This window comes from Rhipicephalus microplus, chromosome 1, assembly GCF_043290135.1.
Source record: "Rhipicephalus microplus isolate Deutch F79 chromosome 1, USDA_Rmic, whole genome shotgun sequence".
Lineage (NCBI taxonomy): Eukaryota > Metazoa > Arthropoda > Arachnida > Ixodida > Ixodidae > Rhipicephalus > Rhipicephalus microplus.
The window spans coordinates 59,053,665-59,197,843 of NC_134700.1; the positions used below are offsets into that span (position 1 = coordinate 59,053,665).

General features: G+C 46.7%; 2 protein-coding genes across 2 annotated transcripts; one reads left to right on the top strand and one right to left on the bottom strand.

Annotated features, from left to right (window-relative positions):
• Positions 1–27,073: 27,073 nt before the first annotated feature.
• On the bottom strand, positions 27,074–35,735 carry LOC142767887 (uncharacterized). The gene is made up of 2 exons (XM_075870134.1): positions 35,357–35,735; positions 27,074–27,830 (listed from the first exon to the last, which is right to left on the bottom strand). Exons 1-2 carry the CDS (start codon positions 35,529–35,531, stop codon positions 27,529–27,531), a joined length of 477 nt encoding a protein of 158 aa, XP_075726249.1. The 5' UTR covers positions 35,532–35,735; the 3' UTR covers positions 27,074–27,528.
• Positions 35,736–45,027: 9,292 nt separating this feature from the next.
• LOC142765359 (uncharacterized) lies at positions 45,028–73,440 on the top strand. Its single transcript, XM_075866161.1, has 3 exons — positions 45,028–45,981; positions 47,166–47,350; positions 73,274–73,440. Exons 1-3 carry the CDS (start codon positions 45,167–45,169, stop codon positions 73,438–73,440), a joined length of 1,167 nt encoding a protein of 388 aa, XP_075722276.1. The 5' UTR covers positions 45,028–45,166.
• The last annotated feature ends 70,739 nt before the right edge of the window (positions 73,441–144,179 follow it).

Consider the following 144,179-nt stretch of genomic DNA (forward strand, 5'->3'; position numbering starts at 1 on the left):
GTATGAATCGATGTAGTACGAAGGCCGCAACATCACGCGCAGTAGCCGCAGGGAGAGCGGCGGTTTCGGCGTATCGCGGTAAATGATCTACGGCAACGATGGCCCAGCGGTTGCCAGTGGACGTCAGAGGAAGTGGTCTATACAAATCGATACCTATGCGTCCAAACGGACGGTCAGGGCAAGGTAACGGTTGCAGACCGGCGTGCGACATGTGTGCTGACAGTTTACGGCGTTGGCAAGTGAGGCAAGAGCGAACGAACTGCTGGACGTAGCGGTACATCCCGTGCCAGAAGTAGCGTTGTCTAATGCGATCGTAGGTTTTGAATACCCAAGAGTGCCCGCACTGTGGATCAGATTGGAAGGATTCACATATATCCGACCGCAGGCTGCGGGGTATCACGAGTAGCCACTGCCGGCCACCGGCGTCGTAATTTTGTCGGTGTAGGAGGCTGTCACGAATGACTAAATGGTGAGCTCGACGACGCAAGGCACGCGTGGATGGCGTTGCGGACGGATCAGAGAGCAAGTCGATCAGTTGGGCGATCCAATTATCCTTTTGCTGTTCGGTAGCGACGATGTCAACATCAATGGCAGAAACAGCAATCGAGGATACTGAGCAGAGCACGTCAGCTTCAGGCAGAGGGGAGCGCGAGAGGGCGTCGGCGTCAGCATGCTGGCGTCCGTTGCGGTAGAGCACGCGCATGTCGTAGTCTTGTAAGCGAAGAGCCCAACGGGCGAGGCGGCCTGAGGGATCGTTCAATGATGACAGCCAGCATAGTGCATGATGGTCGGTGACGACATTGAATGGGTGACCATACAAATAAGGTCGAAACTTTGCAAGAGCCCAGACGATCGCCAGGCACTCTTTTTCCATGACGGTGTAGTTTGTCTCAGCTCTCGTGAGCGTCCGGCTTGCATATGCCACAACATAATCAGGGAGCCCGGGTTTGCGCTGCACCAGGACAGTGCCGAGGCCTACACCACTGGCGTCCGTGTGCACCTCAGTTGGGGCCGTAGGGTCGTAGTGGCGGAGAATGGGAGGAGACGTCAACAAATGGCGGAGCTTCAAGAACGCGTTGTCGCACTCTGACGACCACGAATGGAGGGGCCCGTTACATCCAAGGAGCTTCGTCAGCGGTGATATAATCGTGGCGAAGTTTCGTATGAAGAGTCGGAAGTATGAGCACAGGCCCACGAAATTACGCAGTTCTTTGACAGACGGGGAATGTTGACGGACGGGGAAGTTTTGGGAATTTGTCCACGGCCCGAAGCTTGGCTGGGTCAGGAAGAATGCCATCCTTGGACACGACGTACCCTAGGATGGTTAGTTGGCGTGCTGCGAAGCGGCAATTCTTCAGATTTAGTTGCAAGCCGGCTCACACGTGCGAAAACTTCTTTTAGACGTTGAAGATGGGTGGAGAAATCTGAAGCGAAGACAACAACGTCATCGAGGTAAGACAACCACCTGTGCCATTTCAAGTTGCGCAGAACGGTGTCCATCATGCGCTCAAATGTCGCAGGTGCATAACACAGACCGAACGGCTTGACGTCATGACGTTGAATTCATACAAGCCATCGGGTGTGATGAAGGCCGTCTTTAGTCGAGCGTCATCAGCCAGGGGTACTTGCCAGTACCCAGAGCGCAGATGGAGAGAAGAAAAAAATTGGGCACGGTGAAGGCTGTCAATTGCGTCGTCGATGCGCGGCAATGGGTAGACATCCTTGCGAGTGATCTTATTGAGACGTCTGTAGTCCACACAGAACCACACAGAAGCATCTTTCTTAGCAACAAGAACAACAGGAGACGCCCATGAACTGTCCTAGGGCCGAATGACGTCGCGTCAGAGCATATCGTCAACCTGCTAGTTAATTTCCCGGCGTTCAGCAGGCGACACGCGGTATGGACGTTGCCGTAATGGTGGATGGGCACCAGTGTCGATACGAGGCGTAACAGTGGACGCGCGACCGAGAGAACCTCGCCCGACATCGAAAGAAGAACGGTATTCTTGCAACAGGTCTAGAAGCTGGGAACGCTGTACTGACGTAAGGTTGTCATATATGTATGGGCCAAATACATTAGAAGATGATGGGTCAGAAGTAGAAACAGCACTGATGGTACGCGAATCGGGACAACGCGAGTTTTCGGGTACGTCCAGGACTTGTGCGTCGTCGACTGGTTCCACTCTGCCGAGACATTGCCCTCGAACCAAGGTAACAGTGTACGGGGATGGGTTGGACACTAAACTAGCGGCGTTGCCCTGAATGATTTGCACGGTCGCGAAAGGTACTAGCAACCCTATTTTCCTGGAAGCACGGTATGATGGCGAAACGTGTGCAATTTTGCCGGAGAGACCGGTGCAGTAGACCGATGCACCTATCGTCGAGCTTGGAGGCACTATAGTATCGTCTTTCACAAGAATCTTGCTCAGTGTCGAGGGACCGTCTTCTGGCGTCAAATGCGAGAAGGGTGAGAGTTCAATTTCGGCGGCGGCACAATGAATGACGGCGTCGTTGCGGGAGAGAAAATTCCATCCCAGGATGACGTCATGAGAGCATGCAGGAATGATGATGAATTGGGCGACATACAAAACGTCCTGAACGACAACGCGAGCTGTGCAGCATGCTGTAGGATTAATACGATGTGAGCTAGCGGTACGAAGGGACAGTCCAGAAATAGGCGTCGTCACTTTTCGAAGCAAGCGGCAAAGGTTATCGCTCATAACTGATACCGCAGCTCCAGTGTCAATAAGAGCAGATGCATGAACACCGTCCAAAAGCATGTCAATGACATTAGATGGGCGGCTCTGAGGGCTTTCACAATGCAATATCGTCGCAGTCCTTGCCTCTGGGACGGCGACGACTAGTTTTCACGCTCATGAGCAGAAGAACTTGGCCGCATGGGGGACAGAAACCGACGTCGTGAAGACGGCGACCTTCGAGCAGACGGGCCTGGGCGAGACGACAGTGGCACAGACGGCATTTCGTCGTTATACGAACGGTTAAGGTGGCCAGCAACAGGAGATGAAATGGGAGCCGGCTGTCGTCGAGAGCAATAACGGGCTACGTGACCGGCGTGACCGCAAGCAAAGCAGATGGGCCGGTTGTCGGGTGTGCGCCATCGGTTTGCCGGGGTGGGTCTCGCCCGGAACAGTGGCTGGAAAGGCTGCATGGTGGGCTTAAAATGAGGCTGAGGAGTTGCGCCAACATACGCAGCCGGCATACCCGCTGCAAAGGACGGAGGGCGTGCGGCAGCTTCGGCGTAAGTCAGTGGTGCAGGCGCTTGAACGACTGGAGGCGGCCTTGCGACCACTTGGGCGTAACTTGGGGGCGCAGGGACCGGAAGTTGTTGTGGGTGGTCCGCAGGTATGACCTCCGCTATTTCCTGCTCAATCGCTCGGCGGATGGGTGGAAGAATAGTAGTTGTCGATTGTTGAACAGCTGGTGGGTGGGCAAAGGGAAGGAGAGAGAACTGGCGCGCGATTTCCTCACGGATGAAGGACTTCAGGTCTGCCAGCAGCGCCACCTGATCACATCTCGCCTCCAAGCCAGCAAGCCCTGCTCTCGTGGTGTAGAGCGACGGGTCATCGAACGCTGCCGGCGGAGCTCCTCGTAGCTCTGGCACAGCGTGAAGACCTCAGCTACTGTGCCTGGGTTTTTGGCTAGCAGCATCGTGAAGGCATCATCGTCAATGCGCTTCATGATGTTCCGGATCTTGTCTGATTCGGACATGCTGTCGTTGGATTTCTTGCACAGGTCCAGGACATCTTCAATGTAACTGGTGAATGATTCACTGGCCTGCTGAGCGCGTTCGCGTAAGCGCTGCTCGGCTTGCAGCTTGCGAATGGCCGGGCGGCCAAAAACGTTGGTGATAGCAGTTTTGAAATCGGACCAGGTTGCAAACTCGGACGCCTGGTTGGTGTACCACAAACTTGCAACGCCCGCAAGGTAGAACACCAAGTTTGCCAACTTGCCGTCCTCGTCCCATTTGTTGGGGACGCTCACGTGCTCGTAAATGGCGAGCCAGTCCTCCACGTCAGGGCCATCGGCGCCCATGAAGATGGGTGGATCGCGGATCCTGGGGACACCGGGACAAGGGGGTGCATGGGAGAAGGCGTTTGCTGAGAGGCGTCGAGGAACATGGTAGATTGCAGGGTACATGAGCGTAGTTCCAAGGGCATCGAAGGGGATCGTAGCACTCTCCACCAATTTGTTATGGCGTTTATTAGCCGGCACACAGCGAGTCTACACAATGGCGAAAGTAACGGCCAAGCACGGGCTCTCCACGCGAGCGGCGTTCTTTTTGGGCTGACCCACTAGAAAGCACTTGAGAGTTCGACCCATTTCAGAGTTCGGCGGCTTCTCTACAATCTGTAAGTTGAAAGCAAATAAACAGTTCTTGTTATATGGCAAGTGTTATTATTACAATTTTTGTTTCAATGAGGAAAATTATTTTTGAAGTCTCCTATTGAGGGTCATGGGGAACTTCGGAATGGAAGTTGTCGTATATCAAATGCAGAAAACAGCCGTCATTAGGAAACTTCCAAAATTAATTTCTTCTTTAAAACAAAGTGTAATCATATAAGTTGCCATATAAAGAGAACTGCTTCCTTTCTTTTGATGTGGCGAAAAAATTGCACTAATATTACTGAGCTTCATGCACTACACACAATCCCCTTTACTTATTACCAAGACCGAATTTGGTGTAGAATAGGCAGTATTTTTAAAACACTTTTTAACACTTTTTAACACTTTTGAAACACTTTTTACGTTTTACAAACAACACCCAGACGACATCCTTGAAAGTCCAGAAGGCACCAAGGTGCAGTGGCGTAACTAGATAGGACGGCGCCCAGGGCAAATATATTTCCGCGCCCCTCATTATGCCCGTGATAATGTTTGTTATTATTATTATTATTATTATTAATAATAATAATAATATTATTATTATTATTATTATTAATAATAATAATATTATTATTAATAATAATTATTACTACAGCTCCTATTAATAATAATATTATTATTATTAATAATAATAATATTATTATTAATAATAATTATTACTACAGCCCCCCCCCCCATTAAAAGCGCTAATGTAGGCTTCCGCGATTGCCTACTGGCGCGCGGCGGGCCATTTCGGAGGCCAAGGGCCACCAGTTCTGATTTCGATGAGCTACGCCCGCGTTTTTGTATAGTATTTTTCTTTTTTTATTCAAACTTCCGGAAGTCCCTTACCCGTCATTGTTCTCTTCCAGTCCACACTGCAAAAATCTTGACGGCACGGGCGCTTCCCAGGCCCAAGTTTCTCGTACCTAAGCTTTCGCGCTATTTGTGCATCCCAAGGAATGCAGGGTGAGTACAAAACAAAGCAACCAGCTAGACACCGCGCCCTCGGGTCTGGTATGGGGGTTAAACTGGTCGGAGTGTTCTGCCGTTTCGCTCCGTTCGCTGTTCCATTGATGGAGGTCATCCTTGTGCGGCCGCATTCTTTCAGGGAAGTTCTTGGTTTCTCCAACGTACGAAGCGGGGCAGTCGGCACATGCTGTCGGGTACACTACGCTCTGCGCTTTTTTCGCAGGTGCGTGTTCTTTGGGCCAAAGGATGAACCTGCCCATGGCGGTGGATGGCATGTGGGAAACGTTGACCCCCGCCCTTCTATTGCTTTGCTGGCGCCCGCGATGCAGGGAATCAACAAACGTCGCCGTCGTGTCACGCTTTCTCCGTCTTTCCTCCAGAGAACTCTGCGAATAAACGCCTTTGTTTAGCCTTTGGTGCCGAGGTCACGGATTATATTCGCCCTTCCTTCCGCCGCTGCGTGGACGATTAGTCGTTGGACGATCGGCTATTTCGTTGGAGTTTTCTGTTCTTACTCAAAAAAGGTGCATTCGAACTTTTTTATTTTATTTTGTTTACGTACGTGGTTGGTTTCAGGGAAGCTTTCAGTAAGTGGTTTGGGAGGCTGGTGGGGTTCGCTGAAACTCATCTAACCCAGTGCTGCGGAGCACAAAACAAAGCTTAGCCGAGGGTCATGGGAAGGCACGGAGGTAGCGCAGCAAAATGAAAATAGAGGATCCTTTTCCCGATGCAAAAGCCATTGCGGCAACCCTTTCCTTCACCACCATCCCCACTTCCAGTCGTACATTACAACCTCGCCCCTCCCCCCTTCCAGGCGGTTTTACGGAAAAAAACATTGACAACCTTTCCAGGGGGCGCCAACCCGAGGACTCGGCTTGGCGCCCCCTCCCTAGTGGCGCCCGGGGCACTTGTACCCCCTTGCCCCCCCCTAGTTACGCCACTGCCAAGGTGGCCTAATATTTTGTTCTCTGCGATATATTTTAGCATTTTGCTGTTTTCAATAAAGTAAACGAACACAATATTTTTTTCAAAACACATTTAGGATGGTTGGCAAAATGGCTGGGATGTTTGATGTGGAATCGCCTCACTGCCAGCATTCATTCTTCCGAAGCTCAAGCTATCACCTCTCTTTTACTGCCTTCCCTACATACAATGCCTGCATAGGAAAGAAAAAAAAATACAGATCTGACAAAGTTCACAAGGCAAGATATTTTCATGTTGGATAAATTCATTACCATAAACAGCAGCAAAATAACATTTATTTTGAGTAGTCCAAGACACAAGCTATATACCAGTATACTAAGAGCCAAGCGCAAACTTTTCATTTGATCATGTGTGGTGATAGACAGGAAGCACTTATTGCAAAACTGATCAGCCTGTAATTAACTGAATGAAGTACAATGCACTGTTCAATCCAACACCACATAGGCACCTTTGCTATAGCGAAGCCATGTGTCATCGATTCATGCACTAGATGGGACAATGCAAATGTAACAAAAAAGGTGAAAAAAGAAAACAAGGAAAAAAAAGAAAAAACGGGGGATGCAAAGTAGGAGCAGAGTAGCACACTACCTTTACTTTGCATCCCCCTTTTCTTTCTTCTTTTCTCTTTTCTTTTTTTCACGTTTTTTTGCTTCCCTTACCCCCAACCTCCGACAGGAGAACACTTTGTATCATCGCAACCTAACTTGAAACGAAGCAAGAGCTGCACTCTTCTGCGTGATAGGTTTTTTTCAGACAAACATTTCCAACAGGCACACACGCCTACACCAAAAGATGATGTCATCACTAACCCTGTTTAAACTAATACGCCAAGGACGACAAGGTGACTTGCAAAAAAATGCTCCTCCTATCGCAACATCGGCCAGCCTGTCTGAGGCACTTCCACTGTTCACCCTGATTACCCCACAAGATGATTCCATCTGTCGACTCGCATCTTCATTTTGGATAACACTAAGACGAGCTTATATTGATGAATACGCACGAACGTTTAGTTATGTGTCAAGCATCATATTAAGCAACTGTGTTAAAAAATTATTGATAGCTTGCTTCCAGGCTTTTCATAGTACAATACGGTGCTTGAAGTAGCCTGAAACTGCATAATGTTTTTCATGCACATGAACCAGATTGACAACGTAATGCACAACATGCTTAAGAATAGTGCGAAAAACATGATAACGACAAAACGATCAGCTACCCAAATTTTTCGCTGTACATGTTTATAAGATGTTCATGTACATCCAAACAAGGTGCTTATGATACAAGCCGAAAAAAACTACAAGTAGCGCGTTGGGGCCTTCTGTAAGTAGACGTGTAGCATTTTTTCTGTGGAGGGCTTTACACCCATAAGTGAGGAATAAAACTCTTGTACAATGTAGAATGTTGGCAGCTATCAGTTATAGAAAAAACTAATGCAGCTAATCTTCCCCGACACATCTGTATATTTAGAGAGGTGACGAAACTTCTGTCATTTGTGACAGTAACTCCAACAGGACCAGTGCGAAAATCGGCACTATTTGGCAAGACAAATGTCCAAACATGCCTTCCCGACTCCCTCTAGCCATTTCGGCTGAATCTGACACATGATTTCTTGACTGCTGGCTGTACAAAAACAAAACCACTGAAGCACTCACAATACACAGCGTGAACTTCCTCTGGAGTGGTCAACTTCGTCTTCTGCAATGAAAGAGCAGCAAAGTGTACTGATAAGGCACTCTTTGCAATGGTTTTCAATGCCACACAGTGACTTCGCTGTTCTTGTCGAAGAGAGCTTGGGGAGCTTGGAGGGTGCTTGCTCTTTTCTGGGGGCTGCTGGCGCTCCTTGTTTTCTGCTCAAGGTCAACCTGCACAAAGTTGCAGACGACACTTTATGAGTCGTATATAATGATATACAAATTTTTCCTGAACACACATTTCCTCGTGGCACATTGAGGAATTTCTTATAAAACTTAAGGCCTCGCATATGCAAACATTTACAATCGATCCGAAGATGCACTTGACTCTAAAGGATCAAGTCTGTTATGTAGTGTATATAAAGAAAGGTCATTCAGCACAACCACAGCTACAGTTGCACACGAAAACAACATTAGCTGGACGCTGTGGGCCGCTTTCATGGCATAGCTTAAGCTGACACTGATCGTCCAACGATACTAAATATATGCAAAGATTGCCTGATCAATTTCAGGCAGTACTGAAGGGTAGGGCGCAAATCTATCGTTCTACTCATGAGCAATGCACAAATATAAACATGAGTACCAACCCATTCAGCTAAAAGTTTTGATTAGGATTTCTTCATTAAAGAGACTGACAAGTCGCCAGAATGTGTGATTGGAGGTGGAAATGAAAATACGTGAATTGAACTGCATTCTTTTTGCAACTTCAGTGGCATTTCCTTTTAAGATTGCATTTAAAAAGCCTAAAAATCAGTATGTCATGCAGCCTGTTTGTTTACTGCAAATTATTTGATGCTTTAACATGCAAAAAGATTAGTAGTCAAAGTTACAGCATATATCCATATTACCTGTGCCAACATTACTCTGTGATGCCTACGCAGAGGAGTCAACCCTCAAAAAGCAGCACTGCCATCGTGGCAAACAGTACGAAATATGTGCATTTCACACGCACGTTATATGCATGCTTTTGCAGCAAACTGCAATGCACAAACATATAAAGCTGTTATGCTGACCTCCCACTGTTTGCTGCCTTTGTTGTGTGACACTTCATAGCAGTCAGAGACCCAAAAATTCTTAAAATGTTTCCACACTTTCTGTGTTACCACTAAATGTACTCATGAAAGCCATGTCAAACAGAAAGAAACAAGCTCCGAAAATTCTTAGCTTTCACAGCATAGGCTCACACCAGTAAGCTTTCTATTGCAGAAAAAACAGCTACTATAAAATTTTAAATTCGGTCCTATTAACTGCTTTATGTTTAAGCCATGTAATTATGTTAAACGGGTGTCCTGTTTTACACGATCTGGCCTGCATGAACTCTTGAAGCGGGAACCATATAGGTTGAAAGACACACACAGAGTTTGAGACAAACCTAGTTTCCCGTGGAGCATCCTTATGCACTATAACAACAAATCTCAATCTAGTTAGTTAATCAGAACAAGGTGAAAACAGCTCGCACTTGAAAAGCACGGGCAGAAGGAATGACGCATGCACCCTGTGCTCCCTGTACATTCTCGTTGGGGGTGCAGTTTTCACCTTATCCTTATGCAATTTCCATTTATAACACTGTTCGCTACATATTCTTTGTGGCATTAAAGTGTGTGATACCGTCATGTGTAGCCCATGTAATTTATAAAAATAGAATTCAAGATAGCTTGATTCAAAAATAACAAAGTGCATCCAGTACCATGTCCTGTAGCCATTCTTTAGGCAAGGGGCAGAATGATTTATTCTTCAAAACATATCTTACTTGTAACCGCTACAAGAGCTAACTCGTACACTGGCACATTCTGTTTGCCTGTTCAGACTATAAGGTACCTTTTTTACACCAAAAAATCTGCATGAAGAATAGAAGTGTTGTAATTGTGAAGAAAGAAAAGTAGAAGAAAAAAAGGTAACCTGCCCTGGACAGGGATTGAGGCTGCGAACTTCGAATAACGTGTCCGATGCTCTATCAACTGAGCTACCATGGCGGCAATCCCCCTTCCATTTCGTACGGTATATATGTGCATTTATTCATGGAAGAGGCAGTCAGCGCTGCCTGTTACCATTATGGCGAGTGTGGGACAACTTTTTTTTGCCTACTGGCAATTACATTACGATTACAATTACGTTGCGATTACTTCCGATATCCCTATACTTCTTTGGCAGCATTATGCGTCTGTAAGTTCTCAGAAAATCTGCTAGTCACAGGAGGTGGCAATGGTTCGCCCTCCCACCTAAATGCATGTACTTGAACATACGCACAGCTGATCAAAAAAACAAGTCACACACCACTAAGATTACTGAGATTCAATGTTTTAGATTCATGAGTAAAGGATAGAACTATAAATTTAAGGGTTCGTTGTCTTTGTTGAACAAATTATAATCAGAACTAGCCGACAATGATGCCAAACAAACTATAGGGGTTGTTATTAAATTCAACTTTACCAAAATTGTGAAAATAAAAGTGAACGAAAACGTAACTTGGCGACAAGTTACTAATGGGTTAACGTTTTTTGACAATTGAATTGACACTACTTTTTATAACATCCCTATATTTTTCTGGGTAGTGTTGTCGGGTAATTCTCAATATTAGGGTGGTGAGTAAGCTGACAAAGAAAGGATATGGCATTGATACTTCTTTTGAGCACCTAATAATTTGAGGACCTTAAAAGAGCTGAAGCTGCTTTGAGTAGACCAGAATATTTCGTTGGAGTGAAAAAAACGTACACACATATTTACCAGGCTTTCTAACACATTTTGAGACATGAAAGTGTATGCTGCAAGTATTGTTAAGTCCCATTACTTTTGTCACAATATGCACTGTAGCAGGTGTAGTTAGAGTTGTGATAGTGAAGCATTAATCAAGCACGCCACCAACTGCGTTCACATCTATGGTCGCCTATTTGAAAAATAAACCTGTAGTACAGTAAAAAAAATTTTAGAGCATTTATGATTTTATCCAGATCAAGTTAAACCGACTGGGTAAGCAAACCATTTGCATAAAATCAAAAGGCATAAAGTGATTCATGTATTATAACTATGTGAACAATTTCAGCAATGCAGGGCAAAGTGACAACAGTTCTATTAAAGACCCCTCTCATTATAACATGCATGAAAAGCACCACACCAGAATATTTTATAGTGCATGAGATATCAAAACTACTAGACTGTCTATTGACTTTTTAGAAGAAGAGTATCTCCTTCACGTTCAAGGGGCAACCACTTAGCCTTTTCCTGAGTTTTTCAGTGAATATTTCCTGAATTTCAGATATCATTAGGATTGATTTAGAGCAAACAGATTTTGCTTACGCATTGAAACCTAGTTTTGTATGTAACTGCAATTATGGGTGCCAAACCATCTCCAATTAATTTTTAACATTTAACTTATTTTTTAACTGCAGCAGCACAACTAGCTATGAGTGCCCAAAAAGTAGCTAGAAACAATACCTTTACCTCTTTGAGCCTTTTGGATGTGTTCAGCTTCTCAGTGCTCACCTTACAACATTTTTTTTAAATACGTGTTTGTATGCCCACTGCTCTTGCTCCTTGTACAGTGAGGAGGAGCACATGGCAAGAAGAGACAAGAAAGAAGCATAGCGAAAAAAAGCGAAATAAGCGAGGACCTCTTTTGTATCGTACAATGTGTGTAACATTACTATTGCAACAACATATAGACAAATTATCACGGCTATGTATCCATTGTAGAGTCATACACAGCTGCAACACCACGACTAAATTTCAACCTTGTGTTGGTTTAGGATCCCTTTATAGTGGCAAGCTAATGATATCTGCATTTGTTTGGCACATACTAAGATGCAGTGAAATGTGATTTGGTAATCTCATTTAGAATGCACGTCATGTGGCTTCATTGTATATGAGGCCACAAGACTCTGGTTGCAAAGCAACATGACACAGCCTAAACAGATGTCACCGACCACTCCAATCTGAAATTGCCTTTGCGACGAGCCTATTATCACTGCAAAAACTGAACAATTGAATCAGCTATAGATATGTGCAAGCTTATGCTAAGGACCAAGTATGAAAGGTGTTTTGTCATTATTGAGATCAGTTATTTGTTCAAAAACACTTGCTGTCAAACACAAATACATTGCTGTCGAAGCATCATGACTCAAATATAAAGGAAAAGGAAGTGTCTCTTTGAAAATTACAGGCCACAAGGTGCAAGATAAATATTTGATATACTTGGGATGTATGGCACGAACAGCAGATGCTGCCAAATTATACTTTACCCTGTGTTGAAAGCTGCTTGCTTTACTCACCCAACACATCTGTGAAGATGCCGTGAAAACACCAAGCAGCTGCTGCAGCAAGGTTGAACACAAGTCCAGGGATTCCACCATTCATATTGGCTAAGCAGCCCTACAGCCTCCACAGTCATGCAACCATTTGTAAGACAAATATAGTTCTACCTAAAGTTGTTGGTTTACAGACACACATGCAAGACGCATAACCACTCTATAGGAAGATTGCATGATAATGCGCTGGGTAGCAAAACGGTTGCCAATATCAAGTAAGTATCCCGGCCTGCTGCTTCTTTCTTTTCATTCTTAAAAATTAATCAATCCATGGTTAATAAATGTTCCCCCAATGTGAAGTGTACTGGCAGTTTGGTGAAGAATTGCAATGTATTTCAAACACAATCAAATTCATGGCAAGTAAGCATGCAATAGCGTTTTGTCAGCTGTTCAAGAAAACATCACGAAGTTTAGCTAAAACTCATGTTTCTTTATAAACACCATTCAATTTGATATAAAAGTTGTGAGCATTAGGTGAAAGAACACGGATCCATGATTACTCATAATGTACTGATATGAATGCAACTAACTGAATAAGAAACGATCAATTTTGCTTGAGCATTTAGAGTTATGAACACTATCGCACTTGCCAGCTGCATCTTGTCCCAAACAGCGGCAAGCTAGGCTAGTTTCTGTAGGTGAGCAGTAATGAAAAGTGCAAAGTAACAACGAGAAACACCAGTAACGACAGTATGGGGCAAGCAAGGACTGCCAACTGTATAATTTATTGCACAAAAGTTCGCCTGAATATCAGTCAGACAACTCGTGTAAATGAAGGTCCAGTTGGAAATGAACAAGTTACGAAATCAACAATGCCTGCTTCTCTAACAGGACCCTCATTCACAAAAAGTATGCAGCGATAGTGCCCCTACCAAGGTACGTCACAGCATGATGTCACTGGCACACGTAAAAGGTGTGGCTGGAAAAATACTCCCGCTGGTGGCTCAGCCCGGTACAGTCGTGCGATGTTTGGGGCAAGCTTTAATTTTTTAAAGCTTACACTTCACGCTACAATGTCGACATTAGCTGTAGTATGAGTCAGCAAACATCTAGCTGTGTGGTAAACTGTGTGGTAAAATATTTGCCACGCTGTCTGTTTATCTTGAAGACGTGAATACACGTGGTGGCCTGTGCGAGAAACAGTGGCATAGTCTTCAAAAATGTGCATTGTTGATTGCGGCATGTAGTATGCATTGAAAGGTATTGAGAATATCGGTTCAACTGAGAATATTGTGTGTGGTGTGTGCAGTGTCAAAAACAATTTGTCTTGTTTGCGAAGACGTTAGCACTCGTGGCAGGGACCGGTCGTTCAAAAACATGATTCGACTTTTTAGTCAAGATAAATATGCACTTGACGCGACCATCTGCGAGTGGGTACATTTCGGTGTTTGCGCTGTGTGCAGAAATAAATGCATGGTCCCCGGGCTTGAAGATACCATTTGCTGAAGCTGCATGTATGAATCGCCCCGACGTGTACGCAAGCCCAATAAAAGTATAACTCGTTTTATCGAAGGCCTCACATGTCTTCATGTAATAAGCAGAGATATTTGTTTCACATATACTCAGTACCTTTTCAGCTCAATATTCATGAAGTGACAACGCACACTACAAGTTTGTGTGTTAGGTCCTAAGGGAGCAATGTAAATATGCAAATAAGTTGTAGGTATCAGATGCAGCGATGTAACTGCACAAAAGATTACGTATATATTGGGCTGCAGGATTACAATCGCATACATCTCAGTGGTCTATCAGGAACGTCACCAACAACTTCCTTGCAAACCAGCCCTTGCACAGAGGGAGGGAATGGCTGGCATGGTGCTCGAAGTGACGTCACACTATTTGCAAACATAGAGAGGTTTCTTACTTAGGCAACATTTTGCACACTACCTTTTTTGATGCAAGACTGTACTCGTCCCACATTGATCATACTGATGTCTTTTGTTTTTACTTTGTGCTGTGAATTACTAGGCGTTTAGTCACCATGATCTTTAAAAGCTAATTTCAGTGTTCTCTCTCATATTGCTGACAACTGTGTCGTTGCATAAATTGGGCAAAAAAGCAACACAGAAAGGCTGTCACAATAAATACACCAACATGGGCACTCTACTGCAAACAAAAGTTGGCACTGGTCCTGTCACTACCCATCTTTTTTCTCTCTTTGCCTTGTTTGTGCTGAAACAGCCAAACACCTGATGAGCTAGATGAGAAATAATAATGCATCAAAACTATTATTGCTTGCATCAACAACTACACAACAGCGTGATAACTGCACCCCTGCCACACAGCAGCGTAGCATATTTTGAACATGCTGGCAGTGTATTATTTTATAAAGAGTAACTGTGGCAGATTACAAAATCTCACATTGTGCATGAAAGTTTTCTTCAAAGTCAGGCATACATTGTAGGTGCTGGCCGGTACATTATTAGTTACAAGCAAAGGTGTCTTGCAGGTACACATACAGATTGCACGAAAACCTCTCTCTCTCTCTACACTAGGCACATACATTACATCTTTTAACAACCACACGCCACTGTTTAGGGGCATAATAACGCTCTACCGCAAACGTATGCTTATCAACCCACTTAGGCGGTTGGTTAGGTGAATCGAGCCAAGTTAAAAATTATTTTGTCCGCGAACGTTAACAAAATGCTGCTTTGCATCAAATGGCACTGCAGGCTTCGTTTATTCAACAACGTAGCAAGCGCCGCGTGCGTCCTAGTTACTACAATGCACATAAAAAAATCAATCACCATACACATGCATGTTGCCGCAGTTGTCTCGAATTAGCTCCAGTAAGGCCGCGCCGATGAGCAATGGCTCTGCTGGCGTTAGCATTCTCAAAGCAAATCAGTAACCGCACTCGCAAAGGCGCGTAAGGCTGCCGTTTCACGACGCTTCGTTTGAATGCGGCAACACACACTTGCACTGAGTGGCATACTTGGCCTACATATGAAAACGCCTTCCTTACCTTTAGTTTCTTTCACAGTGTCCTGAGGGAAACAACCACAGGCGTCAGCCGTCACCTCGGAGTCCTTCGAGCGCCCGCACAACCCGCCAATTTCTTGGACGATTCACACTTGATCCGCACTCAAAAAACCGCGGGAATAGCGCGCAATCTTTGCACAATGCACGAACGAGGAACGGCGCTTCCTTGCGTAAGTTTGATATTTGGTGCTCTTGTGCGAAGGAGCGCGAACACATAAAAGACGCACCAAAACGGCATGCCCACAGAAACAAAGAAGACAAGCAACTTGTGGCTTTAGCTGTGGCTGAATTTGACTTTAATATCTGTGTGAGGAACACAAAAAAAACATCTGTTGTTGCAATAAACAAAAAAATGTATGTTATTTGGTAAAATAACTTTAAAAGTAATAAACGGTTATTCAAGAAACAAGTTACAAATTATGAATATTTTCGCAGGTCTTTGTTTTGTTTTGTTTCTTTGTTCTAGCAGACAACACCCTCCTACTGCTTCTATGACGAACATAGTGCGGTTTTACGTTCGTTGCATGTCGCCGACGCAACGCTCTATAGTAGTCGTATCAGAGTTATCAAATCTCAATGAATCATAAGATGGCTACAAAGCAGTATCATTTTGACATATTGCAGTACGCGATCTTTCAAAGTATGACATTTCTTCGCTTTGAAGCAAATCGAAGCAAGCCGGCCGGCGCAATCAGCTGATGTCACCGCTACGCGAGGCATGGTCATGCGCATTAGCGCCGCGCCCCGCGCTCGATTTGTCATCGAGCGAGAGAGCTACTAAGTGGAACACAGCTAGATGCAGCGATTAATAGCGTATCACTCTCATTTCCTGTGGGGGCCGACTAATCGCAAGAGAGCCCCGGGACAAAAACCTTCAACTGCTCAAGCTTGTGTGTAGGCGTAAAACTACTTGTTTTCATCCGCGAGGGGGCGGCAATCTAAATTTGAAAGACATGCGAAAAGCATGTGACGTAAATACAATCACAAAACATATGCACACAATAGATACGATCGCATATCGTACATAAATCTGCCAACACATAGTGTGTAAACAGCAAATTTGTATATATATCTGAAGTACACACGTACCCCAAGGCGCGCATAGCTTAGCAAGCTAACGCGCCAAGTTCACACACGTGAGCACGACTTAGTGGCGCAGGTTCGAATCTCTTTGAGTGTCAATTTCTTTTGTTTTTTTATTTTTTTATGTACTGCTATCTTTTCTAATGCGTTAGGTACTAAAACGAAATAAAAGCAATATTGCGTTCAAGTACGTCTGCGGGACTGTGTTTTTTGCACAACAGTTATTAGTATTTTCATTTTCATTACTACATTTTCTTATTTATTTCATAATATAACAAAATTAAGGACTAAGGGGAACATTGGGTCTGATTGATTGTAAAGGGACTTGAGAAGTGAAAAAACTCAACAAAAATTTATTTGAAAAAAAAAACTGAACATTTCACACCCGGACCAGCTCCTTCTTTAAGGGTAGGCCCTAGGTACGCGCGAGACTTGCTATGACTCATCTCAAGCTGTGGCAGTTGAGGGAAGGCAATATCACCGAGAAGCAGTTCTAAAATATATTTTGGTTGACAATTTTTGATTCCTCCAAAATAAGGGCTGCACAATTGTGATCGAGCCAAACCAAGAATTGCGGGCACGAAGTCAAGAGCCAAAAAATGAACAATGTTCTCTGTTTGAAAAATTGTCCTTAATAAAATGAAGACTTATGGCGCACTACGTAGCTTAACTCGCAGTAGGGATTCTAGGTATATATATAGGTAGTTTAAAATGGACAATGTTGCACACACAGACATTGGTTAAATTTTTTTGCAGCACAGTTGAAGCATCAATGTGGAAATGAAGCGTTAAGAGAAGCTCATGCGTCCTCATTTTATTGCGCTTTACATTGCTTGTATGCGTCCACGCAGCCATGATATATTTTAAAGCATTCGTTTCATCTACAATCTTCTTATTCATTAAAGCTGGCCCATAAATTGTGTCTTATGTAGAACTACAATTGAAGCATAATCTGCACGGTGGGCTAAAATAATGCTTTTGAAAATCTCAAAACGACACAGCTGTATACACGACCATCCGTGCATCAATGATAAGCACCATTATGTGTCCGTACATATCAGTTGTGCTCTCATAATTAATTTTCTGACCCCTCCCTCTACCCCTACCTAGGCTGTAGGGCAGCAAATCATCAACCTGGTTGAGCTACCTGCCTTTCTTCTGTCTTCTTCCTCTCTTTTTTTTCTGTTCCATTTAACTTTTCTGTGTACTTCACAGAAGCATTATTCATGTGCATGAGGATTCACTGCCTATCGCAAAGTAAAGCAGAAAGGCAATATTGCTTCGTGCATCTGAATTTTAAATTTGCTCTCTTGATAGCTTGCATGAAAGCTAATAACCAAGGAGCTCGACATGTGTGCGGTCGCACCACACGATACCAGGTGTTCATCTGTTACTTCGCGTTCTAGAAAACCTGAATAGACCTGAGACGTTCACTTTGCCATTTAGTTTTTTCTTTGTCACGCCGCGCACGCCGTGTTGCTTGTGGTTATTTTATCGGCTGTGTGTATACTGGTTAAGCGGGTCGTCTTGGCTCATGGTGACCATTTATTCTGCGATATAATATTTCTATGCGTATTTTATTTAGCAAATCAGCATGTTTTAAGAGGAATAACTCAAGGAATAAACGTTGCAAGTGAGCGCTCGTCCTGTCGACGTGTGTTTTTCGTTTATGTGCTCGTCATTTCGGCAGGGGACTAATTATTTCTGTATATGTACAATTTTTTTATCACTCCAAATTTTCCTTCTTCAGTTTTGCGGCCATTTCTTTCTGAATTGTCGACATTGACATCACGTATACTCACAATGACATTACTTTTTCTGGCCGTGGTGTGGCACCACCATGGATCGAATGGTATTCGTAGCTCAGACTGCCATTTGAATCTAGTGACATTAACATCCTCAGTTTTATTAGTCTGCTCGCACTCCTTATTTTTCAATATTTCCGTAGGAAATTTTCCGTATGCTCCGTATAACTTCCTTAACGAATTTTCTGTATACTCCGTAAAGCTTTTCAGATTTCCACACCTTTCCATATTTTCCGTAAGTAATTTTCTGTATATACGACATGACTTCCGTATCTTTCCTTATCTTCCATAAGAAAGTTTCCGTATGTTCCACATTGTCACGTTACTCACGACAAACTTGATACAATGGGCTCGTTGAGTCGACTAGCCAAGCAGCTGCTCAGAGAGATCGTCTTTGTCCTCTTTCACTCTTCGATCTCACCCGAAGAAACCATGTGGCAATAGTCCCCCCCCCCCTTTAAAAGCATCGACTCGATGCTCGTAAATAGAAAGAAAATGAAGGTATACACACGCAGATATAGAGAACCAAAAGAGGGAGAGTGCCAGTACTCGCAGCGCAAATGAGGAAGTTTCGTCAACGCTTGCGCCAAGCGCAAAAAGAAAAGGTATAAAAACACAGGAGAACACTAACAGCAGCAGCAACGCCAAGTCACGGCATGTGGTAGCACGTGAAACCATAAGGGCTACTGTGTGAAGTAGGGCTTCAGCCGAACGACATGCACGGTTTCGGGCCGAAGCTTTCGACGAGAAGACGCTGCGCCGTCCGGAAATACCTCGTAGGTAACATCTGTGACTCGTCTAAGAACCTTGTGTGGTCCAAAATAACGGCTTAGGAGTTTTTAGGATAAGCCTGGTCGCCGGACAGGGATCCACACCCACACTCGATCCCCAGGGTGGTAGGTGACATTTCGATGGCGGAGGTTGTAACGTCGTGCATCTGCATCTTGTTGGTGACTGGTGTTTATGCGAGCCAGCTGACGAGCTTCTTCGGCATACTGAGTGTATTGCTCAGCGTCTTGAGAAAGTTCATTGCTTTGGTCGCACGGAAGCATAGCATCGAGCATGGTTCGCTCGTTGCGTCCATAAACAAATCGGAAAGGTGGAAATCGCGTTGTTTCTTGCGTTGCCGTATTGTAAGCAAACGGGATGTGTGGAAAAATCTCGTCCCAGGTTTTGTGTTGTACGTCCACGTACATTGGCAGTATGTCCACTATGGTCTTGTTAAGCCTCTCTGTCAGTCCATTGGATTGCGGGTGATAAACTGTTGTTTTTCGATTACTTGTGCTGCTCAGTTTAAAGATGTCGTCCATCAATCGTGCTGTAAATGACGTCCCTCTGTCGGTAATAACGCATGACGGGGCACGATGTCGTGGGACGATTTGGTGCACGAAGAACTGCGCGACTTCAGAGGCCGTGCCACGGGGTAATGCTTTTGTTTCAGCATAACGAGTAAGATAATCTGTCGCAACTATAATTCATTTGTTCCCAGAGGATGACAAAGGAAGGGCACGAGAAGGTCCATTTCACGAGGTCAAATGGTGTCCGTGGTGGTGCAATCGGCTTGAGCAGAGCCACGGTTCTCATAGGCAGAGTTTTGTGGCGCTGGCACTCACGGCAGCGTTTCACATATCGATGTACACTGGTTGATAGTCGCGGCCAATAATACTGTTGGCGTACTCTGGCGAGAGTTCGCGAATAGCTCAAATGTCCTGACGTGGGCTCGTCGTGGCATGCAAGGAGGATCTCATCACGCACGTCGGTAGGAACAACGAGTAGGAAGGCTTTGTCGCTACCATGGGTGTTTTTCTTGTAAAGCATGCCCCTTTTCAGACAAAAAGAGGATAGTTCGCGAGCAACATGTTGAGGGACCTGAGAGTTGCGGCCTTCCAGGGAATCAATGACTGGGCGTAATTCGTCGTCTGCCCACTGCTTTGACATAAATTCAGAATCACTAACTGCTCCAAGAAAGGCTTCTTCATCTTCGGAGCCTCTGACAGCGTTTCCCACAGGCGCTCGAGAAAGCACGTCGGCGTCTTCGTGTTTGCGCCCTGACCTGTCCACAACTGTAATATCGAACGCCTGCAAACGGAAACTCCAACGTGCGAGACCGCCGAATGGATCTCTGAGATTTGGCAGCCAGCAGAGCGAGTGGTGGTCAGTCACCACTCTGAAGGGACGACCGTAGAGGTAAGGCCGAAATTTGGTCGTCGCCCACACGACTGCGAGGCATTCTTTTCTGACGAAGAATAGTTGGTCTCGGCTCGAGAAAGAATATGACTGGCGTAAGCTATCACATGATCAACACCACCGTGTCATTGTACAAGGGCAGCGCCAAGTCCGACGTTGCTGGCATCTGTATGAATTTCCGTAGCAGCGTCCTCAACAAAATGGGCAAGAAGAGCGGCTGTTTGCATTCTCTGTCGTAACTCGGTTCTGCGTCCCAAGTAAATAGGCACGTCATCTCGGGTGAGTCGCGCAAGAGGTTGAGCTATCTTCGAGAAGTTGGCGATAAATCGGCGATAATACGCGCACAAGCCGTGGAAACAATGTACTCCTCTTTTATCTGATGGAACAGGGAAGGTGGCGACAGCAGCAGTTTTGTCTGGATCAGGTCGCACTCTATCCGCAATAATGACATGTCCCAGAAATTTCAGCTCTTCATAACCGAAATGGCAATTTTGAGGTTTCAGCGTGAGTTCAGCTGTGCGAATGGCTGTCAGAACCTTTCTCAGACGCTTCAGATGTTCTTCGAAGCTCTCGGAAAAGATGACCACATCATCGAGGTAGACAAGGCAGCTTTGCCACTTCAAGCCAGCGAGAACTGTGTCCATCATCCTCTGAAAAGTGGCTGGGGCAGAACAGAAGCCGAAGGGAAGAACTAGGAATTCGTAAAGTCCATCTGGAGTCACAAACACAGTTTTTTCTCGATCTCGTTCATCCATTTCAATTTGCCAATAGCCACTCTTTAGGTCTATGGACAAAAAATATTCCGCGCGTCGTAACCTGTCGAGGGAGTCGTCGACCCGTGGAAGCGGGTAGACGTCTTTTTTTGTGACGCTATTAAGCTTCCTGTAGTCAATACAGAATCGCAGCGTTCCGCCTTTTTTCTTCACTAGAACGACTGGCGAGGACCAAGCGCTGCTGGATTGTTGAATAATCCCGTCATCGAGCATCTCTTTTACTTCTGTCTGAATAGCCTCGTGTTCTTTGGCAGAAACGCGATAAGGCTGCTGCCAGATGGGGCGGACGTCATCGTCGGTAATAATTCGATGCTTCGTGAGGTGTGTTTGATGGACTTTAGAAGAAGAGGCGAAGCAAGATCGAAACCCCCTAAAAGGTCATGAAGCCTTTCTCTCGTCTGACAGCGTCGAATTATTGTGAATGCGGTCTAGAAATTCCTCATCCTCATCCATTTCCTCGGACGCGAAGCATTCCGTGACGTCGGCAACAGGGTCTCCATAAGCTGGGGTGGTTCCGTGGAAAAGATGCCGGTGCTCGTAAATCAAGTTCGTAACTATTATCGTTGACTGTCCGTCACAGACGCGCACAACACTTCGGGAGGCGCATACACCTTGGAGCAGCAGAAGTGATAGGTTGCTTTCAGCCACCACGTCACGATCTTGGGGGTCTTCACAAGTGACTTCGATGGGAACACTTGCTCGAGGTAGCAGTGTCACACTGTCGATAGCAACACGCAGCGCAGGTCTACGGCAGTTATCAGCGTCTCAATCGGTTGCGCCTTGAGTCGAGAAGGTCACGATGAGCTCACGGAGATTTATGATGGCACCGTATTCCTGAAGGAAGTCCATGTCGATAATCAGCGGACGCGAACAGTCGCGAAGAACGAGGCAGCTGAGCACAAACGTTGGCGCACGAATTTTCACTCTTGCGGTACAGCGACCCAGAGGTGTCACAACGTGTCCTCCAGCTGTTCGAATTCGCGTTCCATTCCACGGCGTGATCACTTTGCTGAGATCATTCGCTAGCCTAACGCTGCTTATCGAATAGTCTGCACCTGTGCACTGACCTCAAGACCGTCAATCAGCAGAGGTATGTCGAGTGACACGCAGTCACTAGGTTCAGATGTGGATGTCGGCGTTTCTTCGGTACTGCGATTATTTTCTGACGAAATGCCTTCAGCGTTGCGTGCAAGCGTCGATGCGAGGTCTTCCGCACTTTGAGTCCCAGCGACCTTGCCCCCGAAAACCGCTGCCTTCTGTTTCCCCGACAAAGGCTCGGGGAGCGTTCCCGTGCCGTCCCCCAGAAACGTGGTCCAGTGGCTGCGATTCTTCTCGGAGATGGCGACCGCGATTGCCGTCGTGTAAAGGGTGCACGCTGTTGCGCGAGATACACTTCGATATCCCTTGGCCTTTGGCCAACGCGGGGACGAGGGGAATTGACGGAAAATCCGCGCAGTCCAAGTTGCCAGTATGGGCATTCGCGGTAAATGTGACCAGCTTCACCGCAATGATAGCAGAGGGGTCGTCTGTCCGGCGTACGCCAGAGATCAGACTTGTGCGTCGGTGCACGACGAATATCGATGTCCAAATCAGCGTGCGCTGACTGAATCGCGACTAACGGCATCATTGTCTGGATCGGGACGTATGCCATTGTCTGGATCGGGACGTGCGGTCCTGTCTGGATCGGGACGTGCGGCACTGGCTGGATCGGGACGTGCGGCACTGGCTGGGTCGGGACTCCTTGACCAGAAAAAAGCGTGGCAGATCGCAAAGCTTCCGCGTGCGTACGACGGCGACTCTCAGTAGACACAGGAGCTGTTTCTGTATCAACCGACATCGGCGGAAAACGATGGGCGTGCAGCACCTGCTGGCCCTAGTCACGGATGACACTGGTGATAGAACCGACGTCGATTTGCCTTGTCCTGTACATCATTTCCATTTCTTCCCGGACTACAGAGAGGATGACCTCGCGAATCTATTCGGAGCTCTTGCTCTCAGGTGTGGCGAAAATTTGGGAGTTGAGGCAGCAATCACTTGATGGTCAAACAGGGCAGACCGTTGGTGCTGTACTCGCTCCATTTTTGCCGCTTCAGTAAGGAACTCAGGAACACTTTTGGGGAGACTACGCACCAAACCAGCAAAAAGTTGTTCCTTCACACCACGCATGAGGTGGCGCAACTTTTTTTCTTCCGCCATAGCAGGATCCGCTCGCTTGAAAAGCCGTGTCATGTCCTCGACGTACATCGAGATGATGTCGTTGGGCATCTGGATGCGTGATTGTAGTGCACGCTCCACCCGTTCGCAGCGGCCGGGACTCCTGTAGGTCTCCAGGAGGCGGCGCTGGAACTCGCGCCAAGATGTCAGAACATCATCCTTGTTCAAAAACCACGTCTTGGCACAGTCTTTTAGGCAAGTGTACACGTTCCGGAGCTTCGTGGCATCATCCCAGTAATTGATCGCTGCGACACGTTCGAACTCACTCAGCCAGTCGTCAACATCTTCATGCTGCTCTCCGTGAAATGGGCTAGGAATGAGCGGGTTCTGGACGGTGCAGTAGATCAGCGTGTAAGGTGTCGGAGCTTGCACAGGATCTTGCGTCGAAGTCATAGTCGCTGCGTCAGTGGTTGGTGTCTAAGGCCGTAGGCCTCTTTGTCAGCGCCTTACTCTATGAACAGGAGTGTCCACGGGTGCAGGGCTTGTGTTCCGGCAGCTGGGCGGGGTCTTGGGTATCGGGTGGATCGTGACACGTTGTACCCAGCAACTCCACCAGTCTTGTCACGTTACTCACGACAAACTTGATACAATGGGCTCGTTGAGTCAACTAGCCACGCAGCAGCTCAGAGAGATCGTCTTTGTCCTCTTTCACTCTTCGATATCACCCAAGCAAACCAAGTGACAATATAATTTCCGTATCCTTTCATATATTTCTTAAAAGTTTTCCGTATATGCCATTCAACATCCGTATGCTTCCATGAAAATCCATATCTTTTCCGTGTAGCTCATAATGAAATCATACGGAGTCCATATGTTTTCCGTAAGATTTCATACGGAACGTTTCAGTAGGGATGCGACTGCCGCCACACCATATGCTAGAAAGGATATGGTGCATTTGCTTATTTGAGGGCAATCAACCTGAGAGGCAAGTGTACCCCTACGCTCACATCGGTAAAAGGTAGAGCTGCACCGATTAAATCAGTCACATTGCCAAAGTTGGAGTTAATGGGCACAGTTATCGGAGCAAGGCTGCTGAAGTACATCCGATGTGCGTGAGATTCCCGACAGTTTTCTTGTACGATGTGAATAGACTCTACTGTTGGGCTCAAGTGTATCCGAGAAAGTGTCGATAAGCTGAATCAATTTACTGAAAATAGAGTCAAAGAAATTTCAACTGCCATAGTCCCGGAAGAATGGCGTTACTGTCCAGGAAAAGGGAAATTCGCAGACCTTATAACGCTTGGCTTGTTTGCAAAGGTCTTTTGAAAGGTTACGTTGGGTGGAGCGGTACGGAATGGTTCCCAAGAACAAGTTCAGAATGGCGTACAGAACTCATCATGATCTTCGAGGAAAATCGAAATGTTGACCTAGAAACTAAGCCTAATGTGTTTAATGTTCTCATTTAGGCCAAAAAGAAAGGGGACATGGTCATTCATGTAACGAGATTCAGTGACCTATAAAATCACTATGCATCACGGAAATAATTTTACGCTTACTTAAAAGTGCCGACATCGGTTAAGAACCACTCAAATTAAAATTTTGGCAACTAAAATGAGCAATGCTGAATAATTATGGATCCTTCAAGTGCAGAAAGAGGGGCTCAAAAATTATATTTGCCAGTTTGCATGTAGAGAAGCGGCAAAGAAGGATGCTGTTTTGAGAGATTTACATCCAATCATTAGTTCAATAGAAGAACTTCGCATTTTCTTAATAGCTGATTAGTTCGGTGGCACTTACGGAAAGAAGCATTCAGTTATTCTGCCATATAAACATAAGTTTACTCGATTAATTGGGACAAACGCACACTGCCGTGTTTAACATGGTAATATGTCAAGCACAATGATACCAGTGTGACAACAATTGTGGGTGATTCAAGCAAGACGAAAATCCAGAAATTTCATCAAATCATGTTCTTTGTGCAAAGATCCAGTGCTAATTCTGCAGCAGTGAATATGCGCCTTTACTCATAAACGGAATAAGAATGTCTCGAGTTTGAAGTTGTAAGGGTAGACTTTACAGGCCCACTTTGTGTCAAGCAAAGGAAGCAGAAGTTTAGCACCGCGAAGTCATTATTATTGCTTTTAACTTGTTAGAGTACCATAGCGGTAAATATTGAACTGACAAGTGGCCTGTCATCAGCGATTCTCCTCCTCGCCTTTCACCGATTTATAACACGAAGGGGTGAATTCCTTTTACCATTTACACTGACAACGCCCTGGCACTCAAGAGGACATGGCGAGACATGCGAGACATCTGGAGCGTCATGACGGGATCACCTTTTGCCACTTTCCTTGCCTCTCATCGCTTGGAATGGAAGTTAGTTGTGCCCAGCGCACCATGATGGGGAGAATGGTGGGAGAGATTGATCCGATAAATGAAATCAGCGCTTTGTAAGACACTTCGAAAACAAACGTTTGATAACAAACAGGTAGAAAATGCTGGTGGAAATGAAGGTAGTGATTACTTCGAGGCCACTTACTTGTATGCAGGCGCAAGATTACCTGCTCCGATCGGTCCAGCAAACTTTTTAGCCGGAAAATCTATGTTTTGAAAACAGCCTAATGGCGTCGAGGAATACCAAAACCGGATTTTGTTGAGAAGCTAGGATAACTTAGGTTAAAGACTGCGACACAGGAGCAAGCTCCTTAAGCAACTGCGGCATCTTTGGAGGAACGAATATCTGCCTGAGCTTCATACGCTTCATTACTACCCAACAGCCTCAAATGAAGGCTTAAGAGAGAACGACAGAATCTCTCGAGGAACCCAGTGCCTCAGCATGTGTTTGGCCACTTGGAAAAATATTGGCGGTTCACCCGCACGTGATGAACTGGGGCGAGCATGCCAAGTTTAGACCCAAGGCGAGATTACCAGGCCCGTGCAAAAACTGCACCCACTATGGACATCATCAGTCTTGGCGGGTGAGGCGAGAGTAGAAAAAAAGTGGTATAAGAAAAGATTGTGGCTCGAAAACAAAAGAAGACGATCCTTAAGTTCGAATGGGCCTGGTGTGTCACTTTCTTAATAGCATGAACTTGAACTCGAAGAGGTCGTCTGGTGTGATAACGGCAGTCTTTCTTCGATCTCACTCGTCTACCTCAATTTGCTTATAGTAGATCTTTTGGTCCTTCAGTGGCAGTACTTCACGCATTGGAGTCAATCTAGAGCATCGTCTATGCTTGGTAGCAGTGTTGTGAAGTTGCCACTCCTGATTTGGATTGATTTCGGAATCATTCCACATTTTTGCGACACCGGAATAAAATAGGGACAATGCCTGGAGTAATGAAATGGGAATTGACTTAATTGAATGGGAATTGACGCGTTAACAAGCTTCACCTCTAACAAATTTTCGAAAGCATTGGTTGCGGAATCCACCCGAAAAAGCAAAGCTCGCACAACCATAGCCTTGGCGTCGTCTCCCTGTGTCCCAACGCGACAACCTGCGCCGAAGAAAATCCACGTGCGCTCTGATCTAGAGTTTGGGGGAGGCTTGGGTGGCGCCGCCTACTTCACGCCGGCATCGTCAGAGATAAAATTCAACATTCCAGAACAAAAAAAAAACAGACTGCTACGGCGACCTTACGCATTTATTTCAAAGAAACGCGGAGCTTCTTACGCTCCAGTGGTTTGCCAGAACAGGGACGGCTTTTCTCGCGAAGAATTATGACGGCGATCCCGTTAAGAACGTCTATATATATTGAACGCCTAGAAGATCACTTCATTTGTGAACGACAGGGCATTACTGGTAAGTTCATAGAGCGTGTCTACAAATCATAACTGCTGCACAAGCAGAAATACAGCCATTGTTAGCCCACTTATTAGACTGGTTAACTAATCAAATGAAGCGATTTTTGAGTGGATCTCACGGATATTTCATTCCTCTCAAGAAAAAATGCAATCATGAGAACTTTCGGTTTCAATTAGTACATCCAAAGGATTTGCTCTTCCACAGTATAATTGTTGACCTAGAAAGACAAAATCTTGTTATTAAAGAGCAAACTACATCTCAAGTTATGACAATGACACAAGGATTTAGAATCACTATCGAGGCACTTTAGGCACTTTAGATGTTTTTATGGCGCAATAACAAGTTGTTGCCATGTCGCATTCCAACCGTGCTGTTTAGAAGGCAGCACACGATAAGGAGACACTGCACTCACATGTCCTCGAGCATAGCCTCGAAGGTGATGGGCACACTGTATTTGCACTCATGAAGAAGTTCGCCAAATACTCTTTCTGACGACGAGCCAGGTCGAAGCTGGTCGACAGGCGTACGCTGAAACGGTAGCGGCAGCTGCACAAAAAGCTGCTCTGTACGAACATCGTCGTCCTTGTCGAGGATTCTCCGGTGTTTCGACGATACAATTCGTGTCTCATTAAGGCTGGCAGTCTCCCGAGACGGAAGCCCAGTGTACGTCGTTTCGTCAGATGACCAGGCAGTATCAGTTTTGGAGTTTCCTGTCAAAAAAGAATCAAGCAGCAATAAACTGGCAGGACACAGTAACTTTTCGAGTCTCTGCAACTGAACCTTCTGAGCATGCTTCTTCATGCTTCTATCAACTGTTAGTGTTTTTCGCCTTACTTCAGGTGCCTGTGAAATAGAAAAGTATACAAAAATATGAGCGTCACGCCGCTTTGCACGCTCTCCTTCCTAGAAAGTACTTAACACAGCAACAATGCGCGCGACACGCCATGCACGGCAAGTGCGCGTCCGGTAGGCACGTGTGTTCCTGTTCCGAATCGCGTTTTATGTGACGTGGAAGCGATGCCTCAAAACTTGACTTGAAACTCCACGTATCGAGGCCACGTCCCGTGAAACAAGAAAGTGAACCTAAGCGCACGCACCAGCCTCTAGCACACTTGCCGCGCACATTCTTGCAGCTAGTTCTCATGAGCTCGCATGCTACGACCTAAATTTTTTCCGGAGTAACTTCATAGTTACCACGAAAAGGACAGTTTTCTCCTTTGAAGCAAAACATTTCCACAAAAGTTTGCACACGGCATGGATAGAAGGGTGCCTTTCTGCCTAGATAAAAAGCAACCTTCTTGCCAAAGTTGTTCAGAACGCCCTTCTTCAGGACTTATTCCACAAAACCAAGAGAAGAAGGGGGCCTGATGTGAAGCACTTTCCTTTCAGGCCCCGAGTTTTTTTTAGAGATGGCAGAAAAGTCGCGCCATGTGAAAAAAGCCGGATGGTGCCTGCCTTGACCCGTTTCCTTCGAGACAATGCAGTAATGTAGTGTGGTGTTATTTGCTATTTACACGCATGCTGAAACAATTGTCGGGAGTTTGAATCCCTTGTTTTTGCTGTATATTTCGGTAAATTTATTTCGGATTGTGATGCGTGTATATCGATTGTACATCTTATGAAATTCCTGCGCGAATTTCAAAATGCTGTTCAAAACAAAAAACAAACTGTTCTTTTGCGCAAAAACCACCCTTTGATGAGTAACCACGAGGGGAGAGTAAGAGTTTGTTCCTCCGCAGTTATCCCCCAAGAGGGAAGATTAGCTGTGGCAGGTTACTTACTCTTCTAAATGAGCAGCCTCGATAGCTCAATTTCTCTACTTCCTAGAGTGTGACATTCTGCGTACAGATGTTGTGATTTTTTGCCGCTTTTCAAGACTGGCGATAAGCAGACTGAGCGACAGTTGCTTCTGCAGCAGGAAACAAAGAGTGCATGATCTTACGGCCTTCATCGGTCTCTGGTGTGTCGTTTTTTTTAAATAGCCCACTCTGCAAAACATTATAGTTTTCAGTACACATCATCTTACGGACTGCGTGCCGGCGGCCCTGTGACATGTCATTTTTAGATGCGAAGCAGCTCTATGACTAGCCTGTGTAATGTCCGTCCATGCTTTCGTGTGAGCACGTTGGACTGCATTGCGGCCGCAGCAGTTGGAATGATGCCAAGTAGGTCAAGTCACAGCTGCGCATTGACGTCACTCTTTCCCTCACCCACAGAAGCTGCCGGGTCTTTTCAACACTAGTAGGTTGTGTTGCTCCTCTACCAGCTCGCAACAAACTTCTCTCTCGCTTCACCCTCTTCAGCGCTCGCAAAGATCGGCTGCACGTCAAGGGGAAACACTCTGAGAGCTCGTTTATCTGCGATCAAACTTACACCAAACACAGGCCACCTCCCGTGTCTCTGCATTTAACAGAACATTTTACTAAAGCAAAGACTACGCCGAGTTTCGCTTCAATCAGTTTTTGCAGCACCAACGACGACGTCTGTTTAAGCCGGTTCAACAGCGTGCGCACCGATGCTACTTCGCATTCCATAAGGTTATCTTCGGGGGGGGGGGGGGGCTACATAGTTTTTTTTCTCTTTGTGAGTCTTGTCTCCAAACGCTGCTCTTCAAATATGCGTCAAAAGCTTGTGGTGTGTGCTGCAATGAACAAATCTGGACAACTGTCTCAGGGCACAGGGCTGGTTTTTCATCAATGCTTTCTTTGACATAGTAAAAGCAGGATATGCTCAACGAAATGTCGTGTGCGCTTGTACTTGTGGCCTTGGCTCCGTCTTTGTCTCGTGTTGCGATTACAATTGCGCACGAACTAGCCAAGCGACAAATTTCATTAGAACTCTTGAGAGCTTTTTGCGACCGAGGGGAATATCTACAGCACTAAGGCTTAGCACTCAGATGTAGCCGTTGATTCACTTTCAAATGATAATGTCTGCGTAGTTAGCATGAAGTCTTGCAAATTTTCTTACCAAACAATTGTCGCCGGCATCTCGCCCATTTTTGCACATTCTGAATGAGACACTCTAGGGCAAAATTACCCGAAAAAGGAGTACGAAGCCAAATAGGCACGAACGATGAACGGATAGACTGTTGAGAAGCAACCACAGAGGGAAGCGTGCGGCGTGAAACCACTTAGTCTCCACTGGCATGAACCGCCCGGACATTGCAGGCAGCGCAAAAAGCGTTGCCAAAGTGACCAGCTCTCCTTCTCCACAGAACACATGTTCTTCTCCTCTTCTGCTGGCTCAGTCTTTCCCCGTATTTCATCGGCGACGTTTCGCGGTGCATCGCTCTCGGACTGCTCGACCACAGCCGCCTGGATTTGATTATCTAAGAATTACGTCGTGGTGCTTGTGTGTACGCTTAGATGAACGTGGGCTGCTGCTTTTGCGTTTCGCTGCACCCATGAAGTCTGGAGCAAGCCTCGACACGTCACCACGCCGCGCTGTATATTTCTGGCTTCAAGATAGTCACGACCAACACACGACAGCAACAGTTGGGAAGGCCAATATGGTGGCCAAGAAGACAGCAGGCCTATCGAATATATAATTCAGTCCGACTCAGGGCAGAAAACAGCGTTGGATTCTAAGGCAAGTAGGTTATCATTCTTTATTGTACTCTTCTTGTCGCTTGTGCGATACGGAGCGCGCTTGCCGGCAATGGGCTCGGTCGTGTTGTATATCGCACGAACGAAATGCATCGCGAAGGTCAGCTTCGGCGTCTGCAGTTCGCCTGTGCTTTGCGACCGCCTCGAAATCGGCCGCCATTTCCGTCGGCCTCCCGTACGCTTGCTCATCGAGTGCTCGCCTGTCTTCACCGCCGCGATGAGCTCCGGGCTGATTTATTGGGCTGAGATCACGTCGCTGTGTTTGAAGTCGTCGAAAACACGTTGCGGGTTCTCGTAAAGAGCCTAGTTGTAGTATGTCGCGCGCTGTAAGTGCACCAGCACGGGCTGGCGGGGCTTTCGCTAGCGTCGGAACTCTATGAAAATTCGTCGCCATTACAGTTGGTCGCAAGCAGCTCGGCGCCACCCGCTGGCCACGGCGGCAGACTCGCGTTTGCGCGCTGCATTCGCTCGAGTTTGTGAAAAGGGCTGCATTACCGCCGATTTCTTCGGCGCTAGCTCCAAACCAGCGCGGCGCTGTTCGTGGCAGCGGTGAAGCGTACGCTCGCTTTCCTGTTTGAAGTTCGCTGGCGGCAGACACTCCGCGTGCAACGCCGTGTTTGGTATCGCGTTTTTTTGCTCGAGCTGAACGACGTGGTTCGCTTAGGACTCGCCGACTTGTTAGCGTCATGGAGGTTTGCAGAGTTGTGGCTGCAGCCGCCGCTCTAAGCTGTTGCGCTATGGGGATGGAAATGAATATTGGACTATGTGTGACATCACGGTGAAATTATTAGCATGTCATATCTCACGTATGTTCTCATTTCACCTTGCACGTATTTCTCATATGCATTTCTTTTCATCGTCTGTTACGTGTGACTCCCTTCTTCACATACTTATTGTGCAGCCGTGGGCACACAGCGTGCTGAAGACTGTGTGCGCGGGCGTCTGCGGTGCCTGTCATTCATCTCTTTCGTCAGAGCAGCTTCAGAAGGACTGTGCGAGATGTGAAGGTAAAGTTATTTGTTTGTCATATTTTAACGCTTGTTTTTATATCAACGTGCACGTACTTGTCATATGCGTGCACGTTTATCTCGTGTCACGTGTGTCTAACTATTTTAACTATATTATTGTACGTGCAGCCGTGGGAATGCAACAGGCAGAAGGCTGCGCGCGCTGGCGTTTGCAATGCCTGTCATCTGTCGCTTCCGCCGAAGGAGCTCCCCAAGAAGTGAAAAAAATTTGACAACGAGACTGAAATTGTACACTTCATCATGAATTCACTTGAAAAAAGAATGGAGAATTTTCATGTTTATGTAGAAAAAAGGAGATTTCGATCTCTCACTTTTGTCGTTCATTGTTAACGTGACTGCGAAAGCAGTTACACATAGGTGGCTAACTACTTTTTCGCGTGTTCTTTTCTGCGCAATTTGTTGCTCACTGCGCAGAAAAACAGGCGAAAAAGTATTAAGCCTGGAGAAAAATAAACAAAAACAATGTTTGAACTGGGGACAAAAACCCGTTCGATTAAAGTATTTGTGTGGATGAACCGTTCGTCCGGCAAGGTACAGCTTGATGACTAACGGTTGCCCGGTAAGGTGTAATTGTGGAGATTTACAGTTTCTCTATAAGGTGCAAATGTGAGGACTAAATGTAAGTCCTCTGGGGTGAACTGTGTGACTAACGGTTACTCAGTGAGATGTAAGTGTGTGGGCTATACGTTAGTCCTTTGAAGGGACTAACTGTTAGACCCGGTGCCATTAGTCCTTAAAAGGATTAATGGTTGTGGCAGCCCCATTAGTCTCCCCAAAAACGACCCACACGCCCTTTTAACATCCGTTTGCCTTAGAGTGTAAAATCTTCATCAATGAACCAGAATACCTTTGACACTGAGATGCCTTTAAAATACGAATGTGGGCTTCTGTCATGGCGAGATAGAACACGGTCACACAGCATTGGCGGACTGCATCAGCCGGCAGAGACACCCTTGCTTTTTTTGGATCTAAAGGCCTTCGTTAATCTTTTGGAATGTGGAGCACAGGTAGAACGACAGCAACTCAAAAGCATGCAACGTCGACCCCGCAGTAAGTTAGACAACCAATAGAACGTATATTTCAAACGGCTTCCTATCATTCTTCACAAAAAAATTTGGCAGATTCTACGTACAACGGAATCAACGTTAATCGAAGCATGCAGAGGAAAGGTGACCGTGTCGTGTTTTTTTTACTGAGCGACACGTCATCAAACGACGCTAAATATAGGTACAAATATGTTGCAGAGTTTAAGATGTTGAAGAGTTTATGATGTACAGACATGTTGAAGAGTTTATGATGTTTATATAACCAGTTGTTTACACTTGTGCAACGATGCCAACTAGAACATTCGTACTAGAAACACCAGAAGCTTATATGAAGCGCTGATGCTCGCGAGAATGCAGGCCCTGGACACTGCCACATTAGTCGTCTTCAGCGCATGGCAACCAACCACAATTGACGTAACCGGATGTGACGGCCGTATGAAATGAGTAATAATGTAATATTATAAATGAGTAATGTATTATTTATAAAATTTGGTAATCGGCACTGCAACCACTATTGATAGTACACGAAGATTAGCGTCTATTTAGTTACGAGACCTTTCGTGGCTTTGTGGTAAAATTCTTCATTGCCACACAGAATGGTTAGGTTCCATTCCAGCTGGGACACTGACAGTTATTCTTTGCATTCATTAATTTGACTCTACCGATATTGGGTATTTTTTACCGCTCGCACGTAAAACTGCCCGTGTGTGTTCTCGTCCTTCCAGGATGGACACTGAGTGTCAATCACCTGTCGCTCATACCCGCATACTAGCGGTACATACTCGCCCATGGGTTTGTGCCACTGTCTGGCGGGAAGTGGTCGACGACGTACGTCACGGGATTGGGACATTATTCATTTCTTCACCACAGTGCAATACTTGTCAATTCAACTTACTCTCCGATGCTAATTTATTTCACGCCAAGTTAGGGGGGTGACCACGAGAGCACCCAAACGTAAGCAGCTAGATAGATGGATAGATACTCTCAAAGTCGCTGAAGTATGGTAAGAAATGCTTCGAATTTGATTAGATCTTTGTAGCAGTGAATAATATGGATACTACAGATTTACTGAAGAAGCACCCATATCTTAGGGTTACTGAGTTTCGGAAAGACGGAGGCACAATAGCTGACACATAACACCTGCCGATTCAAAAACACCACCACCGACAACTCTGGATGCGTGACATAGCCCGACTAAGAAATGCATTGCAATGAAAAAAACTTTGAGCCATCTACCCAAAAAGAACCGTGATGGGATGTGAGAGAGCAGCGGCGCGCATGCCATTGACACGGATGACTTGGGTGCTGGCGAAATGGTTTGATGCAAAACTAATGTATCCTTTACTCGAATAAACGTTTCTTTAAACCGTGAAGACACGAGAGCCGGGACACTGTTGTGTTTCTTCTAAGCTTATTCGCGGATAAACGAGCCAAAAGGATGTTCCCACTCGATGTGTGGTCGAGCGTTGAGGGTGTTGGATAAAGTGATGTGAAAGAGAAGTGTATTGCGAGCGGGAGGAGGAGAAACACCGCCTTGGTGTTTTGAGCGAAGCCGGAATCTGCTGAGGGTGAGGGAGCGAGTGACTTCAAAGTGCAGCTTCCACTGGACCTACTTGGCACCGTTCGAACAAATGCTGCTGGGGAAAGCGATGTGGTGCATTCACGTGGAGGCACGGATGGACAGCGTTATACAAGGTAGTCTAAGAGCTCCTTGCATCTTATAACAATTAGGCATTCCCCAACTATACCCGCAACCTTCACTTTATATCCAGACCACTGTACGACGCATTTACTCAAGTTCCGCTCGAGGAAAGATGTGCGCGGAATTTTTTCCTCAGTGTTTAATGCGCAAACACACCAAATAATTAGCTAGATTGTTTCATACGCACTAGTTGCACCTGGTTGCGCAGTAAACTGTCCAAGTGAGTCTCGTTTTGCACTACCCGAAATTGCATCGCCAGGCAGCGCTACGTGTCCGCAAAACTCCACTGAGATGAATATACGGAAGACTGAACCCCATGGGCCGTACAGAACTAAACATTTAGATCGCGTAAGCTAACTTCCAAGGGTTTTTCAATAAATCGCGATGCTGAGAAGCATTCGAATGGTCTGTATAAGTTTCATGCAGTTTGTACTTGGTCTCTGAAGAATGACTGCATCAAACGATGAAGTTGGTTCGTTTTTCGCCTCACAAAGGACAACCTGCCACTCAGAGACTCAGCAGCTGCTGACGCCATATACAAGTTGTGAATCAATATCGCAACTAATAAACGGTAATAGTTTACAGCAGTGTTTATCATAATACCCAATATATTCGCATTTTTGCAGGCAAATTTTGAGATTCGTTTGTCAATGGGTCTGTTCTGTATGAGCCATATAAATCCATTGCTTTGAAGTATTGTTTCATTCGCGCCTCTTTTTATCAGGCAAAGTTCCCTATTTTTACTCAAAACAATAAAAAGACATAGAATTATGGCTGCACCGCACTGTGGATGCTTTTAAAACATTAGTGTTGTGAGTACCAGCTCCGACATTATATTCGATGCAGGAAGCTCACCTGAAGAATGTCTGTTGTTCGTCGCAAGATCAACATCGCTGCACCAATCTTTTCCACCACCAGCGTTGCTCTGGTGTACCTGCTCTTCAGTGTCGGAGATTCGATACGACATACATGCAGCGTGCCAACCTCCCGTTAGATTGCCTGCAGAGTACTCGAGACCTGGGTGCTGCATGCCCTTCGTATTTAGTTCGGCTCCGTCAAAGACTGTCGCGACCACTATGCCAACGTCCTCGTCCAGAGTGTTTATTGGTGCCACCTGTAATGAGCCACCACTCAATCGAGACCGGCATTGTTGTAGCCATGGCTGGAACCTAATTCGTGTCCATTGTTGAATGACTTGGGTTGCGGCCAACTGACAGCGAAACTGTTCTGTCGCTGCTTCTGCATTAAGGAAGTAAGCCATCCGTGTTATTTTGAATAATACACTAGAACAGGGCACAGTGTTCTAAAAAAACTTGATTTGATTTCACACATGGTCATAAAGGAGTTGTTTTGTCTCGGTGCTCTTTGGCAACAACCTTGCGCCATTAACAATACATAACGTATTTTCTTAATGAGGAGCGCATCCAATATAAAACACCGTCCGTCATTTGTATTTCAGCGGCAAAATAACCTTCGTGACAGCCGTACCATGAAAATGCTGCTGTGAAGTTTAAAAAGACTCTGAATTTATATAATAGTCTACTTTCTACTCTACCGTTTAGTTACATGTACAGTGCGCATACTGTACCTTAACGCTATGCCCCACACCTTCATTACTAGAAAGCAGCACTGTGCGTCTCAGTAAAATCGCTATCAAGAGCCATAAACATGTAGGATGTTGTCGCGGTAAGTTATTCGATGCATCTTCGAGGCATTATAGTGCTTCACATTATTTTAGAATTAGCGGAAGTTCATCTAAAAGCACAAAATGAACCGCAAAAGCAAAGTCATGTGAATGTCCTTCACAATAAAATGAAACCAAAAGTGCGCTATCAAATTGTAAAAACACTTGAACACTTGTGGCTCAGTTGCAATAAACAATAAGATAAAGCTCGGGACACAGGCATTGAAGCTTGAGGTGCATGCCACTTTCATGCTTCAGCAGCTACTCACTTATCCTCAACGCTACCTGACGGGTCTATCTTATCTCTAATGTAAGCTGCGAACCAGTTCACATGTCTCAAAGCAACTCGTAAATTTAGGTTGGCGTTAACTGCCTGAGGATCCTAAATATTTAATGGGAACAAACAGAGAATGTTGCCAAAAAAGAACTGTATATGTATGTTAGGCTAATTGTATTGTAAAAAATAATAAGGACCAAAAATATATAACGTGCCACCTTCGAATAACGCGTCTGGGGCTTCAGCAACCCCGTCCACCTTAAGGGTATAAATGTGCTTTTAAAAGTGGGTGCTTCAGTCAGCATCGGCAGAAGCCATGATGGCAAGGGTGAAACACTCTCTCTCTGCCTATTGCCGACACCAAGCACGTGATTTTATCACAAGCTGGTGGCTGACCAAAAATGTATCGCACACCACTTCCCGAAATAAGTGTGCCAGAACGAGGCCTTCGCTGTGAATGAATGGAGTAGAAAGAAAAGGTTCATTTTTCTTTTCTTTTTTAGACACATTATTAATTGAAACTAACAAACAAAAATGCCAAAGAAATGAAAGGCGGAATAACTAGTGGTAATTGTAACGTACCTTGGAAGAAATAAAACGAAAATAAAAATACAGCCATGAAGAAGAGTGTACAACACTCCTTCGCTGCATATTGGTATAACGAAGAACATTATCCTATAACGAAGTGACGGCTGACCAGTATTCTACGACATAATAACTAAGGGCATCATGTTCTCTTTTTGTCCCCTATTCTTTCCTCACAATCCCATCAGAGGTGCTGCTAATACTACCCCCTATACTTTCCGTGACACTATTGTCCTTAAGTTGTAATATTCTTACGAGTAACTTGTTTAATGAGCTATTTACAGCGCAGAGAACCCGACGAGCAAGATGGCGTCAGACCAGCATCCAACGGAAAAACCCACTTCGTCCTCCTCTTTCGTGCAGCCGTGTTTAGCGGCTGTTTTGTATCATAACCCCCGGCGGTAGAAGCACCGTCCCGGTGCTAAATTTACGCAGATGATGTCGAAGGGGGGTAATCGGGCTTTAGCCGAGCCACGTGAACGGTGTTGCTTGGATCTGACGATGACGTTGTTGGATCGGTTGGAACAATCTCGTACGTGACGTCTGTCACTTGGCGAACGATACGGAATGGTCCAGTGTAGGGCGAGAACAGTTTTTCCGACAATCCCACATGCCGAGAAGGTGACCAGAGGAGCACGAGAGAACCCGGAGAAAAGTGCACGTCCCTATGGTGAGAATTGTAGAGCTGTTGTTGGCGCGCCTGTGAAGCCTGTAGACGGTTACGGGCGACTTGGCGCGCGTGGTCGGCTCGGGCAATGGCTTCACCAGCATATTCAGTGGCCGCAGGTAGTAACGTGTCTAAAGGTGGAGTTGGGTCCCGGCCATATAGTAGATAGAAGGGCGAATATCCGGCAGTGTTGTGACGAGATGAGTTGTAGGCGAACGTCATATACGGCAAATGAATGTCCCAATCATGGTGGTCCGGCACAACGTATTTGGCAAGCATATTGGTTAGGGTCCTATTAGGGCGCTCCGTGAGGCCATTTGACTGGGGATGGTACGAAGTAGTAAATTTGTGCTTGGTATGGCAAGACCTCAGGATTTCATTAACGACAGCTGATAAGAACGTGCGGCCATGGTCGGTGAGAAGTTGACGGGGAGCACCATGCACTAATATTATGTCGTACAGCAGAAAGTCCGCAACGTCGGTAGCGCAGCTGGTCGGGAGTGCTCGTGTGATTGCGTACCGCGTCGCGTAGTCCGTGGCAACAGCAATCCATTTATTTCTGGCTGTGGAGAGTGGAAAAGGGCCCAACAGGTCGAAACCAACTCGAAAGAAAGGCTCGTTGGGAACGTCGATCGGCTGAAGGTAGCCGGCTGAGAGGGCGGACGGCGTTTTGCGACGCTGACAGGGCTCACAAGCGGCGACATAGCGTCGAACAGAGCGGGCAAGTCCAGGCCAAAAAACCGACGTCGTACCCGATCATATGTGTGAGAAACGCCCAAATGGCCCGTCATGGGAGCGTCATGAAGTTGATGCAGGACAGTGGAACGCAGGTGTGCTGGGATGACAGGAAGTAAGTCTGGTCCGAAGGAATCAAGGTTGCAGCGATATAGGATCTCGTCTTTCACCAAAAACATTTGTAGGGACGGTTCGCGAGGCGTTGAGTCCAGTTGTCAATTATGGCTCGCATAGAAGCATCCCGACGTTGCTCTTCGCCAATTTTTAACAGCCGCGGCCCGGAAAAAACGTCCGTGATAGCGTCAGTATCGGTTGCTTCGTCATCAGGGTAGCGGGATAAACAATCCGCATCCTGATGTAATCGCCCTGTTTTGTATATTACAGAGAACGTGTACTCTTGAAGGCGTAGAGCCCAACGAGCGAGACGTCCCGTGGGGTCCTTCAGGGAGGCTAGCCAGCAGAGCGCGTGATGATCCATGACAACACGGAATGAGCGCCCGTACAGGTATGGGCGAAACTTGGCGACTGCCCATACAAGGGCGAGGCACTCGCGCTCCGTGATGGAATAGTTGCGCTCGGCTGAAGATAGCAGTCGACTTGCGTAGGCTATAACACGGACGTGTCCGCGTTGTTGCTGCAATAGCATAGCTCCTATGCCGTATCCACTGGCGTCCGTGTGAACCTCGGTTGGCGCTAATGGATCATAGTGAGCCAAGATTGGTGGCGTTGTAAGAAATGTCGTAAGTTGCGAAAACGATGATGCTTTGTCATCGCCCCAGGTAAACGAGGCGTCTTTCTTCAAGAGGTCTGTGAGTGGGTGTGCAATGGTCGCAAAGTCCTTAACAAAGCGTCTGAAATATGAGCGCAACCCCACAAAACTGCGGACATCCTTTGTGGTCTTCGGAACGGGAAAGTTCGTGACTGCGCGAATTTTCTCTGGGTCTGGACGCACGCCTTGAGCATCGACAAGGTGACCGAGCACGGAAATTTGATGACGAGCGAAGCGACACTTTGAGGCGTTAAGCTGGAGTCCGGCTCGACTAAAAACGTCCAGAATAGCTGACAAACGATCAAGATGCGTGTCAAATGTGGGCGAAAAGACAATAACATCGTCAAGGTAACACAAGCAGGTGGACCATTTCAGCCCTTGGAGCAATGAGTCCATTATTCTTTCAAATGTGGCTGGTGCATTGCAGAGTCCAAAGGGCATCACCTTAAACTGATAAAGACCATCAGGAGTGATGAATGTGGTCTTCTCGCGGTCCATCTCGTCGACGGCTATCTGCCAGTACCCTAATCGAAGGTCAATAGTTGAAAAATAAGTGGCACCGTACAGGCGGTCGAGGGCGTCGTCGATGCATGGTAAAGGATAAACGTCTTTTTTGGTAATTTTGTTAAGGTGACGGTAATCGGCACAAAAGCGCCATGTTCCATCTTTCTTTTTAACAAGGATGACTGGAGAAGCCCAGGGGCTGCATGAAGGCTCGATAATGTTTTTCGCAAGCATTTTGCCGACTTCATGTTGTAATATTGCACGCTCCGACGCCGACACACGGTAGGGGCGTCGGTGAATGGGGGTTACATGGCCAGTATTTATGCGATCGGTGACAATGGTCATTTGGCCCAAAGAGTTGCTGGCAAAGTCGAAAATGCTACGATAGCCCTCAAGAACGTGGCAAAGAGCTGCAGCTTGCTCAGACGTGAGGTCCGATGACACCATTCGCTCGAGGTCGGCGCCCCAAGAACGTGATAGAGTGGAACCACTGACTGAGCTGCAGCAATCGTCAACTCTGAAGGGCTCGACATGGTCATCTTGGAGAGCAGTAATTTTGGCCAGGGAGATACCCTGTGGCAGAACTTGAGTGGTGAGTGAAAAGTTGACCAGTGGAAAGGAGGTGCGGTTTCTCTTAATCGTCAGAATCATATGCGGCACAACAACCCAATGCGTAAGCATCACTGCAGGAATCGGGGCCACCATGTAATCACCATCAGGTACTGGCGGCGTGGAGGATAAGTCGACATGTGTGACAGAGTTAGGGGGGAGGTGCGTGAAATCAATGCAGCAGAGGCTGGTTTCACGGCGAAAAGAATGACAGTGCTTCTCTCCCCAACAGACACTCGCGCAGAGCACATGCCAAGAGTTCCTCCATCGGCGGCTCGTACAGCTCAGTTGAGGGCGGGCGTGACAACATTCCAAGTCGGCGGCGAAGGTTAGCACTCATAATGGACACATGTGCGCCAGTATCTATCAATGCACTGACATGAACATTGTCGACAATAACGTCCAAAAGGTTCCGGTTCGTTGTTAATGTTAATCGAGGATTTCTTATGAAGGTCTTCAACGCAGCTTCACCTCCAGAAGCTGCACGGCCTAGTTTTCCGGTCGGAGATGCTGCGAATACGTCGGGGAGGCAGCACGGCGTTGTGGGGGCGACCGGGACTGACGACGAGCAGGGGACGGTGACCGGTCGTAGCGAGGTCTGCTCAGAGGTGCTGTAGGAGCGGAAAATGCGGTTGGCGTTGATGGAGAAAGTGGTGGGGACGCCTGGCGAGCAGAAGTAGTGTGATACTGAGGTGCATATTGGGACGGTGGAGCCCAGCGGCTGCGGCAGTGACGAGCGATATGACCAACGCGTCGACAGTTAAACATATGGGCCTGTCATCAAGAGTACGCCATTCGGACGGATTGCGTTGTATGCGAGGTGCAGAAGGGGTACGATAAGAAGGCTCAGCAGAGTGTATGGTAGGAACAGGATGTAGGCCGACATTCAATAGCTCTTGACGAACGACCGCTTGTATTAAAGAGATCGTGGTCGGGGAAGGCGCAGGCGTCGGTAATGGCGTGGTTATCGGTTGTGCTGCCTCGACCTCTCGACGAATGGTGCGTGTAAGGTTGTCACATCGAGGGGCCTGGTGGAAGGCGTCGTCACACGAAGAAGTGGCCACTGTGTTCAGAAGGCACACGATGCTTTGGGCTACGCGGCGGGCTTTAGCTTGTTCGAGACGTCGGCCTTCTTTAAGGAGTGTGTCGATGCTCGAGACGTTGTTAAAAACCAGCAGGTTGAAAGCATCGTCAGCAATGCCTTTCAAGACGTGGTTAACCTTTTTGTCTTCCGACATGGACTGGTAGGCCTTGGAACAAAGGGGCAAGACGTCAAGAATGTAAGAGACGTACGATTCGGTAGAAGACTGGGCCCGTGTGGCAAGAGTCTTCTTCGCAGTGAGCTGACGACCAGATGAATCACCAAACAGGTCACGTATCTTTTCTTTGAAGAAATCCCAGCTCGTTATGTCAGCTTCGTGGCTTTCAAACCATGTTCGGGGAGTGCCGTCCAGGTAGAAAAGCATGTTGGCGAGCATGAGCGTGGGATCCCATCGGTGAGTAGCACTGACGCGCTCGTACCGCTTCAGCCAAGTGTCTAGATGGATCGTACCATCACCGGAGAAAGTGCCGGAAACCCGGAGGTGCGGAAGTGTGACGTAGGTGGTGGCTTGGACTGATGAGGGTGGCGTAGAGGAAGTACCAGCAGTCGAAGCAGTCGAAAGGTCGCCGATGTTGCGACCGCTGCGCGTCTCCATCGAGGTACGGGGGTCGTCCACCTCCACCAATAATGTTACGAGTAACTTGTTTAATGAGCTATTTACAGCGCCGAGAACCCGACGAGCAAGATGGCGTCAGACCAGCATCCAACGAAAAAGCCCACTTCGTGCTCCTCTTTAATGCAGCCGTGTTTAGCGGCTGTTTTGTATCAACAATATTGTGTCTAAAAACATTGAGCACTTTGGCTTCTGCGTATTTTCTTCATTCCTAAGTGTTTGTATAGCCACATTTGCTTTTTAGTGCCAACTATTTCAAATATGAAATGACTAACTAGACGATGGGTACTACGAGACAGCTGCGATCAAGTATTCATGAGAACGAAATGCTAACACGTCACGTATGATGAATCATATGCATGTACAAAATACAGTGAGCGCGAATTTTAGAGTCACCAACTAGAGACTCATAATAAGATACTTTTTTTCACTACCGGTTTCACTACCTAACATACCTTAACCACTACTTAAAATAGCAGCCCCATGTTTAAGGATTGACACTATCTCATTTATGAGACACTTTATTTTATTGACCCAGCGCATTACACCATGACCTCAGCAGTACGCCAAAGTCCTGGTGCGTTGCCACAAAAGTGCTTCATCACGCAGTACAAATAAATTACCTTTCTAAATGTCCTACGTGCAAGCGAGCAAGTTGAGGTGTTCATTTAAAAAATCGCAGCATTTTCGCGGATTGAAAAATGATGGGTGGGGCGAAGCGTCCGTCAGTCCATGCTTTCATTCGTCCTTTGGTTCTTGCCCCAATTCGTCCGTGCGACCATTCATGCGCATATCCACGCGTCCGTTCATCTGTCCGTGCGTCTATGCCTTTGTACGTCCACGCGTCTGTTCATCTGTCCGTTCGTCTTCTAGCCTGTCAGTCCGTCCGTCCATGCTTCCTTCTAGCGAACACTCCAAGTAGCGCCATCTCGCATTCGCTCCGCGCGTCTATTCATCTGACCGTCCGTGCACTAGTCTGTCTGTCCGTCCGTTTACGCATCCGTCCGGGCGTACCTCTAGTGAACGCTCAAAGTACCACTATCTCCCATCTCGCATCCTGGTGGCTACGTACGACAACAACAGAGGATGGACAGACCCACGCCTTATGGAGCTTCGCTCCTATAGCTGTAGTGCTTTGCACCTCAATGGCCTTCGCTTGCTGAATAACTCGCATTTTATATCTTCGTTTTGTCGAATCTGAGTCGGCGTTAAGTTGCATAATGTTGTCGAACTTTTTTCGCCCTCACTTTTAGCGTTGTTAACAAATGCGTTATAAAACGTTCTCACATTTGAAGTGCCCTTGCACCACCTTTGCCAGCTAAGAAAGAGTTGCTCGAAGGTTCGTCTGGTCAGGCATTGAATAAGACAAAATATGGTGAATGATCAAGTCTGATGATGTTCTAACGTTCTATAACCGCATACGCGTCCCTTGTTCACGAAGTTGGCCTAGAAGTCGTCGTCAATTATGAAGCCAGTAAATGATACGAGTGTGTGCAGACAGCAGGTACAATTGTTGTTGTCTCATTCATAGTAGCTGGCGTTGTCTATATGTTTAGAGATTCTAGGAGGAGGAGGGATGATATGTTCGTGTCCTTGGTGATGACAGTGGCATTGCCTCGTCAATGGCGTGAAGATATTCTTGTTCATTCTCAACAAGGTGATTTCTCGCGTGACTGTAAGTAGTGACGTCACATTTGTGCTCCTTTGGGCGTTTGGAGAACTTTGATGTTTCGCAAATGTATACTTTACAACAATCAGCACACGGTATCTTCACAAGACTCACGAGAATGACTCACTCGGTGGCCCATCTCCTACTTTACAAGAATACTTAGAAGCTTTTGGGCAGGTGTGCACGCAATGCGCAAATCATGCTAAGAAAATACCCGTGAGAGAGCCTCACTGATTTCTTCGGCGTACAGTATGGTCTCACGTGCACACGTTGCTCGAATGATTGATTCATTGATATTTGGGGTTTAACGTCCCAAAACCAACGTATTATTATGAGAGACGCCGTATAGAAGGGTTCCAGAAGTTTCTACCACCTGGGGTTCTTTAACGTGCACCCAAATATAAGCACACAGGCCTACAGCCTTTCCGCCTCCATCGGAAATGCAGCCGCCGCAGCCGGGATTCGAACCAGCGGGTCAGCAGCCGAGTGCCTTAGCCACTAGACCACCAAGGCAGGGCCACGTTGCTCAGAGCTTGACTCTAGTATCTGCTTCTAAGTTTTAGCGATGAAATAATCAGGATATCCGCTGTGGCTGAGCTTATGACGGATAGTTCGTAATTTTTTATTCAACGCATCATTATCTGAGCAGACACTTACGGAGCGTGTTACCAAAGACGACACGATGGCTGTCCTTTGACCGATGGAGTGATGCGAATTATAGCTTAGATAACGGACAGTGTGCACGCAGTTCCTACGCAGAGGAGGGGAGCGCGCTTGCGACCCGGCAAACGTATACTTAAAAAAAATACGGCACATTTTCTTGTCATGATCAGATGTAAATTATACGCTCGCATTCAGCGCGTTCAGGCAGACCAAAAAAGTTCGATGTCATGTTTCATCAAAATGCCGAAGCATTCAACTACGTACCTCCAGAGCACTGAGTGCAGGAATGAACGTCGCAAGTACCCTTTCTTGTAAGGCTTTTAAAACCAGATTAGCAGTAGCGAATAATATCAATGGTACTACTGCAATACCATGCATTTGCTCGTGAATTACACCACGATATAAAAAATATAAGTTCATGAGAGAAAACCACTCCAGCTCACCCCGTTCATGAATGTCAGAGGGAGTTGTGACGTCATCCTGCTGCATTCCGTGGCCGCCTGCTCCAGAGACAAGTGCCTAGACACGCGCTATCTTGGTTTCCTCTATCCGGATATCACGGGAGTCATGTGATTATTCTGACTGTATATATTTCATGACGAAACATAAAGAGGGATTTTTTTCTTGGTCACGATGTAACGAGCATCTGTCGATCACTTTGAGGAGCTTGACATGGTGTCGGAAGTGGTTCCGATGTAGCCAACTAACGCTTCAACGGCCCCGTCAGCAAGCGAGCGAATGGCAGCTGCGTCTACGAGAACAAGCCGTATCGGCGACAACGCTTCAGAATGGCGAGAATCAAGCCTCCTAAGCCCTTCGACTTCCAGAACGCAGCGGACTGGCCCGCATGGATGGATGAATTTGACTACAGATTCGCATCTGGGCTACATGAGAAAAAAGACGAAGTTCAAGTAAGGACTCTTCTCTATACTATGGGCAGAAAGTCGAGGGAGATTCTTTGGTCGCTAAATGTAACAGACGAAGAATTGGAGGACTTCAAGTTCGTAAAGTCTAAATTTAACGACTACTTTGTCCACACCAAGAACATAGTCTACGAAAGTGCTCGTTTTAATCTACGCCGCCAACAACTCAGAGAAACAGTAGACCAGTTCGCAACCGAGCTTAGCAAGTTAGCCAACAGATGCGAGTTCGCAGACATGAAGGAATGCCTAATAAGAGACCGCTTCGTAGTAGGACTACGGGACCGGGTTCTTTCGGAAGAACTGCAGATGGACCCCAAGCTAACGATGGCTACTGCTTTGGCAAGAGCGCGTACGAGCGAAACCGTAAAGCAACAGCAAGCAGAACTAAAAGAGCATGAGGGCACCGTCCCAGAAGCTTGCGTCGCTGCAGTAAAGACCAACAAAGCCGCTGCAAAGAGCACGTTTACTCGCTGTCAGAAGCCCGCTTATCATCAAAATAACTGCAGTTATTGTGCCGGACCATTTCACCCGCGAAACAAGTGTCCAGCACAAAAAGAAACGTGCAGATTTGGCCGCAAGTTGGGCCACTATGAAAAGGCATGCCGAAAAAAGAAGCAAAGAGACACAAATCTCGATAGCATCGCCGGAGCTGATGGCCAGTTTATAGGCACGGTCGAGCAGTATGCGAACACATAATCTGAGCATATCGTGACGGTAAAGATAAACGACCAGACGCTCCGCATGAAAGTAGATATGGGAGCCGAAGTGACAGTCGTCGGTGAAAATTATCCTTTTCTTCCGCCTTCTCTGGAAAACGCAGCCGATCTTAAAGGACCTAGCAATACTAGCATCCGTACGATCGGAAAGTTTGACGCTAAAATATCTTAGAAAGACCGCTGATCACAACAAATCATTTACGTCGTGCAGAACTTGCGCACGCCCTTGTTAGGACTACCAGCCATAAAAGCTCTGGGAATTGTTCGCTTCCTAGATGAATTAGACACTGCTGACAATATCGGAAGCAAGTATCCCAAGATATTTCAAGGCACGAAGAAGAACACACCATACGCCGTGTTCCACATGCAATCCCGTACAGTCTGTCTACACCGCGACAGGTTCCTATTCCTATGAATAAAAAGTCGAAGAATGAACTGGACAGGCTAGAACGAGAAGGAATGATACAGAAGGTCGAAGAACCGACAGAATGGTGCGTGCCTATCGTTAATGTAATGAAGCCGTCTGGTGCAGTAAGGATCTGCGTTGACTTAACTAAATTGAGCCAGTTTGTCAGACGAGAGCGTCATCAACTGCCAACAATCGAGCAAGTTAAGGGAAGCTTCTAGGAAGCCAAAGTCTTCTCTAAACTTGGCGCGCATTCTGGTTTCTACCAGATTAGGCTTTCCGAGGAATGTCAAAAGCCCACGACTTTCATTACGCCGTACGGGCGGTACTGCTACCGCAGGTTGTCGTTCGGGATTACATCCGCACCTGAACTTTTTCAAAGAAAGTTCTCGCAAGTCCTAGAAGGCCTAGACAGCGTACTGAACTACATGGAGGACATTCTGGTGTACGGCAAGAACTAAGTGGAACATGACAAGCGGCTTTGTAACGTCCTCGAATGACTTCAACAAGCAGGCAGCTAAATTCTCAACAGGGAAAAGAGTTGTTTCTCAGCTAAAGAGGTCGCATTCTTGGGGATGATCTTCGATGCCAACGGCGTGCGTCCAGACCCCGAGAAAGTTAGAGCAATCAAGCAATTGCCCGGAACCCAAAACGTTGCTGAGGTTTGATCCTTATTAGGTATGATGAACTATCTCGCAAGGTTTTTATCTGATGCAGCTTCAATGTCTGCTCCTTTACGCAGCCTCCTCAACAAGGACAGCGACTGCTATTGGGGACCTCAACAAGAGACAGCTTTTGAGAAGATCAAGACCACTCTCAGCTCAGACAGATGCCTGGCGAGGTACAACCCCCGGTACTCGACAATTGTATCGGTGGACGCGTCTTCACTAGGGGTTGGCGCAGTACTCCTCCAGGATCAGCCATCTGGTGAGGGACGTCCTGTTGCATATGCCTCCAGATCGCTCACAAAAACAGAACAAAGGTATTCAGAGATCGAAAAAGAAGCATTAGCTTTAACTTGGGCGGCGGAACCCTTCGACCAATTCCTAAGAGGCCTCACGTTTCTATTTGAGACGGATCACAAGCCTCTCCTCCCGCTACTGGGTCGAGGTCCTCTTGATTCTCTACCGCCAAGAATTCAAAGGTTCAGAATGTGTCTTATGCGGTACTCGTTCACGTAACAAACGTCCCGGGAAAAAACATTGCTACGGCGGACACACTTTCTCGCGTGAGAGTGATGAACACTGCGCTTTCGGTCGGAGAGTTGTCTGAAGCAGACGTTTCGGCTCACGTGGAGGGCGTCGTTCAGCATGCGTTCTCTGACGACATGCTCGAACACATACGCTCAGAGTAAGCAAACAACCCCGAATGTGCATCGTTGCTCGAGGCTTGTATGCAAGGTTGGCCCGCTAAGCACTACACACCACAACTTCTCAAGCCATTCTGGGCGCATCGTGGTAACATCACGGTATGCAAGCCGCTGCTTTTGAAGGACTCAAAGCTGGTGATTCCACGAGCGCTGCGGAAAGAAATGCTTCGGAAGGTTCACGAGGGACACCAGGGAATTGCACGCTGCCGCGCGAGCGCTAAAGAATCTCGCTCACGGTCAGGAATTAGCAAAGACATTGCACAAACTGTGGCCAACTGCCAAGCATGCGCTACAGAGCGTACCCAATTTTCCGAACCAATTATTCTATCGGAAACAACCGAGTTGCCATGGCAGAAAATCGGAATTGATTTATTTGAGATGAAAGGAGCTGTCCATCTTCCCATTGTTGATTATCACTCCAAGTATCCTGAGCTGGCCCTGCTGAATCGAGGAACGTCGTCGAAGGCTGTCATCCAGCACGTGAAAAACTGCTTTGCCAGACATGGGATACCGCAAACGGTAATATCAGACAACGGACCACAATTCACCTCATTCGCGTTTGCTGATTTTGCAAGAAACTACGGCTTTAGGCATGTCACAACAAGTCCTCGTTACCCTCAATCTAACGGGGAGCTGAGCGCATGGTAGGGATTCCTACAGGACTTTTAAAGAAGGGAGAGGACCCCTACATCACATTGCTGAACTATAGAAACACGCCGGGTCCAACCGGCTATAGTCCAGCGCAGCTGCTAATGAGCCGCCGTTTACGCTCAAAAGTACCCTGCCTGCCATCTGCGCTAAAACCAAAAGTAGTAAACGCTTCTTGGAAAGAGCAAGACAAAAAATACAGACAAAAACAAAAGATGTATTTTGACAAACGTCATGCTGCGAGATCTCTTCCCTGTCTATCCGCAGGCACTCAAGTATGGCTCAAAGACAAGAGGTGCCGAGGGCACGGTCCTTCGTCCTTCTAAAACACACCCATATCCTACTGGGTCCAAACTGAAGGAAAAACCGTACGCAGAAACAGGCGTCCATTCTTCCTTCTCCCACACGGAGGAGAAACAAGCCCCGTAAGGATGGAGCAGCATCCACGAAACAGCGAGCCAACGGACGCGACGGACAAAGACACCGTAGCTACCAAGTCGTCTGACATCCAAGAGCCTCGTTCATCGAACAATACTTCAAGTCCGGAGCAAAGAACGACGTGATGAGGGCGCGTCATACGAGCTCCAAAAAGAATTGGTATTGATGATTAATTTCTGAAATGCTTTCATTTTTTGGCAGGCCCACGATGCTTATAAAACGGGGAAGATGTGACGTCATCCTGCTGCATTCCATGGCCGCCGGCTCCAGAGACAAGCACCAAGACACGCGCTATCTTGGTTTCCTCTTTCCGGTTATCACGGGAGTCATGTGATCATTCTGACTGTATATATTTCACGACGAAACATTAAACAGGGCTTTTTTTTCTTGGTCACGATGTAACGAGCGTCTGTCGATCACTCTGACGAGCTTGACAGGAGTGCAATCAGGAAGTTTGCTTTTAGGAATTAATCTGACGTAATTATGGCCAATTCCACTGTAACACTTGTAAAAAGTGACGCGATGTCAAACTAGATCGTAGCATCATTAACCCTTAGCGTGACGCATTTTTAAATATACTTTCTTGGGGTGCTGAGGAATATTTTTGAAAGAAACCACATAGGACAGAGAGCACACTTGCAAGCACTTTCTTTTAAAGTTGGTGGGAATATCTATACAGTCAGGAGGCCGAGAAAATGATACACAGAACGGGCAAATGATGTCGGATGTGCCAGAACATATAAGCGAAATCTTGAGATCACCTAACATAGAATATACTTGTACTCAATTTCCAACAGATTAAGAGATGGGGCACTCACACATTCTGTCCTTGCCATGCCAATAAAAAACACTTCATATATTTCTTCGTGCACTTTTATCCCAATATTTTGGCAATACTTTATTGATATGCATAGTTCAACATCCTAAAATCACCATCCGATAATGAGAGCCACTGTAGTGGAGGCCTCCAGATATTTAGGCCACATTAGGTTCTGAAGTGCACCAGAATCTTTGCCATTACTTGGAATTCAGCAAAGATCGGGGTGCACTCACAATTGGCACAGTCACTTGTCATGTGGCTGCCCACTGGTCCGCACAGGAGATTTTTTTGCTCTTTAAGGTGATCATTCAGACAACGCTCCGTCGGAAGGATAGTACCGACAGAATGATAAAAAATAGTATACACAACGCCTGTACTGCATTCTAGAAACATCTTTCTGCTATATAATGAATACAAGTCTCTTTTCAGTTAGAAGGTAACGTCACGATTTTAATAAGATGTTCTGGCATATGCGTCAGCACTTTCTTTCATTTTGTCACTTTGTTGCCAGTTTTACAGTATATAAATTACCACCATTTGTGCAATAGTGTGATTGTAAGTGTGCGCTCTCTGCTATCTAACTTTTTTCTTAAACGTATATTTGTGGGCCAAGAGACTGTATTTTTTTTCAAAAGTCAATACCAACACAAGAAGCCACTTTTTCATAGAGTCACACGCTTTGCCTTCGAAAATCATGCAAAAATATTCTCAACGTGCGTCGAGGTGTCGCCGGCTTGAGGACTCAACCCTTGGTAAAGGTAGCCTGATAGTCGGTAGGGCGGTGATCTGATGAAGTGCACAATGGGTCGAAGTGGAACGCCAGTCTTGAAGACTTGTGGAACGCGAGTGTTAACCCAAGCCATACATTGCAGGAGCGAAATCATTCGTGCCGAACATACGGAAATAAAGACCAATGTTCTGCGGAGAAACCAACCTGTATAACCTACAACCTAACTTTTACAACCGAGGCTGTAGCCTGCTTGTAGGGTAATAAGCTATGACCGCGTACGTATGAGGGTCTCAGTGAAAAGGCAGCATTCTATCGTTGTCGCCGTTTTTTTCAACAAGTCTGTAGCATTTCCTTTGTCGGAAGGCAGAACAGTGATGCTTCTGTTACTCAGCAGTCTTCGAAACAATTGCTTCTTTGCTACCGACAAAAGTGTCTCCATGTCGTATTTTTGTACACCCGAAAGCAAACTAAGAACGCGGGTGTGAGCGTTTTGTACTTCTAAGGGAAGTTGGCTCACTGCGTGTTCTAAGACTGAGACCCCATCTTCTGACCTTTCTTGAGTTTACGTGTTAAAAATTATTCCACGGGACTCATTTTTGGTCGATGTGTAAAAGGATAGGTTGATGACATCTTGTGCATTATCTGGCCCTTCCGGTTGGAGTGCGGCCAGTTTGCTTTCATGTGAAGTTTTTTGAAAGCTTTCCACCGTAGTTGCGGTGATGTTAGCGCGCAGCTGCATTTCGGGAAATTAACCAGGCATCAGGTGCTCTATCTGGTGGCACGCAAAAAAAAAACGTTTAGGTTTTGAGATTGTGCAGTTTTTCACAAAACGTAAAAAAAAACACACGCTTGCAGTATACTTTGCTCCACTTCATGGAAAATCGGGTGGCTCCATGATGTGGCAACAGGGCATCTCAAATGCAGACTCCTTGGCTTCAAGTCTTCCCGTTTACATGTGAGGTTGAAATCCAGATGTGTCTTTAACGCTGCTATATACCTAGTGCGTGATGTCTCCGTAACGACGTCTTCGTAACGGCAACTTGTCCATAATTGCGCCGGTAAGTAACGTAACCCTGAGCTGGACAAAAACTTGTATGGTAAGATATTGAATAAGATGAAACACGGTCATTGATTAAGCCATATCATTATCTGATGTGTTGAACCGCATATGGGTTCCTTGTTCAGTGAGCCGGACTAGATATCATTGTGAATTATGTAGCTAGCAGGTGACGCAGCGAGCGTGCGTAAATAACAAGCAAGGTTCCTGTTATCCTGTTTCATGTATATTTTTTAAAATATAATTCATGAATTGCTCACATCCTTACAAATAAACTCGAGAACTATTTCGTTATTGTAAATGACAGGCTGCCGAAGGAATCAATCCCAGGAGTAATGTACAAGATACCGTGTGCTGATTGCCGTCAAGTGTACATTATCAAAACAAAAAAGTTCTCCCGACGTATCAAGAAGCAGATGCGTAACATCACTAACCTTGGTCACAGACAAAAAAAGGACAAAATGATTGATTTTTATTAAAAAAACGTTTCTACAAAAGCATGAGGATCCGTATACAATATGGCTAGCTTAGGATCCGTTACATACAGGGCATTTTGTGGCCTAATTAGCGAGTAGAATTTGTATACAGAGAATGTCATCATAAATAGTACATTCCAATACGATCATCTAGGGAAAAACAACAGAAATAATGTGACATGTACATGCATTTCAATGACATAAACAGAATAAGTGGTAGCTCCGCGATAGAAAGTTTCCTGCGTGGTGGTTCATGGGCTCTCGGACACAGACAAGTTCACGGAAAAGAAAACATTTATGCACAACACAATTACGATCACAAGTGTACACACTTTATATAGACAGCCGAGGAGTACAACACAGTTAAGTTCCCGGTCCTTGCAGTCCTAACGCCCAAACATATCTCTACACGCCTTGCCTCTATCAGTAACTATCGTTCCGAGACGACATTCAGGGCACTGATGACCGCGTAGTCGACGCACTCTTGTGGCAGGAGAGAGAGGGACACGCTGACTAGTGCAGCCCAGGCACGCTAGGAAGTACGATGTACACGCATAGCGCCGATACCACGCCGCAGTCGGTTGTGCTGGATTGCGAACCTAGACGTAGCGCCAAGTCCACGTCCTCAGCAGGCGGTTGTGCCGGACCGCAAAAGACTCAGCAACGCGGAACGCCTCTGTAACTAGTTTGTCTCGAACACTATCTGGCCACGATGAGCAGCCCGTTCTGGCCCGCTCCCATGTTCACCATAGAAACGCGCCACAAGGCCTGATCTGACAACCACCCGTTCACCGCTAAAATGCCTGTCTCGTCCCGGCTTGACCAATGGCCTCAAGGTGGCAACGCAGGCTCCTCCAGTCGACGTTCGTAGGCTCACGCGCCTCACGCTCGCCTTCCGTGAGCACACTTCTCCGTCCTCGTTTGCGTCACCACTTTTGGGTCGCACTTTGTGTTTCGGTTTCTTACTACACTTCCCCCCAAATTTCACTACGTTGTTCCGCGGAAAACTTTAGCACTGACGTGGTGAAATGGAACACAGCGATAATAGGACCAATCACTGGCACATGCAAAAATGTGAGCAATGCAAGCATCTGTCACAAAACACTGCGACACACTTGCTCCACACACAATAAATATCACGGGAGGTTGACACACTCCTCGCACGTTTTAAAATAGTCGGCAGTTACACGTACTACAGTACGCATGCGTACTGTTTATGCGTTACCACGAGGTGCACTTAGACGACTCCCTCCAAGAATAAAACACGCGCCGACATTCAGCACACACAACGCAATATTTAAAACACAGATGTTTTGTCACCATGACGACACCACACCATGTTTTACCTAGTCGGCGTCACTAAGTATTGTAAAGTGTCTGGCACGTCTTGCTCCTTTGTCGTCGATAATGACACTGCAAAGGCGGTGTTCGCAGCAATGGCGTCGGCAGCGATAGTGACTGATGCACCGGCCATTGGTATGCAGCGATGGCCGATGCAGCTATTCTCGTGCCATCGCTATGCAGCGTAAGAAGTCCCGGCCGATTTCGAAAGCACCGTCTGCTTCAGCGTTGCTTGAAATAGGCATGCTGCCTGGCTTATTGGTTTAGCGCTACCCTGAGCATTGGTTCCATAGACGACCGCATGTCATCATGTGGGGGAACTATACTGTGGAAGCGCGTCGCATCTGGTCGAGATTGCTGCCATGGCGATACAGAAAGCAGTGAATATCCATCTGGATGTGCCCTTATTTGCTATCGTATCACGCAAGCGGTGTGGGTGTCGCTGTCTGCTACCTTTCACTGGAATCCAGTGAAAGGTAGCAAGTTTGGCGGCTTCACTCACGGTTATCTGATCTCGTCACCTTCCTCGATGACCTTTTGAATTTTTCAGCGTCATTACCTAGATGTACGTTCATCTACTCGAATTACCCGTCTTGTTGTCCATCATCTTCAATATGTCCAGTGATGGTGCTCCTCTGATGTTTCCAAGGACAACATCGTGAAGTGAGTCATGCAGGCAGTGTGAATGAGCTTGTCCTTTGAAAATAGGCGTATCGAGATTGAGCACAGCTTCTGTTAGATAGTGTACCCTGCTGTCCAGTAATAATACTGGTCAATGCGTTTCTGGGAGGTTGTTTTTTGACACTAGTGCCTGTCGCACCATTACCGTATTGAAGGTACTCTCACGGAGTACTGTCACTGGGCGTTTATTCAGAAAGCCGTTCATGACAGCCATATTTTCAATTCCCCTGGATAACACATTTCGGCTGACCACAACGTTTTTGCACAACGTTGACAACAGGGATGCTTTGCTCGTCTTCAAAAACTACGTAATCTTCGTTCGCTGCAGATTTGCCACCGCGTCTGTGTACTGACACCACACAAGATGCTATACATCTGTCTCCTGTACCGTTGGAATACTCTTCACCTACGTGATCATCTACAGGGAAACAAGCTTTTGTGCGTGACCAGCATACAGCTGCGTGATGCCCTGTCTTGTCATAAAGAAAGCACCGATTCGCAGTTTTCCCAGCCTTTGCAGACTCGGACTTCTACATAGACAGCCATGGTTCTTTGGGAACACGTTCTCTTCTTAGGTAAGTGAACGCCGTCACTTCCACGAAGTTGATGGCAGTCTCACAAAAGGTACTCAGCGTATTGCATCTTCCTTCCTTAACAAAGATCTTGGGGGCCAAAAAACAACACTTGATCAACTGCTCATTCATAACAATTTCACCCATGCCATCAAAGTTTTTCTCTGTTTTCCCCATCTTCATCCAACGGTCAAAGTAGTCAGAAAGTCTGGCAGGATACTGCAGAGCGATCTCATTCTCTTCTGGCCTGGCTTTGCGAAACTTCTCTCGGCAGCCTTCGGCAGTATATCAAAACCTCTGAAGAAGTACCGCTCTTAGTCCATCATAACTATGCGCAGCTGTTGAATCCGACCCGCCTATCACGGTTAGTGCTTCTCCTGTCATGCATAGGCTAAGCGAAATAGCCGACTTCTCGCGTGGCCATTCTTGTCATGTTGCAACCCGTTCAATTCGCCGCAGATACGCGTCGAGGTCGTCCCGAGCATCACTGTATGGTGTTTTGAATTCGTGAGGTCTGCAGACTTCTGAAATGCTTCAAGTACTCTTGCGAGATCGTCTTTGTTGCTCCGTCTCAGTGTATTGTAACCTGTTCGACTTTTTTGACGTCGAAGCTTCAGTTCTAGATTGTTCAGCTTCTGCTCTTGTACTCTATGCTGCCTTGCAGCATTTCCTTTCCTGAACAAGTGTTCTTTACACGTTCATCGTGGGCTTCAACACACGCTCTTTCAACCCATTCTCTAGCTCCTAATCCTGCAACCTGAGCTGTCGATCAGGTGCAATAACTTTTTCCCTATTCATGTTCAGGCTATAATCTGAGTATCTGTGACACAGACAATTTCACTGAGAAGGAAAAATGTTTGCACAACACGGTTACGATCACAAATGTACACACTTTCAATACATAGCCGAACAGTACAGCACAGTTACATTCCTTACGGTCCCGTACCCCACAAGTATCTCTACACGCCCTGACTCGTTCGGTAACTATCTTTAGGAAACGACACTCACGGCGCCAATGACCGCGTAGTCGACGCACTCTTTTGGCAGGAGAGAGAGGCGCGCTGACTCATCCGGCCCAGGCCCGCTCCGAAGCACAATGTACCCGCGTAGCGCCGAGACCGCGCCGCAGTCGGTTGTGCCGGACCCCAGCAGACTCAGCACCGTGAATGGACTCCATAGCTGGTTTGTCTCGGGCATCTTCTGGCCACGATGAGCAGCCCGTCCTGGCCCGCTCGCAAGTTCACCATAAAAATGCACCACAAGGCCTGGTCTGGAAGCCACCGGTTCACCGCAGGAAACGCCTGGCTCGTCTCGGCTTGACCGATGGCCTCAAGGTGGCAACGCACGCTCTTCCAGTTGACGTTCCAACGCCTGACGCGCCTCATGCTCGCCTTTCACGATCATAGTTTGTCGCCCTCGTTTGCGTCACCACTTTCTGTTTTGGTTTCTTACTACACCCGAGTGACTGCATTATATTTGGCACACATTTAACTAGGTGCCACTGCTGAGCATGCTGATTAACCTAATCACGCAACTGACTGGGACCATGGCACTGTTGCCGCAGATGAAAAAAAAAACGTATTATTTGCCGGCTCTTAGAATGTAAAATCATTCAGTCAGGCAAGCGACAATAAATAGGACAATGGCGGTATCTGCTATCTACGCACGCTCATTGCATCACCTGATGGTTTCATATTTGACTACGACTTCTAGTCTAGCTTAGTGAATGAGGAACGAGGTTGTGGTTCCATAACGCCAAATTGTTATCAGACTTGTTGAGAGACTGTGTTTCATCTCACTTTGGGCACCAGTGCCAGCAGCCGTGTCATATGAGCATTGTCTTACTTTATTCTTGCCTATTTGCAGAAAGCCACAATATGGCCGCCATTCCTGAATTCATGACAGTGTGCATTGCCACGTGTCTGACCACAAAAAGCCAGGAAAGTTGGTGTCATCGACGTATTCAAGAGAGCATGTACTGCGCTGACACATGCAGGGCCATACCTGTGACATCACTGTTTGTACTCCCTTGCAACAGGCCAGAAAGGAGGATATTCTGCTCTTGGGTAGAAATGTCTATACGCAATCACCACGTTGTACTCAACCACATTTAGGACATACTGGCAGCACACGTTTTATCCTGCCTTTGTCTCATTACCTATTTGCACACGCGCAGATTGGTTCGAGTTGTTTGTACATGGTACTAATTCACATCTTCTCCTACTGTGTTAGAACAATTAACGTAAGGGAGTCCTATAAACATCGCTTTTCTAAAAATCAGAATGTCATAAATTGTGCAGAATGCCGCCCATACCATGACCTCCGAGAATGTGTAGGTGTAAATGAGCGCACCAGCAGAAAAAAAAGGCCAAAAGATTCAGAATGCTAGAAAATGTCAGACCTGTCATACAGGTGGCGCAACATGTCGCTTAAGAGTTAGCTGTTCAATATTCAAGCCCTTAAAAAATGTAAAACCATGTTTAGGGGCTTACGCATGAATATGCACGGAAGATCGACGGCTGCCTGAACGTCAGTATGACGATGATGACACTGCTGCCCTCACTCATCTGGCTGTTTTCACGATTGTATATTCTGACTTATCGGGTGATAATGTGCATTCTGGTAGTTCTTCATGCTGTTTAAGGGTGAACCAATTATTCAGAGCGCTTTGATATGCTCATGGCATGGCATAGCATGGCTCAAAAGTTGCCGGGAATGTCCGGCACGTGAACGGAGAAGCCGCTGCACCAGATTTGTTGCGATTGTGACACGAGAAAATGCTTCAGTGAGGCTGTTCACTGCAAAACGGTTTATTCAGCCCACTTCTGCGTTTAAAATAAAGTAATGCGGACTGCGGAAGCGATAAACAACAGTGAGAAACGGTAGCTGATCATAGAATAGTGCGATTGCTAGTATATCATGTCGTCTTTCGCACCTGTATATTAATAAAGAATCCAGCACTATCATTGGCGCACTTGGTAATTCAAGAATTCATTGGACTCTTTCCATCGCGCACGCAGCATTATCAGTATAGCTTAGAGCAGTGGTCGGCAACCTTGTGAGGCGAAATACCATGCTCACATGCCAACGACAGAGCGCAGGACGGACGGACGGGAAATGGGGGGGAGGGAGAGGAGTATCGAGGTGAACGATGAAGACAAGAAAAAAAACGGTCCATCGAGAATAATTCAAGAAAGAAGGATAAAATTATGTTTATTTGATGCCTGCATCCCACATTGTCGTTGTTGGCTCCTCAATGGTTCAAAGCCTGTACATTGACAAGGGTTTACTAACAGCAACAGTCATAAAAAAAGAAATGGTGAGAAAATAAATTGGGTGCCTTTTATAAGGAGGAGGAGTAAATGAGGAAGGGCAGGGAGGTTAGCCAGTTCTCAGACTGGCTGGCTACCCTGTAGCCTTTTATAGAGTAGTAATTGCGATAGTGATGACGTTAAGTCCTGTCACGCGCACACACTATCACCTATACACTGCTCACACATACGCGCTGATGCAGGTGTACTGACACAACACTCATTCCCATTTACGCGAGACTTGACATGGCAATACAGGATGTTGCGATCTCAACATCTGCCCTCTCGGATTCTGCGACGCCATGGAGGTAGAAACTGGCCCATGGGAAGGCTCGTTGGGCTTCTTGCGATAATGGCTTGATAGACAAAGTAGGCACTTGCTGTTGGCTGGAGGTTCGCAGAATCATGCCTGGCGTAGGCGGGGTGAGAGGCCCTCGGCACACGTATACCTCACTTCTTGTACGCGTGTTGGTTTCATTAAGGGTGCTTTGTTTTATGTGTTGTAATATTTTTTGGAGCTAATATGAGTGTGGTAAAAAAAGACGATGAAAATAACAGGAAAAAATACGGCACGTAACGTCGAAAAGAGAGCGCGTGGTTGTAGCGGTGATGGAGAAAGAAGAAAGAAGCAGCCAGGCTCGGAAGAACAGAGGAGGCCGTGGAAGAAGATGTTGATTGATTGATTTATATGTAGGGTTTGAATGTCTCAAAACCACCATATAATTATGACCGACACCGTAGTAGAAGGCTCCGGAAATTTCGACCACCTGTGGTTCTTTAACGTGCGCCCATATCTGAGCACATGGGCCTACAGCATTTCCGCCTTCATGCGAAATGAAGCCGCCGCAGCCGGGATTCGATCTCGCGACCTGCGGGTCAATAGCCAAGTACCTTGCTCACTAGACTGTCGTGGCGGGACGAAGAACAAGATGTTTCAGAAGCACCTTAGAGACTGCAGAACCGATACATCTTCGTTTTATTATTGACAGAACAAGAATCTTAAAGAAACTATACAGAGTGCGCCCCTGGCCACTTTCTTTTCGCCTCTGAGCTCCAGGTACACTGTTTTCTACATCTTCCCGCCGGCGACTTTCAGCCAAAGCAGCCTTGAAGCGAATACAGTACTTGAATCGGCCTTTAGATCAGTTTTTTTTTCAGGTTTAAGAAGCAAGCGTCTTCTTAATTGTGCATCCTTGCCTGGTTAAATCTCTAGACCTTGCAGAGTTGTCACTCTGTTCTTTTTCACGCCTCTCCAAGCAGAAGTATCTGTTCTTGTATCTTTATATGAGCTCATGTCTTTCTGCTGGCAAACGTAAACTCTCTCAGGTACTCCTTTTTTCATCTGTCCGCCAGGTTATCACTGTCTGTTTTCTTGCCCTTCAATATTTCAGCAAACTGTATTCTCCAGGTATGCTGTCTTCCTGCTTGTTATTTGCTTTCCTGCCACCTATACCATCCGCCGGTTTGATAGATTGGGGCTCGTTAGGGTCGTCATACACATAAGAGATCGGTTGTTTATTATACCCGCTGCTTCAACAACCACAGTTAGCAGCTCTTCTTTATCGAAAACTCGGGCACGTATAGTTTATGCAATTGACGTGTTAAAGCTTCCAATCAAGCTTTCACAAAATGCTCCCCACGATGGAGCTGCCACTAAAATAAACTTCCACTTCATTTTCTGTTTACTGATATAGTGTTGAACCCTTTCATCTGCCATAATGATGATCTGGTTTTTCTCTTCCTTTGATTTATTTAACGCTCTTGAACCGTCATTGTATATTGTTTTACACAATCCTCTTCTACCTACAAGCCGTGAGAATGCTTGTAAAAACGTTTCTAATGACATCTTCTTGACTATCACCAGCTGTAAAGCGGTTGTTACAGCACACCTAAATATTACAATGTAGAACCATGTAATTTCGTACCTTTCTCTTCTCGAGCACTTAACGTTACAGCAAAGTCTATACCAACTTTGTCGAGTGACCTGGTCTGGGTCATCCTGTCAGCCGGTAGTGGTGAAGTTTCTTGCGCCAAAGATATGAAGTTGAACCCGCTACATGTGATGCATTTCTTTATAACGTATTTCACCATTTTTTTGGCCGCCAACAAACCAAAACGTTGCTATTAGGTGCGTCATTGTGGCCGCAATGCCAGAGTGCTTCGTCACTTGATGCTCATCAAAAGCTACTTTCTGACAAATGATTTTCTATTGTCAAAACAATAAGATGCTTCTAATGAAAGCCTCAATCACTCTACTGAATTCTCCCTCTCACTTTTATGAAACCCTAATTGTCCTTGAGTATGTTGGAACGCATCAATCATGCCATAACTTGTAACGCTTTCTTGTACAATCTGAGGCTGTTCGCACCGGTTACCTTTATTTCTTGACCCTTGGTGCTAGTTAAACCTGCCATTGTCCCTTCATAGTCTTTGTTGCCATCGTTGTCTGCCCCTAACGTGCTGTTATAATCAGGCTTTTGTTTCTTTTCTTTTGTCCCGTGGGACCTTTTCATGTTAATTCACTGTTCAGCGAATGTTTTCTCGTCATGTTTCTTGTCAAAAAATCTGCCGGAATTTTACGATTTTTAACGTAGCTCCATTGATTATTTTCGGACTTGCTCTTTATTTCTGCTGCGTAGTTGTGAATAAACTCTCTTCATTTTTGTTTTACTTTAACGAGAATAATAAAATTTAAGAGTCAGTGAAGAATTTAATGCTCCTTACATTCATGATGAACTTCTCATTTGTATGACTGGTGAATATGACTGAAATAGTAGCAGCCAACAACTCCATTCTTGCTGAGGTAATACTTTTTATTAGAGTGAGTCTACCTTTGGAAAACATTAGGCTGGCTCCATTGGTTCCAACGAAGTATTCTGTTGCTGTGGATGCTGCTTCTCCATACGCCATTAGGCTTGCATCACAGAACACGTGTAGAGACAATGCTTTCCAGCTTTCTTCTTGTTGTATTAGACTCTGCTAATAGTGAAGTCATCTAAGTGCTGAAGCCCCTGCGACCAGTCCTACCAAGCTGATCGGTGGTGGCTTCGTGCCGCGTGGCTCCGTTGCAGCTTGTCCAATCAAATGTTTGCAGCGATACTTTCACTCTAACTGAATATAGTATCAAAAATCCTAAGGTTGGTATGTTCTTGCTGTAGCTTACAAAACCTGTAGTACTGAGAGTTGTTTCATATCCGTGTCTTTTGGCAATGTGGTGTCGGTAAAGCTCAACACGTCGTCGACGAAATTCCATTTCAGCCCCAAAAGCTTGTTTGGTTTCGTTTTCAGACCTCTCGATCTAAATCTTCTCCTTCTTCATCAAGTAGTTTTTTTTAGTTCAGTGTCATTTGAAGTTCTTTCCACTGAATTCGTTCCCACTTTACGAAAATTATCTCTAGCTTCATCCGAATGTCAATGACTTATTGCCGCTAAGGGAAAGCTGCTTGGAGTTGTGCCGAAAGTTATCCTCGTCATTCTCCAAGTTCTGATGGTCGGGCTTGGCATGTCTTTGCTGGGTATTCTTTCCCACCACATAAATTGCAGGGTGTCTCGGTCAATTTTGTGTAATATAATCTGTAAGAAAGTTTTTTCCACGCTGGACGACAGGCCGATCTTGTGCTGTCGAGAGTTCAGCAGCGGACTTCCCATGTCGGGGTGAAGATTTGACCTATTTCCAAGTTGCCATTTGAGAATTTCTCTAGGCTTTGGCTTGACGGTACATTGAAGCCAATCAATGTCTTTGCGGTTGTTCGATGTTCTTTTTTAGAATTCCTGAAGTGGCCTGTAGTAGACAAATGTTTTCTGTATACATAATCTGTAACGTTTTTCTGCAACGTTTTTGCTATTGTTTGCTCGAAGTACTCTCGGATAGCTGTGTCGTATGCTTGCAGGTCATCTTTATCTTTTTGTTATTCTTTCCTACCTGAATAAGCCTGTTCTCTGCAACGATGTTGTGGTCACACAACGTTTTGCCTTCCTTTCATGGTAGCCACGCTTGGTATCTTTTTGTTTATAATTTCATTGCTTGTCGAACGTATTCTAGCAGGAGGTCATCGCTCAGATTTGTTGCTGGTTTTTGCTTGATACCCACGACTTCCAAGCACCAGAATCTCTGGAAGTCATTGACTATCGTGTGAGACTTGTCACTGAACTTTAGTGCCATAACCGCTGATGATTAAAGCAGCACAAAACGAAGTTTAACAGGACCTTAGATTGTTCATATCAACATTTTTACGTGATTTCAGCTGACTGAAACAGGGCATAGTGGGACATACCCAAGAAAGGTGCCTCAGACTGAGGGTGAAGATGTGGACGTTGTCTGTGAGTTGCGTTGAGGCTGTAGACTGACTACTGTTATTTTTCACGTAACATTTTGGTGGAGGTGCTGGGTACTCTTCTGACAACGGAGCTACGCAGTGGACCCCTCCTTAAGTCTGCTATCATGGCTCTGGGTGAGGATACGGCTTCGCCACCTACCTCAGCAACGACACCCACCTGGTACGTCGCCCTAACGCAACCCCGTGACGACCGGTACTTTTACTGAAAAAGAATACGCGAATGTGGTTAAGTGGCTTAGTATGTACGAGCGCGTTAGCAAGAAATATGGCTGGGACGCAACCGTTATGCTTGCGAATGTCGTTTTTTATCTTGACAAGACCCGTCGCATCTGGTTTGAGACCCATGAGCACAAAATCACAAGCTGGGAACTGTTTACACAACAGCTCCGCGACCTTTTTCGCAACCGTTCGGTCAACAGCTTGATGCCCGAAAGCAATTGGCCGTACGTACACAGACGCCCACTGAGCCTTACTTGACTTATATTAAAGACATCTTAGCGTTGTGTCAATGGGCCGATCCCAACATGACTGAGGTTCACAAGATTTCGAAAGTTTTAAAAGGCATTGCCGACGATGCGTTCAGCCTGTTTGTATTTACCAACGTAACGTCCAGCGACGCCGCGATCAAAGAGTGCCGCCATCTCGAGCAGGCGAAGATTCGACGCATTTTGCAGCAGTTCAAGCGCCTATCCAACACCGCTGCAACGTCGTCTTGCGAAGCCACTTCTTGACATCCGTCTACGACCGAATACGTGACGCGTATCATCTGACATGAACTCGAGGCCGCTTACCCGGCTGCCAACAAACCGACGTTGCCCGACGCCTCAACGCAAGCTGTCGCCTTGATCCAGGCTGTTGTCCGCCAGCAATTCGCTAACCTTGGTATCCTGTCCACTGCACTTACCGTGGATAATACTGGTCCCTCGATAGCTTCTGTGGACATGAGACATCGGCGTCCGTACGCTATTTGAACCAGGAACCCGTTTGAATGGCGAACAGCTCATGATAAGCCAATCTGCTTCCGCTGTGGTCGCGCAGGACACATCGCCCGTTACTGCCGCAGCCAATGGCCATCTATGTCTTCTGGCTCGTACCCCGATTAGAGTAGCACATTCCGTCCACCAAACCACTGTTATCTGACCCGCACTGAGTCTACAGCATTTACTGCCCCCGAGGACTACGGCCACCTCCGTCTACGACCGAATACGTGACGCGTATCGTCTGACATGAACTCGAGGCCGCTTACCCGGCTGCCAACAAACCGACGTTGCCCGACGCCTCAACGCAAGCTGTCGCCTTGATCCAGGCTGTTGTCCGCCAGCAATTCGCTAACCTTGGTATCCTGTCCACTGCACTTACCGTGGATAATACTGGTCCCTCGATAGCTTCTGTGGACATGAGACATCGCCGTCCGTACGCTATTTGAACCAGGAACCCGTTTGAATGGCGAACAGCTCATGATAAGCCAATCTGCTTGCGCTGTGGTCGCGCAGGACACATCGCTCGTTACTGCCGCAGCCAATGGCCATCTATGTCTTCTGGCTCGTACCCCGATTAGAGTAACTCATTCCGTCCACCAAACCACTGTTATCCGACCCGCACTGAGTCTACAGCATTTACTGCCCCCGAGGACTACGACCACCCTGTCCCATCGTCGCCACCGCCTCAAAGCCGCCCTACTCGTTCAAATACGCGTCGCCGCTCTCCCTTGCCATTGTTTGACCACCGCATGTCCCCGGAAAACTAGGCTGCACAGCTTCTGGAGATGAAGCTGCCCTGTTGACCTTACCAAAAAATTCTCTGTTGCCCTTACGTTTGAACCGGAACACCCTAGAAGTATATGTTGATGCCACACCTGTTGAAGCTTTGATAGATATGGGCGCTCACGTGTGTATTGTGAGTTCGCGTTTTCGTCGTCGCATGAAGAAGATCCTCACGCCCCCCTTGACCAGTGTTGTCCAAGTTGCAGATGGTGCAACAGTCCCTGTCGTCGGTATGGGTAGAGCTCAACTTACCGTAGCTGGTCATCAAGTGGTCATTCTTTTTACCATGCCTGCAACATGTCCCCACGACCTTATACTAGGCCTCGATGATATTTCGCCAAGTCTACTCTGATTGATTGCTCCACTGGTGTGCTCCGCCTAGAACTGCCACAAATCAGTGACGCCCCGTACCAACCTACATGCCGATTACAATGCAGCGACTTTGTTTACCTGCCCACCAAAACTGTGACGTACGTCGATTTTCTGTGCTCACCAGCTGTGCCCGACGGTGACTATTACGCTATGCCTCTCACCAACGTACTCCTTGCGGACAATGTTGCAGTGCCCTATACGGTGCTCAGCATCACAGATAACAAAACTTGTCTACCACTTGTAAATTTCGGCTACATAAATCTTGTGCTTCCACAAGGCATTTCCGTGGCCCACCTCTGTCCGTTTCTCGATTCACAAATTGAAGTGCTTGGCTTAGACATCCTTGTTTCACCGCAGCGCACATCACTCGCAACAAATTTGGGCAGCCGTCAAATTGTAGACATGATCGCCACTGATCTTCCGCATCCAGAAGTTAAAGCCCTACAACTTCTCAAAGCCTACAAAGATATTTTCGATTTTGGCGACCGACCTCTAGGGCAGACGTCCTTTGTCCAGCATCGCATACACACAGATGCTGCCAACCCTGTTCACCGCTGTCCCTACAGAGTGTCAGGTTTTGAGCGCAGCATAATTCAGAAGGAGGTGAACAAGATGCTACCGAAGGACATTATTGAACCATCCTCCAGTCCCTGGGCATCCCCGGTGGTATTAGTTAAAAAAAAGGACGGATCGTGGCGATTTTGTGTGGACTGTCACCAACTTAACAACATCACCAAGAAAGAAGCATACCCTCTGCCCGCATCGACGACGCCCTTGATTGCCTCCATGGTGTCGCTTACTTTTCTTCCATTGATCTTCGTTCTGGTTATTGGCAGATTACCGTGGACCCCATGGACCGAGAGATGACGGCTTTTGTAACACCCGATGGCCTCCACCAATTAAAATTCATGCCTTTCGGCTTATGTATTGTCCCTGCCACCTTTGAAGAAATGATGGACTCCCTGCTCCATGGATTCAAGTGATCTACGTGTCTTTGTTATCTGAATGACGTTACCGTGTTTGCTCCCACTTTTGAAGCGCACCTTGAAAGACTGTCGAAAATTCTTGATGTATTTCGTCTCGCCGGCCTTCAGCTGAATTAATCCAAGTGCCGGTTTGGTCGCCGTCGCATTACAATACTTGGACATATTGTTGACGCTTACGGCATACAGGCTGACCCAGAAAAAGTTCGAGCTGTGAAGGACTTCTCTGTGCCCAAAACTGCCAAAGATGTCCGCAGATTTTTGGGGCTCTGCTCCTATTTTCAGTGGTTCATCAAGAACTTCGCGGAAATCGCTCGGCCCCTAACATATTTACTCAAACCAGATGAGACGTACACCTGGGGTCCCTCGCAACCAGCAGCATTCTCCGACCTGACCACTTTGCTCACTTATTCTCCTGTGCTGGCTCACTTCGACCCTACGGCACCGACAGAAGTCCGCACCGATGCCAGTGGTTACGGAATAGGTGCTGTGTTGGCTCAGCGACAACGTGGGCAGCATCGCGTGATAGCTTATGCCAGCAGGCTGCTGTCCCCCTCGAAGCGTAATTATTCCATCACAGAGCGCGAATGCCTAGCGCTGGTGTGGGCAGTCGCGAAATTTCGCCCTTATTTATACGGCCGACCATTTATAGTTCTCATCTCCCTCAAAGATACCACAGGTCGTCTCGTCCGCTGGGCACTCCGCCTGCAGGAGTATTCTTAAACCGTAGTATATAAATCAGGAAAACTGCACAAAGATGTGGATTGTCTGTCACGCTACCCTGTGGCCAACTGCGATCCTACGAGCACTGATTATGTGGGTTGCGTCATTTCCATCTCCCAGCTGCTTCATCTCGGGGACGAGCAGCGTCGCGATCCGGATAACAGCCGCCTAAGACAACAGCTCGAATCTTTACCGCAAGGCGCTTCTGTTCGCATGTTTACCTTAAAGGACCACACCTTATATCGGCGTAATTTAACACCCAATGTTCACGACGTACTTCTAAGCATACCAAAGCACCTGCGCTCCACAGTCCTACGCGAGCTCTATGACGCGCCAACCGCCGGTCACCTTGGTGTTTCTCGCACATATGACCGTGTACGCCGCCGCTTCGACTGGCCTGGCCTTTCACGCTCTGTACGTCGTTATGTCAACGCTTGTGAAATTCGCCAGCGTCGCAAAAAGCCGTCGGGACTCCCTTCCGAATATCTTCAACCCATCGACAATCCATCGGAGCCAATATTCTGTGTTGGTTTGGACCTTCTCGATCCCTTCCCAACATCCGCCTCCGGAAACAAGTGGCTCGTGGTGGCTACGAATTACGCGACCCGTTACGCAGTTGCGCGAGCCATGCCAACAAGCTGCGCTACAGACGTCGCTGGTTTTCTACTACGCGATCTCATTTTAGTGCATGGAGCCCCTCGTGAACTGCTGACAGACCTAGGCCGTACGTTCCTTTCGAAAGTGGTTGACAATACCCTGCGTTCCTGCTCTACCCAACATAAGCTCACGACATCGTATCATCCCCAGACAAACGGGCTCACAGAACGTTTAAACCGCCCCCTGACAGACATGCTATCGAAATACGTCTCGGCCGACCATCGTGATTGGGACCTTGCACTACCCTACGTGACGTTCGCGTACAATTCTTCCCGGTATGACACTGCTGAGTACTCGCCATTTTACGTTCTGTTTGGACGCGAACCAACATTGCCGTCTGATACCTTCCTGCCAGCCGCTGCGCAGTCTACTACTGAATATGCACACGACGCTGTTACCCGAGCTGAAGATGCTCGTCAGCTTGCCCGCAGCAGATTGATGGCGTCTCAAGACTCGCAGAAACATCGTTACGACGAGCGGCATCACGACGAACACTTTCCAACAGGTTCCCTCGTTCTTCTTTGGTCCCCTACGCGACATGCAGGCCTTTCAGATAAACTTCTCTCTCGTTTCACGGGCCCATACCGCGTGCTTAGACGAGTGACCGACACTGCCTATGAAATTGTCCCTGATAATCCATTAACCTCTTCTGTTCTGCTGTCAAGGGACATCGTCCACGTATCAAGTCTCAAGCGTTACCACACTGCTCCTGCTGCGGCCCCGTAAACTCGCCGGGTCGGCGCTTTTGCCGCAGGGAGTAGTGTTACGTGATATCGGCTGACTGAAACAGGGCATAGTGGGACATACCCAAGAAAGTTGCCTCAGACTGAGGTTAAGAAGTGGACGTTGTCGGTGAGCTGCAATGAGGCTGTAGACTGACTAATGTTATTTTCCACGTAACAATATCAAAATTGTTTCTATCGCTAATTCTTTTGAATGAATCTCGCGAATCCAACCAGTGGCTAGGGACCAGTAATATTCTGCTTCAATTATGTAGGAAAGTTTCCCTATTTTCGCTTTCATTGCCTGTCTTCTCACTGTCATCAGCTCAATTTTTTGCTGTCATTCTTGCTCTTTCTTTTTTTTCTCAATGATGGCAATGGTCGCACGTCGCAGAATACAAGTTTTCGCTGCAGCGCCTCAACTGAAACTCATTCCGAGCGAAGGTCCATTTTTACAATAATGACTTCGATGATTTTGATGTCGAATTTTATCTTTCCTCCTTCAAACAATCCAATGGTGATGCTTGCGGATCTTTTTACCTTGCACCTTAGCTTCCTTGAGAGTGTTTTGAGAATGAATGTCGTCTGGCTCTCATCGTACAGAAAAATTTGAGCTTAGCACCCACTGTGTTCTTCCTTCGTCCACAGAAAGGCTGTCTGCAGAATTGTACACTTGTGTTTCCCAGACTGCTATGTGTGCATGTTGCCCGGATCGCTGGCGTCTAACTGGTCAGGTTGCGCACTTGTACGGACGTGTCCATAACCAGCGCTTGGCTGTTGAGCACGCTTTCGTGCAAGTGTACGTGGTCGACACACGGATGTCACGTGTCTTCTCTTGCACGTCTTCCAGCGTACGTTAGCGTGGCTTATTTTCGCCGTGTGGTGAAGTCTAGTGCACCTGAAACACCTTCACTCCCACTTCAAGGCCTCTTTCCTCTATGCCATAGTAATACTTCTTCGGAAATCTTCCATGTACTGTCCAGTCATCTCACAGATTATGCTTTTTTATTGTGGTGCTTTGAAGCGTAGGCACCACAGTTTACCTCATGCTTTGCATTGACTAGTTGGTTAACATCATATTTTTCGCCCAAGTTTCTTCTCTGCACATATATATATATATATATATATATATATATATATATATATATATATATATATATATATATATGTGTGTGTGTTTGTGTGTGTGTGTGTTTGTTTGTGTGTACATTTATACAACTTCCAAAATTCCTCATCGTCCACTCAGTCTTTGTATTCACCCTGATTGATTGATTAAAACTTTATTTATTGTTTCCACCCTTAGCGCAAATTTCACAATAGGAGTTACCACTGTGTCGCAAATAGGTGTTTCCACTTCTGCAACTTCACACGCTGGTGTATCCACTTGCAACCCGTAGAATAGTTTATTGAACTTCTCTAGATCGTTTGAAATCTTCACTGCTTTCACATTTGCTTGCTGTTTAATGCATGTCTTTTCTAATATGTCTTCTCATGCGAATTTTTCTTTCAGAAGAGCAATTACATTTTTTTAATTCTGTTGAAAAACTGCAAACCTTTAGCTAGAGACAAATCCTCTCCACTGAAAGCCGCCAGAAAATAAATAAGTATCCGACTCTTAGGTATGTCCTACTTGTTATTTATCAACGTCTCAAACTCACCTCAAGCCAGGCATTTTTTTCATCAAACTTCATCATCTCAACACGTGGCAGCTTCGAAAGCTCTCACAATTACGAGATGCGCTTATTACCCAACACAGAGCTCGCCTGTGCTGTCACAATTGTCGTAATCAGTTGTTCTAACTGTCGTAGGCACTGCTGTGTTTTGTTGTTGTAGTGATAGTATTCATCTCATACTGAAAAATATTCCAAACTCTGCCTGAGCGCCTTCGTCTTAAATGAGCATTTCAATCTGTTCACTAAGTTGACGTAGCGTCCTTAAGATGCTCATCAACTGGTTGGTTTATTGTTGAAAGAGTGCGAACATACAAAATATAGAGGGCGTGTCCTTGGCCTTTTCTTCTTCACCTCTAAGCTCCAGATTCCATCTGGTTTGTACAAAAGGCGTTTGAGAGGCCATTCAGGTTGGTGAAAGCTACCGGGGAACACCGCTGGGCTGCCTCCTGACGGGTCTCTCTCGTGTGGGCACTTGTATACCTGGCATCCGACTCTTGTCCAGTTCTTGTTCAGTTAATGCACTTGCTGGCGCCCACTTCACTGGTCGTGTGCTTTGCCACTACTCACCCGGCTGCTCATCATAATTTGTCGCGTTGTGCTGATGTATCACTAAGCTGCCCATCTAGCCACGCCACCCGATCTTGGTCGTCAATCTTGTGGTTCTTCCGCTGGCCAGCTTTGCGATGGATGATTACGCCAACGTGACGCAATCTCTGTTGTGTTGTATATATTCCAGAGATTTCGTGAACCATGTATAAGATTCCTGTGTCTCTGCTTGCGTTGAATGATTGATTGATTCATATGTTGGGTCTAACAACCTGAAACCAGCATATGTATAAAAGAGGCGTCGCCGTGGAGGATTCCAAAGATTTCGACCACCTGGGTTTGCTTGCTTAGTGTTTATTGCCGCCAGTGACTGATTTTTTTCGTTAATATTAGTGAGTTTGTTAGACCTAACGTGTTTGGATTGTTTCTTCACCGCAGCGCACAAAAAATGAATTGAGTATTCTTCACTGCATTTCTGGCGTCCGCGAAACAGGACCAAGCTCTCCTAACATCTTTCGAGAGCGTCACTTTGTTCATGAGCGGTGCTTGTGCATGGATATCAAAAAACTGATAGGCCTTGGTAAAAAGTTGGGACTCTCAGAAAAGACACTCCAGCCTCCTATAGACAAGAAGAGCAGAAGAGAAATTCAGGAATTGGCGCGGGAGCACGAGGCATCAAAAAGAGACCTTGAACGAGATTGGCAGCGGTAACCGGAACAGCAGTTGCCCTTGCTTTGGGTGCACCTGCACGAATTACGAGTGGCTCCCCAAGCAGTTCCATTGCACCTACAAATCCGGACGCAAGCAACTAAAGGTAACGAAGCACAAACAAGCTCATTTCCGCGTTCAACGAAGCCTAAGATCAGCTCGATGCCTACATCTATATATTAGCGCGAGTGGCGACAAATCAGTAATTACGCAGAGATATGTGGGGCCCTCTTGGTAGCTTGGCGCATGTCTGCTGAATATGCAACTTAATCTTAAATCCTCATGGTGACATTTGTCCAGGAATTGGCGTACGCAGAAAAAGCTATAGCGTCAAGATTAGCGAGGGAAAACCGATAATTCACAAAAAGGACGCCATTTTGACGGTAAATCACTGGGCTATTTCGTGTACTGCCAAGAGATAGCCAAAACTGAAAAAAAAAGATATGACACCTAGCGAAACCGGGTTCCTTCAGAACGATTCTTGTTCTAACGTAACCATAAGCTGGCTTTATTTCTGAATGAGCGGGGTTGCAGATTTTCACAGATTAGATGAACAAGCTGACCTTTACCTCGAGGCCTGACCCACTTGCCTAGAGGTAAAAAGGAAAGTGGACATACGTTGATCGGGACACAAGCCAAAGAGCCATCAAGCGCTCGGGGAAGGCCCCACTGCATCGTGCGCAACAAGCGAGGACACAATCTATCTCACTGTTTGTGAGTGTGTACGAGAAACAAGTTAGCGACCGGCTGGAAAGGAATGAATCAAGACAGCTTCCTTGAAAACATGAAAGGCCACATGATGCCTTGTGTTTTTTCTCTGAACCTGATTATTTGAGAACGTTGGTTGAAGTGCACAAATTTTTGTTGTTCAGAACATCGACCACAAAGAATGCTGTGAACGCAAGGTTAACTAAAAGGGCGCTCTGTTATTGTTCTGCGAGGTTCCGGTTGCGACACAGTTGTTGTAAAGCGCGTACTTGTACTGGCTAGCAATGTGGTGGTCAAATTTGCGGAGCCCTTCACTACGGTGTGTCTTACATATATATATAGTAGTTTTGAGATATTAAACCCTAATATCAAGTTACCAGCCAGCAAGATCACATAGAAAGCGCGGACTATTTCTTTATTATATAGTTTTGCTTGATACTTTCTCGAAGCCAAAGTATATATCGACTGTCAATTTTTCAAGGGCAGTGTACTCACTATCTGTATCCACCAGCCACACCATGATGTTGAAATTGGTAACAATATCAGCGTCTATATCTCCCTTACGCTTTCTTGAAGCAAAGATGGTGGCACGGAGCTCACTATGCCGCTGAAGAGTCGCGAGATGCAGCATATGACGACATCGAGTACTAAAACAATACAATCTGCGTTCAAGACTATGACGTGGCTGCGGCGTTACAATGCCTTCCATCAACATCATCAAGGGCGTTAGTAGGCATCCCCAAACTGCTAGACGCCGATTGTGAAGCATTGGCGACGTTGTGGAAGGCCGATCTAGGTGTCAGTGGTTGCTTCGCGGACGAGCGAAAGACAAGGATGGTGGCATCTTCCTCTGCCACTTTTGTCCTCCTGCAGGATCTCCTGTTCGAAGTTAAAAATGCACCCCAAACAGAAAAATAGAATACATCGTCATTCTGAAGAACCTTCGAGCATCCATATTAAAGATCGGGCATGAAGCTATCCTGGCCGTACATCAAGAGGCGAGGAGGATGGCGGACAAGGTTCAAAAAGAGTTTACTTGGCCTGGTTTGCAAGTTGACGTCCACCACTGCGATAAGTCATGTACCCTTCGCCAAAGCGCCATTCCAAAAAAAAAACCTAGTGAGACGCGAATTTCTGGCAAACGTGCCCAACTTTGCTTTACTGTTCCGGCTTGTGGTTTGAATGTCATCAGCCCACTATCACCAACAGCAAATCACAATTTGTATGTAGTAATTGTGGTAGACTCCATAATGAATTACCCAGAAGTGATTACTCAGCCAAGTATTGAAACTGAAAGGCATTGTTCCAGAAATATTCACCAACTGAAGCACGAAATTTAACTATTTCACTTTTAAGCTAAAGAAAGAGGTAAGTCACCTGCTTTCGTTCTATAAACTGATGCGTCACCAACAACGGCCTAACGCGTATTTAAATGTTGTAATGGTAAGCAGACAAAATAATTCAAAGAATGGGCCAGGCGAGCCCCAGAAAGTTTGGTTGGTATTTTGTTTTACTTATGTACTCGAACAGATAAGTACCACTGATAAGCTCGGTTTTATTACCTAGTGATCTCTACAATGGCTTCATACAAAGATGACTGGATATCCTCAAAGAGCTATGGTCAATAATGTAGTTGAATGAAGATATGAAAAGAACGCATGCATCCATTTTTTAACTTTAAGGACAGCTGCCCCAAACTTTTTAGCTCACCCACAAACTGCAATGAAATTCGTAGACCACTCGGAAGCAATGGTCACGACTTTTGTGAGTAAAATAGAGGCACGAGGCACGTGCCGAATATGGAAGCGTAGCGATGGTGCACGTGGAGGGAAGAGTCACCCGAGGGCACGTGCAGCAGCCCCATAGTAGCAGGAGACGGGTCTGAGAAAGGCTCGTGGCATGTGACACAAGCCGAGAGAAAACTTTCAGAGGATGAGCTGACCCTGGGTGTTGGGATGCCGAGATGCGAAGACGTGGGAAACGAGCGTCGGTAGCGCGACAGAATCAGTAGAACCACCCGGTTCTGAGGCTTTCGGCGAAGTGGTTGAGGGAGTGGCCGTCGATATTGGAAGCATCAAGTAAGGCTGCCCGAACTTGCCGAAACCTACCACAACACTTCCTGGGTGGCCTATAGCTCGTTCATTAGAATTCATAAACTATGCGGCCAGCACCACAGTCAAGATGCCGTTGACGAGTTAGGCTCCGCCTAACTTAGCCCGCAGAAAGGATGAGGACCGGGACGTTGGCAATGAGGACGAGCAGTTTGTACGGCGGGAGCAACTGAGGGTGACAGTAAAAAAGGAGAGCAGTCCGTCAACGACGGAGGACTCACGAAACGTCAACACAGCAAGGGGCGACAAGTCGGTATGCGACAAGCTGTAAGGACATTCTATTAACGCCAAATTGGCTTAGGGCTAGCCGCTAGGGGTAAATACAGGTTTAGGCTGAACGACAGTCAGTTTTGGTTTTGCTATGAACAGTTTGTTATTGCGACAATTTTGTGTCTGTGACCATTTTTTTCGTTTTGACCTTTTGGGTTGTAAAGTGTGTGTTTTTTTTTCGTCGCGCTAGTCTCCCTGCTCACCAAATTTCATCCGATGCAAGAACTCTCTCGTGACAATGACGAAGGCGAGGCGAATCTCGGCGGGAAATTAAGTAACGTGATAATTTATTTAAAAAAAAACAAACTTCTAATGACTTGGAAGGTGGCATTGAGGATCACACAAAAGAAAACAGGCCTTCATTAATTGGTTCACTTGCGTTCAAAAGAAGTTTCCTTTCACATAAATCAATTTAAAAAGGACGAATAAGGAGATGCTTTGCAGCTGACAGAACACCACTCTGCTGCAGTTGTCAACATTTGAAAAAAATAAATGACCGTGCATTGAAATGTCTGAAACAAACTGAAAGTGAACGTAACAGGGCACATACGACTATCGATGGCCTACCGGTAAACAAATCGCTTTGTTTTCATCAAGTTGTCACGAACCGCTTTTATGAGTCGACTAATACTTATGCAGATTATCTTAAAGTACTTTATGCTTTGTGTAAATATTTTTCTCTGCCTTGGTATTAGCGTGTTTATTTTATCGCGATGCCTGAACGGTGCTAAAAACTGTTAACTAATACCTGTGTGGGTAGGCTCTATGTGACAGTGAGAGTCAACCATGTGAGCAAAGTTGTTTAACGTGAAACGACTTTCTAGATTGAGAGTTGTGCGGTTACCAAGAAAAAAAAACAGCAAAAAAGTGTGATGAGTAGCGCACATAAAAAAGTGCGTGGTGGTAGCGGCGAAGAAAAAAAAGCAAGAAGCAGTCAGGGCTCAGAAAAACAGCAGGGACCACGAAAGAACAAGGTGTTCGAGAGGTCATTCAATTTTACGAGAGCTACGCGAGAAAACAACTGGACAGCCTCCCGATAGGTCGGGCTCTTGTGGGCGCTTAGGTACCAGACATCCGACTGATGTCTGTATCTTGGCCGGTTCAAGGGTCTGATGGCGTCCACTTGACCGTACTTATGCTTCGCCACCACTCACCCGGCTGCTCATCATGATGTTCCGCGACATGCCGACGTACTGCTAAAAAGCACATCCGGCCACGCCACCTCTTCTCAGTCGTCGAACGCGTGGTTCTACCGCTGGCCGATTGTGTCATGGACGATTACGTCAACTTGAGCGAATCACTATTGTGTGGTATACAGTCTAGAGACTGCGTGTAGCGTGTACAGGATTTATTTGTGTGTGTTATTTTCACCAGCAATCGGTTTCATCAGTAAAACGTGTAGGGTTATCAGACTTGATAAGTTGCGATCATTTCTTCGCCGCATCCCACACAAGTTAAAACGATGAGTCCTCTATCTATTCACTGCAGTCACGTGGTGACGTCTCTATTAGACTGCTTGGTTATAGACTTCCCGAATCATTTGCTTCCTGTATGAACAAAATACGTGGAAATGGTACCACTCTTGAGCACCATGGCTGCCAACCATTTCCCCTCACCCAACCTTAAGCACTTTACGATCAGAGGCTCCCGTTTCATGAATTCTCGCCTTGTTACTATGGTTGTGTTTGTCGTGTCATTCGTCCTGTCTACCTTTTTTTTCTATTCGTTTCTCAAGCTAGTGATCTAGAAGGCTCAGCAGTGTCCAAGGCTTTCTTGATAAAAACAGATGAACTGGTGTTTTCTCGGCTGTTCCGATCGGGCTGTTCTGTACGTCAAGAGGAATCAATCAGCATAATTCAGAACGGAGCGTGGTGTGCCATTTCAATATTTTTGTAAGACTAAATCACTTTAAAAAGTGCTGCTTCAAAGCTTGTATGCAACTTTTAGCGATACTATTTGAGGTAAAATGGTAAGGAGGGGCGTCTGTATGGCACATTTCTTTCTATTTCAAAAAGATCTCAAAGCAGGCAGCAGTGAACCGAAGACAAACTTTTCTTACCATTTCATCGGGCAAACAATTGACAGCAAACACACTGCGCTTTTTTTCCACTGCTTTTCACAGTTGCGTTCATAGAAAACCTTCTATCCACTTTGAATGAGCGTCGACCAACGCAAGAAATCACTGTTGATCGCGATATGCTAAGTGCAAACTTACTCGCTGCCACCAGTTCGTACGCAGTCCTCACGGTAGGAGCGGAACTTTGTATGCTAAATTCGGGGTCAGCAGACGCGTCACGCAGGCATTAACTGTTTGCTTGATGTAGTGAGTTAGGCTGGGTCACTATACGTGGCTTACTGATAACATGTGCATTCCGATCATGACTAGGTGACTTTTATGTAACATTGACAAAAACTTTCATCACAATGCCACTGGCACAACTTCTTTGTTTTTCCACGGTACACACTCCTGTCTCACAGAAAGTTTACTGTCTTTCCTAAATGATGTTCTTAACGCTTCGTCTGTCTTAATTTGTAGCCACCAGTTTCTCGGTAATAACTGGACATTAGCGAGTGCCTTGTCTTTGCTTGTTGCAATGAGGATCGGTCTCGCGAACAGCCAACTTCATCAAACACTGAACAGAAACGGGCTTTCTCACATTCCTCCCCCTGTTCAAGAAACGGCAACCTGGACCCTGCGTGCACGTTTGTATTAATATTTGTTTTGCAGTATACCACTGGTAGGTGCATGTTGCCAGTGACAAGAGAGAACGCTGTACACGTGCCGTCTGGCTTAGTTTCTCCTAATATGCCAAAAATGTTCAGTGGTTAGAGTATACGAAAAAACGGTCTGCGGTACAAATATTTATGGAAGCTTGCCTACGCCTGATACCATCACGAGAGCTTTTTTTAGGGGCGACGTTCCTCAGGGTGTAGGCTTCTCCAGCATTCGTGTAGCCCCCTCCTCTAGTTCTCGGTTTGTTCAATGGATGTTACTGGGGTAGCAAAGTCCGATGGTTGCCCAGAGTGAATTGCTGTTGAGAATCACCGAGCTGAAGACTGCATTGGCCAGAGAGCAAGAAAAAGTAAGGGCAATGGCAGAAAGGTTGAAGTCCTCCGAGGAAGCACTAGCCAAGGTAAACAAAGGAGCGGCCGATGCAGAGAACAGTAGGGCACCGGCAACCAGAATGGCGGAGAAGAAATAGCAAGCAAGTTTGAAAAAAAAACAGGTTCAGCCAATTCAATTGTGGCAAGGCCCAGCTTCAGCGAAGTACTGGTGGGGCTGGGAGGGAACAAAGCAGCCGGCGTCACAGGTGCATGTAACCCCCAGGTGCACGACGCTTAAGCTAAAAATTCACAGCATGTGATAATCGCCGGTGACTCGAATATAAATCGATGCGCAGTAGCAATCAAAGAGAAGAAAAGAGGTAACAGAGGGTTGCAGTAGGGACGTACCCAGGACGCAAGCTGGAAGCAGTCATGAGGCAAGCGAGCGCAAAATTCATAACTACAGCTGATAGACAAAACCTCGTGATAATATCAGGCGGTTTAAACGAAGTCATAAATGAAAATATGGCAGGACTAGCGACAACACTGGCGAAAGGATTCGATGAGATGCGCGCCACTTCTCTTCAGGTACAGGTAGTGATATGCACGATACCGGAGGTACCAGTGCGTGATGGTGACCTGCAAAGAGCGGTTGTCAACGCAAATCAAGAGATATGACGGATGAGTCGAGAGAAAAGCTTTGAGGTGATGGAAATAAACAGAGTGGGGCATAGGTGTTGTGGGTTTTGACGAGACAGAATTCACTTCGATGGGCGGCTAGGTCATGAGGTGGGTGGGTGACTTGCTGGACGCGCAGGAGCTTTTTGAGGGGCACGCGGGCCCTTCGGGGTGCAGGATAGCTAATAACGAGAAAAATAACCACGGAGACTCTTTGACAGGTGGTATGGACAGATACGATTCCAAAGTGGCACCAGTATTTAAGGTAGGCAGATTCCGGGGCACAAATAGACGTAGCCACGAGCACCGAGCCAATTCAGACATAGGGTATACTAACATGCAGGGTGGCAGGAACAGGCTGAAGGGGAGAGAGATAGAAGAACAACCAAGGGAGGAGAGGCCGATGTTATACGGTTTTGTAGAAACACATCTTAGGGACATGGAACAAACTTCTAACAATGCGACCGACGCGTGGGTATACTGTAATAGAACAAAAGGCAGCAGAAAGGAGGGGGGTGGGTATCGGGCATCATTCATAAAAGTAGAGACAGGCAAAAGGGCCAGCAGGAGCGCAAGTAATATTATGGCTAATTGGCAAAATCACTCGCCTCTTCTGCTTTCACACTAAAAACATTTGGTCGAGGCCGCAAAACAAAATCACGTGGCTTTTAAGCCGACAGCCTGCTTCTTAGCCACGCCAATCCGACCAATTTTGACAGGTTTGATGCTGAATCCTCTCGTCAGAAGGCGGACGACCGTTAAATGGCCAGATAGAAATAGCGACGACGCATTTCTATCCGTTCCACGAGCGCAGCAGAGCGGATGAAGCGAAGGAGGCGACAATCGATGGCGCACACGTTACGGGATGCGTCTTCGGCTGCGAAACTGGCTCCTCCATTCTCTTGTGTGAATCCACATTTACGGATGTACTTCGGGAGCTTTGCCAACAAATTATTATACTTTCCGTAGAGATGCTGTGATCTTTCATGTGGGAGAACCCTTGTCGCTCCTTGCTCAATGTTTGGGATCAGAAATCTATAGGCTTTTCTTCTGAACCTATCCTATGGAAAAGTCTTACCCGAAACTCGCAAGCTGAGGCGTCGCATGGGAATCCAACTTCCTTCCCTGGTTCAGGATAGACAGCGTGGGATTCTCCGCCGAAAACGTCACCCCGATTCATCACTGCACATAGATTTTGTTTTCTTGCTCATAACATCATACAGTGCCTCTCACTGTGCCGACACCTTTGGCACAAACTTCAAGTATTTGAAACTAGACAGCCCGAACTAGGATGGGAGTTCCTGCTTGTTTTCTGGCGTTGGCGCTTATTTAGGTGTGCGTACTTTTTCGTTCGAAGGTCTGACCCCCCTTTTGTCAATAACACGTTCGAGGTGAGTAACTGATCAGTGAAAGAACCTGCAAATTGCTTTTCACAGTTGAATTCCTCAAATTTTCAAGCTTGATAGTACACACTTCACTTTCTTGTAGAACTTTTCCAGAGTTTGCCCTGCTACAATGACGACATTTACATCACTTGAAACACTGCTGAAACCCTCACTTGACCCACGTCTGCTTGAAAAACGTCTGGCGAACCGGTAACTCAGTACGGTCGTCCCGTGTTCTTTAACAGTCCCAGGCGCTGGTATACTGTGACGAGTGACTGGGAAGACTTGTCTGGCTGTAGCTGCTGATGGCATATATAAATATTCAATACCGCGAAGTATTTACATTTATGCATGCTCAAGAAAATGTCTTTAATAACGAGTATGAGATAATGGTCCATCAACAGGCGAGGATGCGCAGTCACCTTGTAACTACCACAGGTGCCGACCTCACGATTCCGTTTCAAAACTGCTACCCGGAGCATTGCTCAGTCACTCTGCCGAATGTGAACTAGCATTCGAATGTCCACAAAGGACTACCGTTTGCGCAATGGCGTCTCGCAAGGTGAAATACACCATCCAGCCCACACAGAAATGCGGTACCATGTCGTCTTTCAAGATGAACTTTACTGGAATGCCACTTATAATTCCAGTTCCGAGCATTTTCTCCAGTCTGGCTGGTATCAGTCTTCAGTTCGATCATTAGTGTAGCCACTGTTTGTATCTCAACGAACGTGGACCCAGGCTTGCATGCTAACTAGAATTTAAGAGTGACTGGTACAAAGAAAGAATCAGTATGTACATCATATGTTGTTGCGGCTGGGTTTGCATAATACTCTTGATGAAATTGCCGAGACTCGTCGTACGTCACAGAAAGAGTGGTTGCTGGGTACGCCAGCTGGAAGGTATATCATACAGTCAATTGGAAAATCGCTAGTGACTCGTGATGGTGTGAGCATATAAGAGGTAACTGTGAACATCAGGGCTAATATCATGGTTCGTCCACTTCTGCAAAATCTGCACCCTGTGCATATTGTCGGGAGGTGAATGGCGGGAGGTGAATGGCGGGAGGCGAATGGCTTTGTTGCACGTGGCAAAGGATCAAAGAAAATTTCTGGAGGCCTCCACCACATTGTCTATTATAATATTATGGTGGATTTGGGACGTAAAATCTCACATATTATCAACAAAGTTCCAGGGATTGCTGAGCAGGTGGCTATTGCCCTGGGTCTCATTGATTAGGGCAGAGTTTGTTTTTAATACCTCTCGCTCAGCCATTCAAGCCTTCTCGAGGGCAGTAATTAGCAACCCGGCTTACAGACTGCTGCAGGGTAGGGACATCACTCCGCGTAGTATTACTTCATTACCGGCGCCCATGGGGTCAGTGGAGGGAGCCCTGCATACCTTAAACGAGGTGACTCATAGGAAGACACGAGGATTGATTGATATGTGGGGTTTAACGTCCCAAAACCACTATATGATTATGAGAGACGCCGTAGTGGAGGACTCCGGAAATTTCCACCACCTGGGGTTCTTTAACGTGCACCCAAATCTGAGCACACGGGCCTACAACATTTCCGCCTCCATCGGAAATGCAGCCGCGGCAGCCGGGATTTAAACCCGCGACCTGCGGGTCAGCAGCCGAGTACCTTAGCCACTAGACCACCGCGGCGGGGCGAAGACACGAGGATTAGTGTGCCGTGTGTACCGGTGCTTTACGTTTACAGGAGTACGATAGACGTGTTATTTATCGCTCTGGACGAAAACACTCGGACGCTGACGCCCTATCTCGATCGCCACTGCCGTCCGACACTGCCGGTTCACCAGCTTCCACTTGTTATTCATCATCTCTGGCCATCACCGACATGCCGGAAGAACAGCGCAAAGATCCTTGGATTGCTTCCCGGCTTGACATTTTATCTCAACGGGCCCCGAAATCCGTTTCACGCACCATACGTCGTCAAGTCCAACACTTCCCACTTCGTGAAGGCTTGCTGTATTGTCGCAATTACCTGACCGAAGGCCGCAGGTGGCTCCTCGTGATCCCCCGTCATTTGCGCGCGGACATTTGCAGTGCCTTCCACGACGACCCTCAGTGCGGTCACGCTGGCTCGTTCAAGACGTACACGCGTCTTCGCCTGAGGTACTACTGGCGAGGCATGTATCGATACGTTCGCCGGTACGTTCAGTCGTACCCTGCGTACCAACGTCGCAAGGTTTCTACTCACAGCACCGCTGGTCCTTTACAGCCATTCGCTCTGGCCTGCCCGATCATTTTACCGCGTCGGAGTCGATCTCTTCGGTCCACCCCCGACCACTATTTAGGCAACCGCTGGATAATAGTTGTCATCGACCACCTCACGCGGTACGCAGAAACATCTGCGCTACCAGCCGCAACCGCGAAAGACGTCGCTTGGGTCCTACTTCGCCATCGCATTCTGCACTATGGGGCCCCATGTGAATTACTTAGTGACCGTGGCCGTGTCTTCCTCTCCATTGCCATAGAGGCTCTGCTCATAAAATGTCGCATTGTACATCATACCGCTTCCGCATACCATCCTCAGACTAACGGCATGATGGAACGCTTCAATCGTACCCTTGCCGACATGCTGGCGATGTACATGTCGGAAGACCACACAAACTGGGACTGCGTACTTCCTTTCGTCACCTACGCTTACAACTCTGCGTCTCAAACTACGACTGGCTTCTCTCCCTTCTTTATCCTGTACGGACGTGAACCTTCATGTTCTATGGACACTATTCTGCCGTACCAACCGGACGTTTCTGAGGGCAATCCCATCTCTCAAACTAATGCTTACGCTGAAGAGTGCCGTAAACTGGCTCGCTCGTACACCACGCAAGATCAGTCGCGCCGAAAATTCCGTCATGACACAGCTGCGTCTGATGCCCATTACTCCCCGGGAAAGTTGGTTTGGCTTTGGGTTCCGTACACAACTCCCGGACTTTCCACTAAACTTTTGTCACGGCACCACGGTACTTACCGCATACTGGAGCAGACATCTCCCGTAAACTACATCGTCGAGCCGGTCAACCCATCGCCCGATGATCGCTGCCGAGGCCGCGAAGCAGTTCATGTCACGCGGCCTCAGCCCTGCTACGACCCACCTATAGCGCCTTTCCTTAAGTCGCCGTCTCCAGGATTGCTCCTCTTTGTGCGGGGAGGAAATTGTACCGGTGCACATCGGCACTAGCTCTGTGCCAGGGAGAAAAAAGACGACAAAGTTCGTGTGTCGTGCTCTCGGCCTCCTGGTTTTTGTGCTGCAGCTGTCTTGCTTGCCCTGGCGAGTTTCTTGCTGAAACTCCCCTGAAGAACACGCTTAGTACACGGGATATAACTGAGGCGGCTGAATCTAATGCTCCTGAGCTTAAGGAGCAGCTGGTAACGTACAACGTATAACCAAAAAGTAATACTTAGAGCCCAGCGATTTCCCCTTGTCACATTCTAGACTTCACAGGCCACAGGCGGTTGCGTTAAGACTTCTGAAGACGCGGACGTACTGAACTGCGGGGTTTCAATCGATTGTAGAAAGTGTGGGGGCTTGCAGGATTTGGAACAGATGCTCCAGCGCTGCTCAGCATTCTGACGTTGAAAAGTGGTGGCAGCTAATTCTGCACTGTCACGCCCTGGCAGACTAACTAAGGACTGTCCAGAAGGCCAGTGCGGAGCAGAGGTGCTTGGCCTGTCTGTTCTGACATGGGATAAGCCAGAATCAGTCTTGGAATAACCCCAGGACCTTAATAAAGTTCTTATTCTCATACTATGCCACGCGTTGTCAGCATTTCATAAGATGTCATCGCTATATTGATAAAGTCAGTGCGGTCAAATACATGCGTGCTCTAACCCACGCCACTGCTCTTACACACGTCTTGCCGTCAATGGTCGGGTAGAGTGAGCGGGGAGGCGCCAAGCACTATGGACACCTGTGGATTTCTCCCCTACCGACGGCAGTGTTTTTTTTCTCAGTTTACTTATATAACATTCTGTTCATAAATACTACGCTGCAGTTACAATTACTGAATAGTGCTTCCTGTAGGTTTCTTCGCTTCATAGTCCTCTAAAGTAATTGACTGAGCTGCTGCTTTAACTCAAGAGAGGACATACAAGCCTTGCGGCTCAGAGTTAGCGATCCTCGGCGAATACACACAGGTTATCAGTACCAACAGCACACTGAGACATTTAAAACAGCGAACTCACCCACCGAAAGTCTGCTTGGCGTTGCGACATGAGAATTGTACGACTGATCTGTTGCAGCACCCACGCTGCTGTGCCTTTCCTCTATTTGATCCTCTATGGTGTCACGTGATGCATTGGTGGTCAAAGACCCTCCCGAGAGACGCTCCTCAGAGTAGCCACGCACAAGGTGTCGCACGCCTGTCGTATCCATTTCAGCGCTCTCCGCGATCGTCGGCAACACCACACCGAAATCCTCGTCTGACATGGATTCTGAGGCCGCCTGCAGCGAAGCACTTCTCGAGCGACGTCCACGTTGTTGTAGCCACGGCTGGAACCTACTTCGTGCCCATTCCTGAATGACAAGAGATGAGGCCAACTGTCTCTGCAGCTCAACCACTTGTGCCTCCACATCTGAAAAAGTGATAACAAAAACTTTTTAGACAGTAGTGACACTAAGATGAACGAAAAACAGACGTGCAGAACTATTAAAACAATTCTCAGCACTCTAAGAGATCTTGTTGTTGGGCTAGTTGGTAGAGCATTTCGAAAAGTTATATTTTTTTTCTTTTTTTTCTTTTTATTTTTTTAAACTTACAGCTAATCAATATCCTAGCCTTAGAGCGATAAACTGAAGTTCGCTTGGTAATAACGAATTTGAAAGGGCGCTTACACAGTGAGCTTTATTTTTTTCAATAAAAAAGGCCTCTAACACTTCACGTGCAGTTTTACTTGCGCTTCTGCCCAGAATCTTCGTCTCGGAAAATTGTGCGTCACAGCGCTGTGTGTGCATGGGTGTGTGCGTGTGTGAGTGATCGTGTCAAGTTTTCGCGCTCGAATTACCTTTTCAAAATTCCTAGCACGCACGCATTATCTTCCAAGAGTTTAGAAAGCTATAGTAACAAGGGAGCAGTATACACTAATTTGAGGGTCTGATATATTGCTAAAGGTATTAAAATGAAGCCTAGATGAGTCATATATTGAAATATGAATGAATGGAAATAGGTGTTAATGTCAATATTGTATATAAGCCGTAAAATAAATTTGGAGCAGTTTGAAAAATTTATCTTCAACCTGTTATCGCTAGTGCAAGTCTTGTCAGCTTTCCACTACACAATCAAATGGTGGTCTATGAGTATTTTTCGGATGGTACAAAAATGACATAGTTTGTGTTAAACGAACGTGTAGCCTACGGCAAGATGAATAATATCCCAACATCCGCATTTTTTTGCTTTCCACATGTTTGGAATATTTCTCAAAACACGGATATGTCTTTGACAGCAAGCGACCTCTCGGCAAAGAACAGGTTGCCTTTTGTGTGAGGAATTAAACAAAAATGACCCTACATGGTATAAAATTACTTTGTCATAATGATGACAACTCATCAGCTGCTAGATAATAATGACGCAAAGCCATTTCATTATGTTAATCATGACATTTCAATTTACGAGCAACCGTTGTACGGCATTTAATGAGTTGCCTCAAAAACTAATTCGTGCGTATGTTTTTTACAGTATACAGTGCACATGCCTAAACATCGTGGATACTTCCTTAAACCTAGAGCATTCCTTCATGCACACCGACTCAAGAGACGCAATTAGAGCTTACCAATCGGGCAACCTCACTCGAGAGGTGGCCTTCATTCTGGAAAAGAGGGCTTGTCCAGGTTATCATGTTATCAATTGCCCCCTTCCCCCCACACACACAAGCGGAAGAACGTTCTCGAAGACTTTCCAAACCTCAACGAGCTGGCCCATTATCGTGTACGAGAACTCACGCGCCATGACGTTCTGAAGACTATGAAGGGGCAGAAAGGGACTCAGAAGAACGATGCACTACTCGCATTCAATTCACTACTCAAAGTCAGCTACCTTGAGAATGTTGCAGACATGGTCTTTCCCATCGCAGGGATTCCTAAGTAAAGTATACGCGGACGTTGACCCTAGCTGCCCTGACTGCGATAAAACCTTCTGCTCTATGGCTCACATGCTCTGCTGATGTCCCGCGCTGCCTAAAAACCTTCTCTCAAGCGTACCCGAATGGGAGAAGGCCATCAGAAATATGGCAATCACCAGGCAAATCCAGACCGTTCAGAGAGCCCAAGAACGGGCAGAGCGTCACGACGTTCTGTCCTCTACGTGGGCGTGGCCAGTGATTACTACAGCCGCTCGTTAGAGTTTGCTGCAGTAACTCCCCCGGTTTTATTGAAGTTCACTGTCTGTCTGTCTGTCTGTCTGTCTGTCTGTCTGTCTGCCTGCCTGTCTGTCTGTCTGTCTGTCTGTCTGTGTGTCTGTTCATTAAACATTATGGGGCCTACCACAAATGTTCATTCTAGGCAAACATCGTTTATTATTGAGTCAATTAGCATGTCAGTCTTTCAACGAAATCATGCAATACATCCGCGTCCAAGTGTGCTAGTTTATTTTTCGCTACCATGAATCTAGATAATGTATGTGTTGAGGCTGATACACGGTTTCAGGAATCTCAATATTCTTGTGTTCCTGCGAGGTGCTCATTTTACATTTTTATTAATGTGGTCATACATTTATAGTGCATAAACTAGTGTAAGCCCTCTCGGCTGAACAGCTAGTCGCGGTAGGTGTAGAGACGCTAGAAGTTGTGATGTAAATGCATTGTTAGCACAGGTAGTAACCACGGAGCCAAACCATGAGTGTGGAATAACTAGGAAGTAAGTATGGGGATGGATCACATTGGGTAAGAATTCCCAAATATTTAATTGTGATCTGTGACCAACCCTAAAGATGAACGTATATAACAGCTGCATTTTGCTGGTACATCCTACAGAGCAGAAACCAGGAGGCTTACAAAGAGGCTTCACCTTGAATTAAAGACGACACAGAAGGTGATAGAAACAAAAATAATAGCTGTAGCCTAAAAGAACAAGAATATAGCAGAGTGGATTCGGTAAGAAAACATGGTTAAGGATCATCATCATCATCATCATCATCAGCCTGACTAGGTCCACTGCAGGACAAAGGCCTCTCCCATATTCCGCCAGTTAACCCGGTCCTGTGCTTCCTGCTGCCAATTTGTACCCGCAAACTTCTTAATCTCATCTGCCCACCTAACCTTCTGTCTCCCTTTAACCCACTTGCATTCTCTGGGAATCCAGTTACCCTTAACGACCAGCGGTTATCCTGTCTACGCGCTACAAGCCCGGCCCGTGTCCATTACTTCTTCTTGATTTCAGCTGTGATATCCTTAACCCCCGTTTGTTCGCTAATCCACTCTGCTCTCTTCTTGTCTCTTAAGGTTACATCTACCATTTTTCTTTTCATTGCTCGCTGCGTCGTCCTCAATTTAAGCTGAACCCTCTTTGTGAGTCTCCACGTTTCTGCTCCGTAGCTAAGTACCGGCAAGATACAGTTGTTATACACCTTTCTCTTGAGGGATAGTGGCAATCTACCTGTCATAATTTGAGAGTGCTTGCCAAATGGGCTCCACCCCATTCTTATTATTCTAGTTACTTCAATCTCGTGGTTCGGCTCCGCGGTTATTACCTGCTTTAAGTAGACATAGTCTTTTACGACTAGAAGTGCACTATTACCTATCTCGAAGCGCTGCTCTTTTCCGAGGTTGTTGTACATCACTTTTGTTTTCTGCAGATTCATTTTAAGACCCATCTTTCTGCTCTCCTTGTCTAACTCCGTAATCAAGAGTTGGTTAAGGATATTTTGGTTTAAACAAGAAAAAAAGTAAACATGGACTGGCACAAAGCACGTTGGTAGGATAACCACAGGTCATTAAGGGTAAGTGGCTGGATTCCTGCAGAAAAGGCAAACGCACGAAGGGGACAAAGAAAGTTCGGTTTGGCGATGAGAATTAAAAGTTCGCAGATATAAAGTGGCAACGGAAAGCACAAGATGGTGTTGCTTGGCGGATGATGGCAGAGGCCTTTTTACTTCAGAGGGCGTAGTCAGGGTGATGAGGACGATGATGAGATACAAATATAGAGTGGTCAATCAGCTGAAACGTGTTTTCTGCGAGTTCAATAAAATTGGGCTCGCTTTTTCTGAATAATCTTACGGGGTTTGAAGGGTCAATTATTCGTAAGAGATGGATGGAAGTTATGAGCTAGTACTTCATGTCGGTCTCCTTTTTCTATTACGCTGTTGCTGCTGCTGCTCGTCATATATGAAATATAATAATTGTAACACTGCCCCTCTTACAGACAAAGCCCACCAAACGAGAATTCAGTGGATGGGCAGCTGAGTAAAGGGTTTCAAACGTCGTATATGCACGACTTCAGTTTGTGATGATGACCACCTTCCGCTGGTAGGGAGGCATGCTTATCTGTAATTAATTTCCTTAAAGTGAACTATCAGAACAAGCCATCCTACATAGTGAGTAGTTTTTAGCACAGTCTATGTTTCTGTGCCGAAGCCCGTAGCCACACTAGTTCACCCGGATTACAGATGCCATGATGGTGCTAATTATCCTACCAAGATTTATACTGTGAAGCCATAGGGTGCAAACGAGCGAGGCGCCGAAACTCTTCCACCCGGCAAAGGGTTTACACACTACAAATGTCGCTTTATTATGGAACATAGGTAGAGTCTAAAGGGCACCTCGGTGGACGGGCGCAAAAAATAAAAAAACAGGCTAAACCAGTTGTTTCATGCTCCGTGGTTTCATAGTCGTACATGAGGAACAGCACATCAGCCACTTCGTTTGGTTTGAGGTTTTGTACATAGACAGCATGTTCACGAGAGTATTGTTCATGCGCTCACTCAATTCAATCGTCTGAGGTTCATTGGCGTTGAATATTGAAGGTCTGAAGCACACATACATCAAGGTACTTTCACACTTTCAGCGGCAAACTGACAGCCACGATCACTAATGATTACTTAAAGAGGATCATGACGAAGTATTATCGAATGCAGTACGAAACTTTGACACGTCACTTGCACTTGCGGAAGATAGTGCCGCCGCCTCACAAAACCGACGAAAGCAGCCTGCGCTTACTTTGACCCAACGGTTGCCTTTCGATCAACGGGAGAATTGTCCTACCAGATCGACACCTGTTTGTCGAACGGGTGAGCTCGGTGGCACCACAAGTTCTGGACAGTCGGCTGTGGCTGTAGTAGCTTTCTTGTGGCTTTGGCACTTCACTCTAAAAAAATATCGAGTAAAAAGGGTGTCTTTTTGTCCAGCAAGAATAATCATCATCAGGCTTGCGTGCGCTTCCTTTCTTGAAAACTCGGCGCTGGCCACTTTCCTATCGAGAATGCAATGTAACCCTGATAATGGGCATGTCAATTGTGACTGGAATGTACCGGGCGCGGGGCGGTAGCGCAAGGATGGAACGCAATATAGATGGCGATTATTGTTGTGGCACAAAAGGACACCATTTTTACTCGCTCGTTTTTAGAGTGTTCATGCAGTTGGCTGCGTATGTATTCGTTTTCTCGCGCATGCGACCTTGCCAAAATCTCACCTTGGCATCTGTCCTCGGCATCACGAAATCTGTCCTTGGCAAAAAGGTGCCCTACAGTTGGGTCATCGTGCACGACGCGCAATACACAAGAGCGAAAAGCTTATGGCACCACGAGAAGACACTGTGCACCTGTCGAGGACAACTACTTTTGAATACGAAGCATTCCTTAGGAAACTTCAGTGAACATGAGCGTATCTATCTATCTATCTATCTATCTATCTATCTATATATCTATCTATCTATATACTTATCTATCAATCTACTTATCTATCTATCTATCTATCTATCTATCTATCTATGTACACGCCTATGTCTTTTAGCTCTCCTGGCAGTTGCGCTAATGGTATGAATACCAACTTTGCTATCGCACGACTTTGTTATGCTATGCACGACTTTCTGAAGAACATAACTGACTAGTCATAACACGATAATTATGACATGTAGGTCATGAATGTTATGATATACATTTCATGGTCTTTGTACTCTTGGGGTGGTTTCGTTCACCTGACTCGCTGCAAAGTTGGCATGGTATGGCATGACTTCCTGGCGAACAGAAGTGACAGACGCTAACGTGTAAATCATGGCATGCATGTCATGTAAGTCATGAGTCATGACTACACTTAATGTAAGAGCGTGACTACATCCGACTCTCATGGTGCACTCGTGACCATCTCTCCAGCATCACATGTACGAAATTTTGTATTACGTGGCGTCAATGAATGACGAAGTTATGCAACTGCTGCGAACATCAAAATGATAAGATCCGTATCATGTAACATAATGACAAGCTCGCGGCTGTTTTGCTTGCTTCACAGGTACCAAATTTGGTATTACGTGGCGTGAATGGCTGACATATGTAAATGACTCGTCGAAACATTAAAACCATGACATGCGTGTCATGTAACAACAAGATTACACGGCACACTTATCATGCACTCGCGGCTGCTTCGCTAGCTTCACTTATGCCAAATTAAGAATTACGCCACCTAAATGAACGACGAAGGCATTTTACTGGTGCTAAAATGACCATCATAAGTTGCTGTCTTGTAAGAACATGACTGCATGCCAAACTCAAGCAGCCAATACACTTCGACGTGAACGGCCACACCTGCGTGCAGCCGTTCGTGTCGTCGAATCACGCCGGTCATGCCACGCCAGGCACCACTTTGCTTTGCATATATTCGCAGGCACGCTCAAACGCTCATATACTCGCAGACGCGCTCAAATGCACATGCGTAAACCTTAGATGCACTCGCCTCCATTTCGCTAGCTTCCCGTATATTAAGTTCTGTATTACGGGGCGTGAGCAGACGATGAAGGTATGTGACTGGTGCCAGCACAATAATAATGGGCGTGTCATGCAAGAACATGATCACATGTCATGCTCATTATGCGCTCGCGGTCGTATTGCTGGCTCCACGTATACAAAATTTGCTATTGCACGACGTCATTTAACGACAAGTAAAGCCAGATTCGTACGCCAGAGCTTAATCGCGCTGCTGCACGGACCAAATAGTCACGTGATTAGTTTCATCCGGTGCAATAGCGAAGACGTGGCATGCACACATCCGGAGATACGCTCGCGGAATTCTCGTGCATACTCTCGACTCATATGCTTTTGCAACACACTTATGTGGTCTTGCAGGCTACGCGCTGTGAATGAAAATACCAACCCACCACAAAAACCACGAAAAACACCTCCTGCAATCCGCTGTCCCACGGGACACATTTAGTCGTTGCCACAAAAGTGAAACATGTGGATTATAAGCTGGCAGTCTGCTTCCAAGCCATGTCAATTCTACCAATGTTGACAGATTTTACGCTGAATTCTGTCGGTCGAAAGGAGAAGATTGTCAAACGGAAGGATCAAAATAGAGGCGACAAATTTCCATCCATGCCACGAGAGCTGTAGAGTGGATGAAGCGAGGACGGGACGTTTCAATGACGCGACACGTAATGTGCCGTCCGCTCCGAAAATTCCTCCTCTATTCCGTCTTGTGAATCCAGCTTAAATTACACGTCCAAATAAGGCAATCATAATGTGCATGTCATGGAAAACATGACTATATTCTACGCTCGTAGCCTGCTCACGGCCGTTTCACGATTTCCCTATATACCAAGTTTGGTATTACGTGACGTTAATAGACAGCAAATGTAAATGACACCTCTAAGCATGAGTGTAATGGAAAACTGGCTACATGCCATGCTCATAGCACACTCACAGCCGTTTTACTAGCTCCAGATATACCGAATTTGGTATCAGGTGACAGGAATAGATGACGAAGGTAAATGGCACGTGCAAACGTGATAAACATGACATGGAAGTGATGTATGGTGAAATTTACTTCCGCATCGTAACGTTGTGCTGATTTCAAAGTGACATATCAACGCTCCTCATCCGTGCTTCGCATATGATCGACTCCCAATGTACGTAGAATCTGCCAATTTTTTGTGCAGGTACTCATCTCGAAGACAAAATGACAGACTGTCGACTCACTCATGGCAGTAGAAAGTGGCTCTAAACTCTGAACTTGGGTCTTCCCGGTATTCTCTTGCGAAGTTTGAGACATCTGGACAATCTAGATTTATGGTTCCCAAAAAATTATCAAACATCTGAGCGTCATATTCTGTGGCACAAAGAGGCATTCTAGAAAGGCAGTCGGCGTCAGCCTGTCTTTGCCCATTCTTGCGGGAGACATTGAAGCTGCCAGCTGCCTTGCAAACGGAGGTCCCAACGGGCAATGCGTCTTAACGAATCACGAATATTACCAAGCCAGCATGTGAAGTGGCTGTCGGTGATGATCATAAACTCAAGGCCATACAGGTACGACTGAACCTACTGCACAGCGAAAATAACAGCCAGACATTCCTCTTCAGCGACTGTGCCATTCTGTTCGCGTTCACTTAACGACTGGCTTCCATAGGCGATGACATGTTCTTTGTTGTTCAAGCACCGATCCACAATAGCACCAAGACCTGTACAACTCGCGTCTATGTGCACCGCTGTGGGTGCTGAGGGATTAAAATGCGCAGTATCGGCTAAGACAGGAGCGGAAGATTGAGTTGTCGGAATGAAGCAGAACACTCGGGAGTCCACTGGAATGGGGTTTTCTATTGTTGTAGACCTATAAAAAGAAGTGTGATGCCAGTATGTTGAGTACTAAACTTTCTAGGTCGAAAGCATAGCCCCAAGAAGCTGCGAAGTTGTTCCACAGAATAGGGTAGCTCGAATGCGTTAACAGCCGCTGTCTTTGCAGGGTCAGGCCTAACGCCATCTTTGTCCCTCAGATGATCCAGAAACAAAGCCTGGTATTCAACAAAGTGGCACTTTTTAGCACGACCATAGCCAGAATTTTTTTCGTTTAGGGGGCTGGGGGTTCTCACCGACCAAGCTGTGGGGAGGGGGGCGCAGGCTCCGACATCAATTATCTTTTTTACATGACTGAGCAGATTGTGTACATATATAATAAAGTCATGAAGCTATCCTCCACCCTCTCCGTGCGTATGGCTTTGAAGGGGATAAATAAAAGTAAAATAATCGCAGTAGGATACAGTAACTGAGAGGTACAATGGCTGTTTGCAAGAATGGGCTCTCGTCGCACCAATGAATGGACTACTCTTCGAAAAGGCATGATCGCGTTCTCCATCTACGACCCACCCGATCAGAGACGGCTTCGCTAATTGTTTATCTCTGTTAAGCGTCTTTGGCATAGTCCTCGTCCAAATGAAGTGCGTTTTGCAAATCAAGTAGTGCTCCGGCTATAACGGGGAATTGGAGATATACGCAGCATGTTTTTGTACATTCATATTGACATTTCTATTTTGCTTACTTTACTGAGTGAAGTTCTTACTGTCGATGTCTGGGACAGCACGCCCATGGGAATTTTTTTATGTTAAGCTTCCTATGTCAAGCAGCCCAGACGAAATTATTGCTTTTCGTCCACATTTTTTTACTGTGCACATTCAAGCATGCTTCGGATACGCAATGATTAATTATTTGTAAGCTATGCTGCACATTGGCAATGCAGTTTCGCCCGTGGTATTTTTCGGACAGACATTTTCGAAACCTTAGTTGACATTACAGTTGCACTGTGATTTTTATAGCAATTTTGTGCACCAATTGTAGAGGTTTTATCGTGCGATCTTTGAGGGCAAGGTAAAAATTGTTGAGAAATGTTCACACGGTCTCAATCGCAAATGGACCGTGAACCAGACTGTATCTACTCACATAGAAATAGCTTGTCCGCTCTGTATATGCCAAGGAAAACCAAAATACTAACCAAAACGCGTAACGTGCTCGTTATTTGTCTCGTAGTGTTCAACAATCCTCTTCCTGAAACAATAGCGTTGCCGCAAGCGCGATCATTTCTTTTTTAGAGGTTGTATACACTGTTCTAACTAGTACATGTATTCGGATTACCAGCACTTACGCCGTCGCGAATCGAAGCAGCCTCGCTCCACACAAAATATCATGTCAACGGTCGGCTAGTGATGCAAGAATGAACTCCGGTCTTGTTCAGAGCATAGTGCACCATAATAATTTTTTAGAACTCATAAGCTGTAACGAAAACTGCCACCTCATGAAGCGTGGGTTTACCTACGCTGTATTGTGCACAATAGATGTTTGTCGCTTTTCCATTTCGAGCATTCTCATGCGAGTTACGAAACTTTCACTGCTGGCATCAACTGCTTGGCGTTCATTCGCGTTTGTAGTATGGAACCACAACGTAACAGAAACCCCTAGACGTCCGTACTAGCGCGATCGCAAATGCGAGACATTTCGTGCGCAGGTTCAGGTTCGCCAAGTGAAAAGATTGAAAGACTCGTCTGCAGCATCTTCGAGTACAGCCAGTAAAGACTCTTTTTCTTCCCTGAATAGTGTGACCTTCATACCACAAGGAAGAATTGTAGGCTAGGGCGTGTAATTCATTATCAGTCATCCGTGAACGCCCATCAACTTCTGGCGCTAAGCAATGCAGTACCAAAACAATCTTATTTACACATGCTGAGTGAAAGTTTTCGGCTTTGGTATCAATTGTTGAAGCAACGGTGCTGCAGAATCTGTGACAGGGTTTCTAGGAAGGGTTTATTCGTAAGGTTTAGACGGCGTGTGTTCACCTGTGATGTACGCTGTTATTTTCTTCTTTCTTCCCCGCTGGTGTTGTTGCTATTTGTACGTTCGCTAGGGATTGAACCCACGGTAAGATTGTAATGAATTGTAGTCTAGCAGGAAGGTATCGCCAGACATTGAAAGAAAATCGAATAGAAGAGAAAAATAAAACATGAACGTGAGCTTAAAACTGTTTAGTTTTTAGAGTATTGGAACGCGACAGAAGGAATGAACACAAAAAGGGGTAGAAAAAGAAACGAGAGTGAAAAGAAACACTGACACATCGCAAGAGCTGTATTACGAGAAGGGCTATTGGAAACCGGTCCCCCATCTTACCTTGGATGAAATTATCCTTCCTGATCTGTAAGTGATAGTGAATGAGTGGTGATACAGCCGTCAATACCCGCATAGTGTATTGGAAAATTGCAAAGGCATCATAGAGTTTCTCTTTCGCAAAAGTTATGACATCGTGGATCAATCGTGGCGCTATCAAACTTCGCATGGCAATAACACATGTTTCAATGAGTAGCAATGTTTTGGGGTGAGTAATCGGCTAGCAGCTATAGCTGTGTTCACGTAGTCGAGTGTTGATGCACCTAAGATTTGTCCAATAGATTATTGCGATGCCAATAATATGGACACTCTCGGCTGGATTTTCCGCTGGCGTCGACGTCGGCATCAGTGTTGGTGACTGGCATCATTCACCGTATATGTATGCGTTCTTATATTTAAGTATAGGCAAGAAAGACAAATAATCAATAAAAATCACAGCATGTTCACGGATTGAGTGATGTGGGGTGGGGTGAAATTTAGGAGCGTTTTATCGGTAAACCGCGAACCATCCGTCCACTGGTAACGTCTGTCTTTCTGTCCGTCCATGTATCCACCTGTTCTTCTGTCTCTCTGTCTGTATGTCTGTGCGTCCGTCCGTCTAGTGTACGCTGCAAGTACCGCTACATCACATTTTATCATACAATCATCATATACAAATACCGCCATCCAGCCATCATTTAAAGAAATAAATGAAACGCAGCTACCTACTACTACTACTAGACACATCGTGAATGCACGACCCACGGTTTAAGAATCTTCGCTCCTAAAAGACTCCGGTGTGTGCAATCGAACGTCTTACATCCTGCTTGTGAACGCGTCCCATTAGCCACTGAGCTAAGAAGGAGCACCTCCTTCAACGTTGATATGTGGGGTTTAACGTCCCAAAACCACCATATGGTTATGAAAGACGCCGTAGTGGAGGGCTCCGGAAATTTCGACCACCTGGGGTTCTTTAACGTGCACCCAAATCTGAGCACACGGGCCTACACCATTTCCGCCTCCATCGGAAATGCAGCCGCCGCAGCCGGGATTTGAACCCACGACCTGCGTCCTTCAACATTGAAACGGCAACTTATTTATATCTGCCACTTACCGCTGGTGATGGTGATCTCGGGGGAACTGTCGTGTTTTCAGATTTACCAGTGAGATAGTGCAATGAGCGCGCATCGCCAGATTGCCACGACGCGGCGACGGGTGCTGATGCATTCACAACCCACGCGGACTTTCACCCGAGAAGGGGGCGGCAGACGCTCACGTGTTTGCGCACTTATTTCGCGGTGGGGAGAAGCATACGCCATGGGTTTTCCCCGGAACGATTGTGTTGTAGTTACCGGGTGCACACAGTACTGCATTCACTGCATATTCTCTCATTACGAAAAGGGCGCGTTTTTGGGACACAGGGACGTCAGAACTGAAACATTTCATCGTGTTCATCTGTAAGTATGTTTTTTGCGTTATCTGTGCGTGAGCAACGCGTGGTACGTTTTTATTTGCTTGCCTATATTGGCGTGAAATTGTGATTTGTTGCTATCACAATCATAGATTCGCATTTCCCCGCAGGGGCGCCTGTGAAAGCAGGCGTTTGGTGTGTAGCGACACCACGGACCCGAGCAAATGGGGGAGTTTCTACTCCCTCCCACGCCTAGCCGAGCGTGGCTTTGCCGTGTCCGGGGAAAAGGGATCCGGGGGGTTGAGCCGACGCTGGTTGATTGGACCTTTAAGGCCCCCCGGCAGAGGCAACACACCCCTTTGGCCCCGGCTTCACGTAGACGGCACCCCTGGGCTGACCCACCCAGGGGAAATCGGCAGTCGCCTTTTCCTATCTCTCTCTCCCTACATCTTCGTCTTTCTTACCTTTTTAGCTTTCCTGTCTACTTCTCTCTTCTGTTTACTTCCAATTTTCCTTGCGGCAAGGGTTAACCCTGTGCAAATAGCCTACCTTGGTCTAGGCGCATTGGGTTATGGCAGTGTTGTATGGCTGACTTCTGCAAGCTTTCAGCACCTGCAAACTTGCAGCGTCCCCTTGTTGGGCTCTGTGGTGGGTGGCCGCCAACGCTGGTGAACAAAAATAAGACCGGCATGCATGGAGCATTCCCTCAACTGTCTGATCGTACCGGCCTAAAGCGGGTACGCATGGACGACATAAATTTTTTCAACCAGCCAATAGAAACTTTTTCCCACTTCCACGTCATTCACTGTGAAAAAACCAGAAAACAAGCCAGGACCGTATCTCCTTTCGTAGTTGCCAGGTGTCTTACTGAAACTCTTGGGGCTGGATACAAAGTAACCAAAATGGCTAGCGGAGACCTTCTTCTCGAAATTCGGGACAAAGCGCAATTTGTAAAGCTAGACAGCCTTTCAACATTTGGTGACGTACCGATCACCGTAACACCACACAGATCCATGAACATCACTCGCGGAGTGGTATCTGATGCAGACTTACTTGACCTCACCGAAACTGAACTTTTGGAAGGGTGGAAGAGCCAAAATGTCAATAATGTACAGAGAATTATCATCAGAAGAGATAATAAGGAAATACCAACGAAACACTTGATACTCACGTTTGCATCCAGTAAACTACCAGATTTTATTCAAACAGGGTACACAAAGACATCTATCAGGCCGTTTATACCAAACCCTTGTAGTTGCTTCCAATGCCAGAGGTATGGCCATGGCTCTAAAACCTGTCGTGGTCGCAAGACTTGTGCACAATGTGGAGTCCTAGGCCACGTGTCTGAGAACTGCAAACAACCGCCGCACTGTGTAAACTGCGAAGGAAACCATGCCGCATATTCACGCTCCTGCACATACTGGAAAAAAGAAAAAGAAATAATTACATTGAAGGTGAAGGAGAACATTACGTTTAAGGAAGCACGGCGAAGAGTCGCTCCATTCTATGGACCTAGATACGCTGATGCGGCGCGTAAGGGGGCACCGCCGCACCAGCCCTCGCCACTCCTTCGGCCCGCGCATACCGAGCCGGCGGTTGTGGCACCTTCCCCCAAGGCGGCTGTAGCCCAGGCTACACCGCCTACACCAAAACAGAGACCGGAGACTCCAGAGTCTTCGGGTCTCAAGGCCTCCCCTCACCAGGCGAGGCCCAAAATTCGAACTAACAGCCCGCACGTGCGGGCATCCAGTGCCTCCGAGAAGGCAATGGATACGTCGGCACCCTTGGTGCCGAAAGAGCGGCGTGGCTCTTTGGAGCGCGCCAAGAAAACAAAAAAGCAAATAACACGGCCTGGTGACGGCCCTATTAAGTGAACTCAAACTCCCCGTCTAAACAGCCACTCGCTTTTCGTACACACAGCATTATTTTACATTCACCATGAACACTCAAATTATACAATGGAACGTCAGGGGCCTTCTCAGAAACCTTGACGACATCCAAGAACTCTTACACGAACACTCACCAAAAGTGCTGTGTGTACAAGAAACACACCTTCATTCAAAACACACAAGTTTTCTTTGTAAATACGTTATTTTTCGAAAGAACCGTGATGATGCCATGACATCATCCGGAGGTGTTGCCATCATAGTGAATCAAGGAATTGCATGCACACGCTTACAACTCCAAACATCCCTTGAGGCAGTGGCTGTTCGAGCGGTTCTTTTTGATAAACTGATTACAATCTGCACTATTTACATTCCTCCTAGCTATCAGCTGCAAAAACGTGATTTACACTCTTTAATTGATGAACTTCCGGAACCTTATGTTCTCCTTGGAGACTTTAATGCGCATAGCAGGCTATGGGGTGACTCTCGGAATGACGCGCGAGGTCGACAGATCGAACAGTTCCTTTTCTCGTCGAGCGCGTGTCTCCTAAATCGAAAAGAACCAACCTATTATAATCTCGCCAATAAGACCTACTCCTCCATAGACCTAAGCATAGTATCTCCATCCCTTGTGTCTCTACTCCAGTGGAAAGTCGTCAGTAATCTGTACGGAATTGACCACTTCCCCGTAGTTTTGAGCACAAATACAGTAACTGAGTGTCCACCACGTGTTCCCAAGTGGCTCACAAACAGAGCCGACTGGGAACAGTTTTGTACCATCGCTCGCCTAGGTTGGAATGACATATGTACTTTGAACATTGATGTTGCTGTCAACTTCTTCAGAGCATTTTTGATTGATGCTGCAACAAAATGCATCCCACAAACAAATCGACACCTTGGAAAACGGCGTGTGCCATGGTGGAACTCTGAATGCCGAAACGCGCGCAAACAGCAAAACAGAGCTTGGAGGCTGCTTCGGAACTCACCGACAGCCGAAAATCTCGACACATTCAAGAAAATGAAGTCTCAAGGCAGGAGAACGCGTCGGCAAGCCAGAAGGGAAAGCTGGCAGAAGTTTTTGTCAGGGATCAATTCATACACACAGGAGGCTAAAGTCTGGAACATGGTCGGTAGGATAGCAGGAAAACAAGTACACACACTTCCACTCGTAAACACTCAGGGTGATACCTTGAAAGATCAGGCAAACTTCCTCGGTGCACACTTCAAACAGGTGACCAGCTCATCCCACTATACTGACACTTTCCAAAAATACAGAACAAGAATAGAAAAGCAGAAACTCGAACACAAAAGCACTAGATACGAGGCATATAACCAAGCTTTCAGTCTAGCTGAGCTGCGAACGTCTCTAAACTCCTGCACTACGTCTGCCCCAGGGTCTGACCGTGTGGTGTACGAAATGTTAAAAACCTACCAATCGAAACACGAAAAACCTTACTGTGTTTGTACAATGCTATCTGGTTTTCTGGCACTATTCCTACCTCCTGGAAAGAGGCTATTATTATTCCCATTTTGAAAGAGGGCAAGGACCCTTCTTTACCTTCGAGTTATAGGCCTATTGCACTTACAAGCTGCTTGTGCAAAGTCTTCGAAAAAATGATAAACTGCCGACTTGTACATATCCTGAAACAAACAATTTGCTCGACCCATTTCAGTGTGGGTTTCGAGAAACTAGATCCACCACAGACCACCTTGTTTGTATTGAGGCACAGATCAGAGACGCCTTCGTCCATAAACAATATTTTCTCTCTGTATTCCTCGATATCGAAAAGGCTTATGATACAACATGGCGTTTTGGAATTTTAAGAGACCTGTCCCACCTTGGCGTGCGCGGAAGAATGTTTCACATAATCGAAAATTACCTGTCAAACCGGACATTCCGTGTCCGAGTAGGCACGGTTCTTTCCCAATTATTTGTCCAGGAAACAGGCGTGCCACAAGGTGGTGTACTTAGCTGCACACTTTTTCTCATGAAAATGAATTCCTTGCGCTTGTCCCTTCCTCGCAATATGTTGTATTGTACATATGTCGATGACGTCCAGCTTGGCCTTAGATCTTGCAATCTGGCAATGTGTGAGCAGCAGGTTCACTTAGGTTTAAACAAGGTCTCCAAATCGGCAGAGGAAAACGGATTCCGACTGAACCCACAAAAAAGCACGTGTGTCTTGTTCTCCCGAAAGAGAGGCATGCACTCAGAACCCGATATTGAACTGAACGGTCAACGTCTGTCTGTTAATACAGAGCATAAATTCTTAGGATTAATCTTGGACAACAAGTTGACCTTCGTACCGCACATCAAGTATCTAAAAACAAAATGTTTAAAAGCCATGAATGTTTTAAAAGTGTTGTCACGTACTAGGTGGGATAGTGACAGGCAATGTCTCATGAACCTATATAGAAGCCTCATTCGCACCCGCTTAGATTATGGGGCCGTTGTTTATCAGTCTGCGTTTCAAAGTGCTTTGAAGATGCTGGACCCCGTGCACCATTTGGGCATCCGCCTTTCTACGGGTGCTTTTCGCACCAGCCCCGTAGAAAGCCTTTATGTTGAGTCAAATGAGTGGTCGCTTCATCTGCAGAGAACTTGCATGTCCTTCGTTTATTTCCTTAAAGTAAAAGCAGACAAGGAGCACCCCTCATACTTTACTATTAATGATTTGTCGAGCTCAATTCTGTTTCAAAACAGGCCTTCGATGAGGCAGCCCTTCTCAGTTCGCCTGAAGAGTCTAGCCGAGGAAACTGGAGTCTCACTTGAACACAGTTTAATGGCTCCTGCAGCATACCCGCCACCGTGGCAATGGCAGACTATAGACTGCGATGTGTCTTTTCTAGAAGTTACAAAACATGCGCCTTTTGCCCATATCCGAACATACTTCCTGGAACTTCAACACAAATACACACGTCCTGAGTTCTTTAAAGATGCCTCCAAGTCTAACTCCTCTGTGTCCTACGCTGCTGTCGGCCCATCCTTTTCGGATGCTGGCCCTCTACATCCAGACACAAGTATCTTCACAGCGGAAGCTTATGCGATACTTGTGGCGGCTAAACACATCAAGCAATTACAAATACAAAAAGCAGTAATTTATACGGACTCCCTCAGTGTGGTAACGGCTCTGCACACTCTTAAAAACACAAAAACCCAGTCCTCGTCTCACTTTACTTCATTTTGTGCACACTCTACACTCTCAAACAACATGTTGTAGTGTGCTGGGTGCCAGGGCCCCGTGAGATTCAAGGCAACGTGAGGGCGGATCAGCTCGCTGCATCCGTCCACAAAAGCACCGCCACTACACCCATATCAATCCCGGCCCTTGATCTCAAGCCGTCTCTAAAACGAAACCTCAGGGTATACTGGCAGAGCAAGTGGGATACACACACACAAAACAAACTACACGTTATTAAGCCACACCTTGGTCATTGGCTGCCCGTATCGAAATCGCGTCTTACAGATATAATACTAACGAGACTCAGGATAGGACACACATACACGACACACACACACCTTTTGTCCGGTGGCGATCCACCATTGTGTGACAGATGTGGTGAAGCATTAACAGTCCTTCACATTTTAATTCAGTGCAAATAATTGGACACTGTAAGAAAACAACACTTTCCATTACCCTACCGACAACATATACTTTTACACCATGCAATCTTCGCCGGTAGGAAACCGCTTTTTAGTCACAAATCATTGTTAGCCTTTTTTAAAGAAATTCATAGTTTTAATATCATATACCCGGGCATTCCGTAGCACAACTGCGGTGGCTACACAAGAAAGCACTTGCCTCACGGCCCTTGGATGCAAGGGTATGAACGAGTGAGGCACTTGTGCTAATGCCTTACATATCCACCATAGTCTTTTTTTATCACCAACTTTTGTCATCTATCCACAACACACACACCTTTCACGGCATGGTCATGATTTTATTACTTGAGTGTTTTTACCCGCTTTACCGCGAGGAATTTTATGGCCCTTATACAGCCGCTAATCACAATCATTGTCCACATTCCTTGTCCCATGAACTGGTGCTCTCTGGCCATCGAATGGCCCTTGCGCCAAAAAACACCATATATCATCATCATAGTTTCGCATTTGCGGCAAAGCTGTGACTTCTTTATTTTCGCAAGAGGGGTGCAAATTATTATTATTATTATTATTATTATTTTTATGATATTATTATTATTATATATTATTATTATTATTATTATTATTATTATTATTATTATTATTATTATTATTATTATTATTATTATTATTATTATTATAATTATTATTATTATCATTGTCGAATTTTTATTGGCGAAAGGGCATCTGAGGTCAAAGAGCGCCAGTACAAATGTCATTGACAGCAGCTGTGCAGCTTAAAATTATCGTTTAAAATATATGAAGAGTAATGTCAAATTTAAAATATAAAAATAAATACATTGTTTAATATTGAACGAGAAAATCAATACAATGCCTTCGAAGTAGTTCCTCATAGGAAATCAGTCGGCAACGTTCGAGTTCCTCGCTGCCCACTTTTTGTTTGAGCAAGAAGTGCGAGGGCTCAGACGTTCTTGTTAAGAAACAGGCTGTACCTCAATTGTGGGGCTCAGCCTAGTGGCCCTAGGCTGGGCCACAAAATATGGGCCCAGCCTGGGCCACCAAGCGTGGGCCCAGCCGTACTAGGATCCAATGATATAACTTGTAACTTGTAAATGTAGACTTTTTTTGCAAGATATTCAGGAACTCTTTTAAGTATAAACATTGGATCGAGTGATAAAACAGCAAGGGATGAGCTGGTATGAGGTAACGGTAAAGTTCTCTAAAGTCAGTCAAACGCTCCTGGTGAAGTCCAGGGCACTGGATGAGAACATGCAAGATGGTTAAACTCTCTCCACAGCGTACACATGTCCGTGGCTCAGTACGTGTCAAAAGGTGTTTGTGTGTGGTATAAGTGTGGCCTATCCTGAGCCGGGCTAGGGCGACTTCGGTGAATCTATACAGTTTTTGCGGGCAAGGTTTCGTTAGTTGAGGTTTTACTAGGTGGAGCTTGTTGTCAACTTGTTTGTCCCAATCCGCTTGCCAGTCACTGAGCATTTCTTTACGAACAACAGGTTTTAGGTCCACACCAGCAACAGAGCTTACATCGATAGTGTGTCGACTAGCGGCGTCTCAGGCATTTTGTCCACTATTTCATTGCCTGCGATCCCAGAATGGCCTGGCACCCAGCACAACACGACAGGAATTTTTAGATTGTATGTTGTATAAATCTCACTGAGAAGCTTGCTAAAAAGAGGATTTCTGCTGTACTTGTCAAAAGGCAGAGCCGTAACAACGCTTAGAGAATCTGTGTACGCCTTAGACCTCGGAATGTTGTGTTGCATTATGTGCTGAATAATAAGCAGAATCCCATAAGCTTCAGCTGTGGAAATTCTGGTGTGTGTATGCAAGGTTATACTGCTTGAGAGGTCTTGGCCATAGGCTGCACAAGATACAGATGTGTGCGATTTTGATCCTTCGGAGAAGAAGGCGGTAGAACAATATTCGTGTTCAAGAGCCAAGAAATGTAGGTCTAATAGCGCATTTGGACAACAAGATTTTTATTGAGGTCTTTAAAAGACCAGTAAGAAGTGATCGGGCGCTGGTTCCATGGTAGAACGACTTCGGTATGGTCAATTGTTTTCAAGTCTTCGAAATGTATTCCTCGTCTTTCAACGAACGGTAGTATTACCAACGGTAACGGTGGGGCGAGTGAATGCTGGTTTAAAAATAGCTGGGTTCAGAAAACATCAGTAAAAAGTGCATTGCATGGGTGTTGTTTCAGGGACATGACTTGAATTGCATACATGACTCCTAGATGAGCGCGGATTCTTTTTCCCCCGACACGGCTCAGCCATGCATGGCTAGGCGTGGGACGGGCCAGGACCCCCCATTAGCTCGTGTCTGTGGTGTCAATACAAAACAATTGCCTGCGTAAGCACACACCCCTGTGGGGGGGGGACACAATAAGCAACCTTTTTCGCGTTCAGTGGATTTGTCTGAACGGTTGACACTTCACAATTTGCAAGACCACTGTTGTTGAATTTATGACAGACTGAAATTAACCTGTTGGGAGCCATAAAAACCACAGATATGGTGAATTTATTTACATTTTTCTCTTGTACGTTGGAAACTTCATGAAATGAATCACTTTGAATGAATTTATGTTTGAATCAACCCTCCTTATTCCTAAAAGCTTCTCAGCCAGGAGTGTTGAGCATCCAGGTAATCGCTCTTCCTCACTCTGTCCAATTAGATTAACCTGCACAGTGTTTGACAAGTATCTAGCATGCAGGCGGGCGCAACGCTCTTTTTACCAATTTCGAATGTCGAAATCATAGTTGAAACTCTTTTATCACCCCTTTCCGCATAGTCTCACCAGGTGCGTCGTTCACCCCCTAAAATCCGAAAATTCAGATATTTTTTTGCCATGTTAGTTTTCAATTCACAAGTCAACCCTAAGCCTGAATATAACATCCTAAACACCGCTATGATTTTTGTCCCGTTCACAGATGTGCTCGTTGCAAGAAAAACACACTGAAAAACTGTCCACGTGGCGAAAATACGCAACTAAGTTGTACACGTTCAGATTCGCCTGCAGCTCTTGGTCTCCGTGTTTCATGAACAGGTCCGACAGAACCGGCGCAAGGCACGAACCTGCACATATCACGTCCTTCTGTAAAAAAACCAATCCTTCAAAGCAGACAGAGAGTGACTGAAGATACAGAGACAGTAAATTTAGGAAGCCACTGACAGTTGACCTACACTGGTTTTGTTACCGAATGGGATCATAAACGTCAATGCAGTCCAGCACCGTCGCATTGGCCTCTGTTTGAGAAATACTGTAAAGAATCTTTAACATCATCAGTAATGCACGTGACTAGCTGTTTCTTCTAAGGAAAACGAATTACATCACAGAGTTTTTAACACGTTACGGGACTTCCAATGAAAGACTTAGCAACTTTCCTCCAAGAAACCTTGCCAAGGAACTCTGTGACGTTGCTTTATCCTCTACTAACATTCTTGACAGGTGGCCAGTCTTCTGGGTTTCAACTGTAAATAACGGTTTCAATGCAACATCCTGGTCTCCTTTGTATATTGACTAGCCCATCTAGTTCAGGTCCTTGGCATTAGCTCATGGCTTTTTCTTGGCCGTTTCTTGAAAACAAAGATTTTACATCAGGTATGGCAAAGTTGTGCTCTACTGATCTTCTGGCCTTAACGATGTGCTGTTCAAAAGGCATGACACTAAATCTTCCAGTCTTGTTATGAACTTCCAACGTTAGCTTCTTCTCCTAAACTTTTTTACGACATCCTTAGTTCTATTAGGTGTGTATTAGCGTCCATTTTAATGTTAGTTTGCATTTCAAATAGTTGCCAAAACTCTTACGCTTGCCGTAGTTAAAAGCATAACGATCAAAGTAAATAAATCGACAAAGAGCAATTACCCAGAGGCCTCGTTAGCATCTTTGGCTGCAAATTTTTGAAGCGAAAGAGAGGTGTGAATAAGATAAATGAATCGCAAAAAAAGCAAAAAAAGCACTCTGTTTTGTTGCCGTAACTTCAATGCATGTCCCATGAATGAAAGAAAATCGCGAATTGTTTCGGAGTACCGATAATTTTAGCGGCTCCTAACAAGCTAATGCAGTATGTCATAAAGTCAACAACAACCAACAGTGGTCGAGCAATTTCTGTAGTGTCACGCAATCGGACAACCTTACTGAATGCAAAAATGTTTTTTATTGTGCATCTCTTTCTTGTGGAAAGAAATATATTACAGAAACCGGAATGCAAATCAACACTCGCCTACGCGAGGACAAGTACAACTGTAAGCAGATTACTACCCTAGAAAACACAGCTACTTATTGCAAGAAGGGCCAATGTCATTTGAAATTCTACAGCAAAACTATTTTTTCACGATGCCATACCTTGAGTGAAAAAAACTCACCAAAGCCTTTGCATTGCACCATGACGGCATTGGCATTTCTTTTAACGCTCTTTCACTATCACTTACAGAGGTAAGTATCATTGGTTTAGGGTAAGGAAGTCAACAGACGTCGAGATACGCGGGCGTCGGAGTGAGCATAGTTTCTCTCGTGATGTAGTTTTCGCGAATGTGTCAGTTTTAAAGGTGAAGGATTTCTTAGCGAACTTCGGCAACTTTAAGCGTATCTATCTATCTATCTATCTATCTATCTATCTATCTATCTATCTATCTATCTATCTATCTATCTATCTATCTATCTATCTATCTGTCTAGCTATCTATCTATCTGTCTATCTATCTATCTATCTATCTATCTATCTATCTATCTATCTATCTATTTATCTATCTATCTAGCCGCCTATGGCTTCGAGCTCTCCTGGCCGTTTCGATAATGATATCGATACCAAGCTTGGCATGACGTAACATGCTTGTATGAAAAACATATTTTACTAGTCATAACAAGAAAATTATAAATAGATGTCAGGATTGTCATGTTTTACATTTCAAGGTCCTGCAGCTCTTGCGGTGGTTTCCTTCACGTGACATGTTGCGAAACTGGTAAGGTATGGCATGATTGGATGGCGAACGCAAGCGACAAACCCCCACATGAAAGTCATGACATGCGTATCATGTAACAACTTGACTATATTCCATGCTCATGCTGCGTTCGCGGTAGTTTCGTTAGCGTCACATATACCAAGTTTGGTATTACAGTACGTGAATGGATGACGAAGGTATGTTACTGGTGCAAACATGATAATCATGAAATGCGTGTAAAGTACCAACATGACTACATGCTACACTCATGATGTGCTGGCGGCCGTTTCGCTAGCTTCACTTATACCAAATTCGGTATTACGGGACGTGAACGGGTGACGAAGATTTGACACTGGTTCAAACATAATAAAAGTCAGATGCGTGTCATGTAACCATATCGGTACATGCTACGCTAATGACGCGCTCGCGTGCGTTTCGCTAGCTTCACATGTACCAAACTCGGTATTAGGTGACGCGAACAGACGGCATAAGTAAATAACACATCCCAACATGATAATCACGGCACGCGTGTCATGTAACAACTCACTACATGCCACAATGATGATACACTCTCGGCCGTTTCGCTAGCTACACATATGCCAAATTTGGTATTGCGTGATGACAATGGATCACAAAGGTATGTGAGTGGTGCAAACTTGATAATCATGAGATGCGTGTTACGTGAGAACGTGACTACATGCCACTGTCAAAACGACAGTACATTTCGACGTAACGCGGTGCGCGTGCTCGCCAACGTTCATTTCGTCGCGTCACGCTGACGTTGCCACGCCAGGCGCCGGTCCTTCCATGGATGGATGGATGGATGGATGGATTGATATGGCTGTACCCTTTAGAACGCGCGGTGGCTAGCGCCACCAAGCCGTAATACCTATTGAACCAAAAACTAAATTTATTTTTTTCCTTAAATAGTGAGATTGAGGATTCGTACTTTGCAGTGAAGGCTTTAACTTTCCCTCGTGCCTTGACTTTAGCCACCAATCAGATAACCTCCTTCTAGTTAATTTTACCTGCTTAAAGCCTATTTTGCCCTCAGTGTCCCTAAACCCCAGTGCTTTGAAAAACCCTGCGCCGTTATACTGAACTATAGGGTGATGCCATTTACAGAACGTTATCAAGTGTTCGGCAGTTTCTTCTTCCTCTACACACGCACTGCATACCGTGTTTACCCCTTCGTATTTGGCCCGATACGTCTTGGTTCGCAATACTCCCGTTCTGGCCTCAAACAGTAGAGAACTACCCCGAGTATTATCATAGATCCTTTCCTTGGCAATTTCCTGCATAAAAGTTCGATAGGTCTCTAGTGCGGACTTCTTAATCTTCCCGATTCTCCACATATTGGTCTAAGCTTCCTTCACCTTCTTCTTAACCGATATTTCTTTTTGTTTCGGCCCCCTTCTGTTTTCCAAGTATTTACCCGTCAATTTTCTGGTTCGCTTCCTCCATTTAGTATCGACATTCTTCATGTACAAGTAGCTGAAGACATTCCTAGCATAACGCTCCTCCTCCATTTATCTCAATCGCTTCTCAAATTTTATCTTGCGGCTAGCTTCCCTGCCCTCAAAAGATGTCCATCCCATATCACCTTGTACTCCCTGACTTGGTGTATTACCGTGAGCTCCTAAGGCAAGCGTACCTAATCCACGTTGCTTAATTTCTAATCCTACTTGAGCTTCTGATCTCATGCACAAGACCGCATTGCCGAACCTCAGACCAGGAACTATGACCCCTTTTCATATTCCTCTCACAACATCATACCTATTGTAATTCCACGGTGCCCTATTTTTCATCACTGCTGCATTCCTGTTACCTTTCGTCGTCACGTATATTTCGTGTTCCCTTAGGTATTCGGTCCCATTGCTTATCCATATGCGGAGATATTTGTATTTTTCTGTTATCTCTAACGCGTCCTTAGGTAGTGTCCTAAGCTCACTACCTTCATTACCATTAGAAATCATGACTGCTGATTTTTCCTTACTGAATCTGAAATCTAACCTATCCCCCTTATTACCACAGATGTCCATCAATCTCTGCAAATCTCTCTTGTTGGCCATTAGCAGTATATCATATGCGTACATCAATGCTGGTAGTGCCTGTTCAATGAGTTTTCCTTGTTTGACGAGAGAGAGGTTGAAGCCCAGTCCACTTCGCTCTAGTTTGGCCTCTAATCCTAGTAGGTACATTATGAATAACAAGGGTTACAGGGGGCACCCCTGCCTAAGCCCCCGTTTATCGTCTCTGGGCTTAGATACCTGTTTTTCCCACTTCATAACTACCTTGTTACTTTTATAGATCTCCTTTAAAAAATTAGTGACTACATCTTCCATGCGTAGTGTGTCCAGTATTCCCCACAATTCCTCTTAACCACACTATTGTACGCTCCCTTGATATCCCAAAATGCTAGCCACAGGAGCCTGTGTTCCTTTTCTGCTATTTCGATGCACTGCGTCAGTGAGAGCAGATTGTCTTCCAACCTCCTATGTTTCCGAAACCCATTGTGCAGCTCTCCCAGTACCCCGTCATCCTCTATCCATGCCTGCAGTCTTTCCTTTATAATCTGCATAGTAAGCCTGTAGACAATTGATGTCGCTGTTATAGGACGGTAGTTGTTTATGTCAGCTTTGTCCCCTTTCCTTTATAAATCGTGCTCATCCTGCTAAGTTTCTATCCATTGGAAAGTTCTGCTTCAGAGATTATTATTTTGCTCACTACCTCTCTCAAAGCCTGCATACACTTCGAACATAATGTCTTCATCAGCATAATTAGAATGGCATATGGGCCTATTGATGTACTACTAGGAACCCTTTTCTCAGCCTTTTCGCACTGTTGTTGTGAAAATGGAGCCATTGCGCCACTTGATTAATTCTTGTCTATTGTGGTGCATAAAGCATTTCTTTCTTGAAACTTTTCTGTCACACTTGTTGTTATATATTCAATAGCTTCGTTCCCTTCCAGCCTAGCACCTTGAGCTGTAGTTATAAACCTCTGTTCTAGGCTCGTCTCATTTCTTAGGGTGTTTAAATGGTTCTAAAATTTCGCAGCTGCCTTTCAATCTTTTCATGTACTTCTGCCAGCCACTGGGCTTCTTTTCTTCTAATCTTTTCACTGATCAGAAGAATACATCCCTTCTAAAGCTAAGAAAGTTTTCCCATTTTCTTTCCACCCCACTGCTTAGCATGTATGTGTTTCCTAGAGGCTTCCCGACGTTTTTCTACGGCTCCCTTAACTTCCTCATCCCACCAACTTTTGGGTTTGTCTTCTTTTCCAGGCTGACTTGTCACATGCCTTAGTAAGCTCTAGCTTGAACAGTCTAATTAGATTAGATGACCACGCTGTTTAGATGACCAGATGTTTAGATGTTTATAACCACGCGAATTAGATGACCACACTGTTTTATTATCCTCAGTGATTACTTTCTCAATTTGTTTAGTGGCTATTTCAGTTTGCCTTTCTGAATAAATATTGTCCTGTATTTACTCATCTTGTCTTCTTCCCACTTTCACTGCTCTGCCAAAACTTTGCTTGATACGTTTGTGATCACTACCCAGACTTCTGGAGCCACCTTCATATATGTGCATTCCCCTTAACTTATCATACATCCTCAGCGACATCAGTGCGTAAGGTATCGTCGGCTGCAGCCTTCCTACCTCCCATGTTAATTGCCCTTCACACTTCTCGGTACTGTTGCAAATGATCAAATCAACCTTCCACACATATTCATGATCATTTTGCCTGTCGGGTCGGTATACCCATCTATATCTTCTGTGTGCATTCATATCTCCTAGTATAAATATCTCGCACTCTCCTCCTAACTCCTCAATGTCCTTTCATATACACTCTACCATTGCCTGGTTTTCTTCTGTGGCCTTTGCTCCCGTCCACAAGTACACGAAACCAAGAAGTGTCATTTGCCGTGCCACTTTCCCTTTTAGCAATAATGTATCTTGCACTCCTGCTTGAGCCTTTGCCAGTCTGTAATTTTATGAATGAATGCCCCTATACCATCCCCCTGTTGCCTTCTGTTCTATTACAATATTCCCACGCGTAGTCCGCATTGTTAGGAGGTTGTTCCATGTCCCTGAGATGTGTTTCTACATAGCCGTTTACATCGGCCTCCCCTCCCTTAGCTGTTCTTCTTTCTCTTCCCACTTCAGTTTGTTCCTACCACCCTGCATGTAATATACCCTATGCCTGAACTTGCTTGGCGCTCGTGGCTACGTCTCTTTCTGCCCCGGACTCAACCTATCTTAGATACTGGTGCCACTTTGAAGTGTATCTGTCCATACCACCTGTCAAAGAGTCTTGCTGGTTATTTTCCTCGTTACTAGCTATCCTGCACCCCGAATGGCCCACTTGCCCGCCAAAAAGTGTGCTGCACGTCCTGCAAGTCGCCAACCCACCTCATGACCTAGCCGCCCATCGAAGTTAATTTTGTCTCGTTAAAACCTCCCCACTTATTCGATTCTCTGTTTATTTTCACCACCTCAAAGCCTTTCTTTTGACTCATCCGCCATATCACTTGGTTTGCGTTGACAACCGCTCTTTGCAGGTTGCTACCACGCACCGGTACCTTAGGTATCGTGCATATCGCTACCTCTACCTGAGGAGAAGTGGCGCGCATGTCATCGACGCCTTTCGCCAGTGTTGTTGCTAGTCCTACTGTATCTTAATTTAAGACATTATTTAAACCGCCTGAAATATTACGAGGTTTCGTCTATCAGCTGTAGTTTTGAGTTCTGTGCTCACTTGCCTCATGACTGCTTCCAGCTTGCGTCCTGGGAACGCCCCTACTGCAACCCTCTTCTCACCTCTTACCTTCTCTTTGATGGCTTCTGTGCATCGATTTAAATTCGAGTCCTCGGTCATTATCACATGCTGTGACTTTTCAGCTGGAGCGTCCTGCACATGGGGGTTACTTGCACCTGTGACGCCGGCTGCTTTGTCCCTTCCCAGCCCCGCCACTACTTCAGTGAAGGTGGGCCTTGCGACAAATGAACCGGCTGAACCTGTTTTTTCAAAACTTGCTTGCTATTTCTTCTCCGCAATTCTGGTTGCCGGTTCCCTACTGTTTTCTCTGTAGGCCGCTCCTCTGTTTACCTTGGCTAGCGCTTCCTTGGCGGACTTTAGCTTTTCTCCCATAGCCCTCGTCTTCTCTTGGTCTGTCACCAACGCAGTATCGAGCTCGGTGATTCTAATCAGCAGGTCACTCTGGGTAACCATCATTTTCTTCATTTTTTCCTCAACCTCACATTGCCTACACTTTGCGTCAGCCTCGTCTCCTTCCTTTTCACTTTCAAACCAAGCCCACATCCTGAACTCTTCACAGTCTTTTTAATCATGTCTTTCCGACAGCAATTGTCCCTATGATTTGTCTCACTCCATAATTACAACACCCGAGCCCTGCCCTACGAAAAAGAGAAAGTCTAAGCTCTACTACAAAAATTTGCGTGTTCAATGTACGTGCACCTCCTCCACGTGGTGGCAAAAGAAAAAGAAAAACAAAAAAAGTGAAACACACACACGCACAAAATGATAGATACCTGGTGAGTGAGCCCCGAAAAGGCCGTTTAATAAAGTAAGCGCCACAGGGATTTTAACTGCTGCCCTATATTTATAAAGACAAGCTCAAAAAAATTGCCCGCAGCTTCCCTTGGGGGAACACTGAGGAGGATGCGGAGCATATAATTGGTTAACGGGGTGGTAAAGTGCGACTTACTTGGGTCGATGGCTAAATTGGTTAACGTGGTTGTGAAATGTGGTGTTAAATTGCGACTTACTTGGGTCGATGGCTAAATTGGTTAACGTGGTTGTAGGAGGGGGTGTTAAATGAGTGAACACGTGCACACGTATGCGAAAGGGCGGCGCTGGTCGAAGGGACGTCGATCATTGTGTTTGTGGATTCATTGGAATTCATTTCACCGCGACCTTGGACGTCGACGCGCCGTACAAACCAACCGACGAGCGGCAACTGAGCGAGCGAGCGCCGACCTTGTGTATATATACAGCGCGACGGCGCATGCACTGTCAGTTGTCGAATGTTCGAGACGGGGGAGAAGCGCAATGGCGCATGCGCGCGCGTCAGCTGCCGATGTTCTCGAAGCGCGACGGCGCATGCGCGCGCGTCAGCTGCCGATGTTCTCGAAGCGTTACGGCGCATGCGCGCTACATCATACAGCTAGCGAATGTTCGTGAAGAGGAGAAGCGCACGCGGTGTGTAGAGGAGGAAGGGTGCACAGATGGTGGAGGAGTGAAGCGCGCGCGGTGTGTAGAGGAGGAAGGGATGCACAGATGGTGGAAGAAGGAGGAGGAAGCTTGCGGACGGCGCCGCATTACAAGCCTCGAGTATTAGATGCTCCGCATCTAAAAATGCAAAACAACTTATCTGTGCAGTCGATTTGGAGCGCTCAAAAAGACGTCCATCCACCGTGACAGTCCGAACCGAACCCAATTCGCAGGCGCACGTTGCGCTGCGTTGCCTTGCTTTGACGCATGCATGTTTCAGCGCGTCCAACGTCCCTCCGTCCCAAAAAGAGGGAGATGGAGTTTTGTCTGGCTAACGCATCGGCGCGAAATGCAGCACGTCGCATTTCGCGCCGGTTGCCTTCGGGCGTTGCCAACAGACGCTGGTCGCGCCTTGCGTCGGGCTATAGAGTGCTCAAGTTTTGCTAACGTAGCGTCTCTGTGCCCAGCGCGCGCGCACGTCAACCTACATAGGAGTATACGGGCCCTTCATGATGCGTTCGTGGCCGTTTTTCTAGCCCAACATATACCAAATTTTACTGCGTGATGTCAGTGGATAGCGAAACATATGACTGGTGCGAACATAATAATCCTGACACGCGTGTCATGTAAGAAGATGACCACACACTACGCTCATAGCTTGCGCGCGGCAGTTTCGCTAGCTCCACCTATACTAAATTTGGTATCACGAGACGTGAGTAGATGACGAAGGTAAATGACACATCCAAACATGATAATCATGACACAAAGTCAAGTACGGCCTCATTTACCTCCAACCTGTAACGTTGTGCTCATTTTAAAGTGACATATCAATATTTCTCATTCATGCTTCGCATATCCTTGATTTCCACTGTACGTGGGATCTGCCATTTTTTTTGCCGCGATTTCGTTTTTCAGACCCATTTTTTGTATATTAGGTGTCATATTTATGAAATCACAAACTGTTGTGAGATCACGTGTATGTTGTGGCATTGCTTATTTTCTTCTACTTCCTCTTATTGTACCGCGTAATCTTTCACTGTGTACAACCAGCTGGCTCCTACTTTGACTCTTGTATAGTCTGGTAGTATTGCATACTATAAATTGAAAAAATACTATTCCAAGATCGACTAATGTAGACCCAAACGTTCTCGTTCAAACCAAGCAATGTTTAACTGTTTAATGTAGAAAACTGTAAGCCTTGTATGTACATAGCTAAAGGTTTACCACCATTCAAGGACATTTTTCTATGGTTATGTTTTCGTACTGAATACAAAGAATTTAAAACTTATATGCACGGATTGTCGTAAGGTTTCACGAACGCGTACCCGCGACACTTCAGAGAAGCATGTCAAAGCCTATGTACTTTCTAGTGATTATTGAGGTATACGTATACGAAAAATACACGGCCTGGAACTTTTTGTATGTCATTAGTTTTTATACTAATTTATATACAAAGGCTATTCCTATTGTTCGATTGCCTGCATGAAACGGTATCTGCATATGTGCTGTTTTAACCTTCCCTGCTTTTGTTCCTTGATGTTTCGAGTGTGTACTAACGGGTGCTGCATTAGTGAGAGAGCATGATGATTTAGCTCTTTTAACCAAGTCTTTTTGTTGTCTTAATGTAAAAACCTAACTGTTCAAACCTTCTAAACAGCATATATGTGAACGTGGTGGGAGGGAAAAGCAGGCTAAACCCAGAACCTACGAATTCGAAGATTAAGTTCTAAAACAGTGCCAATTACACGACGTAAATTACCTTGACATGTACTGTTTTCTGAGAAAAGAACCTCTCAAAAACGATGTTTCATTTAGTCATGCTGATTGTAGCAAATTTCTCACTAAACCTCGTGAATATATATTTTACTCAGGTGGGGAAAAGATTATAATCGAGCCGCTAGTAAACTTTCCGATGGTTCAATTTATTACCGGATAGATATCTGGTGGGCGCTTCTGGTAGTGCACCTATAGAAAGTCGTTGTGCAAACAGTAGTCCAAAAATGTAAAATTTCCGAAACTTCAGCAGCTCCTAGTCAATTGCTGCTCTCCTCCTAAACCAAAAATATACGAAACTTCAAAGTGGCTCTTGGTTTTTACGCAACAAAAAACGAACGAGATGCAGCGCAGCAGCGACAAAAGCAACACACGCACCTTGACGCTTGCTGCGCGAACAGCAAGCCCGCTGACAAGGAAAGCTAGGCGATTCACAAAACAAGCACCCTGTTTTTTTCTTTTCGAGGTTCCCGAAAAGAAAGAAAGAACGTAAGACTGCTTTGTCTCTATGGGGCTGTCATACAAAATAAGCCAAGACAATTTGTGAACCTTAGGAAATTTAGGAAATGTAATGAACATGGTCGACTGTTGTTGAATGAATAGTAATATAGTAACTACAATAACTAAACAGGGGCTGTGAATTTTTGACCGCGTGATGTTCGACAGGAGGCGCAGTCTAAGTTCAGCATCGACAAACAACTCAAGCATGTGGTTTTCACGTCAAAGTACTTTAAGTTTAAGTCTCTAGTGATTATCAACAATACATCCTGTGATGCACCACGCAAAAATTGTGCAGTACAAAGTTCATGATGTCAGCGCGCAAAGTTCCCGGTGAGATGTATACGGTCCATTTTTATGAAAGGGAACACGGAAGCACGTGGCCTGCGCGCTCCGGATGCTGCTGGGGGCGCATTTAAGCGGCAGCGAGAGAAACCAGTCTCCGTCGGCGATTTTCTTGTTTAGCCACTTGGTGAGACCATTTTTCTGTGGGCGGTAGGTGGTGGTGTGGCGTTGGCTTGTCTGGCTATGTGTCAAGATCACTGGAGTCAAATCAGCAGTAAAACCATAATTCTATCGGTGATGGCAACCTCCGTGGTGCCATGACGAAAGACGATGTTCTTAACGAGGAACTTGGCTACCTCTTCAGCAATTCCTTTGTGTAGGGCCTTTGTTTCGACGTAGCGGGTGAGGTAGGTCCTAGGCGGTACCTACGACGATCCATTTGTTTCTTAAACTTAACGTCAGAAACGGCCCCAGTAAGTCCACCCCAATTCGTTGAAACAGTCGAGCAGGTTGTTCGACTAGTTGAAGAAAGCCTGCTGGCCTTGTCAGGGGTTTATTGCGTGGTTTATTGCATCGCTGGCAGTCTCGGCATGTCCTCACGTGACGAGAGACGTCGGCGGTAAGGCGCGGTCAATAGTACTTTGTTTGTATCCTTGCGAGCATGCGGGAAACATCAAGGTGTTCGGCCGTTGGATCGTCATGCAGAGCCTGGAGGAGTTGTGGTCGTAGACCTGAAGGCACCAGAAATAGGTACTTGGCTCGAAGGGGCGAAAAGTTCTTCAGGAGAAGGTCGTTTCGCAGCTAAAACGACATAGTGCTCGTTTTCGAAAGTCGAGCACCTAAGGGCTCGACTTTCGGGACAACGGAGGTCCTGCCCTGGAGGTTCTTAAGTTTCGGGTCAGCCCGCTGGCGTTTAGCCAAGTCATCGGCAGGTATTGTTTCCAAGAAGCAGTCGTCATTCAGGTCTTCGGGTGGTGGTGCGTGGACGGCGGCTTGTGACAGGGTGTCGGCGTCGGAGTGTTTTCTGCCGGACTTGCATATGACGATGATGTCGCATTCTGGAATTCTCAGGCTCCGTCGGGCCAAGCCGCTTCAAGGGTACTTTAAGTTAGCAAGGCAACACAAGGCGTGGTGGTCGCTCACACCTTTGAAGGGCCTGTCGTAGAGGTAAGTACTAAACTTTGACGTCACCCAGCGAATTGCAAGGCAGTCCCTTTCTGTTGTGGAATAATTGCTCTCTGCTTTGAATAGCGACCAGATAGCGTAACTAATAAACATTTCTAGTCTGTTTGTTCTGCGCACGAAAACGGCGTTGAGCCCTATGCTGTTTGCGTCTTGTGCTCTTCTGTTTCGGCGTTTTCATCGAAATGCGCGACTATCGGAGGTATCTGCATGCATCGTTAGTTCCCCAACTGCTTCCTCCTGTGGGGCTTCCAACTAGAACTCAATTTCAGTCCTCGTAAGTTTAGCAAGAGTGGCTCAGCGATGGGAGAAAGTTTTCTGACGAAGCTCCTCTAGTTGGCGTACAGGCCGAGAAATTGACGCATGACCTTCTTATCGGCGGGTGACGGAAACGCAGCGATTGCGGCTGCCTTCTGCGCGTCAGGTGTTGCACTAGACTTGCTTGTCACGTGACCCAAGAACAACACTTCCTCGTACGCCAAGCGGCACTTTTGTGGCTTCAGGGTGAGTCCGGAAGTCTTAATAGCTTGAGGTGCCGAAGATGGGTGTCGAAGATGCTTCTAGCAGCTTGACGAAAACATGAAGACTTCGTTGAAGTAAACGAGATAAGTCTGCTACTTCAATCTTGCCAGCAGTGTGTCCATAACGCGATAAAAAGTCGCAGGTGCCGAGCGAAGACCGAAGGGCACGATCTGAAACTCAAAAAGGCCTTCTGGTTTTATAAATGCAGGTTTTTTTGGTGGAATTTACTTCGATCTGCCAATTGCCTGTCTTAAGGTTCATCGAAGAAAATTATTTGGCGTTGTGGAGTCTATGAAGGGACTCATCTGTTCGAGGAAGGGGAGAGGGTATACATCCTTCTTCGTTATCTTAATGAGTCGGCAATAGTCCCCGTGTTGAGTCGGTCACACTATGCAGCAGCGTGGTGTTTCATCTTTTTTCTTAACTAATACCACTGGTGACGCTCATGGGCTCTTCAAAGGCTGATAATGTCCTCGTGGAGCATTTCGCCGACTTGTTTCTTTATGGCTTCGCATTCTCGCGTCAAAACTCTGTACGGACTCTGGCAAAGTGGTTTGGTATTTCGTTCTATTACGTTTCGAAGTTTTGTGACAGGGGACTGTCGAATTCTCCACAATGACGAAAAGCAGTTCTTGTATTTCAGGAGCAGGCATTCGAGCAGTTCTTGTTTATGCATCGGAAGGCTCGGATTAACATCGAAAGCTGGTTAAAGGGATTCAGTAATTGGAGTAGATTTGGCGGAATAGGTTAGGGCGAAAGAGTTGCTTACTTCCAATATCTCTTCTATGTAGCAACCGTCGTTCTTTCTCACACGTGGTTGTACTCGTTGTTTAAGTTCATGAGCATCACTCATGCGTTCCTTCCTCGCAGCTCGGCTATTCATCTGGCGACGCAAATTTCGCGGTATCAACAGGTGTTGGTCGCCTTCAACAACAGACGCTTTCGAAGTCTATTGATTCTTGAGTGCCGATGGAAATGCTGAGTCTGGAGCGAGGAGGAATAGTTGATTGATTGATTTGTGGGGTTTAACGTCCCAAAACCACCATATGATTATGAGAGACGCCGTAGTGGAGGGCTCCGGAAATTTCGAACACCTGGGGTTTTATAACGTGCACCCAAATCTGAGCACGAGCCTACAACATTTCCGCCTCCATCGAAAACGCCGCCGCCGCGGCCGGGATTTCAACGCGTGACCTGCGGGAGGAGGAATAGTTGCTTGGTCTTCTAGCACTACAAATGTGTGCCTTCTTGACGAACTGTGCGTGGGTAGTGCTTTTATTGTGGATAGCGTTGTCGAATTTGTTTTAAAGTCAATCACTGCACCGGGAAGGCTCAAGAAGTAAATTTCAAGAATGACAGCTATCGAGCAACGCTGCAGTACGACGATGCTTGCTGGATAATTGCGGCTGTTAATGGTCAATCTAGCTGCGCCTATTCCCATTGGTGCCACTTGGTGACTTCGAGCTGTACGAATTTCAGGGCCTTCCCAAGCCGTTCTACCTTTCTTCATCTGCGCGGTGAAATTCATTCTGATGACGGAATATTCATCTCCGGTGTCGACGAGAGCTGTGAAGCTTCGGCCATCGATGAGAATGTCCAGTTGGTTAGTTCCTCGCCTGGCGTTTCGGTTTGGTCGTGGCGTCTGATCACGGCTACCATGATCTGTACCACTGTTTCGATGTTGCGTAATCAAGACTACTTCTGGTCGCAAACTTTCGACTTCAGAGATGCGTTGAGGTGACGGCAGGTTCATGGAGGTTCGTCATGGCGTCGTCATTGCCGGCAGTTCATTGTGAAAATCTTCGGCCGTTCATTGTGCAGCAATCGCATCTCCACCGGTTGCTGCCCTTAATTTTTCTGATACGGGTGACGTGACCAGCCCCAGCTTAGGCCAGTGTACTGACGATGGTGGGTTGACATGTGGCTGCTGGGTAAAGGTGAAGGAGAAAATTCTCGGCGTGTCTTCTGTGATCCGGTGAGATATACGGCAATGTAACGTGGTCTTTCCCCTCAGTGTTGATGCGGCGCGTCTATGGCGAAACCACGTCAAACCAACTGGGGGCACTGGCCGCGGCCGTAGCTGTGACCAGCTTCCCCGCAGTGGTAGCAGAGAGGCCGGTTGTTGGGGCTGCGCCACACATCGGTTTTTCTTGAAGAATCGAGCTGGCAGGCGGGTGGATAGTATGGCGTCGGTGGTGGTGGAGGCGGTGTCTGGCGACAAAATTTTGGTAACGCGGCCTTGATGTGGACGTGGAGTATAGCGTCGTGCAGCAGCAGCGTAGCTTAGGGCGTGAAGTTGCGGTTGCGATGCCTCAAGGATACCCATTGGCTGCTGGATTTCCTCTCTGAATGACGTCTGCGATGGACGAAACTTGAGGCTGATATGACGGGAATATTTGGCGAAGTTCTTTGCGCTCTACAGCCCTTATGGTCTCACGCAGATCATCAGAGCATACTAGTTCTATCTCTGCATAGCCTGAAGCTGAGCGGTGGTTGAACTGTCGTGTGCGCATTTCGATGTTTTTTTCAATAGTTGTCGCTCCTGAGAGGAATTCTTGGATTGTCTTCGGTGGGCGACTCATCAATCCTGCGAAGAGCTCCTGTTTGACCCCTCATCGCAGGAAACGAACTTTCTTCTCTTCAGGCATGTCCGCGTCGGTATGATGGAAAGGTGGGTCATTTATTCTGCGAAACTGACAACTTTTTCATTCCGTAACTGCACCTGCGTCTCCAGCAAAGCAGCGGCCCTCTCTTTGCGAGCGACACTTGCGAGCATTTGCAGGAATGCACTGCAGAATATATCCCACGTTTGAAGCACAGACTACTGATTTTCAAGTCAGGTCCTTGCGGTTTCTTTCAAGTAGAAGTACACGCACGTGTCCTAGTGGTTGAGGGTGACCACGCAGTCGTATGTCTCCAGCCAGGTCTGCAGGTCTCTGAACAATAACCCGCGGAAAGTTGGTGGTTCCTTGGCCTGACGCATGCCGATATCGGTCTGTGACACAGTGGTTGTAGTTGTCACCGCAGTCGACATCATGACCTTGGTCTTCCGCACCATATCTTGTAGAGGCACGCACTCCGGGGGTGGACCTTGCTTCCGGTGGCTTATTTGCTTTTCGTTGGCGTCGGTGTCTTCTCCGTGACGTAGCTGGGCTCACGGCTTGGCGGAGGCATCCTGTACATGAACAAAGCAGCACCTCCACCAGATGTCACGGGTTTGTTACGTGGCTGAAGGCAGAAGACCTGATGGTCAGATCAAACTGCTTATTTGGGTGAACCTGTGTCCGGTATCCGAAAAAGTTGGGTTGCAGTAGCACACTTGCACTGATACCAGCAGCAAACGCAGCGTCGGCCATCGATCAATTGACAAGTGGCGAAGCGTGTCGGTATTTCTACACTCGCCATAGAACATTCTAGCATTATCGCTGGCAGTGAGATAGATTCGAGGATAATTTGAAAAGCTCAGGAAATGGGCGTGATCATAAAAACAATCTACTGCAGTCCTGAAGCTTCTCGAAGACTGTAGGCGTGGTTCGTGCTGAGAATTGCGTACAGTGTAACGGTGTGATAAGAAACTTGAGGAAGGAACACGGCACAATAAAATTATGAACGAGTACCTAAAGAGTCGCCAAATCATGGTTCTTTTCTGGCAAGCACAAGCGTTTGTGAAAATATAAGGAAATTTATGTGAAATCCGTTACTGTGCGACACTGTTTACGCGGCGACTGCGGACAAAGTGAACGTTCGCAAAGAGGGGCAGAATCTTCCAGCGAATCGTAAATTTGCGTCAGTGCAGTACTCGTCACACCAAAAGCACTGCCGCTCGCAGGCGGCAGTGCTTTTGTTTTCATGTGGGGACACATCAAAACAATTGTGTATTATTCGGTGATACCATTGCCGTTTACTCGTTTTGTTGACTGATGACTGACTTCGCTTCTCTGACGTATGATTCTACACCAAATGGTTCATATACAATACTACCTAGAATGCTTTCTACTTGCGTCGTGTCTTTATTTAGTCTTTTAACAAGCCCAGTTATTGCCTACCAGTAGAAATCAGATCTTAAATGTAAGCTTTTTTCCTGCGTTGTAAGTTTTTCATGTCGTGCATCAGCGATTTCCAGTTTCATCTTCTTCATATAGGGCTTTGAATTATCATTTGGGCAATGAAGTCTCGGTCTTTATATTGTGTATATTTATATATCCTCCATTATAGTGATAACCCATACGAGTTTTCCTTGAGTGGAACTTCGGCAACGTTCATAACACTATCATTTTCTTTTCCTCTAAATGATCCATCTGCAGTTTCTCTTTTCGAAGTACCTTGCAACCAATTCTACGTGACAGACAGGCTTGTATGAATGATCTGTGTCTTTCGCTGTCGAATAAAATTCTTGCGTACTCTCCATCACTTTCACTTTCTGTCCATGCTATGGGTGTCTGCAATAGTACACGATGACGTTCTTCTTGCAGTTTAGGCAATACTCGTGGGTTTCACGATTTGTTATTGTCGTTTCGTTCCTCAATTTTGTCATTATGCTTGCTGCCTTCACTGCCCTTTGTCCTGCACTCTTGCGTTGGGATTCGGTTTCGTGCACCTAAAGCACCTGTTTTCTTCTCGAAGCTTTTGTTTTGTCGTCGCAATTTAGTGACCTCCAACTGTGCTGAGTGCTGTAATTGATAATATTACAGAAGCAACATCTTCTTGTGACGGAGCTCTGAGATGCGGAAGTCTTGCTCGTGAAGCTTAGTTTGTTAGTAATTTTCTGCGAGTTCTGTCTTCACGTCTTCGAAACTTTCTAGCGACTCTCTGCACTTCACTTGTTCTCGCAAAATTCTTACCAGTTCTTTTAGTGTATCCTAACTAGTGCCGATGTTGCTTTCTCCTTCCGAAGTTCCTGGTCTGTCTCCTGTGCCTTGCCTTCTCTTCTCGTAAAATTGGTATTCAATGAAAAGTTCTTGTGGTGTGCAACGCTTAAGATTGTCATAAGCATCTTAGCGTGTGACCACTTGGAACTCAAAGCGTTACCAATGCTTTTGTGCGCACCCGCACTGTCTGGCAAAGTCACGTAAACCTTTGACATTTGTTGGATTCCTAACTGATTCTGACTTGATCAATGCATTCGTGTGAAATTCTTTCAAATCTGCTTGATGACCGAACTCCTCTTTGAAAATCGTAACAGCTGTCTGGTAGTTTGTATAAGAGTATTGTTGTCCTTCAATAAAAGCTGCCGCGTTTTCGTGAAGGACAGAGATTAGGTTGTTGAAAGTTTGAATTTCTGGTAAGTTTTGTCAAAGATTTATCACGCTTTCAAACTACGTAGAAAATCTTTGCCCCGTCAGCTTGTTGCTGTCAAACCTGAACGTGTCTATTTTTGCAATTTCACATAACAATAAGTAGTCTGATTTCTTGACAGTGTCAGTTCGGTTCCTGTTATTTCCGTGCATGGTGCCTTTTAAACATGAATGGCTACTTTTAGGTTCTTGATGCAGGACTCTATTCTTGAAATTGCCGTAATGATCTTTATATCGTATTAAAATACTCTCGCGAATTCATATTCTGCCGCTTCCTCTGTTATAAATGACTTCATCTGCGCATTTGCCACTTTCAAACTCTCCGTGATGCCGTTGATTTGGCTAAGCGTTAGGCTTAGAGAGTCTACACCTTTTTCATCATTCACCTTTCTACCGCCTCTGTGATCAGATTGGTTATCTGCGTCCTCAAGATTTTTCTCTCTTGCGAAACAATATTTTTATTCATGGTCAACAGCGTGCAGGCTTACAATTGCGATATAACGGTGACCTTTTCTTTGTTGGTAGCTCACGGCTCTATGGCTGCCACTTCCGATGTCACGTCGCAGGTCGTGGGTTCGTATCCCGGCTGCGGCGGCTGCATTTCCTATGGAGGCGGAAATGTTGTAGGCCCGTGTGCTCAGATTTGGGCGCACGTAAAGAACCCCAGGTGGTCGAAATTTCCAGAGCCCTCCACTACGGCGTCTCTCATATTCATAAGGTGGTTTTGGGGTGTTAAACCCCACAGATCAATCAATATATCCGATGTCACGTCTGCTGCCTCACTTTTTTCAGCTGGAACTCTGACTTTCCGCTTTTGTCGACAATGGGAGGTTGGTCACGGCCACGGTGTATGATACAAACGCCTTAGGGGGGGGACACCCGCGAGGTGTGATCGACAAGATAAAGTAACAGTGGCGCGCGTCCGTCAGACCTCTGCCGGCAGCGTGCCTATCGGCGAGTTGATGCAACTTGAAGACAGAAAGAGACATTTCTATAGGAGCTGGTCTTTTGCGGGAAATTGGAATAAAATGGCTCAGAAGCGTTGTTCCTGCCAAAGAGTGAAAATTGATTACTAAGACATGTGCTTGTGTCACGTGGATCGCACGATCTACATGCCTCTGTATGGAACGCATGTCGATATTTGAACGGGTTCTTGCACCTCCTGTGAACTTGAAGTAGCACTGACATCAAATTTACTCATGCAAAGATTTTTCGTTAGTGAGTAGCTATAAACCCCGTAGCAGTGATTTGTGTCATAAAATGCAACCGAGGGATGTATAAGTATAATTTTTATCGATTTATAATACTGTGATCAGCACTACTCAAAAACGGCCGGCAATCCCGCCATTTTTAGCGCTCGGAGCACCATGAGTAGCGCTACCTCGCGGTCACCTCCATATCAGCCCACAGCTGACCACTTCTCCACAAGAAAGTGACGTCAGGCTCTGCTGCTCCGCCAACATTTCGTCTGCTAGGCGGACACATTCAGTCATGGCTTGTAACCTGCATAGCTGTCGTCGCGGTACAAATTGTCGACTTGGGTTCAATACGATAATCTGTACCTTGAAATCCCCGCAATTCTCAATGTCGCGAATTCTTTTTGCTTCGATCGACCTTTTGCAGAACAGTGATTTTAAAATGGACGCCGTTCCTAGCAGTACTGCAGAGGTGCGCGAGGACGCACGCTTCAGCCATGTTCGCTCGTGTGTCTCAGCTATATTGGTGTGTTTTGGCATGCAAAGCATTGCGGTGTACGTAGAGGGGTCAATACAGTATGGCTATCGTGAGTGAACATCATCCAAAAAATATAATACGTTTCCTGCTTGTGAGGTTCTGTTTTGCACCTTCAGATGGCCCCCCCTATCCAGCTTCCCGCAGGTAACACGGTATTACCACTTTCACGTGGACGCAAAGTCTACAGATGAACCAAAATTCAACAATACCTGCTACATGTGACTTGTTAGCGATAATATCTGACTACACGCTCTTCCACTTTTGATAGCTTATGGTCGTGTGTATGTGTAACACATACGTGATATAATAAGACACCCTCATTGCGCTTTTTCCGTGCTTCGAACTAGACGACTGCAACTCACCTGCACCTCACAACGAGTCCCCGCCATTCTGACCGACAAGCACACGTTTAATCATGCTCTTTTTTCGTCATTCTTCAAAAGGTTGTTTGTATTTTGATAATTTCATGAAATCATTCAAACTGGTGCAATGAAAATCAGACGCGACGAGCCACGGCCGGGACAGACTGCACCTGCGCGTGCTAGCCCTGCCCCTACCCGGCCGTGAACGAGCAAGTGCGGTTCTGCACTTCGGCGCCAGCCGGCGCCACAATAAGAACACTCGGATCGTACACGTCATCGCTACTAGGGCATCGTCACTCAGGATGGCATGTGTGGATTGTATCACACCGAACATGTAGCATTAGTGTCGATGTTGCAGGGCAGTCTATTTTTTTGCTTAGCTTTTCTAGGCTGTTAAACATCGAAATAAATTAGCTTCCACGCGACGGATACCGTTCAAATTTGGCCAAGAAGACCTATGCATACCAAGCGTTTGAATACTGGACACATCTTGATCCTGAACTATGATGTCAGTGCTCCTTTAATATAACTTGTGGCGTAAAAAGTACGCACATTCCTGGCATGCTTTCAAAAATTTGGTATCAAGTGGTTCTTCATTTATATGCGCCAGTTTTCGAGCACTCGCTGATGGTAGGTGGGGCACTCGTATCGACAAGCTGGATCTGCGAAGCGCGCGAACGGCTTCGGGGGCTATACATGATTTTGATGATGAGCAAAGCCGAAGCAGCACACGTGCCTGTTCGTAAAAATAGAAGTGACCACTTAGATACCTTGAACAATTATCTTGCCTGCTTTACATAAATACTGTCCGGTGTTGCGCTAAATCATAATTACGCGGCTCCAGTGATAACTTGGCGAAAATTCACAACCATGTAGTTACCCGCCGGGAGACAAGTTTATGGGGGACCCTGCGCAAATATTCTCGCGGATTTCACTATCCCTGCTGACTGCCACGGAAAGAAGATTATAGTACTTTTTTCGCATAGAACAATCAGTGGACCTTTTTAGGAATGCCACTAGAATCTTGCTTCCAAAAATCGGTTGGTTGGTTTGTTTGTAGGGTTTAGCGTCCCAAAACCACCATATGAATATAGGAGACACCGTAGTAGATGGCAACGGAAATTTAGACCACAGGGGGTTCGTTAGTGTGCACCCAAATCTGAGCACACGGGCCTACATTTCCTCCTCCATCGGGAATATAGGCGCCCCAGTCGGGGTTCGATCCCGCCACCTGCGGGTCAGCAGCCGAGTACTTTAGCCACTAGACCACTGCGGTGGACCTGTTCACAAAAATCAGTGGATGCACACCGTAATACAGTAAAAAAGCAAAAGCTCACTACGCCTGTAACAGAAAAAAACGCTCTTTATTGCAGGTATATTGTGTTGCATAAACATAAAATAAATGGTCGTGCAACAATTATTCATGCACATTCACTCACAACAAATAATCACATCTGTGAAGTGCTTGCTACAGAGTGCATTTCTGGAAACCACTTCAGTGCATGCTTTGAGGCCTTCAGGATCAAAACGAACATTGCATGTGTAACAGTTTCTTGACACATAGGGTACCCTGACCAGCAACCACTAACGAAGCGCTTTCTTCGCATATTCACTCACTGTGTAAACGTCTTTTTTCAGCAGATTTTATTCATGGCTGCTCAACACATCACAAGTTCATTTAGCGAACGGCAGGCAATGATGAAACGCCCCTTAATACTTTATTAAACGCGCCAAAGGCATGCCAGCATCTAAAGTGGCAGAATGACTTGTTTTTCTTTGCGATTGAAAAACGTGACGCTTTCAGAACGCCGGCGCTGCCACCCGCCTTACCAGTTGCTATAGCAACGGTGCATGAAATTTTTTCTCTAATTATACGTTGCGCTGGCTTGCCGATAGGTGCGTAGCCGGCCGTGGTCCGACTGACGCGCGTCTCCGTTACTTTATCTGGTCAATCGCGTACCATAGGAAAGCCGAGAAGTGTGCCCACCTAATGTGTTTTTATCTGACACCATGGTCTCGGCACCACATTGTGAACAAACAGACCGAAGAGCCACGATGGTTAGAAATGTTTATTCAGATGATTTGAACATGAACAATAAGATCATGTTATGTCTTCTTTCGCTTATTTTTCTTCGTCGTCTTCGCCTTTATCTTCTTCTTTCTACAATTGATACAACATATTCAAACGTTTTTTGTCTTTTGTGACACAGTGGCGAAGCCAAGAAAAGGGGAGTGGGAGGTTCAAACCCCCTTCCGAAAATGTTTTCGCGAACGCCCTCCCCCGATCGCTGATCCGCCTGTTTTTTCTTCACTCCGCGCTGACAATACCTAGAAACTAAGTGGTGCTACTATCAAAATATTATTCCCGTGTGCTTTTATGGTGAATAATGTCTGCACTCGGCAAAACATGTCACGCTGTTTGTCAAGGCTTTGGCACACTGTGCGCTTTTGCGCAGATATCTCGGCCGTGGGCGTTTTCTGTAGGCTCGGCAACTGAAATATATCTGCCGCGGGGTTCATACATATGCCCGCCGGAAGAGATGTAGCCGAAGCCGATCACTACGACAATTTTCACAAGGCAGAGGTTCATTTTACTGGTAAAAGCCAGACACAGTTTCAAGGTCTGATAGGCCACGTTCAAGAATACTACAGTGTGAAGTTTTGTACCTGTGCTAAGACATGCTACGGACTTTTTGCTCACTGATTTGGGACTCCGTTCTCCGTTCCTCTCAAACACTCAACGTTACCGAAGCGCAATGCACTTTTTCAGTTTTAGCCAAGCGTCATTCGGTCAACCCTATCGCGATGCCACCGGGGCATGAAAGTTATTCAAAATAAAATGAACATAGTTCTTATTTTGCAGCAAGTTAGAAAATTCTGTTTTAAAAATGTCTGACATCATGTACCGTTTGATGCATGAGCGTTTTTTTTTAATTTTTTGTCACCTTCATTTGGAGCTGGACTACAATCGACGCTTTTAAAGCAGCCATAACGTGTTTGAAACGCCCTGCCCTAAGGCAGCGCATTCACCGCGTTGCCTTGTGGCAAATAAAACTAAAAGCTTTTCTGAATAGTTGGAAGAGTGGGTGCTGTTACTAAACTGATACTATTGTTACATAATATCACTGACTATCAAAGATTCGCAAAGCCCCTACGTGGGAAATACCAAAGAAGTATCTTGAGACACTCTAGATCTCTTGGACGCTCTAGATCTCTTCGTGGAGCTTCACCCCACATTTGCGGATTCTCAAAGGAATTTGCTGCGACAATTTTTCGGAAGAGGCACTGATCATTGTGTGTCTCGAGGGGCCATCGGTGCTTGCATGTTTGTCAAACAACCACCGCGTATTCCAAACAGCGCGGACAGTAGGCACAGGAGGCTCCCATGTCGGTCATTTCTCGTCATGCAATGTGGTCCTTCGCTCGCTGCGATGGTCCGCGCACACGCTCAGCGCCTGACCGTATAGCACATGTGCAGTGGCGCAACCACCGACTGGCTGAGTGGATCGGGAAGCAAATTACGGTCAGCTAAAAGTTCCTACTCAAGCCAAAAATCAGATTCCCATTAAACTTAGCACGTTCCGTAACATCAAAACTCACACGCGCACAAATACACACACGAGCGCCCGCACGTGCGACTGCATATTTGGCTTACCCTCGAAACTTTGTTTGTATGCGAGTGTACAATATATTGATACATATATTTACTATTCTGTAACCTATAAAAGCACTCTGAACTGTGAAGCGAGGAAGGTGCAACCCAAGCAAACGTGCAGGCCAATCCGAACCTTAGCAAAGCCTACTAACGTATTCATCAGTCAACTTAAGCTGATAAATATTGACGTGGTGGTCATGAAGCTGAATGATTGATTTATACGATGGGTTTAACGTCCCAAAATCCCCGTATGAATATGAGAGACGCCGTATTGAAGGGATTTGGTAATTTCGACTACCTGTCATCTTTTTACGTGCACATCATTTTCGCCTCCATTGAAATTGCGGCCGCCACCGCCGGGATTTGATTCCGCGACATGGTGGTCATGAACGTAAAGCAGTGTCGTAATAAAAAAATGGCAGCATATCCAAGGGGCGAAGCATCCGTCCACGGATTTGTTCTTGCTTCCATCCGTTAAATGCGTTTATCCATGTGACCGTCCGTGGGTCCATCCGCCCGTCCGTGCGTCCGCACATTCATCCGTGCGTCCGTCCCTGTGTTCGTCCTTGCAATCGCCCCTGCGTCCGTCTATGCATCTGTCTGTGTGTCCGTTCATCCATCTAGTCAACACTCCAACGACTGTCATTTCGCATATTTTCATCATATATGCGTCCCTCTGTGTGACCATTCGTGCGTTCATCCGTCAATTTATACGTGCGTCTGTTCGTGAATCCGCACGTCAATAACTGCGTTCGTCCCTGCGTTCGTCCCTGCGTTCGTCCATGCATCCACCCCTACGTCCGTCCATGCGTTCATCCTTCCGTGCAGACATCCGTGCGTCCGTTCATGCATCTGTCTGTGTGTCCGTTCGTTCACCTAGTCTACACTCTAATTACCACCATCTCGCATCTTTTCATCATATATCCCGCATAAAGAAGCACCGCCATCCAGTGGACATTCCAAAGACTAAACGAATGGTGGCACTAAACACTTTCTTACGACTTGCGCTTCATGTCTACTCGAGTTCATAATATATACTAGTTCACTGTATTTATGACGCTGCGGCCCAACGCACGCTAAACCTTTCTAAAACCAAGGAGGTTACGCCCGGTGAGTATAACCACACACCCTTTCTTGTTAGATAGTGCTCAATGTACATACGAACGGCTGCTAATTGGGAATGAGAGACAGGAGAAGTAGGCTTTTAGTTGACGCGCACGCCGTGAATTTCCTATTGTTCAACAACGCACAGGAGAAATCTCCGACCGGCCCCACCTTGCAGGTCAAGGCGTAAGACTGGTTACCCACTGCGACTACGACGACGGACGAACGGGTGCCGCTTTAAAAGCCTCGTCCCTAATATTTTAGGGTCGGTAACCGTAATGAGCACCAGTTTATTGTTCAACAGTGTGACATAAAGCTGAAAAAATATACGCTATATATATATATATATATATATATATATATATATATATATATATATATATATATATATGTGTGTGTGTGTGTGTGTGTGTGTTACGTGGACTAAAGTGGGAAGTTTGTCTTTGCTACCTGGATGACATTGTAATTTTTGGCCGTACATTTGATGAACACAACCATCGTCTCGACATTGTTCTCACCTGCCTTGAGAGAGCTAAGCTCACCCTGAACTGTAAGAAGTGTCACTTTGGCAGCCGTGAGACTTTCGTTCTCGGTCACCTGGTGGACAAGCATGGCGTTCGACCCAGCCCCCAGAAAGTCGCTGCATTCAGCAGCTTCAAGCAACCTCAGTCGGTACGAGAGTTGCGAAGCTTTTTGGGCCTATGCTCGTACTTCTGTCGCTTCGTGCCCAGGTTCGCCGACCTCGCTTAACTTTTGACGTCCCTACTCAACAAGAACGCACCTTTTCGGTGGTCAGCGGAATGCGAGTAGTCTTTTTCGCAACTCAAGTTTGTTCTTACGTCAGGGCCCGTACTTCACCATTATGACCCATCTGCTGCCACAGAAGTTCATACTGACGCCAGTGGTGTAGGTATTGGCGCCGTCTTGGTCCAACGCCATGGAGCTGCTGAACACGTCGTTGCCTATGCCAGTCGCTGTTTAAGTAAACCGGAGCGAAACTATACTGTCACCGAGCAGGAATGTCTCGCGGTCATTTTCGTCGTGCACAAGTTTCACCCCTATATCTATGGACGCCGATTCTCGATTGTCACGGACCACCATTCTTTATGTTGGCTCACTGGACTACGGGACCCATCTGGTCGTCTTGCTCGTTGGGCGTCACGATTGCGAGAACACGACTTTGAAGTCTGTTACAAGAGCTGTCGTCGTCATGCCGACGCCGATTGCCTTTCATGGCTTCCCCTTCCAACAACCGAGTTTGACGGTGACAACATTGATGAATATTTGGCTGTAGTGGATACTCCGTTACCTGACCTAACAATTTTTTGAGCAGAGCAACGCAATGACAACAGTCTCGCTTCTTCCTTTATGTCCGGAACGAACGGTCACCGTGGTTTCGTCGTAAAGGATGGCGTTCCTTTCAAACAGAGTTATTCCGGCGTAGGCCCTCGCCTGCTTCTAGTTGTGCCTACAAGTCTACGACAACACGTACTTCGAGCATTGCACGATGACCCAACATCTGGCCATAAGGATTTTTCTAGGACATTTTATCGCGCGCAAGAACGCTTCTTCTGGCCGAAGATGCGTACAAGTGTGACTGCATACGTTGCGAGCTGTGAGCAATGTCAACGCCACAAGCGTCCTACAACTCCGCCAGCCGGACTACTTCATCCCATAGCCCCCGCCGAGTTCACCATTTGACGTCGTAGGTGTCGACATGCTCGGCCCTTTTCCGCGATCAACGAACGGCAACCGATGGATTATTGCGGGCGTTGATCACCTCACACGTTACGCCGAATCTGCGGCGATTCCTGCGGCAACGGCCACTCAAGCTTCACAGTTCATTCTGTCACGCGTTATATCACGCCATAGATCCCCCCGTGTCACCATCAGTGATCGCGGGCGGCAATTTGTTGCCGATGTATTCGAAGACCTCTTTTGTCTTGCTTCGTGCCATTTTCGTCACACCACCTCGTATCACCAGCAGACTAATGGTTTGAAGAAACGAACTAATAGGACTCTCGTCAACATGATTTTTATGTCGTTGATTCTGGACAGAAAACATGGGACGCGATTTTGCCATTTATAACTTTCGCCTACAACACTGCACAGCACAAAACAATGAGATACAGTCCATTTTATCTGCTCTATGCACGCCAACCCCGCACAGCTCTTGACACTATCCTACCTTTTTCCGAGTCTGATCAACCTACTCTCGACGAAACCATTTGCCGCGCAAAAGAGGCCCGGCGCATCGCCAGTCTTCGAAATTTCGTCTCCCAGAAGCGCTCCAAGAAACGTTACGACAGAAGTCACCGGCACGTATTGTTTGAGAAAGGGGATTTGGTGTGGCTTTGGACGGCGCTTCGCAATCACGGCCTCTGCCAAAAGTTTCTGGCCAACTACACCGGTCTGTTTGTTGTCCTGGAACGTCTCGGCGATGTCACGTACGTGATATCTCAGCTGTTGTCAACAGGCCACCGCTCAAGCAAGACCAACGTCGTTCATGTTGCCCGTCTAAAACGCTAATATCACAGCAACAAAGCCTAACTCGCCCGGTGAAACTGCTACGATCCTGAGGGGGCGCGTGGAAGAAGAAGAGAACGAGGTTGGCACTAGCGGTGATCGGCCAGATCCCTGGACTCTCGCATCGTTCATCTCCAGTAAATAAAGGCATCTCACCGTAACAATATATATATATATATATATTGTTACGGGCGTTTATTAGCCGGCAACGAGCTAGAATATACAATGGCGACAGTCACAGCCAAGCACGGGCTCTAAGCGCGAGCGGCGTCCTTGTTGGGTAGTCCCACTAGAAGGTACTCAAGATTTCGACCCATCTCAGAGTTCGGAGGCTTCGCTACAATTACCCCGGTGTCGAAGAGGGAGACGCCTGGTGACCTAACAGCTTGTTACTATGAGCGGGTCATAATAAGCCTTCAGGCGCTCCACGTTGACGATGTCTCGCCCACGGCGGCGCATGTCCGAAGATTGTTCAACGGGTTCGATCAGATAGTTGACGGGTGAGGTGCGCTCGATGACACGGTAGGGTCCTTCGTATTTGGGACGTAGTTTGGAAGAGAGGCCAGCTGCAAAGGTCGAGATCGAGAGCCATACAAGCGCACCAGGAAGGAACGTGGGCTCAGAAGTGGTGGAGCCATCACGAATACTCTTCTGCCGCTCTTGCTCTTGCGTCGTAAAAGTCTTGGAAAGCTCGCGACACTGTTCAGCAAGCCTGGCTGTCTCGGAAATAGGTGTACACTCAGATGGATCCGGCGTGTACGGGAGCATTGTGTCCATGGTGTGCGACGGGTGCCTTCCGTACAGCAAGTAGAAAGGTGAAAAACCAGTCGTGCTCTGAGGGGCGGTGTTGTAGGCGTAGGTGACGAAGGGCAGTATATTATCCCAATTAGTGTGGTTGGCAGCGACGTACATAGAAAGCATGTCGCCGAGGGTGCGGTTAAAGCGTTCGGTGAGGCCATTCGTCTGTGGGTGGTAAGCAGAAGTTTTGCGGTGGACAGAATGGCACTCCGTCAGAATGGCTTCGACGACTTCCGAAAAGAAGACACGGCCTCGATCGCTGAGAAGCTCTTGGGGTGGCCCGTGGCGCAGTATAAATCGATGCAGCAGGAAGGACGCAACATCGCGCGCAGTAGCCGCAGGTTGAGCGGCGGTTTCGGCGTATCGCGTTAAATGGTCAACGGCAACGATGGCCCAGCGGTTACCAGCCGACGTCCGAGGAAGCTGTCCATACAAATCGATACCTACGCGCCCAAAGGGACGGTCAGGGCAAGGTAACGGTTGCAGACCGGCGTGCGACATGTGGGCTGACAGTTTACGGCGTTGGCAAGAGAGGCAAGAGCGAACGAACTGCTGCACATAGCGGTACATCCCGCGCCAGAAGTAGCGTTGTCGAGTGCGATGGTAGGTTTTGAATACCCCAGAGTGCGCACATTGCGGATCAGAATGGAAGAATTCACATATCTCTGACCGCAGACTGCAGGGTATCACGAGTAACCACTGCCGGCCGTCGGCGTCGTAATTGCGTCGGTGTAGAAGGCCATCACGGATGACGAAATGGCGTGCTTGACGACGCAAGGCACGCGTGGATGGCATTGTGCATGGATCAGAGAGCATGTCGATGAGCGGGCCGATCCAATTATGCTTTCGCTGTTCGGTAGTGATGATGTGAAGATGAATGGCAGAAACAGTAGCCGAGGATACTGAGCAGAGCACATCACCTTTAGGCAGAGGGGAGCGCGAGAGGGCGTCGGCGTCAGCATGCTGGCGTCCGTTGCGGTACAGCACGCGGATGTCGTAGTCTTGTAAGCGAAGAGCCCAACGGGCGAGACGGCCTGAGGGATCCTTCAATGATGAAAGCCAACATATTGCATGATGGTCGGTGACGACATCAAATGGGCGACCATACAAATAAGGTCGAAACTTTGTAAGAGCCCAGACGATCGCCAGGCACTCTTTCTCCGTGACGGTGTAGTTTTTCTCGGCTCTCGTGAGCGTACGGCTTGCATATGCTACGACATATTCAGAGAATCCGGGTTTTCGCTGCGCCAGGACAGCGCCGAGGCCTACACTGCTGGCGTCCGTGTGAACCTTCGTTGGGGCTCTAGGGTCGTAGTGGCGTAGAATGGGAGGCGACGTCAACAAATGGCGGAGCTTCGCGAACGCGTCGTCGCACTCGGATGACCACGAATTGAAGGGCCGTTACTTCCAAGGAGATTCGTCAGCGGTGATATGATCGTGGCAAAATTTCGTATGAAGCGTCGGAAGTATGAGCACAGGCCCACGAAACTACGCAGTTCTTTGACAGATGCAGGTTTGGGGAATTCGGCCATGGCCTGAAGCTTGGCAGGATCAGGAAGAATGCCGTCTTTGGACACGACGTACCCCAGTATGGTGAGTTGCCGTGCTGCAAAGCGGCCCTTTTTCAGATTTAGTTGCAAGCCGGCATTGCTCACACGTGCGAAAACTTCTTTCAGACGTTGGAGATGCGTGGAGAAATCTGGAGCAAAGACAATGACATCGTCGAGGTAACACAAGCACGTGTACCATTTCAAGTTGCGCAGAACGGTGTCCATCATGCGCTCAAAGGTCGCAGGTGCATTACATGACCAAACGGCATGACGTTGAACTCGTACAAGCCGTCTGGCGTGACGAAGGCGGTCTTTGGTCGAGCGTCGTCAGCCATGGGTACTTGCCAGTACCCCTAGCGCAGATCTAGAGAAGAAAAAAAAACCGGCTCCATGAAGGCTGTCAATTGCGTCATCGATGCGTGGCAGTGGATAAACATCCTTGCGAGTGATCTTATTGAGCTGTCTGTAGTCCACACAGAACCGCACCGAACCGTCTTTCTTCGCAACAAAAACAACAGGAGACGCCCATGGACTGTCCGAGAGCCGAATAACGTCGTGTCGGAGCATATCGTCAACCTAATCATTAATTACTCGACGTTCAGCAGGCGACACGCGATATGGGCGTTGCCGTAAAGGTGGATGGGCACCAGTGTCGATGCGATGCGTAACAACGGTTGTGCGACCGAGAGAACTTTGCCCGACATCAAAAGAAGAACGATATTCTTGCAACAGGTCCAGAAGTTGGGAACGCTGTACGGCCGTAAGGTTGTCAGCGATGGAGGGGCCAAATACATCAGCAGATGACGAATCAGAAGTGGAAACAGCATTGATGGTACACGACCTGGGACCGCGCGTGTCATCGGGTACGTCCAGGACTTGTGCGTCGTCGACTGGTTCCACTCTGCCGAGACATTCCCCTCGAAGCAAGGTAACAGCGTACAGGGACGGGTTCGTTACAAAAATAGCAGGGTTGCCCTGGTTGACCTGCATGGTCGCGAAAGGTACTAGCAACCCTCTCCTGCTGCAAGCGCGGTCAGATGGCGAAACACGTCCAATGGTGTCGGAGAGACCAGCGCAGTAGACAGACACAGCCGTCGTCGAGTTTGGAGGCACTGTTGTATCGTCTTTCGTTAGAATCTTGCTCAGTGTCGGGGGACTGTCTTCTGGCGTCGAATGCGAGAAGGGTGAGAGCTCAATTTCGGCGGCGGCACAATGAATGACGGCGTCATGGCGGGAGAGAAAGTCCCATCCCAGGATGACGTCATGAGAGCATGCCTGAATGACGATGAACTGGGCGACATACAGAACATCCTCGATGACAACGCGAGCTGTGCACCCTGCTGTAGGATGAATGCGGTGCAAACTTGCAGTACGCAGGGTTAACCCAGAAAGTGGCGTCGTCACTTTTCGAAGTAAGCGGCAGAGTTTTTCATCCATAACTGATACGGCAGCTCCAGTGTCAATAAGAGCCGATGCACAAACACCGTCCACAAGCACGTCAATGACATTCGAGGGGCTGCTCTGAGGGCTTTCACATTATGATAGCGTCGCATTCCTTGCCTCGGGGACAGCGACGACTAGTTTTCCCGCTCATGAGCTGCCGCACTTGGCCGCATGGGGGACAGGGAACGACGTCGTGGAGACGGCGATCTTCGAGATGGACCTGGCCGAGATCGAGGTGGCATAGACGGCGGTTCTTCGCGATAAGGACGGCTGAGTTGTCCAGCAACAGGTGAAGAAATTGGAGCCGGCTGTACGCGATGGCAATAACGGGCCACGTGACCGGCGTAACCGCAGGCAAAGCAGATGGGCTGGTTGTCGGGTGTGCGCCATCTGTTCACTGGGGTAGGTCTCACCCATGTCGCAAGGGCTGGTGGACGGAGCGGTGGCTGCATGGTGGACTGAAGCTGAGGCTGAGAGGTTACGTCAACATACGTAGCGGGCACACCCGCTGCAAAGGACGGAGGTCGAGCGGCAGCTTCGGCGTAAGTCAGAGGGGCGGTTGCTGGAACGACTTGGGGCGGCCTGGCGACCACTTGCGCGTAACTCAGGGGCGCAGAAGCCGGAGGCTGTGGGGGGTGGTACGCAGGCATTAACTCCGCTATTTCCTGTTCAATCGCTCGACGGATGCGAGGGAGAAGGGTAGTAGGCGATTGTTGAACAGTCGTTTGGTGGGCAAAGGGCAGGAGCGAGAACTGACGCGCGATTTCCTCACGGATGAAGGACTTCAGGTCTGCCATCAACGCATCTTGGTCACAACTGGCCTTCAAGCCAGCAAGCGTTGCAGCTCGTGGTGGGGAGCGTCGGGTCATCGAACGCTGCCGGCGGAGCTCCTCGTAGCTCTGGCACAGTGTGATGACCTCAGCCACTGTGCCGGGGTTTTAGCGAGCAGCATCGTGAAGGCATCATCGTCAATGCCTTTCATGATGTTTCGGATCTTGTCAGACTCGGGCATGGTGAGATTAGATTTATTGCATAGGTCCAGGACGTATTCAATATAGCTGGTGAATGACTCACCAGCCTCCTGAGCACGTTCACGTAAGCGCTGCTCGGCTTGCAGCTTGCGAACAGCAGGGCGGCCGAAGACGTTGATGATTGCGGTCTTAAAATCGGACCAGGTGGCAAACTCGAACGCGTGGTTGTTGTACCACAAACTGGCAACACCCGTAAGGTAGAATACCAAGTTGGTCAGCTTGCCATCCTCGTCCCATTTGTTGGGGACGCTCACGCACTCGTAAATGGCGAGCCAGTCCTCCACGTCAGTGCCATCAGCGCCAGTGAAGATGGGTGGATCGCGGATTCTGGAGACACCGAGAAAAGGGGGTGGCATTTGAGAAGGCGTTTGCTGAGAAGCGTCGTGGTACATAGTAGATGGCAGGGTACGTGATCGTAGCTCCAAAGGCATAGACAGGGATCGCAGCACTCTCCACCAAATTATTAAGTCGTTTATTAGCCGGCAACGAGCGAGAATATACAATGGTGACAGTCACAGCCAAGCACGGGCTCTCAGCGCGAGCGGCGTCCTTGTTGGGTAGGCCCACTAGAAGGTACTCAAGAGTTCGACCCATTTCAGAGTTCGGAGGCTTCGCTACAATATATATATATATATATATATATATATATATATATATATATATATATATATATATATAATGATTCAAAAAAATTTTGTGGGTCCGGTGCAAATATAGTTAGAAATAAAGGAGCACACTTACCAAAATTTGATAGTTGTTTACTCAACGTTTCGGCCGTGGCACCGCCTTCGTAAGGATAAACGAAGGCCGTGACACGACCTTCGTTTATTGTTACGAATGCGGTGCCACGGCCCAAGCGTAGAGTAAACAACTATCAAATTTTCGTAAGTGTGCTCGTTTATTCCTAATTATTTTGCACCGGACCCACAGACTTTTTTTGAATTGTTCTACTACTATGGGTCCCGGGAAAGCCACTACGAAAATTGTTGACTGCAAATACCCTAAGAGCGCTGATTAATCTTGACGAAGGCCGTGCCACGGCCGAAACGTAGAGTAAACAACTATCAAATTTTCGTATGTCTGCTCCTTTATTCCTATATATATATATATATATATATATATATATATATATATATATATATATATATATATATATATATATATATAAACACATAAATATATGTGACGTAAAAAGGAGGGATGGTTAGGAGAAGTAGAGGCGGAAGAAGTGAGACTAGAATAAACAAAGGGTATGAACCAGGCCACGTCGCCCCGTCATCATAGCGTCACACGCACGTCACCCATTCATCATAGCGTCACACAAGTCGACAGGATGAAGACCTCGCAACCACTTCATCGCCCGGCCATCATCATCGAAGACCTCAGCAAAACGCAGTGACCGGACGCGGACCACAGAAGAACGTGGACCACCAAGACCACCAAGCATCATGACAGCAGCATCAGATGACCTTGACATCCCTAAGTACACCGGAGCAGCGGACGACGGACCCGTACAGGACTGGTTTATCCTGTTCGAGCTGCATGCCACCGCTGCATCATGGTCGGAACGGGAAATGATCACCAACTTCACTGACTACATCTCCGGTGAGGCATTTAAATTTTACCTAATTCACATACCCGAGAACGACGAGTCATGGCAAAAAATCAAAGAGGGGATGATTACCCGCTTTAACGACTATGACCAAGACCTACTCATTGCCAACCATCTAGAGACAACCACACACTATCGTCCATTTCCTAAGCAGTCCTCAACCATTCGAAAGCCCAGCGCGCATCGACAACTGCCTCAAGTCGAAGTGGCACATGAGTTTACTTACAGAAGGCCATGCGTATAATGGGAAAAACTAAACCGCCAAGCGCGCCTCCCTTCTGCGCGAAAGACGGCATTTCCGAAGTCATCGCTTCAGCATATGACACGAGACGTTGCTCAACTACCTGATGCCCTTCATTCTTCGTCTCGCATACGTGGTCCACCACCTGGGTTTTCCATCACTCTGTTCTTCAGGCACTCCTAACGCTCACCACTTGCCTTCTAAGGACGCCGTATCATGGTAGATGACCTAGCGCATCGAGAAAATACCCTGTCAAGCCATTCTTCTTCTGTACGTTTTCATGCATCACCATCCGGTGCACACACCCTCGACAGTTCAAACAAAACAGAACGCTCACACGTATCGAACGTCGCACGATACCAGGCGCAAGAACCGCTCGCAGTGAACAGCGAAAAAGAAACTCTGAAGAGCTTCCTGTCATTTCTACGGCACCGCAGACTTGCCAAAATCTGCAGTTCAAACCTAGTAATGCCATGTCACCTGTGGTGCCAACATGCAGAGCTCACCAATTCATGAATCGAACAAATTCAGAAGTACATGATACATCAAACCTTGTACACAGTTGTCTTTCGGAAGCGTGCGTAATGAACCACGTAACCGAAGCCTCTGAAGAGCCTGCTAGCAATGATGACGCATTACCAACTATGCCCGACAAGCAAGACCACCAAGCTTCAGCTTGGCATTACCAACTATGCCCGACAAGCAAGACACCAAGCTTCAGCTGTCGACAGGACACGTCAAACACCGAAGGAAATAAATGCCCCATTCCGGAAGGGGCGCCACTGCAGCCATCTCTTGAGCAGCCTCAGGAAAGCAAGCAAAGCCAAGTTCATAAACTCATGCTACAACGCGAGAGAGTGCAACGAGGGCATCGACGAACGCAAAATTCAACGGAAGCGCACTCACCAATAAAAGAACATCAGAAAATAAGATCTTTAAACCAAAGACCAATTCAAGATGTCAGGCACTTTCGCACAAAGAAAAGTAACCAGAAGCACTCCCTGCACCTGCAATTACACCGACTGCATCACCACAGAAAACGCCGAGAAAGACGCAAAAGCACTGCTTGCACACCGCAAACACTCAGGCACTTCGTCACAGTCTGTCAAAAAGCACGAAAGCAAGAAGCGCCGGGATTGCACCATTCGCGACGAAAAATACAACCCCGACGACGTCCGAGCTGCCGATGCAACAATGCGTTCCAACCTTGCTCAGTCCCCAGAACAGTTCAAGCTGTATAGTCAGTGTTCATGTGTAGCCCACTCCGTCCGGAACGCAACAGTCAAGCTCGTCCACCAGAGTCGTCATAAAAATCGCCGGACAGCTCCCTCGGCCTTGAAGATTTAGTGAGATTGTGAAACTCTGCCGGGACGTGAAACTGTGAATTTGGCCATTATTTTTTTATTCTCTGCAATGTGTTGTAGCTAGTAACCAGTGCCATCTTTCGGGGGGAGTGGGAATCCTGTGATGTAAAAAGGCAGGAATGATTAGGAGAAGTAGAGGAGGATGAAGTCAGAGTAGAATAAACAAGGGGTATGAGCCAGGCTACGTCGCCCAGTCATCATATCGTCAGACGCACGTCGCCCATTCATCAAAGCGTCATATATATATATATATATATATATATATATATATATATATATATATATATATGTATATGTTTTGAAGTCTTGGTTTGGAAGACCTTTATTAGGCTCGAGGAACCGGCAGCCGACAGCTGAGGTGAACGAACCAAGATGATGAAGATACGTGACGACGATGAGGATGCATGAGCAACACATGATAATGATGATAATGTACAGATGAAGAGGATTGGTATACTAAATGCCCACACTGCTTCCCCCCACGTGAAAGCGGCCAGCCTGGCCGCGGCAAGTCAAGGGGACAAAGAACGTCGCATGAAGGGCTTCATACGGGAGACATGGACGACCTCAGTAGTTCGATAACGGCAATCTGCTGGGGCTACAAGTGGCGTCACGCGATAATTCACTGGTGAAGTTTCTTCAAGAACTGTGTACGGCCCGATAAATTGTGGCTGGAACTTGTTGCATAAACCAGGTGTGCGAATAGGCATCAAAAGGAGCACTTCGTCTCCATGTTGAAAGGATACAGCACGATGCGAATCATCATAAGCCAGCTTTCTGTCTTGCTGTCAGGCTTCAGTGTTTATACGAGCACGTTGGCGGCTCTCTGCGAGCCGCAAAACGTATTCCTCTGAAGAGGATGGAGATGAATCCGCATGGCAGGTAAAGAAAGAGACGTCCAGAAAAGAAGTAGGGGAGCGTCCATAAACTAGGTAAAATGGTGAGTAGCCGGTTGTCCGCTGAATAGCCGTATTGTAGGCGAAAGTGACGAATGGTAGAACTACATCCCAGTTCTTGTGGTCTGGTTGAATGTAGGCGGCGATCATATCAGCAAGAGTGCGGTGGAATCGCTCAGTGAGGCCGTTAGTTTGGGGATGATAACTAGAGGCAGTCTTGTGAGTTGTGCCAGAGGCGCGAAGACGTTCGTTCACTAGTTGTGAAAGGAAGGCCTTTCCATGGTCGCTGAGCAATACACGTGGAGCACCATGACGCAGTATAATGGCTCGGAGGATGAAGTCGGAAATTTCAGAAGCTGAATTGGTAGTGACAGATGCCGTCTCGGCGTAGCGCGTCAAATTGTCAACGGCTGTTATTATCCATCGGTTTTCAGCAGCACTGACTGGAAGGGGCCCATAAAGATTGATGCCTACAACTTCAAATGGTGTGGCTGGGCATGGAAGAGACTGTAGTGTACTGGCAGGAGCAGATGTGGGTAGTTTTTTACATTGGAAGGTAGTGCAGGACCCAGCGTACCGAGCTACATTAGTGGTAATACCAGGCCAATAAAACGGACTTCGAAGGCGATCGTAGGTTTTGTGGTAACCAAGGTGACCAGCCGTCGGATGGTCATGAAGTGCTCTGAGGACTTCGGACCGAAGCAATCGAGGTAGAACGGGAACCCAGCGCTGACCGTCAGGATGGTAAATTTTGCGGTACAGCACCGAGTTGTCCAGCCTAAACTGCGAGAGTTGGTGACGGAGCCTCGCATTAGGTGGACGGGAACTGCCAGTGAGGTAGCCTATAATACGTCGACAGTATGGGCCAGCCAGCTGTCGAGAAGAAAAATCGTGCGTGTCGTCCGAAGGCAGCTGGCCCATAGAGGCGAGAGAGGAAACCACCGTAGACGTGGACTCCGAGGGTGTGTTGTGCAAAGTGATTGCGGAAACGTTGAGGGGAGGCGCTGGTAGTGGGCAGCGAGAAAGAGAATCGGCGTCGCTATGCTTTCTGCCACACTTGTATACGATGGCAAAATCATACTCTTGTAGGCGTAGACTCCAGCGGCCAAGGCGTCCCGACAAGTTCTTGAGTGTCGAAAGCCAACATAAAGCGTGGTGGTCGGTCACAATGGTGAAATGGCGGCTGTGAAGATAGGGACGAAATTTCTGCACTGACCAAACGATGGCGAGGCACTCCTTCTCGGTGATCGTGTAGTTCCTCTCGGCTGCGGAGAGGACGCGGCTGGCGTACGCAACGACTCGCTCTCGCGAAGAGTTGTCGCGCTGGAGGAGGACGGCTCCTAAACCGTGGCCGCTAGCGTCTCTATGGAGGAAGGGCGGTGCACCATCGTGAAAATGAGAAAGTACAGGATCGGTCGTGAGGGCACCCTTCAACCTGTCGAAAGGCAATTCACATTCCTGAGACCACTGAAAGGGCGTGCCAGAAGCAAGTAGCTTATGAAGTGGTGCGGCTATGAAGGCAAAGTTTTGTATGAATCGCCGAAAGTAAGAGGCGAGACTAAGGAAACTTCGCAAATCTTTCGGCGTGTCAGGGCGAGGGAAGCAAAGCACCGCAGCAGTTTTCTCAGGGTCTGTACGAATTCCGTCCTTGCTCACAACATGACCGAGGACCTTGATAGATATGCGGGCGAAATGGCACTTCTTGGTGGTAATTTGAAGACCAGCGCCCGCAAGGCAAGTCAGGACCTCGTCCAAGCGTTGCATATGTTGAGGAAACGTCGATGAAAAGACCACAATGTCTTGGAGGTAACATAGCAAGTCTTCCATTTCAGGCCTTGCAGCACGTTGTCAATCAAGCGCTCAAAAGTTGCGGGCGCATTGCGTAGACCAAACGGCATAACATTGAATTCGTATAGGCCGTTTCTTTGTCATCTTCGTGCATGGGGATTTGCCAATAGCCGGAACGCAAGTCGAGGCTTGAAAAGAATTCAGCACCTTGTAAGGAATCGAGGGCGTCTTCGATACGTGGCATGGGGTATACGTCCTGCCTAGTGATCTTATTGAGTGCTCGGTATTTGACGCAAAATCGTACGGAACCGTCTTTTTTACGCACCAGAACCACTGGAGACGACCAAGGACTGGTTGAGGGTCGGATTATCTCCCATTGCAACATATTGTCTACAGTTTCCTCAATGATTTTCCGTTCGGCTAGGGAGACGCGGTACGGACGACGATGCACAATGGATGTTCCATCGGTCTGAATACGATGTGCTGTAGCAGTTGTCTGACCCAGGCTGGATGAATGAACGTCAAAAGAGTTTGCATGCTTTTGCAACAAATCAAGCAGCTGCTGCTTCTTTGAGCCTGTCAAGTCCTTGTTGATGGCTGCTGTAAAGGCCGAGGAATCAGCAGGATCTCCAGGATGGCCTTTAGGGGAAGCAAGGGTAAGAGGCACGACGCACACAGGCTCCAGATCGGCAACGCAGGCGACAGTAGTGCCCCGCGGCAGTAAAATTTTATCTGGTGTGGTGTACGTAGCAGCGAGGACAGCTGATCCATTGTTGAAGTGAGCCACACCTGATGCGAGAGCTATGCCGTTATTAAGGCAACGGGGCGATTGAGTGACCAAAATGTCACCAGAGTCAACGTCGTTGGACAAAACAGTGACTAATTTATGTTCATTTGGGGGTAACTCGATGTCTACAGCAGCGACGAGTGGAAGTGGCGTGTAGGTTTTGTCACTAAGCAAGTGATATGTGTCAGTAAGATGGACGACACGTTGTGCACAACAAATAGCCGCGGAAGCAGATGAAAGTCCCAGCCTAAAATGAGTTCGTGGGAGCACGGGGATAGCACAGCGAATTGTATATGATGAAGAATGTCGTCGATTAGCACACGGGCAGTACAGAGAGCGGAAGAGCCAATCATTGTTCCCTGGGCTGTAACCAGTGTTGGTCCATCATAAGGTGTCGTGACTTTTCGAAGACGGGTACACAAATCAGCACAAATAATAGAAAACCCAGCCCCAGTGTCCACCAAAGCATCAACGTCCACTCCCTCAACTGAGACTGCAATCATATTGTAAGGGCGTGCTGGAGAAATTGGAGTACTGTGTTGGAACGCAGTTTGTCCTCCAAAAACTGCATCGCTTAGTTTTCCGGACGCCGATCAGAAGCGAGGGAAGCAGGCTGAAGAGGAGAAGAGGAGCGACGGTAGGGCGATGGTGAACGGCGTCTGGTTGGTCGATGACTACTGCGCAATTCACCGGATGCTGGCGGAGATGGAGACCGACGCGGCGGTGACGATTAACGACGGCCCTGGTACAAGGCTCCTGTGGTATAGTCTCGTTCGCGTATGTCGTACCCTCGGCGCTCATCTTGCTGGCGCTGGCGGCAAAAGCGTGAAATGTGACCACGATAGCCGCAATAATAGCAAGTAGGGCGAGTCGATCGATAAGGAGGGTAGTAGCTTGTGTTAGATGCACCGGGAGAGAGAGCAGTGAGAGGGACAGATGATGGCTCAGGCGGTGGTGATGGAAAGCTCGTGGGAAAGCTTCTGGGAGGTGCGGCAGCAACCGACGCGTACGTTGGTGGCGGCGACGTCGAGCTGACGGTGCCTAATTGCGCGGTGGCGGCATGCGAGAACGATGGGAGAGTACGAGTGACAGTGGACTGCAGGTGGGCCATGTGGGTCATGGACGTGAGCTCCTCCCTGATGACATCCCACAATGACGTGGACGAAGACTGAATGGGACACACTGAAGGTAGTGTGAATCCTATTGATTCTAATTCTTCGCGTATAATCACCCTTATTGTGTCTCGTAGGTTTGGATCTGCCGTAATACGGGCCGCGTCACTGTCCGGTTGTAGGCGCACAGACTCGAGTTCTTTGAGGCGCTGACAGGTTGTCGCAACGTCTGCAACAGCAGCCGGATTCTGGATTGCAAGGCCATTGAATGCGACGGGCGCAATCCCCTTAAGAAGCTGGCGTAACTTGTCTGACTCTGTCATTGGGGTTTCAACCCGGCGGCAAAGTGAAAGGATATCCTCGATGTAGGATGTATACGACTCCCCGATGTGCTGTTTCCGAGCCGCGAGAGCTTTCTTTGCGAAAGCCGAACGAACAGTCGGTGTGCCAAAGACATGGCGAAGCTGATATTTGAAGGCTGACCAGTAGGGGATCTTGATGAAGTGGTTGAGGAACCACGTCGTCGCGACACCCGTGAGGTAGAATGACACATAAGCGAGTTTGTAGGTGTTATCCCACCGGTTAGCAGCGCCGATACGTTCGAAATCGTCCAGCCATTCATCACATCTTCCCCGCGCATACCAGCGAAGGGATGGGGCTCACGCTGGAGGCTGTTAATGACGTGTGTGATGAGTGAAGAAAACGATGATGGAAGTGCGGGGAAAGGCGCGTGTAATGTGCGCGTGAGTGTCAGTGAATCAGCTGGTCACCTGTGGTGGCCCATAGAGGTGGCGTGCCACGATTGGGCCACGTGTGACCATTACGTGGTCGTAGGCTGTGTGGCTGGGGACGAGCCGAAGCAGCGGCAGACGGAAGACAGCGGGCCGAAGCGTCGGACGCAGGCGA

Bases quoted from the DNA above. Each gene is read 5' to 3' on its own strand.
- LOC142767887 (XM_075870134.1), bottom strand. From the start codon at position 35,531: ATGCAGCACCCAGGTCTCGAGTACTCTGCAGGCAATCTAACGGGAGGT. The intron at 27,831-35,356 runs GTGAGCTTCCTG...CTTTTTTGACAG, and splicing joins GAACAACAGACATTCTTCAG to GAAACTCCAAAACTGATACT.
- LOC142765359 (XM_075866161.1), top strand. From the start codon at position 45,167: ATGGCGAGAATCAAGCCTCCTAAGCCCTTCGACTTCCAGAACGCAGCG. The intron at 45,982-47,165 runs GTATGCGAACAC...TCCTTTACGCAG, and splicing joins TTTATAGGCACGGTCGAGCA to CCTCCTCAACAAGGACAGCG. The intron at 47,351-73,273 runs GTGAGGGACGTC...CGCCTAACTTAG, and splicing joins CCTCCAGGATCAGCCATCTG to CCCGCAGAAAGGATGAGGAC.